Source organism: Gigantopelta aegis, chromosome 14, assembly GCF_016097555.1.
Source record: "Gigantopelta aegis isolate Gae_Host chromosome 14, Gae_host_genome, whole genome shotgun sequence".
Classification (NCBI taxonomy): domain Eukaryota; kingdom Metazoa; phylum Mollusca; class Gastropoda; order Neomphalida; family Peltospiridae; genus Gigantopelta; species Gigantopelta aegis.
This window is the reverse complement of record NC_054712.1, coordinates 1,708,051-1,842,065: the sequence shown is the minus strand read 5'-3', so window position 1 is coordinate 1,842,065 and position 134,015 is coordinate 1,708,051. Positions and strand designations below refer to the sequence as shown.

Genomic DNA, 134,015 nt, shown 5'->3' with positions numbered 1-134,015 from the left:
GCAGAAGTCACGTGACAGTTTCGTACACCCTGGCAAATTTTGTATTGGTGCCCAAATTCTGTATTGACCCGGAAAATGACACGGTGTACCTGTGGTATGGATTAGCTATTGACCAATCAAAACGCATGAAATTTATCTAAAAGGTAATAAATATATATATATGTGTGTATGTGTGTATATATTGTCTATCTGTCTGTATTATCTATCTATCTATCAAAATGAACTGTGAATTGTCTCACTAGAACATTTCAAAGTCTTCATTCTCCACTGACTGTCCGACTCGCTGCAGGTCACTGTATAGTTCCCTCCTTGGTAGTAGTACCCTGCGCTCTCTTCACACTCATACGTAGCAACAGACTGGAAACCGGTCTCGGTGTAGTGCGGTCGTGCGCCGATGATGACGTCAGGCATGTCGCATCCAGCTGTGAAATAAATGTGAACATGTTGTATAGTACCGGCCACGGGGGTGTAGTGGCTAAAACATCGGACTTAAGACTTGTAGCTACTGGGTTCGCATCCCGACTCATTTAACGACTCAATGGGTTCGTGTAAGATCACTACACCAACTTATCTCTCACTAACTTGGACAGACAGCCCCGGTAGCTCAGATGTGTGTCCAGGACAGTGTTTTTGAACCAGTATAATTGGATGTAAGCACTATACTACGTATAAACAAACAAACAAACAAACTGTATACGTACGGCCTGGTCAAGCTCATCTCAAAAGCAGTGATTGAGATTTTTTTTATTAATTTTTTTTTTTTTTTTTTTTTTTTTTTTTATTATTATTATTATTATATATTTGTTTTTGTAATTGGGTGGCCAGAAATGTGTATATTTTGGATTAAATTGGTCATTGGATAAACGTTGGAGGGCTGTTTTAAAGGCGCTCAATCACGGATGGTTGACCTAATTATTGACCCAACAAAGTATTATATGACAATATATACATTTGATTTGTACCTAAAATTACTTTACTGAACCATCTATATAACCAGCATATTCCACTTATTATTGATATTTTATAAAAAAAATAATTGAATTATGTCGACGGTCCATAATTCAGAGAAAAATAACGGCTATTTGGAGAGCAGAGGTGTGACGTATAATTTTGAGTCCCCCGAATAACCGCAGTGTCAAAGCGATTTACCAAGCTCGTGTAACGAGAACGCTTGACCGTCATCTGCGACGTAAGGTAAATAGAAAAAAAAATACCAGCAATGAAAATAAGTTATTAAAAATTAATAAAAACATGTACTGAATGATATTAAGCTTATTCATTAATTTATTTTAGTAACAGAAGCATATTAAACGTCGACAATCCCGACAAATTAGGCCTTTGCATCTATTGATAAATTTGTCGTTAGTCATACGCAAAATAATTATAAACATCTGGATCACAAACACCTTCAGTTTTTACCTTGTCAAATTCATTTTATGCAAAATATGCCATAACAGCTGACTTGGGATAGGAATTGCTACACTTTTAAAGAATACTCTGAAATAGACGGTGTTTATATACGATGTGACTATATATATACGACGGCCGTGTATATAGCCTCCGCTAACGAGGGCTTGCTATATTCACAGCAAAAATGTATATCGGCATTAAATAAGTATTTGATTGATTCATATTACCGAACCATCTAGAACAGGAGGAATACATACCAAGTACTGTACAAACAGTGCGTTTTCTGAACATGGGAGACGGGGGGGGGGGGGGGGGGGGGATATGAATCTAGGGGACCCGTTTGTATACATTTTCCATAGACATATGAATAGCGTCATATTGTCCCTACAGTACTAACAAAAAATTAATAATAAATAAATAAATAAACAAATAAACATTACAAATTATGAGGTAGATTATCTGAAAGAGAAACTAACTTCGGACAGTACACAAACTAACAACAGGGCTTGAACTTAATTTTTTCCCTGATTGTAATTTTGAGGCTCTTTACGTAATTTTTTTAAATAGTTAATTTTACGGCCAATAAATATGCCTAAAAGGTTATTTTGCTGTATTTAGTCATATTTCAAATGCGCAAAATTGCAAGGGGCAATAAAACTCAAAATACATTTTTCTTTTTATATCAGTAACGCTGAGACCCCCTCTAAATTTATGTAATGTTTCTGTAACAACTGCCCCCACCCACCCCACCGCGACGTGATTTGACCAACATTATAATACATGTAATAATAATAATAATAATAATACTAATAATAATTATTATTATTATTATTATTATTATTATGTATTATTATTATTATTATTATCATCATTATCATTATTAACCTACTACTACCTATTTGGGGTGGAGGGGGCGGTGTTTTATCCGGGGGGGGGGGGGGGGGCTATAAAAATGCAAGATTAACTTGTCCCTGCACGTAGAACTGGATTCAGCTGGGTTAAATAATAATTAAGCCACTTTGGACGGCAAAACATGTGACAGTAGGCCCCTATTCTGTTTTGTTTGGTTTTGTTTGTTTGTTTGTACATCGCTTTGCGAATCAGTAAAATGAATTTGCAAACGTTTAACGAAAAACGACTGGCTGGTCTATGCCACATTTGTGACGTTGGAAAACATGTTATCCGTTTTCGAATCAAGCACTATAGCGTTGTGACCGTCTACACTCTCTCCCCAGGTAAATTCCATGCATACCCGCCTGATAATATATATATTTTTAATTATTTTATTATATAGCCGGCCATCAGTTGCCAAGTATCTATACACGGCGGTCGTTTATATACAATTCTAAAATACATTATACGGTTGTCGTATATACAGCCTCATCACTACGAGTCTGTTTTGTCGTATTTGTTATGACTTTTCACAAGAAGAGCTCCCAATTTTAAAAATGAAGCGTGTCATGGATTTCCCTCGATCATAGTTCAATTAAAATGTTTTGAACCATACAATAACTAGGTTTGGTATTTCAAATGAATGTAATTTCCATTTATAATCCATATTTAGAGAAATAAGACCCACTAAATCCGTGATTGAGCCCCTTTAAAGGTGTCTACTATTTTGTTAAAACTTGTAATTCATCCGTTGATTTGCTGGTGTGTGTCCTGATCTGTCAATAAATTGACTGTTTTCATTGGATTATTGGGCGGGCGGTAGTTTGATATTTCGATCGATCGATGACATGGTTGGTTGGCTGGACTATCGACCAGCTGATTTGTCGATTGGTTTCGGGATTGGTTGACTGATTGGATGATTGATTGGTCGATTGATGGTGCAAATTATGTAACATTGAGGTTTATGATAGTAACACATGAACAGTAATTAAACCTATCAATATCTTTATTACTTAGTTATCAGAATGCAGGTGATATTAGTGCTAAGATCGCTTCGTAAAGCGGGTTTCTGATCTAGGAAAACAAATAACATTAGCGTCTCTCTCTTCTGTTGCTCAGTATAGCATATTATCAGTATATTATTCTCAGTACCTTATTATCTCCTGTAAAGCTCGTCTTGCCACTGTAAAATACTGTTACTGTATGTTCCTCGTTTGCCGTTGTGTAACGGCATGAGTTGTAATAAAGTTCTTTTCTGGGCCCTATTCCACGAAACGATCTTAGGGCTAAGATCACCTTAAATGCATAGTTACCGTATGCACTTAAGGTGATCTTAGCTCTAAGATCGCTTCGTAAAATGAGGCCATGCAATCAGATGTATTACTCACATCCACGACCTCGACCGTATATCTGAACGTCGCATATTGTAAGTGGACCTTTAGTTTTATAACGTGCCGTTACGTTGATCTTGCTCCCATGGGTATTGATGGAACAAATCGCCTCCAGTGTGTCTGTCGCCAGTCTATCGGGTACACACTCAAATGTCCAGTTTCCGTCTATCACGTGTACGCTTATGTTAACAAGCTCGTTTGCTGGTGAGAGAAAGAAAAATAGATTAATATGTTATAGCCGCTCAATTCTGTGAAGGAAGGAAATGTTTTATTTAACGACGCACTCAACACATTTTATTTACGGTTATATAGCGTCAGACATATGGTTAAGGACCACACAGATATTGAGAGAGGAAACCCACTGTCGCCACTTCGTGGGCTACTCTTTTTCCATTAGCAGCAAGGGATCTTTTATATGCACCATCCCACAGACAGGATAGCACATACTACAACCTTTGACATACAGTGGTGCACTGGCTTGAACGAGAAATAGCCCAATCGGCCCACTGACGGGAATCGATCCTATATCGACAGTGCATCAGCCGAGCGTTTTACTACTGGGCTACGCCTCGCTCTTAAATTCTTTGAAAGAATCTACCTCCTGAATTTGTTGTTGTTGTTGTCGTTGTAATTTTGCCAAATGACGCGTACACGTACGTTTTAAAGAAAAACAAACGTGCACACCTGTCGGACCTAGAAGGTGACCGAACATTTAATAGCGCAGTTAATACTATCGAACCTGCCATTGTTGATAAATGTGACCGTCTTTGTTTTTTAAAACAAACAATAATATAATATCATTCATTCATTCATTCATTCATTCATTTATTCATCCATTCATTCATTAAATTCATCCATTCATCCAGTCATCCAGTCATTAAATAAATAAATAAAATTAATGTAATTTTATTTCATCTAGTATCAATATGTCAAATAGCGTGTTTGGGATAGCTATAAATTTAGTACTAATGGGGTAGAGATTATATATATATATATATATATATATATATATATATATATATATATATATATATATATATATATATAAGCAATATATGAGCAATATATATAAATACACCCGAGTCTGTTAAAATTGTAGCTGTATAACTTACTGGGGAGAAGATAAAGTTAAAGTGTGTTTTGTTTAACGATACCACTGGAGCACAGTGATTAATTAATCATCGGCTATTGTATGCCAAACCTTTGGTAATTCTGACACGTAGCCATCAGAGGAATCCCGCTACATATATTTTTTCTAATGAAGCAAGGGATCTTTTATATGCACATTTCCTGGCCCCACAGACAGGAAAGCACATACCATGGTCTTTGACTAGTTGTGGTGCACCGGTTGAAACGAGAAAAAAAAACCAATCAGTTGAATGGATCCACCGAAGTGGTTCGATCCTGCGACGCAAGCACCCCAAACGAGCACTGAAACCACTGAGCTAAATCCCGCACTGAGGTCAGGATAAAGCAGCTTTAAAAAAAAATCAAAAAAAAATCTTACTCTTTATCTCAAGGTGCAGGATGACGCGATGAATGTCGTAGACGACGGCGTCAAACGACACCGACCACCATGGCCTCGTCTCGACATCAGTGCTAGAACAGAACGCGCTGCCGTCCACGGCGATATCAGAGTCGTAAGACTGTGAGATGCTGATGTTGAATGTGTTTCTGTTGTCGGTGTAGTTGTTGTCGGTGTAGATGTTCTCGGTGTAGTTGTTGTTGGTGTAGTTGGTTTTTCTAGTCGAGTTCTGTGACGTGGTACTGTTACCTTCGTAAGACTGTGAGATGCTGATGTTGATGTTTTCGTCGAACGTGTTGCTGTCGGTGCTGCTGTTGTCGGTGTAGTTGTTCTCGGTGTAGATGTTCTCGGTGTAGTTGTTGTTGGTGTAGCTGGTTTTTCTAGTCGAGCTCTGTGACGTGGTACTGTTACCTTCGTAAGACCGTGAGATGCTGATGTTGATGTTTTCGTCGAACGTGTTGCTGTCGGTGCTGCTGTTGTCGGTGTAGTTGTTCTCGGTGTAGATGTTCTCGGTGTAGTTGTTGTTGGTGTAGCTGGTTTTTCTAGTCGAGCTCTGTGACGTGGTACAGTTACCTTCAGTTGCCAGGTTTTCGGGGGCTACATAACAATATAACCATCAATACAAGTTTATTTTGCTTAATGTCCCCATTTGAACACATTGATTATTAATAATCGGCTAACAGATGTCAATCATTTGGTAACCCATTACATTTTTCCATTAGTAGCTAGGGATCTTTTATATCACCATCCCACAGACAGGATAGCACATACCACGTCCTTTGATACAACAGTCATGGAGCACTGGCTGGAATGAGAAATAGCCTAATGGGTCCACCGACAGGGATCGATCCCAGGTCGACCGCGTATCAGGCGGACGCTTTACCACTAGGCTACGTCCCGCCCTAAGCATCAATCAAATCAATAAATATCATTTTAAAAATCGTTACATTAATCAGTCAGTCAGTCAGTCAGCCAGTCAGTCAGACAATCAGTCAGTCAGTCAGACAATCAGTCAGCCAGTCAGTCAGTCAGTCAGTCAGACAATCAGTCAGCCAGTCAGTCAGTCAGTCAGTCAGACAATCAGTCAGTCAGTCAGTCAGACAATCAGTCAGCCAGTCAGTCAGTCAGTCAGACAGTCAGTCAGTCAGTCAGTCAGTCAGACGATGAGTCAGTCAGTCAGTCAGTCAGTCAGTCAGTTAGACAGTCAGTCAGCCAGTCAGTCAGTCAGTCAGTCAAAAGTGTTATCCTTGATCAAAACCCTATCTTTACACAATGCAGTCGAATGGGTATTTGCAGGCGCGTTTGCTGGGGATCATGACTCGACCCCCCCCCCCCCCCCCCCATAAACGTCGCTAGCCACAGTCTAGCCACCCCTCCTGCTAAAAGTCCTGCAAATACACCTGATTTGGCAACATAATGGTTGATTCCATGAAGCTATCTAGTGTCTCGTCTATAGGAGGACAGCCACTCCAGAGGAGATCCTTTACTGGACAATAATATTTCCCGCACCACTCAAAGAGGACTGCCACTCACAGAATAGTTTACTAAATCAAAAACTAGCACAGGTCAGAAGAGTTAATTGCAATAGATAAAGCTGTGTTAACATGCACTCATTAATCACTTTGACAACAGTGATGATACCAGGTGTTCGTGAAACGTGAGGATATCTAGTCCGAATGGACGTAGAAAGTGAAAAGTATTGACTTAATGTGCACCCTGCACTAGAGGATATCCTGCCCCACTGATCAGTGGGGCTCCAGAAAATCCATTGGGGGTGGGGGGGGGGGGGGGCAGTGACATGAGGTGGAATGCCAAGGGAACTTTGGGGGAGGTTTGGATAGGGGATCGTAAAAAGATGAAAATTAATATATAATAAAATTATAACTATCGCAAAATTTAGGGAGGCCCGGGCCCCTGCCCCCCCCCCCCCCCCCTAGATCCGCCTCTGCTGATGGCACTTATTTCGAACTATTATGACTAGTTCCCAAAGAGAACATTCGGTTTATGGTGTAATGTAACTGCTCTACTTAAACACACGCGCGCACACATACAGCATAAAAACACCGTCTAAACAAAAACAAACAACAATTTAAAAACAAACAAACAAACAATATTATGTTTGACTCTCCAAGAACTAGAGGCCACGCCACACTATACGAGAATGACCGTGAGAATATCCGATAGTGACAAGACAAACATTACAAATTCATCGCTCATTAGTTCCTTTTGTCGCCCTTTTCATTTTGTCGTTCCGACTAATGCTTGGTGCACACCCACCGATTAACGGCGACTCGACTGTCGACTCCACAGTAGCATGAAAATGTGCACCTGGACGAGGCAAAACTGGATATTAGACGTGACTGTCACGTCTTTACCCTTCACACACCTATGGATTGACGCCGAAGCGATTATCAAGTCGGCGTTAATCAGTGTGTGGGTGCCAAGCATTAGGTGTCAGTTGACCTACGTCACACAGAAAACGTTTGCGAGTCACCTGAACAAACCAGAGGATTTCCGAACCATCTTCCGTAAGTAGCACTGCAGCTTCTTGTTTCGACTGTATATCCAAACGGCGAGTAGTCCCCCCAGCACGTGTAGGTGACGTTGTCGTCTTGGCATGATCTGTTTTTAAAATCGTTGTCAGCCCCGCTCACATTGGCTGGGGCACCGCAGTCAACTGCAAAAAACAATTTTACTTTAAAAAATGTCGCCTACAAGTAAATATAACTGAAAGTATGTCATATGTCTGTCGAACGATCGCTGCATAAGCCTTCTTATAAATAAAAATCGTATCTTTGCACAAGGCAGAGTGGAAAGGATGTTTTAGGCAAGGTTGCGATTGCTACCATGATACACTACCAGGTGCTCGTCCTTAGGTGGACCGCCATAGGAGATCCGTAACAGGATGTTTGATCCTCCTGCACCGCCTGTTGGAGGACTGTCACTCCCAAGACAGCATACTTGAACCTTAATTGGATATAAGCACGAAAATAAGTATTGGAAAAGTTTTTTGCTAACTGAGCCTTTTTTTGACGACTAAAATTACATATTGACTGGTTAGTTGTAGCAGTCATAAGATGTAGATTGTCGTAAAAATCTTCTTTATACAGATAGGCCTTCTGATATTCTAAAGAAAAACAAAATATCTTCAATATCTCATTTTAATCATCAAAAAGGCCGTGCATACACACAAACAGTGTCGCGCCTGCTCAGTCTTGCACACCCATTGATGAGAACACCATACATTTTTATGACAATAAAACACACATTGTGTGTTATCTGCTTAAAGACATACGATTTGATGCTCCTAGGTGATGAACCGGTCGCCACAGCCATATCACTTAATGGAATATAGCATGATCGAAATTGATTGCGCTGTGACGTGTAAGTAAAACTGACTGCTTTATGACGCACATGTTAACTGTAAGCGCAAAAACTGTAGATACGTTCTAGTTAGAAATTAGTTTTAAATTTGTTTTAAACCTGGTGTTTGATGTTATGTAACAAATAGAATACTAAGGTACATTCGCAACCTCCCCCACCCCGCGCTTCTCAATGCGAATTTTCGCTCTATCGAATATATATTACCAGGGAACATGACCGAACCGCCTATAAACTTTGCTCGCTATATCTAGACACACCTCCAAACGCCTCCAAACGCGCGTGCGCGCGCACACACACACACACACACACACACACGCACACACACACACACCTCCCTGCATAATTGCTTGCACATGCATTTGCTTACAACGCGTATTGATTAACAATGTATATTTAAATTCGTACATTTACAACGCATTTATTTCATAACATTATGTATAGAAAATTACTAGGCTATACTACTTATTTTGGACAATCTCGAACGACGTTCAAATATTTCTACTCATATGGGACATAATATGTTTGTTAAAAAGTGTTAAATACGGATTTTTAATTGCCTAATTATCAGTTATAACTATAATTTATGTGTCCAAACAATTGTATTACCGTAGTTCAGCCGTGATACCACGAAGAATCATATTGCAATGTGTTTCCGTACAACAGTAGCAATTTCCGGTGTCGGTCGCAGTTAGTGATCATGTATCTGAAATTTCGTAATCTCCGACGCATTGTGAATGAGGCCAAACATACAAAAACTATTTTACTGTAACCTAAACGCCTGGTTATAATCGCGCCGATTTCCTTCGTTTTTACAGATATAATTTTGCATTCTTCCTGTGTTTTAATACAATACAATAAAAACGCTTATCGAACGAATCATTGGGGCTTCGGATTACAGCAAACCACTTTGTTTTGAAGCTGATCTGTATTACAGAAAATGGAAAGTGCTGTGCAGACATTAAAATAAGTGAAAAGAACAACAATGTTTCGTTGTGAGCAGGGACCCACATCCTCGACCCCACCCCCTCCAGGTTCGCGCCTATAGTTACCGCGCGCGTGCATGCACACGCACACGCACACACACATGCATATATACGCACAAAGCACACCACACCCCATTGATCCGGTACAATTTGTTCTGTGGGGGAGTCGGTACCGGGATGCGAACCCATTATATACCCGCTTTACGTTCGATGGATTAACCACTGCATTAAGTTTACCGATGCTGGAGAATGGGTAACTGTACCAGTCCTTTGTTCAGTCACAACAAGCGACGCTTGCGTTCGCAAACTATTTGACTGGTTCCCATGTGATCATTTAGTTTATCGTGAATCGCATAAACTAGTTTGTCAAGTAGGCTTAGAGCTTAGTTCCCAAGTTATACATACACATTTTTATTATATACATAGCAATGAAATATATAGATCTACAGCAACCATAAAAGTTATATCCGGTTTAAAGTCATATTATCACTGTATTTTAGCTACAGTGAAAATATAGAAATCGTATTTACCTTTTTTGTAAAAGTTCATGATTAAATTATCTCCCTTTGTGCCGTTTATTCGTATTTTTAAAAAAAAGAAAGAAATGTTTTATTTAACGACGCATTCAACACATTTTATTTACGGTTATATGGCGTCAGACATATGGTTACGGACCAAAGATTTTGAGAGGAAACCCGCTGTCGCCACTACATGGGCTACTCTTCCGATTAGCAGCAAGGGATCTTTTATTTGCGCTTCCCACGGGCAGGATAGCACAAACCATGACCTTTGTTGAACCAGTTATGGATCACTGGTCGGTGCAAGTGGTTTACGCCTACCCATTGAGCCTTGCGGAGCACTCACTCACGGTTTGGAGTCGGTATCTGGATTAAAAATCCCATGCCTTGACTGGGATCCGAACCCAGTACCTACCAGCCTGTAGACCGATTGCCTGCCACGACGTCACCGAGGCCGGTTATTCGTATTTAAGTTTGATGATTACCGATGCATCTGATCGTATTTGAAATAAAAAATATATAAACAACTGTACCTATAAAAAAAAGGGATGTGAAGTGCAATTACGATAAAATATCTAAACGAATTGAATACGAAGCTAAATAATGATGACATAATGTGCTGTCAGTGCGTGTGTAAGTTAAAATTTAATCGCGTTTGATTCTCTTTGTTTTTTTGTTTGTTTTTTTGTTTTTTTTGTTGTTGTTTTTTGTTGTTTTTTTAAGGATCGCTTTCTCAGGTATGTTTGCACAGCAGTATTATTAAATAAATGTTAATTTAATAATTAGATAAAGATATTTTTATTCAATTTTCTTTTAAAAAGTCTATGGTTAAGTAAATTTTCTGAAAACGTTTCATCCGAAGAAATATATCATGGCGTTACGTGTTTTCGATAGGATAAGCGAAAAATATTAACAAAAAGCGAATAAAAGATTAAGAAAGATGTATATAATAAATAAACCATTTCATGGTGTTTTTTTCGATGATGATGATGATGACTAGTTTAACGTGCCCATATACCACTAGGGTTTCGAACACGCCCATAGCAATTAGTAAAAAGGTTAATAGAATAAATAAAAAAAATTAAAAAGTTACGAGCCAAAAATAACAAGAATTGACTGCTCGGCCGAATATTTATATAATTTGGAGAATTTTAGAAGGACAGTCCAAAAATAAATAAGAGAAAGAAGAGAGGATCGGACTATTTAATAATATTTAAAAAAAAAGTAATTTCGACATAAAAGTCCGATCTATATGTCCACGTGAGTGGCCCCGTTAAGGCCGTTAGGGTGCGGAGGTTGAGCCTACGGCGAGCTGAGGAGCGGTGTCACACTCAGGGACGAGAGCAGATGACGTCTCGTGGCCAAGTCTTGGAGGACGACTTCGTAGCCGGCGCCGCAGATCGTCTTGACGATTCGATGGATGGTGGTGTTGTCCATTTCTGTCAGTAGAATCGCTTGGCGGTAGATCTTCTGGCGCCGGTGGGTCACGATGAGTCCCGTCGTGTTCTCTAGTAGGCCGAGTGTGTGGAGCTCATAGTGGCATCCGTCTGATAATAGTTTCCAGTTCTGGTTGGAAAACCGGCCCCTCAGCTTCGCTGTATCCGTGGTGTCACCCTGCACGTAGTCGTGGAACTGAGCCTTGAGTTTCCCCAAGGCGAAGTGCCAGTCATCCTTGCGTGCAGGGGCGTGAGGCTGTCGCATGGCTGGACTGAAGGAGATGTTGCCTTCCTCTTTCCAGCCGCCGTCGCACCAACAACATCCTCATGCGGCTCAACGGGAGCGGTCTGTAAAGTCGACCGCTGCACTGGAACAGGCATGGGTGTAGAAGTCGACACAGGAGGCGGCGGCGGCGACTGGGTCATGGCGGTGTCCAGCAGGCCTGCCGTAGCGTCGAAGGAAGTCTCCGCTGGTGGCGTCGTCTTCCTCTTCGGCGAAGTAGAGGGGGAGGGGGGGGGGGGGCGACGCAGAAGGAACCGCCACTGGCGGTTGAGCCGCCCGCTTTGACACCCCCCCCCCCCCCCCCGCCGTCCCTGGCGCACGTTCCTTCTTCCTTCCTCATCTTCTCGTCAAAGTCACGGTCGCCCGTGACCCGGTATACGCGACGCGGAACTCCAGCAAAGTCCCGAACGAAGCTATCATACCTCCCAGGTGTGTGTGTGGAGGGGGGAGGGGGGGGGGGGGTGGGGGGGGGTGAAAATCGAAAGCACAAGGTACAGCGTCTTGTCTCATCGCGAGCTCGAGTCGAAGTGTGTTTTTTCGAATACTAATTTTACGTCAACTCGTGATGTGTGAAAACTGAAAATCGTATGGTTTTCACATATCACTCGTTGACATAAAAATCGTATTCGAACCTCCCCCCCCCCCCCCCCCCATGAAATAGTCTCTATATATTACGTTAAAGTCGCAGACTCTAGTCTCAACCCGTGAAAATGGACACTAAGTTTGGTTAATCTACAAACCTGTGACACACATGTGGATAAAGTAACAACAGAGTGAAAGAAGAGTCTGTGACGTTAAAATTGGGAAATACTCTTTAAATATAGACTAGAGCTCGTCTCTATAACCGTTACTTCTCAGAGTTACGAGCGTTTTGAAACATATGAAAAACGCATTTTGTTATATTACAAACAGTAACCTGTGGCGGATCCAGAAAATCCATTTGGGGAGGAGGGGACAATGACAGGCGGAATGCCAAGGAAACCTTCAACGTAAATTTGTTTTACAAAATTAATATATAATAAAATTATAACTGTCGCAAAATTTAGGGGGTGCGGTCCCCTGCTCCCACCCCCGATCCGCCTCTGGTAACGGATAATCTAAAAAAAATGCAATTGAACTAATGTCTAATTTTTATTATCAAAAAAACGGCTCCAATAGTGATTTTTTTTTTTAAATAGTGAAAAATTCGCCGTAAGTTTAAAAGCAAGGGTCTGTCACATTTATATTTTTTGCATGTTTATCTACTTTACCATCTAGGTTGGTTGGGGATTTTTTTTTTTTTTTTTTTTTTTTTTTATATTATTATTCCGTGAAAACTAATTGCCACATTTACATTTGCTTTATACGCACTTGGCTTGAGTATAATTGGTAACATTTTTAATACACATCATTTTCTACAACCCTTTATGCAATGCAACCCTTTATGAATTACAATGTAGCAAATAAAACTTCATGGAGGATAGACATTTTAGTCAGAAGTAAATAATTATAACAGAAAACAGGAAGGTTTTCTAGGTTTGTATTTGTGTTCTAGTTTTATAATAGCTTTGTAATAGAATCTAGGTTACATTCAAATGCAGATTTAGTGACATATGATTGGAATTCATAAGACTCTTGCGTGCACATTCCTGAGTTTGCTGCAGTTTTTAAGATGCTATCGACTAATAGAGACTTTTTAACGATTGTAATTAAATATCAAATATATTTTTCTGCATAAAATATTAGTGACTATATGTTGAACGTGTTGCTGATCGTTCTAATATTTGTACTACGTTAAATTTCATTTTATTTCCTAAAATATAATTTTTTAGTACGTACGAAATTATGTGGAGACAAAATCCAGTTCGAGCTTCTTACAAATATTAAGGCGACAAGAAACACATTGAATATACAGACACTGATATTCTAAACAAGAAAATATATTGAATATGCAAGTTTAATCGTAGAAATATTTTATTAGTCGGAAATATCTTACAATGCAGCAAACTTAGGAATGTTCCTTTAAAAATATAAATTGCAAGAATTTTGTTTTCGTAATAACTGGTTACCACGAACCAACACATATTTTGGATAAAGCTACTTACGTCTACAAACTGGCGGTTGGCCTGAATACGTTCCATGTTGTTCTGTACATTTCCTTGACAAATCACCGGACGTGTGAACGTAGCTATACAGACAACTGTATCTCACGTAACTGCTGTCAGTTCCTCGCTCCCAGACACGGTAAGCATTGGCAACTGGTTCCGGTTCAGGACATTTAGGACAAACTGAATTGAAAAAGTTTAAAATCCAATTATTATTATTATATTATTATTTAACTACTAGAGTACATTAATTTATTAATCATCGGATAGTGGATGTAAAACATATAGTGATTGTGACAAATAGTCTTAGAGAGGAAACCAGCTAGCTAACCCTAATCCTAATATTCATGACATAAAATAACACAAATGTTAAACAAGCATTTCCAGAGTACTGCTAAAGCAATACATGCCTCATACAAAATTTTTTATCTCCTAAATTCAAGGGACACAATTCTGAAAAATTGGTGAATCGACATGAAAGTTAAACTTTATCTGTAACAAAACATGATAAAGCTATACAGAAAATTTCAGCTCAATATTTTGAGGCATTGCCAAAACAAAAGTCCGGAAAACAATTTTTCATATTTTCTAAATTCACGGGTCATAACTCTGTCTAAAATAGCTAAATCGCCACGAAAGTCGAACTTGATCTGATCTGTAACAATATATGATAAAGCTATACACAAAATTTCAAATCAAGATCTCAAAGCAATAAAAAAAAATTGTTTAGCAAAATTATATTTTAGAAGAGACGGACGGACGGACGGACGAACAGACAGGACAGAACCGGTAGGAGACTAAAACGTGTTGGTGGGAACATGTAAATAACAAGGGGCGGGGTGAAGCTCAGTGGCAAAGCGCTCGTTTAATTCACGGTCAGTCTCGTTCCAGCCAGTGCACCACGATTGGTATCTCAAAGATAGTGGTATGTGCTATACTGTCTCTGGGATGGTGCATATAAAATATGCCTTGTTACTCATGGAAAAATGTAGTGGGTTTCCTTTTTAAGACTATTTGTAAAAATTACCAAATGTTTGACATCCAATAGCCGATGATTAATAAATTAATGCGCTCTAGTGGTGTCGTTAAACAAAACGGCAAAATATCTATTGGTTAGGGTTGGGGTTAGGGCTAGTTTTAAGGTTAGGGTTAGAGTTAGTGTTAGGGTTAGTTTTAGGACAGGGTTAGAGTTAGTGTTAGGGTTAGTTTTAGGATAGGGTTAGAGTTAGTGTTAGGGTTAGTTTTAGGATAGGGTTAGAGTTAGTGTAAGGGTTAGTTTTAGGATAGGGTTAGAGTTAGGGTTAGGGTTAGGGTTAGAGTTAGTGTTAGGGTTAGTTTTAGGATAGGGTTAGAGTTAGTGTTAGGGCTAGTTTTAGGATAGGGTTAGAGTTAGTGTTAGGGCTAGTTTTAGGATAGGGTTAGAGTTTGTGTTAGGGTTAGTTTTAGGATAGGGTTAGAGTTAGTGTTAGGGTTAGTTTTAGGATAGGGTTAGTGTTAGTGTTAGGGTTAGTTTTAGGATAGGGTTAGAGTTAGTTATAGTGTTAGGGTTAGTTTTAGGATAGGGTTAGAGTTTGTGTTAGGGTTAGTTTTAGGATAGAGTTAGTGTTAGGGTTAGTTTTAGGATAGGGTTAGAGTTAGTGTTAGGGTTAGTTTTAGGACAGGGTTAGAGTTAGTGTTAGGGTTACTTTTAGGATAGGGTTAGTGTTAGTGTTAGGGTTAGTTTTAGGATAGGGTTAGAGTTAGTGTTAGGGTTAGTTTTAGGATAGGGTTAGTGTTAGTGTTAGGTTTAGTTTTAGGATAGGGTTAGAGTTAGTTATAGTGTTAGGGTTAGTTTTAGGATAGGGTTAGAGTTTGTGTTAGGGTTAGTTTTAGGATAGGGTTAGTGTTAGTGTTAGGGTTAGTTTTAGGATAGGGTTAGAGTTAGTGTTAGGGTTAGTTTTAGGATAGGGTTAGAGTTGTCTTATGGTTAGTTTTAGGATAGGGTTAGTGTTAGTGTTAGGGTTAGTTTTAGGATAGGGTTAGAGTTAGTGTTAGGGTTAGTTTTAGGATAGGGTTAGAGTTAGTGTTAGGGTTAGTTTTGGGATAGGGTTAGTGTAACTGTTAGTGTTAGGACTAGTTTTAGGATAGGGTTAGAGTTAGTGTTAGGGCTAGTTTTAAGGTTAGGTTTAAAATTAGTTTTAGGGTTTGGGTTAGGGTGAGGTTCCCTCCTTATGTCTACATTTCAATTGTTTGCTTTGGGGTACAATTGGGATCTAAATAATTATTTTCCATAATGCATGGCCGTATATATACACAATGGACACACATTTTAATATATATTATTATATTTTAATAAATGTATGCCATTTGAGTGTGGTTTAAGTAAGAGAACACACAGTTAAGTGTCGATTCTCTAAATATAACCCAATAATAAAATAAACTAATAAAAATAAAGCAATGGCCATCGTTCTTAAATAAGTACAAAATTAGTACAAAATAAGTACGTTTCCTGCTTTTAAATTCGTAATAATTGTAAGCAAATGTATTTAATGTTGGGTGGTTGAAATGCTCTGAGCATAACTACTAAAAATGTACTCTATAGAGGATATTTCATGTTTTTAGTCAAATATGATTTATATCTCATCGAGTGAAGTTTGCAATCATATCTTACGAGTCGCGCTTGCGCGACGAGAGTGATATGACTGCAAACTTTTCGAGATGAGATATAAATAATATTTGACCCAAAAAAATAAAATATTATATAACTTTTGGCAATTGACCTTTATTTTGAAAATGCCAGCCGCAAAATAGTTTCAGCTTTCTTATAGTGAAGATAACACTTTCTACAGTGACGATAACACATTTTACAGTGAAATAGTGAAATAGTGAAATTTTCACTCTAAAATGTGTTATCGTCACTGAGTGACTGATAACACTTTTATTTCACTTATATTTTAAAATATTTCAATAAATGTTATATAATAAATTAACAGATTGCATGTATTAAGCACAATACTTTCTATGCTTACAAGCTGTATTTGAACAAATACAACTCCTATCAGCAGGTTTCTGCAGGCATGAATTTCAGAAAATGAATCAGGTATTCTCTTTTGATGAACATGGATACAACTGGCTCTCGCGCGGTCATCAAGTATCTCCAATCAAATGGGCCAACTCCAACAGCCATCCATGCGACCATCGTGCCAACTTGAGGAGATGAAGTTCCTTCCTTCGACACGGTTAAGAGAGCGGCAGCGGAGGGGAAGCGAAAACCTCGAAGCTGGTCCAAGATCTGGACGACCTTCATCTGCCATCACTAAGGAAAATGTTGATAAATAACATGCTATGATCATGGATGACCGATGATTTACCACAGGTCACATAGCCAGTGCACCACGACTGGTACATCAAAGGTCGTGGTATGTGCTACCCTGTCTTTGGGAAAGTGCATATGGAAGATTCCTTGCTGCATTAGGAAAGATGTAGCGGATTTCATCTGATGACTACGAGTCAGAATTACCAAATATTTTACATCCAATAGCCGATGACTGATTAATCAATGTGCTCTAGTGGTGTCGTTAAACAAAACAAACGTATCATAGCCAGTAGATTAGGCATCTATCAGGAGATATTTCAGAGCTGGGCATGAAAGAGCTTTCAGGACGCTGGTTTCCGAGGCTTCTGATTCCTAATCAGAAATACTCCACGTTCATCATCTTTCGTTGGAATTTACGACGTTTTGGTGCAGACCCGGCTGATTTTGTTCAGTGATTGTTAACCACGGATGAGTCTTGGGTTCAGCCAAAGACTACACAACAGTCAAAGCAGCGGAAACTTCGAACCTCTCCTCCTCCAAAGAAGGATAATTCTGTTCCATCAGCTTGTACGGTGATGGCTTGTCTTATGATGGTATACATCACGAAAGTTCCGAACATTAATGGACAATATTATGCTATTCTGCTCACGGAACTGCATGAGAATATTAAGATTAAATGTCGTGTAAAACTCACTGATGTAAAACTCATTAAAGTATGTACCTGTGCTCAGGTGTGTAACTCTTGTCGTCATGGCTGTAATTTAATGACTGTGGATTTGAAATCGTTGAACGTCATCCGTATTCACCAGATTCGGCACCGACAGATTCCCACCTCTTCCCAAACTTGAAGAAATTCTAACTGTCTGGCAAGTATTATGCAAATGATGGTGGCGTCATTTCTGCTGAGGAGGAGATTTTGCACCGCTGGCTATAACACCAGTGGGATACGGAAACTTCAACATCGTTGACAGACACTCCAACATCGTGGGATCCAGACACTCCAACATCGTGGGATCCAGACACTCCAACATCGTCAGATCCAGACACTCTAACATCGCCGGATCCAGACATTCCAACATCGTCAGATTCAGACACTCCAACATCGTCGGCAGAAGTACATGTGTGTAGACTGCGGTTGGGATTGTGTTGAAAAATAATTAGCCACCAACTCCCATCAACGCAGTCCATCAGAACATTTCCGCTATCCCTCGTATCAAACAAATAACTTATGTCGTCATCTATTTACACAATTTTGAAATCAACGTGTTCTATAGTAGAAGCACTATGTTAATTGCGATGGGGGTTTTTTTATCTGAAGAGACAAAAGCTGGCCATGGGTTGTGGAGTTGGACAGCAAATTAAGTTTGGAATATAGTGCTGGCTGTCAGTACGGGGAGATCGGGATCCTGAGTTTGCTGCATTGTAAGATGTTTCCGACTAATAAAATATTTCTACGATTAAACTTATATATTAAATATATTTTCTTGTTTAGAATATCAGTGTCTGTATATTCAATGTGTTTCTGTTCGTCTTAATATTTGTAAGAAGCCCGAACTGGATTTTATCTTCAAATACTTTGGCACGTACGGAAAAAATATTTTTTATGAAATAAAATGAAATTTCACCTAGTACAAATATTAGAACGATCATAAACACGTTTAATATACAGCCACTAATATTTTATGCAGAAAAATACATTTGATATGTAATTACAGTCGTTAAAATATATCTGTTAGTCGATAACATCTTAAAAATTGCAGCAAACTCAGGAATGTCCCTTTAAAGAAAATAAATAAAAATGGTAATATTTCTTTAGCAAAGCTAATAATAGGGCGGGATCTAGCTCAGTTGGTAGAGAGCTTGTCTGAGGAGTTTGCGTCGAAGGATCGAACCACCACATTGGACACATTGTCCGATTGTTTTTCCCCCGTCGCAACCAATGCACCGACTGGTATATCAAAGGACGTGGTATGTGTTGTCCTGTGTGTGGTGAAGTGTATATTAAAGTTCCCTTGCTGCTAATCGAAAAATGTAGTGGATTTCCTCTAAAGGGTATGAGTCAATATTACTAAATATTTGACATCCAATAGCCGACGATTAATAAAGCATTATGCTCTAGTGGTGTCTTTAAACAAAAACAAAAATATATTACGAAATGGCACCTTGACCTACCTGCGCCAAGCATGCAGAAAAGTGTCCAGTAGTAGTGTGCACTTCCCACTCCCATCGCTCTCGCTGTTTCGAAGGAGTCCCTACGCAAAGTGGCAATATGACAGACAACACTGTTTTAAATGTTCACGAAACAATGGCCAGACTGACGAATGTTGATGTTATTGGTTTAGAGGTGATATCGATCGCATAGAAATCATTGAGTAGTCTTGACGACGATAAACTAGAGATTACATCATATAAATGCAAGGATTGTGTTTTCAAACATCGTTCATAATCATGAAAATAAAAGAATAAAAGTTTGTTTTATTTTGTTTAACGACAACCTTGGGGCATTTTGTCGTTAAACAAAACAAACTTTAACTTTCAAGGAGAAATACGAGAGAGAGAGAGAGAGAGAGAGAGAGAGAGAGAGAGAGAGAGAGAGAGAGAGAGAGAGAGAGAGAGAGAGAGAGAGAGAGAAACACAGAGAGAGACAGAGATAGAGACACACAGAGAGAGAGAGAGAGAGAGAGAGAGAGAGAGAGAGAGAAAAGACACAGAGAGAGAGAGAGAGACAAAGACAGAGAGACACACACAGAGAGATACAGACAGACATATACAGAGAGATACAGACAGACATATACAGAGAGAGACAGACATACAGAGAGAGAAACAGACAGAGAGAGAGAGAGAGAGAAACAGACAAACAGACAGCCAGACAGAGAGAGAGAGAGAGAGAGAGAGAGAGAGAGAGAGAGAGAGAGAGAGAGAGAGAGAGAGAGAGAGAGACAGACAGACAGACAGACAGACAGAGAGAAACAGACAGAGAAAGAAACACACAGAGAGAGGCAGAGACAGAGAGAGAGAGACAGAGAGAGAGAGAGACAGACAGACAGACAGACAAACAGAGAGAGAGAGACAGAGAGAAAGAGACTGAGAAACAGAGAGAGAGAGGCAGAGACAGACAGACAGAGAGAGAGAGAGAGGGAGAGAGACAAAAACAGATAGACAAAGACAGAGAGCGACACACACACAGAGATACAGACAGACAAACATACAGATACAGAGACAGACAGACAGACAGACAGACAGAGAGAGAAACATACAGAGAGAGAGAAACAGACAGACAGACAGAGACACAGAGAGAGAGAGAGAGAGAGAGAGAGAGAGAGAGAGAGAGAGAGAGAGAGAGAGAGAGAGACGCGCGTACCCATTACACAAACACCAATAGGTTTCCACTCTAAAACATGAACAGAACTGTTTTCCTTCAAAAGGTTCAGGACAGAAGACCCGTTTTGTGTGTAGTTCAAGAACCGAGCATGATGCACATGATGCAGGGCAGGAGACTTACGACTATGATCGCTGAATTCGTTCCATTAATCTGTATTAAACTGCCCAGAGAGCTGTCTGGATATGTCATGTTACAATTCGTCTATAATCATCTATTATATACTGAATGGAAAAATAAAGGAACACAAAAACAGTAACAGCAAATAAGTAATAGGTATACCCACACTTTACGAGGTGTATCAGTCAATATTCCTACAGTTTTGATCGTGGTTCTCACGACCACAATTGTTGGGATATTCACCGATACACCGATATGGGAGCAGTATGGAGGAATTAAGTAGTAAATGCCATCTCCCAAAACATTTTTATATTTAGATCGCCTAAAATACCATTCTAAGATATGCAGAACCAGAAATAATATTTAATTATTTTTTAAAGGTTTGGTAATTTACTGGAGGGGGTAGTTGACACCCCTACCCAGTTAACTACAGATCTGCACTTAGTATGATTTTTTAACAGATATATCGTACTGTAAATCTCTCATTGAAAAAGCTACGAATAAGTGTGTATGTGTAATTAGATGGCTTATTCTATTGGTTATATGAAAACAAAATTTGACCTCTGTTACTCTTTTACCAACTGGACTCTCTAAGAAGATAAATATAGAATACAAAATGAGCTTGCCAGTCATACCATTTTTATGAAATGAGTGAACAGGTTTGGTATCTGACGAGCGAAAGCGAGTGAGATACCAACACTGTTCACGAGTTTCATAATAATGGTATGACAGGCAAGCTAATTCAGTATTTTATTTATTACAAACCAACTGGAAACAAGCCGCAATGTAGATGTAAGCAGATGTCGGGACCTACTACACGTTATGTTTCTACGAATTGGGTCAGCAAGTGATCTACGTCACGCTCACGTCACGCCAATATTACACTAGTTAGATATTGAGTGATTGTTATCACATGAGAGATATCTTACACTGGTGCGTAATAAAATGTTAATAATGAATATTATTAAACCATCATTTACTTTTATTGCTTTTCATGTTCTCTCCTTTCAGTTTAATCAATCGTTTTATCACAAATGTGTACTTTAATTGACTCATTGATTGATTTATTTATTGAAAATTGCAGTCGCCTTTATTGTACAATTTAATGTTTGTAATTAGGAGAGGGCCTCGTAAGTAGAATAACTTGTGCTCAATTCTTTTGTATATATGTGGACCCATTGGGCTATTTCTCGTTCCAGCCAATGCTCCACAACTGGTGTAACAAAGGCCGTGGTATGTACTATCGTGTCTTTGGGATGGTGCATATAAAAGATCCCTTGCTGCTAATCGAAAAGAGTAGCCCATGAAGTGGCGACAGCGGGTTTCCTCTCTCAATATTTGTGTGGTCCTTAACCATATTTCTGACGCCATATAACCGTAAATAAAATGTGCTGAGTGCGTCGTTAAATAAAAAAAAAACATTTCCTTCGTTTTATGTATATATATGCAATAAAATATGTTTTCAGTCAAACTCTGTTTGTAGATGGCTTGTTCCATTCGTTGAAATATTACGAAAACATAATCTGAACTTTGTTGTATGCAAATGATACGTCACCAAGCAAACCAGGTTTTGTCTCATTTTGTAACTGCGAACTGTGATATGCGGAAGCAAGTGTGAAAATACGCCAACGAGAAAATAAGTATTATTGACTTGGAAGACTGGAATGGAGATTTGTAAGTTTAAACTGACTACTTTTTCTATGCATTTTAATTTGGACTACTAAGACGAATTTAAGTTTAACTGCAGGAGAAAAAAAAAACGGTTTGTAGAGACAGTTAGGAAACTGTGGTTGTCTGTCATATGAGCGAATGTGCGATGAACAGTGGTTATGCGCCTCCTTACACGTGTGCTGTAACCTCACCGTGGTGCAGGGCTGTAACATTCTCATTGAGAACCCCTGCGCGTGCTGTAACCTCACCGTGGTGCAGGCCTGTAACATTCTCCTTGACAACCCCTGCGCGTGCTGTAACCTCACCGTGGTGCAGGCCTGTAACATTCTCATTGAGAACTCCTGCGCGTGCTGTAACCTCACCGTGGTGCAGGGCTGCAACATTCTCCTTGAGAACCCCTGCGCGTGCTGTACCCTCACCGTGGTGCAGGACTGTAACATTCTCCTTGAGAACCCCTGCGCGTGCTGTAACCTCACCGTGGTGCAGGGCTGTAACATTCTCCTTGAGTGTGACGGAACATGCTCTTAAATTTGTTTCGCCTGTGGCGATTTTAATTGTGTTAGAGGGCCGTGTGCAGTTCATTGCACGTAGCCCAGGTGGGCAACTTGTTACGTAATACTTCGCGCGATCGGGCATTCCAATATGCACTTAGTCCAGCTGTGGAGGCCATGTGGCGAGTAGTTACGTAATACCTCTGTGAGTGCGGTTTCGACGACCGTGAATTGGCGACGATGGCGTCAGTAAGTCTGACGATCAGAGAGAAATAATACCGCTTGGTCGCGGTGGGAATATCAGATGATAGGGGGAGGTACCGCCTTGTACCCCCAGGCGAATTCTGATTTTATAATAAATAGCTAGTTTTTAGAAATATCGAGGAGAACCAAAAAGGAAGGTATTCCGGGGGAACGTGTCCGTCCGGACTGGTAAATATATTATTTCTGCTCTGTGTATAACCTTGATGTGATTGATGTGACTTTTAAATATTTTAATACTGTATTATACCAATATTCTTTAGACAGTGTCTTCGGTCATCTGACGAAGTAAATCGTAGACTTTTTGTTCTAACATTATACGAGTATTTGGTAATATAAAGCTTAGCCAGTCATCCTAGAAGACCTAGGTAAACTGTAGGTTATTGTCTTTATTGTGATAGGTACCAGTATTAATTCTGTGTTACAAGGTTACTGAAGGAGTAGTTAGGGTTAATTAAAAATTAACCCGTTAGGAATAGAGCTGTAATTCCTTTATTAATTAAGTTCCCCTGGAAGCGTTTCTAAATTATCACACGTTACTGAACGAGTAGTAAGGGTTAATTAAAAATTAACCAGTTAGGAATGGTGTTGTAATTCCTTTATTAATTAACTTCTCCTGGAAGCGTTTCTCAATTATCACACGTGTGGGTGTTGTGTCACGGTGAAGTGATTCGCATATTGTGTAACTAGACACCTAGAGATTAACTAATTAAGTGATCAGTTCTGGGTTGTAATTATTGTTGTTATTAATTAACTACTACGGCTGTACGTTTGTCAGCGTAGGTTAATACAGATTCCAAAGTGTATTGTGTTTTGTTGTGTTTCTAGTGAGCTAAACGTGCTATAAATATATATACTTATATAAGATCGTATCTCTGATCATACCTAGAGACGAGCCATACTAGGGTTTAACCGCCTGTTACAGAGAGATCTAATAGATATACAGTTAGGAGAGATATTTGGATAATCGTGTTTTATTCAGTTACGGGAATTATAGAATCCCCGTGACAGGAAATGGCCAATACAGCACAAATCCCCTTGTTTTCTTCGAGATACAATTGAAATTTTGAGTAAAAGTCAGTATCTATCTGTGATATTTGTATTTTTGCACAGTTCTTTACACTGTATTTTATTTAAATCTTGAATTTTTATATTGATGTTGATCATCACTTTATTTATTTGCATTACCATAGTTTGACACCCAATAGCCGATGTATTTTTCGTGCTGGGGTGTCGTTAAACATTCATTCATTCATTCGTTCATTCGTTCATTCCTTACACGTAGTTTGGCCCGGCTTATCCGTCCTCGGCAGTGACCCATATTAGCTTTGACCAATCCAGCTTGGGTGACCCACAGTGATCCATATTGGTCTAGCATCTATCCTTTGACCAATCCAGCTTGGGTGACCCACAGTGATCTATATTGGTCTAGCATCTATCCTTTGACCAATCCAGCTTGGGTGACCCACAGTGATCTATATTGGTCTAGCATCTATCCTTTGACCAATCCAGCTTGGGTGACCCACAGTGATCTATATTGGTCTAGCATCTATCCTTTGACCAATCCAGCTTGGGTGACCCACAGTGATCTATATTGGTCTAGCATCTATCCTTTGACCAATCCAGCTTGGGTGACCCACAGTGATCTATATTGGTCTAGCATCTATCCTTTGACCAATCCAGCTTGGGTGACCCACAGTGATCTATATTGGTCTAGCATCTATCCTTTGACCAATCCAGCTTGGGTGACCCACAGTGATCTATATTGGTCTAGCATCTATCCTTTGACCAATCCAGCTTGGGTGACCCACAGTGATCTATATTGGTCTAGCATCTATCCTTTGACCAATCCAGCTTGGGTGACCCACAGTGATCTATATTGGTCTAGCATCTATCCTTTGACCAATCCAGCTTGGGTGACCCACAGTGATCTATATTGGTCTAGCATCTATCCTTTGACCAATCCAGCTTGGGTGACCCACAGTGATCTATATTGGTCTAGCATCTATCCTTTGACCAATCCAGCTTGGGTGACCCACAGTGATCTATATTGGTCTAGCATCTATCCTTTGACCAATCCAGCTTGGGTGACCCACAGTGATCTATATTGGTCTAGCATCTATCCTTTGACCAATCCAGCTTGGGTGACCCACAGTGATCTATATTGGTCTAGCATCTATCCTTTGACCAATCCAGCTTGGGTGACCCACAGTGATCTATATTGGTCTAGCATCTATCCTTTGACCAATCCAGCTTGGGTGACCCACAGTGATCTATATTGGTCTAGCATCTATCCTTTGACCAATCCAGCTTGGGTGACCCACAGTGATCTATATTGGTCTAGCATCTATCCTTTGACCAATCCAGCTTGGGTGACCCACAGTGATCTATATTGGTCTAGCATCTATCCTTTGACCAATCCAGCTTGGGTGACCCACAGTGATCTATATTGGTCTAGCATCTATCCTTTGACCAATCCAGCTTGGGTGACCCACAGTGATCTATATTGGTCTAGCATCTATCCTTTGACCAATCCAGCTTGGGTGACCCACAGTGATCTATATTGGTCTAGCATCTATCCTTTGACCAATCCAGCTTGGGTGACCCACAGTGATCTATATTGGTCTAGCATCTATCCTTTGACCAATCCAGCTTGGGTGACCCACAGTGATCTATATTGGTCTAGCATCTATCCTTTGACCAATCCAGCTTGGGTGACCCACAGTGATCTATATTGGTCTAGCATCTATCCTTTGACCAATCCAGCTTGGGTGACCCACAGTGATCCATATTAGTCTAGCCTCTACCCTTTGACCAATCCAGCGTGGGTGACCCACAGTGATCTATATTAGTCTAGCATCTACTCTTTGACCAATCCAGCGTGGGTGACCCTAACAGGACCTCGCCATGTCAATGAATGGACCATGAGGTGGTGAATGTTAGGCTACCGATTCCCGTGAACAGGTCTAAGAACACGTGGCTATGCAAACATGTATACAATAGCTGGACAGGTGTAACGATGTGTACCACAAGATGAGAATTCGCCTACATAATATATGGATAGCTACATTGTTGAAGGATTCGAAAGACAATACGTTGTAACCGAACATGACAGGTGTGAACGTGACACAAAATGTTAGTAACAGTCGTGCAGTCGCGCGCTTCTCGGAATATGCCTTCCGGGTTTCAATTTAAATTATGTCTATAAAAGTTCATTGCATTGTTCATGATTTTTATTTTGTTTCAAATACAGATTTATAGTTAAATGAAAAGCGTAGGTGTATCGATGAACACACCTTAGTGGCCAATATTGTTAACATCAGTAACCATGATAACTCGAAGTGGGATATTAACATATATAATTCCCCATCCTGCATATACATGCACCACTTGTCAAATGTTATTGAATTGTATATGAAATGTATGCCTATGAGCCGGAACGAACGAATGAATGAATGAATGAACGAATGTTTACCGACACCCTAGCAGGAAAACTACACGGGCTATTGGGCGTGTCAAACCATGGTAAATGCAAGTAGTATGACTCATCAGGCGGAAGACAAAGCTAATAAGCTATGGTATTCCACCGTGTTTTCGCTAATTAGTGCGCAAGCGTTAAATATTAATCTTTCGAGATGAAAACTATTCAAAGTTCGTTGGCTGTGGTAATTAAGGCTAACTTACTTTAAACAAGTAATGATCCTGAAATATAAAATAATCCATTGAAACGGATGGGGAAACAGTTGAGAATGTATGAGAAAGAGTGGATACGTGAAAAATAATTATCAAATTTAATTCATTATTCATTCAATTTGTTAGCGTGGCTGCCAAATTAACTGATATTTTGTTTTTAATGACAAACGAAATACGTGAAACATAATTATCAAATTTAATTCATTATTCATTCAATTTGTTAGCATGGCTGCCAAATTAACTGATATTTAGTTTTTAATGACAAACGAAATACGTGAAACATAATTATCAAATTTAACCTATTATTCATTCAGTTTGTTAGCGTGGCTGCCAAATTAACTGATATTTTGTTTTTAATGACAAACTAAATACGTGAAACATAATGATCAAATTTAATTCATTATTCATTCAATTTGTTAGCGTGGCTGCCAAATTAACTGATATTTTGTTTTTAATGACAAACGAAATACGTGAAACATAATTATCAAATTTAACCTATTATTCATTCAATTTGTTAGCGTGGCTGCCAAATTAACTGATATTTTGTTTTTAATGGCAAACGAAATACGTGAAACATAATTATCAAATTTAACCTATTATTCATTCAATTTGTTAGCGTGGCTGCCAAATTAACTGATATTTTGTTTTTAATGACAAACGAAATACGTGAAACATAATTATCAAATTTAACCTATTATTCATTCAATTTGTTAGCGTGGCTGCCAAATTAACTGATATTATATATGTTTAATGACAAACGAAATCAGTTATAAAATGGCAAGGGATATTTAGATAACTACTAATCCACAACGTCGCGATCCTTTACGACCTAACCTGAACGATTTCGCTTGTATATCTTCAGGAGTGGATGACTGGCACACGATTTCCGATTTAGTTTTCGACAATCTTCGTTGTGTTCCGTCAGAATATATTATTATCACAAGTATCAGATTTATATTAAAAAAATTGTTTTGTTTAACGAAACAACTAGAGCACATTGATTAATTAATCATCGGCTATTGGATGTCAAGGTCATTCTGATACGTGGTCATCAGAGGAAACCCGATACATTTTTGTTTGAAAATGCAGCGGGGTTTTATATGCACTTACCCCATGACAGGAAGGCACATACCATATCTTTTGACCAGTTGTGATGCGCTGGTTGGAACGAGAAAAATCCCGATCAGTTGAATCGATCCACAGAGGCTGTTCGATATCTGTCCTTGTTTACAATGTACAGGTTCAGTCGTTTTGTAAAGATTCTTAAAACATCTACAGTTAAAACCATATTGTGACGTCGCAGGTTTTGAATGAATGAATGAATGAATGAATGAATGAATGAATGTTTAGCGACACCCAAGCTCAAAATACACATCGAAAACTAATTGAACAAATAATAAATCATTAAAAATATTTTCAAAGAGATTGAATATCATCTCGTATCCTCCGGAGCCGGGCCCGTCCGCACCACTATATAAACCATGACGACTGGACCATATCATAGTCTGAGACTTTCTCGTTCAAACAGATCCAGCTCCACAAGATCTCAATTTCCTCACAGCACTACACCTTCCACATCTAATGACTGTCAGTCTAGGGCTTTTCTTGACGGGATGCAACCCATCTCGTCCCTAAAAGCTGTGCACCTTTACGGTCTTAATGAGGCCACACACATGGACAAAATGTTATGTCGAAATTACTTTAAAAAATACATTATTATATAGTCCGATCCTCTCGTCTTTCTCTTCTTTATTTTAGACTTTCCTAAAATGCTCCAAATTATATAAATACTTGTATTCGGTCGAGCAGTTAATAACTTATTTTGTGGCTTCTTAACGTTTTATTATTTTTAAAATTCTATGAACTGTTTCTGCCCATTACGAACACTACTCCCACCCCTTCTGTCCCGGACCCAGTCGCTGACGAAGTCAGATATTGTGCCCGAGAGATACCTGCTTGAACCTTAATTTGAAGACAATTAATTAGGGGAACCTGAAATATTAATGTTAATATCAACTATTAGACCGAACATACGTTTTGACCACAGACATCCTAGTAAAGAACGTTCAGGTCTGTTTATCAATACACCGAAACACATCCCATAGTCTGCAGGGGCATCATGTAGTTGCCCCATACACGTGCGAGGTGGGTGGGGTGCCATTCTCGATTTTCACAATTTCCAGGAAGGTCGATTAATCACCGTGAAACATTATTTATGTCAATCTTTTTCATTCTGTTGATTATACAGTTGTTATTGTTTTGTTTTAGTCATTTTTATTGTTTGAATTTGCGATCTACTGATAAAAAAACCCGTCAAATTTCAACAGCAACTTTACACTGAAAGCTGTCCAGCGTTCAGAAAATAAAACACGTTAAGCACCAGTTTAGTTTTATGTAAGGATATCCAAAATGATATCATTTGAGTTTGACATAATTACCATTAAACAAAGACACCGCTCGCATATTCTTACGTCATTTGAATATCGGGTAATGGCTGACTGGAATTAAAGTTACGTATACAGTTTACAAAAACACGTTGTATTAAGCTTGAGAGTATATGATAAAAAAATTATTACCTTCGTGTGTTTCGGTATCGTCAATATCATATAATAGGAATAAAAATAATGTTTTATGTTCGCATAATACAGTTTATATTCTAATATATTTATTGACGATTACGAAAGACACTGGTAAATACACCCCCCCCCCCCCCCTCTCTCTCTCTCTCTCCTATAATTAACCAAATCAATTTTAGTTTGAAAAGAATCACGTCAATATGCATGGATTTGTAAACGTGGAGATATTTATCCTTCTTAATTGACCAAGATTGCTGTATTCACACAATGCGTTTATCTCATCATTTCAGACTTCAGACTGGTTTTGCATCTTCTGTGCCGGTTGGCTTATCATGCAGTTAGCAGAGTATTCGATTGCCACCACCCCACTTGGCCTGCACAAATATCGACGTGTAAATCAATGTTGCATTATAATCGAATTTCTTCTTGATGATGATTTGCTTCATTTCTGAACTTACATCCAGGATAAAAAGTTCTAGACACGCGAGATGGGTGCGGAAAATGTAGTCCATTGTTTTGAACCACTGCAAAGGCGCTTAAACACTTGAGCGCACAAAGTCAAACTCTGGCGCCACGGGAAATCCGGTTAGGAGGTTTCTGAGGTAATCGATGAAGCGGTTAGGCAAATTAGATTCACTTACATAGTCAGTCACGTTTGTTTCTGTTTTTGCAAATTTACGAAGCATTTAGTACCCTAATTATCGTTGGCGTGTAAACGTGTTTAATCTTTCAGATAAACTTCTCTTTTTTATAACACTCCCCCCCCCCCCCCCCCCCCACCCCATCTCGTTCGCATGTAAACGTGTTTAATCTTTCGGATAAACTTCTCTTTTTTATAATACCCCCCCCCCCCCCATCTCGTTCGCATGTAAACGTGTTTAATCTTTCGGATAAACTTCTCTTTTTTATAACACTCCTCACCCCCACCCCCCACCCCATCTCGTTCTAAGTACATCTTGAACATTAAATTGATACAAAGTTTGCTTTGTTTAACGACAACATTAGAGCACATTGGTTAATTAATCATCTGCTATTGGATGTCATACACACAGTATAGTCTTTAGTTAAAGTTTGTTTTGTCTAAAGACACCACTAGAGCACATTGGTTAATTAATCATCTGCTATTGGATGTCATACACACAGTATAGTCTTTAGTTAAAGTTTGTTTTGTCTAAAGACACCACTAGAGCACATTGGTTAATTAATCATCGGCTATTGGATGTCAAACATACATACAATATAGTCTTTAGTTAAAGTTTGTTTTGTCTAAAGACACCACTAGAGTACATTGGTTAATTAATCATCGGCTATTGGATGTCAAACATTTTGCTAATTCTGACTTGATGTCATCAAAGGAAACGCGCTATATTTTCCCAATAGCAGCAAGCGATCATTTATATACACTTTTCCACAAGCAGAAAAGCACATTCCCCGGCTTTTAACCACTTGTTGGTGAACTGGTTGGAACGAGAAAAAAAACCCAATCAGTTAAATGGATCCACCGAGGTGGTTCGATCCTGCTAAGCACGTTAATTTTCTGACACTCATTTGTGTTGTGACAAACCGCTAGTTTGTTGAAGTCTAACCTTATTACAAGAGAATAAATAATAAAACAAGATATAAATACACTCAATAAAAATAACAAACCTCTAATAAGCCACTCCGAGTTCAGAGACACGCGATTCTGTCAATCGTAGAAGATTCGAAACATCCAGTCGAATGGCGGTCACATAAAAAAATTGGTATTTTGAAAATCGGTTACACACACTCAGAGAAATTGCTGTGTATGCATGAACATTGAGGCTTACACGACAGTAACTTTGAGATACTAAACATTAATCTGTGGTCATTTGTGAACGATCCATTAAGTGCTGTGTTTTCAAAGCGGTTCAGTATAGTTTGGGGGGGGGGGGGGGGGGGGAGAATGGTCCTAAGCCGAGAATATATCGTTATTGTGTTATGTATTTTGAAATAATTATTTATTTCCAAATGTGGTGATGGTGATGGTGACAAATGTCATCACAGCTGTACTTATTCCAGCGAACTCTGTCCGATGCTAGTTTTAATTGAGTAAACTAGTCTATGAGTGGCAGTCCTCTTTTTGGCGGTGCAAGAAGGTCGAAATCTTTGATAAGGAATATCCTCTGGAGTGGCTGTCCTATAAGAGTGGTAAAGCGCTCGTCTGATGTGCGGTCGGTCTAGAATCGATCCCTGTCAGTGGGCCAATTGGGCTATTTCTCGTCTCTGCCAGTGCGCCACGACTGGTATATCAAAGGCCGTGGTATGTGCTATCCTGCCTGTGGGGTGGTGCTTATAAAAGAACATTTGTTAATAATGGGAAAATGTAGCGGGTTTTCTCTCTAAGACTACATGTCAAAATTATCAAATGTTTGACATCCAATAGTCGATGATTAATAAATCAATGTGCTCTAGTGGTCTCGTTAAACAAAACAAACTTTAAGTTTATATGTTACAGTGAAATCGATTTTATAATGCTTTTTTCATTGGATGATGTGACATTGGCGTCCTCGTCATCATCTTGAAGCAGCCAGTCATATGTTTAATTAAATTGTTATCACACGTATGTGTGTTATGAGTGTGTGTTATAAAATTAACGAATGGTGTTCTCACCAACGGGAGAGTATGAAACAGTGTTATCAACCTACTAAGTGCACTTATTTTTGTATTTGTTTTAAAACCCGTTTTATATGAAATGATACTCTTCTAGACAAAACACAAAACAAAACAAAAAACAAACACATTTTTCTGTGATTCAATATTTTGCTCATATTTTCAACAATTAAGCACTGGAAAGGCGATAAACACAAATCAAGATCAAAGTTACATATTGTATATATATATAAATATATATTTATAAAACACGGCTTTTCAGGAATGTTCACATTCATGCATATATTATGTATATAACTGAGCTATATATGTATGTAAAATATATTTATGTACAATATTTGTTCATTCCAATGTAGAAAAACCACAAAATATCCGTATTCCATTCATGACATCTCTTATCCTTGATTATTTAGACCACGTTTTGTCATGTTACTGAATGCCCATACCCAGAGGCAGGTCATATGGAGTTGGAGTGAATGTGTGCGCCCGCATGTGTGTGGGTGTGGGGTGTGTGGGTGTGTGGGATTGTGGGGGTGATGCAGTATCTATGGGTGGTCACCCAATATGGAAAGAACGAAATGTTTCATTTAACGACGCAGTCAACACATTTTATTTACGGTTATATGGCGTCAGACATATGGTTAAGGACCACACAGATTTTGAGAGGAAACCTGCTGTCGCCACTACATGGGCTACTCTTCCGATTAGCAGCAAGGGATCTTTTATTTGCGCTTCCCACAGGCAGGATAGCACAAACCATGGCCTTTGTTGAACCAGTTATGGATCACTGGTCGGTGCAAGTGGTTTACACCTACCCATTGAGCCTTGCGGAGCACTCACTCAGGGTTTGGAGTCGGTATCTGGATTAAAAATCCCATGCCTCGACTGGGATCCGAACCCAGTACCTACCAGCCTGTAGACCGATAGCCTACCACGACGCCACCGAGGCCGGTCACCCAATATGATTTAGTAGCCTTCTAAGTAGACTGATCTTCAGATTGACTTGGTGTTGCTAATGGCAATGACTGATTTTAAAATAACTGATTACAAGATGGCCACTTACAAAATGATGACTTTGACACACGTATCCTGTAGTCTACTGATACAATCTTGAATTATATAACGACTTTCACAGGTTAGTTCCAAGTACACATATTAAACATACAGAAGTAAATTAATCATGCATGATACTGTAATTTTAAAATTATCAACTGATAAACAAAACTGGTTCACAATAAACAAATAAACAATGTAACAACAACACATAAAAATAAACAGTAACGCCAAAACAACCCAGGTAAATCTGAGAGGATTTCAGTAAAGTGAGGTAAGCAGATTCCAAGGAACTCGCTTTGTATTAATGGACTGTCAGGAATTAAAAGTGATGCAGAGAAATAATAACAAACGTATGGATTCAGAAATGAGCCACTGGGTGGATTCTGTAATGAGTCATTGGGTGCAATATTTATCAATGACAGTTGACCTGGATATTTGTCACGTTATTTAAATTATATATATATATTAAGTATATGTTTTGTTATTTAAACATTTAAAATGAATATACATATACACATGTATGCAAGTACTGTAGCTGCCCTTTGTTCCAAGCTGCACCCCTTCTAAGACGTTTTTGGTACCAAACCGTATGGTGACCCACATAATAAAACAAATATCACAAGACTGTTTAGGTACCACAATACCATTTGTCGTATCATTACTTGTAGTAGCTGCTTAATATAGTCCGGTTTTTGGAAATAGTTCCTTGTAAAAAAAAAAACCAAAACCCCAACAACAACGCAATAAATTGTGATATGCCTTTGGAATCTTTCTTTGATGATTACAAGTAGGTTGATCTCTGCAATATTTAAATAACCCATTGGTCTGAAGTTACTTCTTATATGTAGTAAAAACTGTGCAAGTGGTATAGTGCCACTTGTATAACAGCAACACGAGGCGGTGCTCTGGCATAGGGGTGGCTGACTGAAATAGTTCGTGGTTGACCTATGTTGACTTTTTACACTGTACTTGTTAGTTGAGAGCATTCTCTAAAAATAGTAGTCACATGACCTTCTCGATGTTGTATTTTTCACAGAATATATTCTGACAATGTACTGAACTGCGGTAATTAATGGTGGTGTGAAAACTTAACAGCAGTGGTTGTTAAATGAGAGGAAGCAAGAAGATTTCACAAGGAAGAAGCTAAGGCTCCGTGGACAATGTTGGAATGCCAAGACTCGGAACGTCACAGGCAGCAAATACCGCTCAACATGTACAATAAGCTTCCTGATAATGAGCTTCATAAAGCGGCGTTCTCATCATGTGATTTCTCACACCGACTTGTCACATGCGATTGTTTTGTGAGAAACAGGACATGTTCTAATCATTACAACTCCCACGACTGGTCATTCTCACAGTACGATTCGATCGCATCATTCGACAGGTCCGTGTGACTACTCGCATAATGAGGACGCTGCTTTAACAGTTTCTACTTCACATGTTTGTTTTGTTTGTTCTTTTTATTCTTTATTTAAAAAAAAATATATATATATATAGTGTTGTAGATATATTTAGAATTCTGAATTAGGGGCGATGATATAAATCAAGAGTTGTATCCATGTTTGTCTCAACTCATCCGCGTTGATGCCGAAAAATGTTACACTATGCCTAATAAGAAGTGTAATGTTCAGACGTTTTTTTTCTACAACTGCTGCTCAGTTTCTAGCGATTGTTTCCAGATTAAAAGTGGTGACTCTTGTTATGCATCCGTGGAATGGGTGTGTCGGGATAGATGTCTGCAGGAAAGACATGATCATCAAAACCAGAATGTAAGGAAATGTGTAATGCTGGGCCAGTACCGAGTGGCACACTAATACCACCATGACTCCGTGTGTGTTTATCACTTTAATCCAGTCTAAAATGAGAAAACTAAATTGCCACCAAAAGGGTTTGAAATAGGAAGTCACCTAGAATCTATGACCTTGCTGCTATTGTCTTTTAAATAAGCAGGCCAAAAGAAAAACACGCCAACATAGTGCAGGTCATTTTTCAAATGCATGCATGTATGACTATCTCATTTGCTATTTAGCTTGTGATTCTGTGAAATTTTGATTCCATCTCAGAGGAACTAATTTTCCAAACCCTCCCTCGCCCCGTGCTGTCTTATTTCCAGCAGGCCATGTTTCTTTTTCTTAGCAGACCTGCTATTTTGAAAAGAAAATTACAGCACTCCATATTTTTACTTCCTATTTTAGGCCCTTGATTGTGTATATAAATACTATTACCTAATGTACCGTAACACTAGCAAACTAAGCACTGCTAAGTACTCACACACAGTGCCACAGTGATGATAAGTACTCACACACAGTGCCACAGTGATGATAAGTACTCACACACAGTGCCACAGTGATGATAAGTACTCCCACACAGTGCCACAGTGATGATAAGTACTCACACACAGTGCCAGTGATGATAAGTACTCACACACAGTGCCAGTGATGATAAGTACTCACACACAGTGCCACAGTGATGATAAGTACTCACACACAGTGCCAGTGATGATAAGTACTCACACACAGTGCCAGTGATGATAAGTACTCACACACAGTGCCAGTGATGATAAGTACTCACACACAGTGCCAGTGATGATAAGTACTCACACACAGTGCCAGTGATATTACCATCCTTTTTAGAGTAACAGTAAGTGTCACCATAATTAATCACTACGTGGTTTGTTACAATACGACTATTACCATCATCAGAATACACCACCAAGTGAACAATAAATATATTACCTTACAATCTGCCAGACACATACTACAATCCAATAAGTCAACTGTATTTATATCACCATCCAAGATACCACAAATATACCATCACTGAATATGTCAAACATATATCACCATCTACTGCAATACATTTACTGTCATCCAATGTATCAAATGGATTTATGTTACCATCCACGATACCACAAATATACTATCACATGTCACACATACATTACCATCCAATGTGATACAAATATTCTATCATTGAATATGTCACACATACATTACAATCCACTGTAATACAAATATATATCATCCAATGTGCCTTAATTATACTATCATCCAATGTTGCACAAAACTCTCGCTGAGATATACCAAATATATGTCATTATAAACAATGCGTGCACACATTAAATGTGTGCAACGTGTGATCAGTGAGACTATTCAGTTTGGTTCCATATATAACCATAGTGATACACGACTATAATTAAACATGTCATCCATCGAACACAATAAACGAAGTTACTTTACTGGACATGTTTTTCCAAAATATATCCTTACTGAAGGTCGAGTGGTATATGTTACAATACAAATATACTTATCATACAATGTCACACACATAATAACTGACTGAATAGCCCCACAGTTGAGGCTTTCATTACTCAAACACTTTAAGAGATGGACAGCAACTCGGGGATTCTCACTAACGATTTGCTAACTACGTCCCTGAATTAAAAAAAACAACAGTTTACTAATGATGTACAGGCCATACAGTATTGATATTATTTATCATGAATCAACAGGTAAACAGGCAATCTGTGTGTACTGCTAAAGTACTATATAATACATGTCGCCTACTGGGCCCCACAAATAGCCAAAGTTCAAGGGCCGTAACTGTCAAACATGGATAAATTCCATCTTTGACAGAGTTGTTCCCCTTGAATAAAATGCTACAAATCTGATCTGGACAAAACTGGGTAAATCCCCATGAAAGTCAAACTTGATATGTAACTACATAATGAATCTATACACAAAAGTTCAGCTCAATATCTTAAGGCAGACAGAGAGAAGGACGGAGAAGAAACTTATATCCCCTCCGGTTGGACGGATAGGGGACTAGTCTAATAATATGTATTAATGATACACCAACTGGTCTCGGTGTTAAGCCATCAGACTACAGGTACAAGGTTCGCAGCCCGGTTTCGGCTCCAACCCAGAGCGAGTTCTTAAAGGCTCAAATGGATAGGTGTAAGACCACTACACCCACTTCTTTCTCACTAACTACCAACAGTTAACAACTAACCCACTGTCCTGGACAGACAGCCCAGATAGCTGAGGTGTGTGCTGTGGACAGCGTGCTTGAATCTTAATTGGATACACGCATAAATATAAGTTGAAATGACATGAAAATGATACACTTTACTGAATCAATACACCTGTAATTGGTACATCCCACTTGTCAGTTCTCTCATCTTCAATGACCACCGCTTTGAAAACGAAACAGACTGACCTCACGAAACATAGGTTTAACTTATTATACCGAGGTGATCCACATCTACTCTGGTTTGAATAGTACAGTTCAATTTTACAATAAACATTAACTTGTATCATGTAATAGTCTTTACTTAAGGCTGCTGCACACACACACACACACACACACACACACACACACACACACACACAAGCGATACACCACAGCTACAGGCATAAATGTACAAGGTTGGGGGGGGGATGGGCGCATGGGGAAACAGCCCCTTTAGCGATGAAGCAAATCCTCAAATTGGGGCAAAAACTAAATATTTGATGGAAAATAATGTCCTTTTCACCATGTAATTTCATCATTCTACCCATAATATTAAAAATGCAGTGTTCACTTGCAACCCTATACAGCTGTTTGGCAGTAATGCTAATATGAATAAATGTTGTTATCCAGATTAAAACATCAGTCTACCCGCCTATAAAAATGGGAGCCCGTACGCTTATGGCCCCTTGAGCGAGACCGAAGACATGCAACATAATGTTACTTGGCCATGGTATGGCCACAGACATGTTACTTGGCCATGGTATGGCGACAGACATAATGTTACTTGGCCATGGTATGACCACAGACATGTTACTTGGCCATGGTATGACCACAGACATGTTACTTGGCCATGGTATGGCCACAGACATGTTACTTGGCCATGGTATGGCGACAGACATAATGTTACTTGGCCATGGTATGGCCACAGACATAATGTTACTTGGCCATGGTATGACCACAGACATAATGTTACTTGGCCATGGTATGAACACAGACATAATGTTACTTGGCCATGGTATGACCACACACATAATGTTACTTGGCCATGGTATGACCACATACATAATGTTACTTGGCCATGGTATGACCACAGACATAATGTTACTTGGCCATGGTATGGCCACACACATAATGTTACTTGGCCATGGTATGGCCACAGACATAATGTTACTTGGCCATGGTATCACCACAGACATAATGTTACTTGGCCATGGTATGGCACAGACATAATGTTACTTGGCCATGGTATGGCCACAGACATAATGTTACTTGGCCATGGTATGGCACAGACATAATGTTACTTGGCCATGGTATGGCCACAGACATAATGTTACTTGGCCATGGTATGGCCACAGACATAATGTTACTTGGCCATGGTATGACAACAGACCACGTGTGTGAAATGGAATAGAACAGGAAGTGACACGTAGTGCAATTGCAGCCAATCAGAACAATTGTTGGTTCCATTTACATGTTGATATATTATTATGAAGCAAAAACGATAGTGCGGAATTTGTCTGTCCTTGACCTTAGTGTTATCCTATGTTAACCTGTGTAACCATAACAAGTTGTACATTAACATTGTCCGATAATTAGTTATATAAACATAAACTAACCAGTGTTATAATTAGATCTGGGAAAACCAAAACTGGTGCTGCAAACTAATGTAACATTGTTACAAACTACAACAACGTTACCATTCTAGTAACTAGTGCTATATTACAATAAATAAAAGCAATTCAGTTATATACTATAAGAAATAGTTCTAAATACTCAGGCAAAAGGGTGCTACAACGAAAAAGTATATAATACAATATTACTACTTCAGTGCTACATGCACACTGTCTATGATCCTGTTCACATATCAACGTCATAAAAAAAATCCCAGGTACACGTATCTTCCATTCACATTCAATTCGGCGCAACCTATTAGAATTCACACCCGGTAGATCTATTCTCGCACCTGTATGGAAGCAAACATCAACTGGGAATTGTGTGTTATGGTGTGAACAGGCAATTATCAATATATTAAGATGTGAACAGGGCTTCATAATATATAGGACAATATTAGAACAAATGCTGGACTACCATTTAAAGTATAGGCATTGGAAGACAACACCAACTGTCTAATTATTACACTATAACAACCATGTGCTAGAATACTAAAGTAGAGTGCTACAACAAATATTTGCCTAACTGTAGCATGCTACAGAATAATAAGTGCTAGTGCTAAAATGTCGGAGTCAAGTGCTACATATACAATAAATATTGTCTAACGACTACACGTACCTCTAATTAGTGCTCGGTCGAGTGTTACATAAAATAAATACTGTGTTAACAACTGATTAAAACTAGTGCTAAAATGTCGGAGTCAAGTGCTTCCAGGAATGGGGGAGCAGGGGGGATGCTGGGGCTAGAGCCCCCCACACAATAATTCTAAATCAAAAATATTATTGGTGGTACATCTTAAGGCAGAGATGAATTTTACTTGTAAAATGCAGTAAATTACGGGGAGCATATCTCGGAACTCTCCAGAAGCTTTGCTTTGCACCCTGAATTTGAATCAGCCCCCCATCCAATGTCTACTTGCTTCCACCATGCCTGGCTACAATTAATAAACATTATCTAGGAAACTAGTGCTATACATAATTATGACAACCAGTGCCAGAATGTCTAGGAAGGGTGCTACAATAAATATAATGTATCAACTAGTGCTACAAATAATGATAACAACTAGTGCCAGTAGGGTGCTACAATAAATATGATCTATGAACTAGTGCTACAATTAATTCTAACTAGTGCTAGAATGTCTGAGAAGAGTGCTATAATAAATATTGTCTACAAACTAGTGTTACCACATAATTATAGAACTTACATGTAATGCTAGAATGTCTACGAAGTGTGCTATAATAATAAATATTGACTATCAACTAATGCTATAACAACAATTATATACGTCTGTGAGAAACTAAACTGTCAGTAGTAAACTAATGTTACAATAATGTCACACTATGATCAAATACCAGTAAACAAACAAGTCTGGATATCAAAACTGGGCATACATGTGTAAAGTTTCAGGTCAAAATTCAATGTTTCGTTAAAGGCACGTGGTCAATTAAAATCATTGTTGAATAATTAGTTCTGCATGTAACACTGCACACAGAGTTCATGATGAATATGATATCATTCTTTTGAAATGTGGTATAATCAGAGATGCGATACTTACATGTATTTAAAAACAAGCATTTTGAGAATACTGATAAAGCAATTAATATCCCCTACCAGACGCAACAAATTTTTTATTTTCTAAGTTCAAGGGCCATAACTCTGTCAAAAATGGGCCAATCCTTATGAAAGTCAAACCGGACTACATATTTTTAAAGCTATCTTTGCGTTACGATATTGTAAAACCGTCGTAAGCCATGACATCACTAGGATGCATGCCAATCTATGACGGTTTTACAATGTCGTAGCACTAAGATGGCTTTGCAAGTGTAGGCATTAATCGCTAACAGTACACAAGAAGGTTATACACAACATTTCAGCTCAATCTCTAGAGACATTGCGAAATAAAAGTCCGGAAACCAGCATGTGAGACAGACAGACGGACAGAGACGAAACCTATAGTTCCCTCCGATTGGTCCGGTAGGCGAATAATATATAGCTTACAGTTTGTTTTGTTTAGCGACACCACTAGAGCACATTGATTTATTAATCATCAGCTATTGGATGTCAAACATATGGTAATTTTTACATATAGTCTTAGAGAGGAAGTCCACTACATTTTTGCTTTAGTAGCAACGGATCTTTTATATGCACCATCCCACGGACAGGATAGCACATACCACAGCCTTTGATATACCAGTCGTGGTGCACTGGCTGGAACGACAAATAGCCCAATGGGCTCACCGATGGGGATCAATCCCAAACAGACTACGGAACACACGTTTGTGCTAAACACGGAGGACAAAACATAGTAGAAACACGGTGTGAACTATTTACCTGCATACGGTTACACTGCTGTGTTTTTAGCAGAGAGAACCGACAATGCTAATGAATTACAAATATGATGAGGTGACTGTCAAAACACTCCTGGTGTGAGTGATAACCTGTTGATATTACCGTCGCGTTACAGATGATATAAAACAAAAGCAATGAGAGAACTGATATGTGACAAGTTTCACAATCACACCGTTACTGTTACACATGGTGAAAGGTCCTTACTTTAAGAGTAGTTAGTGACGTCACAACAATTTGCTTCCTGTTCTTTACAATTAGTAGCAATGGATCTTTTATATGCACCATCTGACAGACAGGACAGTACATACTACAGCATTTGATATACTAGTTGTGGTGCACTGGCTGGAACGAGAAATAGCCCAATGGGTCCACCGACGGGGATTGATCCCATGATCTGTAACAGTAATGATGTGGTTGTGAAACTTCTCTATTGCTAATGAGTTACAGATCTGATGATGTAACCGTCAGAATATTCCAAGTATAAGTGATATATAACTTAACAAAAGCAATCACAAAAATATGTAGGTTTTTGGGACAACTCGTATAACAATCCATGAATCTTGTCGACACCCGCAAATGATAAAAACTGAAATACTCTAAAGGCTATTCCAGTAGAGAAAATGATAATACATAAAAACATAAAGTGTACGTTGGCAGGATTTGAACCCACCCCACCAGTCTGCAAAACGTTTTGACAATCTGCTGTCAATGTTAACCTCAAAACAACTTATTCAGAACATTAAAGGTGGGGTGGGGGTGATACAAGGGTGTTACAGTCTGATATAAATTTCATTTGATCTAATCACATTTGTAGCAGACTAATATTTTCATTTTCATAGGCTAAGATGTAACTTTAGATGGGGTATGCTGGCTTTATATTAGGCTTTTCCCGACATACGTCCACTGTGCTTATAGCCATTTCTATGTTAAGTGACAGATGGCCACGTTCATTGAGGTTGTATTTATGGAATTCATCTTTAGCATGATTTAGATGTAGCATCAGCTATGTACTAACAAGACGGTCTGCAGTGCATATCAAAAGAGGAGAAGCAATCAGAACGATTGGAAACTGTTTAAAAAAGACATTGCATATCATATTATAAATGACATCAATACTGGCCTCAGCATAGAGATAAAGGCTTCAAATTTAAAGCTCAAAGGTACTGGGTTCGTATCCCTGTTTTGGCTACTACTCATAGAGTGATTTTTAATGACTCTATTCAAAGTTGTAAGACAACTATGCTACAACTTCGCTCTCACTAACCTCTAACTATTAACACCCCAAAATAAGTTAAAATGAATGAATGACAGCATTGATCCATCTCTCTCCTAAACCCAGACAGGAATTTATGTGTGCGTGTCTAGACTGTGGTGAACAAAGTTTTTAGGAGGGTCAAGTTATGCTCTCCAGACAAAAAAAAAGAGAGAAAATTTGCATTGAGCAGTGTTTTTTCTCTGACCCTTCCTGCACATTCATCCCACGTCTACCCTCACCATCAAAACCCTTCCTGCACATGCAACTACAACTCCACCCTCTTCACACACCCACAAGACTCTACACATGGAACAGCCCCAGTACTGAAACTACCGCTAGAAAGAGGTAATGGTCTGACACGTCTCCTTGAAGGTATCACTGAAGTAGTCACTGCTGGTGGTGATGTAGTTTCTGTCCCCACCATCACTGATGGACCAGACTCTTCACGTAGAACAGCCCCAGTACTGACCTCCAGTACTGACCTCCAGTACTGACCTCCAGTACTGAAACTACCGCTACAAGGATGTAATGGTCTGACACATCTCCTTAAAGGTATCACTGAAGTAGTCACTGCTGGTGGTGATGTAGTTTCTGTCCCCACCATCGCTGATCGAACCAGACTCTACACATAGAACAGCCCCAGTACTGGAACTACTGCTACAAGGAGGTAATTGTCTGATACATCTCCTTGGAGGTATCGCTGAAATAGTCACTGCTGGTGGTGATGTAATTCCGGTCCCCGCCATCACTGATTGCGGAGAACTGTCTATGGAAGGAATTGCTCCGTGTGAATTCCGCCGTCAGTGGTACCGTCTCCTGGTGTAGCGCCTGCGGGGTCCCGATGCTGTTGCGTCGGAAGAACGGATCGGTCGCGCAGGCTACAAACGACCGTGCCTGTCTGAGTGGCACCGACACTTTGAAGCGGTCCTGGCTCGTGCTCCCACCGGACGTCTTGCGACTCCCCGCCAGTTTCTCCTGCGATGATCCCGAGCGGCGGTTGAGCACGGAGAGTGGCGTTGAGAGGCTGATCGTGTTCTGGCATGACGGCAGCGCCATCTCCAGGGAGTTCGTGTCCTCCATGACGACGCTTTTCATCGGCAGGTCAAGGCACGGCGACAGGAACTTGGGGTTTCGGTCGAGGTAGTCGAGGATTTTATCCAGGCTGGGACGGACGTGAGCCTCGTATGACATGCACTCGTAGATGAATGTAGTCCTGGATTGAATTAAAAAAAAAAAAAAGGAAGATTCAGAGAATAACTAACGAGCTACGAGGAATTATGAATTACCTGTCCCGCGTGAATGAATGTTGTAAATCCGAACCTTTGGCAAGGGACAGAGAATTCGTAACTCATTGTAGCAAGTTGGTTATTCTCTTTATTACCCATTGTCAACTGTAACTGACTTTTGAATGTAAAAATTCCCTTACACTCCACAACAAAGCCATCAGCCATTACATCATATAATCTTACACGCATTACATGACGTAATATAACTAACGTCATACCATAACGGCATTCTTTTTACAGCCAAATGTTTACAGTTCAAAATAATATGACTGCAGTTGTATTAGAAAATAATTATTTTGATATACTACTTAAGCCGCTGCTTATGAAAATATACCATTTTATGTTTACAAAACAATGAGTCCATTAGTTTTTGTAAATCTTTGTAGATCGTATAATGTATGTGTAATCTGACTCATGAATGGAAACATTATATGAATAAACGTGAAATTCCGGCCATGGCAAACAACCAACCAAATGTCATGATTTTTAAGATGACTAGCTTTTGGCATGGCAACAGCGTATCACTCTCTTTTCCTCTCAATAAAGTTAAAAATGACGGTAGATGCCAAATATTTGATAACTAACACAGTCTAAAAGGACATGAAACCACTAAATTTATTCATTAGTAGCAACAGATCTTATATATAGCCTTTCCCACAGAAAGGACAGCACATGCCACAGCTGCTCTAAATAATACTCACAACTGTTCTGTGACCTTGTCGGGCAGACTAAGTCTGTTCCCGGACTTGACGTACTCCAAGACCTGTGAGTTGGACAGGCCCTGGTACGGGAAGCTGCCGAACGTGACGATCTCATAGACGACGACCCCGAAACTCCAGATGTCCGACTTGGAAGTGAAGATTCCATCACCGAGACTCTCGGGACTCATCCACCGCACAGGCAGCATGCCTGGAACACAGGAGACAGGGATAGAGTGGGGAAGAGGCAGAGAGAAAGTGAGTGGGAGCTGCATACGGTCAATATTGATAAACAATATTATATTTTCAGCTATTCAACAACTTCAGCTATTTTTTCTTTTTTGACTAAAGTGTTATGTCGCTAATATGTCACTTATTTGATTCTCGTTAAATTTAAAGATCCCTAATATTTTATGATTTACAATATTAGAGTTTGTAATCCACAGTGAATGTCTAGCTTACCCTTCCTTGTGAATCGGTAGTAGTCCGAGTCAAACGTGGGTCGCGTCATACCGAAGTCTGCAATCTTCACCGTCTTATTGGCATGAACCAGACAGTTTCTGCACGCCAGATCCCTAGAAAACAGAACAAGAATTACAATCTTCACCGTCTTATTGGCATGAACCAGAAAGTTTCTGCACGCCAGGTCTCTAGAAAACAGAACAAGAGTTACAATTTTCACCGTCTTATTGGCATGAACCAGACAGTTTCTGCACGCCAGGTCTCTAGAAAACAGAACAAGAATTACAATCTTCACCATCTTATTGGCATGAACCAGACAGTTTCTGCACGCCAGGTCTCTAGAAAACAGAACAAGAATTACAATCTTCACCGTCTTATTGGCATGAACCAGAAAGTTTCTGCACGCCAGGTCTCTAGAAAACAGAACAAGAATTACAATCTTCACCGTCTTATTGGCATGAACCAGAAAGTTTCTGCACGCCAGATCTCTTGAAAACAGAACAAGAATTACATAGAACTAAATGTCTCACCTACCATAAATTGAGTTTTGAAAAAAAAAATTCAATAAGCAAAATTATTTATAAATCCAGTTGAACAAGATGATATAACTTTTAACATGTATTGAGATGAACATCCACAGGGTCTTCTGTAACTTTCACTGATCTAAGACTTCTAGGGCTGAATTTACAAAACCTGTTTATGTCTTACACATGTGTAGCTACATACATTTACCATGCTTAAATACCTGTATGTAGCTAAATACATTGACCATGCTTAAATACCTGTTTATGTCTTACACGCATGTAGCTACATACATTTACCATGCTTAAACACCTGTTTACGTCTTACACGCGTGTAGCTACATACATTGACCATGCTTAAACACCTGTTTATGTCTTACACGCGTGTAGCTACATACATTGACCATGCTTAAACACCTGTTTACGTCTTACACGCGTGTAGCTACATACATTGACCATGCTTAAACACCTGTTTACGTCTTACACGCGTGTAGCTACGTACATTGACCATGCTTAAACACCTGTTTATGTCTTACACACGAGTAGCTACGTACATTGACCATGATTAAACACCTGTTTATGTCTTACACGCATGTAGCTACGTACATTTACCATGCTTAAACACCTGTTTATGTCTTACACGCGTGTAGCTACGTACATTGACCATGCTTAAACACCTGTTTATGTCTTACACGCGTGTAGCTACGTACATTGACCATGCTTAAACACCTGTTTATGTCTTACACGCGTGTAGCTACGTACATTGACCATGCTTAAACACCTGTAGCTACATACATTGACCATGCTTAAACACCTGTTTATGTCTTACACGCGTGTAGCTACATACATTGACCATGCTTAAATACCTGTTTGTCTTACACGCGTGTAGCTACATACATTGACCATGCTTAAACACCTGTTTATGTCTTACACGCGTGTAGCTACATACATTGACCATGCTTAAACACCTGTTTATGTCTTACACGCGTGTAGCTACATACATTTACCATGCTTAAACACCTGTTTATGTCTTACACGCGTGTAGCTACATACATTTACCATGCTTAAACACCTGTTTATGTCTTACACGCGTGTAGCTACATACATTTACCATGCTTAAACACCTGTTTATGTCTTACACACGTGTAGCCACATACATTTACCATGCTTAAACACCTGTTTATGTCTTACACACGAGTAACTACATACATTTACCATGCTTAAACACCTGTTTATGTCTTACACGTGTGTAACTACATACATTTACCATGCTTAAACACCTGTATTTTTGTAAAAAAAAACAGGCCTCGTAAATTCTGCCCTAAGTTTCTGTCCCGGACTGGGCCTCTGGCTATCCAGAGACGGGACCCAGGACGGACATGTTCAAAACTGTAGTGGTATATGAGCATGTTAAAATTCACCCTCCCACCCTTAGTTTCTAAGAAAGATAGCTAAATGTAAAAACATGATGTGGCCCTTCCTGGCAATAAAAGTTATCATCACCATCACCAGAGAAATAACACCCATATCGTGCCCTTCCTGGCAATAAAAGTTATCATCACCATCACCAGAGAAATAACACCCATATCGTGCCCTTCCTGGCAATAAAAGTTATCATCACCATCACCAGAGAAATAACACCCATATCCTGCCCTTCCTGGCAATAAAAGTTATCATCACCATCACCAGAGAAATAACACCCATATCGTGCCCTTCCTGGCAATAAAAGTTATCATCACCATCACCAGAGAAATAACACCCATATCGTGCCCTTCCTGGCAATAAAAGTTATCATCACCATCACCAGAGAAATAACACCCATATCCTGCCCTTCCTGGCAATAAAAGTTATCATCACCATCACCAGAGAAATAACACCCATATCGTGCCCTTTCTGGCAATAAAAGTTATCATCACCATCACCAGAGAAATAACACCCATATCCTGCCCTTCCTGGCAATAAAAGTTATCATCACCATCACCAGAGAAATAACACCCATATCGTGCCCTTCCTGGCAATAAAAGTTATCATCACCATCACCAGAGAAATAACACCCATATCGTGCCCTTTCTATCACTATCACTAGAGAAATAACACCCATATCGTGCCCTTCCTGGCAATAAAAGTTATCATCACTATCACTGGAGAAATAACACCCATATCATGCTTTTCTTGACAATAAAAATTAAAACATTTTAACAACATATCCTTAATGTCATTATTTAATTACCCGTGGACGTATTTCAGGTCGTGTAAGTACTTGAGCCCGCTCGCTATGTTGATTATAATGATGACTTGTTCATAATCTCTATTTAATTACCTGTGGACGTATTTCAGGTCGTGTAAGTACTTGAGCCCGCTCGCTATGTTCATGGCGATCTGAGTGAGGTTCTCGGCATTCACTTCATCAGCTTCTCTCATATCCAAGCCGACGAGGTTTCTCCGTGACAGCAGATACGTCTTCAAGTCACCTAAATAAAGATATCAATAGTTTGACTCAGTTTTTAGTACATATTGGGTGTATCACCAGTGGCAATTCAGGGTTTGTAAATGAACCCATTTTTAGATGTATTTCTGTCCTTTTTGTTCATTAACATTAAAATGGAGTACATGGGCTCTTAACAAGTACCAACCATGTAGCAGAAACTCCATAATGCAGTACATGGGCTCTTCACAAGTACCTACCATGTAGCAGGAACTCCATAATGCAGTACACGGGTTCTTCACAAGTACCTACCATGTAGCAGGAACTCCATAATGCAGTACATGGGTTCTTCACGAGTACCTACCGTGTAGCAGAAACTCCATAATGCAATATGCGGGCTCTTCACTAACTTGTACCTACCATGTAGCAGGAACTCCATAATGCAGTACATGGGTTCTTCACGAGTACCTACCATGTAGCAGGAACTCCCTAATGCAGTACATGGGATATTCACGAGTACCTACTGTGTAGCAGAAACTCCATAATGCAGTACATGGGCTCTTTACAAACTTGTACCTACCGTGTAGCAGGAACTCACATGATGCAGTACATGGGCTCTTCATGAGTACCTACCATGTAGCAGGAACTCCATGATGTAGTACATGGGATCTTCACGAGTACCTACCATGTAGCAGGAACTCCATGATGTAGTACATGGGCTCTTCACGAGTACTTACTGTGTAACAGAAACTCCATAATGCAGTAAATAGGATCTTCACGAGTATCTACCGTGTAGCAGGAACTCCATAATGCAGTACATGGGTTCTTCATGAGTACCTACCATGTAACAGGAACTCCATAATGCAGTACATGGGAGCTTCACGAGTACCTACCGTCTAGCAGTAACTCCATAATGCTACACGTGGGTTTTTCACGAGTACCTACTGTGTAGTAGTAACTCCATAATGCTGTACATGGGCTCTTCACGAGTACCTACCATGTAGCAGGAACTCCATGAAGGGCTCTTCATGAGTACTTACAGTGTAACAGAAACTCCATAATGCAGTACATGGGATCTTCACGAGTACCTACCATGTAGCAGGAACTCCATAATGTAGTACATGGGATCTTCACGAGTACCTACCATGTAGCAGGAACTCCATGATGGGCTCTTCATGAGTACTTACAGTATAACAGAAACTGTATAATGCAGTACATGGGATCTTCACGAGTACCTACCATGTAGCAGGAACTCCATGATGTAGTGCATGGGCTCTTCACGAGTACTTACCATGTAACAGAAACTCCATAATGCAGTACATGGGATATTCACGAGTACCTACCATGTAGCAGGAACTCCATGATGTAGTACATGGGCTCTTCACGAGTACCAACCAAATAGCACAAACTCCATAATGCAATATGTGGACTCTTCACGAGAGTACCTACCATATAGCAGGAACTCCATGATGCAGTACACAGGTTCTTCATGAGTACCAACCAAATAGCACAAACTCCATAATGCAGTACGTGGGCTCTTCACGAGTACCTACCATGTAGCAGGAACTCCATGATCTAGTACATGGGCTCTTCACGAGTACTTACCGTGTAACAGAAACTCCATAATGCAGTACATGGGATCTTCACGAGTACCTACCGTGTAGCAGGAACTCCATAATGCAGTACATGGACTCTTCATGAGAGTACCTACCATGTAGCAGGAACTCCATGATCTAGTACATGGGCTCTTCACGAGTACTTACCGTGTATCAGGAACTCCATAATGCTATACATGGGTTCTTCACGAGTACTTACCATGTAGCAGGAACTCCATGATGCAGTACACGGGTTCTTCACAAGTACCTACCATGTAGCAGAAACTCCATAATGCAGTACATGGGTTCTTCACGAGTGCACACTCCGAGTAGTTCAACAATGTTTGGATGTTTGAATCTCTTCATCATTTCTGCTTCACCAAAAAAGTCAAGCTGCAAAACACAAAAGGTAACTTTAAATTCTAAAGAAGGCGTCGATGGATGGATGAATGGATGGGTGGTTGGATGGATGGATGAATGGATGGGTGGTTGGATGGATGGATGGATGGATGGGTGGTTGGATGAATGGATGGGTGGTTGGATAGATGGGTGGTTGGATGGATGGATAGGTGGATGGATGGATGAATGGATGGATGGATAGGTGTATGGATGGATGAATCGATGGATGGATGAATGAATGCATAGATGGATGGATGGATGGGTGGATTGATGCACAGATGGGTGTATGAACTGATGGATGGATGAATGGATGGATGGATGGAAGGATGGATGAATGGGTGGGTTTGGGTGGTTGTATGGATAGTTAAAGTGTGTTTTGTTTAACAACACCACTAGAGCAAATTGATTTATTAATCATTTGGTAATTCTGACATATAGTCTTAGACAGAAAACCTGCTATATTTTTCCATTGGTAGCAAGGGATCTTTTATATGCACCATCCCATAGACAGGATAGCACATACAACAATCTTTGATATACCAGTCGTGGGGCACTGGCTGGAATGAGAAACAGCTGAATGGGCCACCAACAGGGATCAGTCGAGCACTTTACCACTGGGCGATATCCCACCCCTGGAGGGATGGATGGATGGGTGGATGAATCAATGGATGGGTGGATGAATGAAAAGATGGATGGATGTGTGGATGGACGTAGAGATGAATGGATGGGTGGATGAATAAAAAGATGGATGGATGAAAAGATGGATGGATAAATGGATGGAGGGATGGGTTGATGGATGGATGGATGGATGGACGGATGGATGGATGGGTGGATGGATGGGTGGATGGATGGGTAGGTGGATGGGTAGGTGGATAAATGATTGGATGGATGGGTGGATAAATGACTGGATGGATGGGTTGATGCATGGGTGGGTAGATAAATGAATGGATGGATGGGTGGGTGGATAAATGGATGGATGGATGAATGGGTGGGAGGGAGGGTGGATGGATGGGTGTATGGATGGATGGATGGATGGATGGATGGATAGATGGATAGATGGACGGGTGGATGGTTGGATGTATGGGTGAATAAATCAGTGTATAAATAGATGGATGGGAGGATGAATGGATGGATGGATAGATGGATGTATGGATGTATGGATGAATGGATGGATGGATGGAAGAATGGGTGGATGGATGGAAGTATGACTGGATGAATGGATGGATAAATGCATGGATGGATGGATTGATGGATGTATGTATGTATGAATAGGTGGATGGATGGATGGATGAATGGATGAATCGGTGGATGGATGGATTGATGGATGTCTGAATAGATGAAGGGGTGAATAGATGGATTGATGGATGTCTGAATAGATGTATAGGTGAATAGATGGATGTATGTATGGATGGATGGATGGATATAGGGATGGATGAATCGGTGGATGGATGGATGGAGTGGATGGATGGATAAATAAATGTATAAATGAATGAAAGCAAAAACCACAAAAAAACCTACCTTATGTTCGACGATGGCTCCAATTTTCAGCGTCTTCACGGCTACAGCTACCCAGCCCTTCCCTTCCACGAACGCCTCCCCTCCATACACCGTTCCAAAGGCTCCCTCCCCCAGTTTGCGGTTGAGAACCACCCACTCTCTCTTCATCTCCCAGTCGTCGAGGGAGAAGTAGTGAGACGCCTCTCTAGGCAGCAGACCCAGCTCCTTCATCCTGTCGTGAGTCGCTCGTACTTTCTGGTCGTATCTGTAAAAGTTTGTCAAAGATTAAACAAAAATCTTTTTATATATTGTAAAATATTGTTAAATTTTTTTAGAATAAAATTGTTATCTGAAATTAATGATTCCCAGAGTAATATTGAGATAAATATGCAAGAAAAGGACAGGGAGAGGCTTGAAATAGAATTTGGAGGGGGAGGGGAAGGGGGGAAACACAAGGCAAGAAAAGAGAAATAAAGGGAAACAAAAGGAAGGGACATGAAACAAAATGAGAAATGATAGGTAGTGGGAGGGAGGGAAGGCGGTGGGAGGGAAGGTAGTGGGAGGGAGGGAAGGTAGTGGGAGGGAAGGTAGTGGGAGGGAGGGAAGGCGGTGGGAGGGAAGGTAGTGGGAGGGAGGGAAGGTAGTGGGAGGGAAGGTAGTGGGAGGGAGGGAAGGCGGTGGGAGGGAAGGTAGTGGGAGGGAGGGAAGGTAGTGGGAGGGAAGGTAGTGGGAGGGAGAGGGAGGGAAGGTAGTGGGAGGGAAGGTAGTGGGAGGGAGGGAGAGGGAGGGAAGGTAGTGGGAGGGAAGGTAGTGGGAGGGAGGGTAGTGGGAGGGAAGGTAGTGGGAGGGAAGGTAGTGGGAGGGAAGGTAGTGGGAGGGAAGGTAGTGGGAGGGAGGGAGAGGGAGGGAAGGTAGTGGGAGGGAAGGTAGTGGGAGGGAAGGTAGTGGGAGGGAGGGAGAGGGAGGGAAGGTAGTGGGAGGGAAGGTAGTGGGAGGGAAGGTAGTGGGAGGGAAGGTAGTGGGAGGGAGGGAAGGTAGTGGGAGGGAAGGTAGTGAGAGGGAAGGAGGAGGGAGGGAGAGGGAGGGAAGGTAGTGGGAGGGAAGGTAGTGGGAGGGAAGGTAGTGGGAGGGAAGGGGTTAAGAGGGCATGCAAGGGAGGGAAGGAGGAGGGAGGGAGAGGGACAGGGAGAAGAGTGAACACAAGAGAAGGCAGACTAGGGAGGGGAACTCAAGGAAAGGTGGAAGGAGAGAGACCCAGCTCTTTCATCCTGTTGTGAGTGGCTAGGACGCCTTAATTACATCACTTCTTGAATTGTCCTGAATTGAACACCGTCTACACAGAATGACTCACTTGCACTTGAAGAGGATCCCACCCCTTAATGACATCACTTCTTGAACTACCCTTAAAGACTTACTTGCACTTGAAGAGGATCCCACCCCTTAATGACATCACTTCTTGAACTACCCTTAAAGACTTACTTGCACTTGATGAGGATCCCACCCCTTAATGACATCACTTCTTGAACTACCCTTAAAGACTCACTTGCACTTGAAGAGGATCCCACCCCTTAATGACATCACTTCTTGAACTACCCTTAAAGACTTACTTGCACTTGATGAGGATCCCACCCCTTAATGACATCACTTCTTGAACTACCCTTAAAGACTTACTTGCACTTGAAGAGGATCCCACCCCTTAATGACATCACTTCTTGAACTACCCTTAAAGACTCACTTGCACTTGAAGAGGATCCCACCCCTTAATGACATCACTTCTTGAACTACCCTTAAAGACTTACTTGCACTTGAAGAGGATCCCACCCCTTAATGACATCACTTCTTGAACTACCCTTAAAGACTTACTTGCACTTGATGAGGATCCCATCCCTTAATGACATCACTTCTTGAACTACCCTTAAAGACTCACTTGCACTTGAAGAGGATCCCACCCCTTAATGACATCACTTCTTGAACTACCCTTAAAGACTCACTTGCACTTGATGAGGATCCCACCCCTTAATGACATCACTTCTTGAACTACCCTTAAAGACTCACTTGCACTTGATGAGGATCCCACCCCTTAATGACATCACTTCTTGAACTACCCTTAAAGACTTACTTGCACTTGATGAGTACAAGGCTGACGATGGTGAGGATGATGAAGGCGACGAAGCCCATCACGTTGGCTATGATGATGGACATCTCACACGTGACACTGAGAAACACGCGGAACGGCTCAATCATACAACTCTCATCAACTGAAAACAGATAAGAAAGACGTTATATAATTTTAAATTTTACTTTCAGGACATACTGGAATGTTGTTTAACCAGAAACAGTAACTAATCACTTAGAGGATCAGAGAAAAAAGACATTATATTTTTAAATTTTGTTTTCAGGACATACTGGCATGTTGTTTAACCAGCAACATTAACTAATCACTTAAGAGGATCAAATAAGAAAGTTGTTTAATTTGTTTAATAACACAACTAGAGCTCACTCAATTTAATGATTGGCTACTGGATGTCAACTATTTGGTAACCCAATACAATCCTTGTAGGTATTTGGTTCAATACTTTATGTCATTTGCGTGAAAGCAAAAGCAGGAAAAACACTGTTTACTTGTTAGAGGGAACACAAAGTCTTCAGTTCAGTAGATTTATCCTGCAGCCACTGTTTCTATTGGCTGATTATGATGGCTGATTAAAGCAAAGTGATAAACGTATACTAGCAGGTCATCGTACAATGCAGCTGAAATAACAGAAATAATAGCTTTCCCCCTTCATTTTTATGGACTGCAGGATAAAAAGTAATAAGTACGGTAGTTAATGATGTTGCATATTGGCTTTATCCTGTTGAGGCCAAATTGGAAATTTCCCATTCTTACCTAACAAGAATAAATCCAATATCTGACATCATTAACTAGATATTCTCTATTTGAACAGTATTCATCATACATGGAGTCAATAATTTTATTATAAAGTTAACCTTTACTGCGACATTTAAAGTTATAGGACTAGTGCACTTTGAACTTTGACCTGGTGAGACGCTACTGTTTATACTGCAAACCCAATACCTCCTGTGTGTTTGGTGGCTTATTCGCAGACCTACATGCACTGCTCTTCATTTCACATCAAGTGAAATCGCCTTTAGTCACTACATCATTTATACCAGTACACAGATCTACATTTCACATCATGTGAGATCGTCTTTAGTCACCACATCATTTATACCAGTACACAGATCTACATTTCACATCATGTGGGATCACCTTTAGTCACTACATCATTTATACCGGTACACAGATCTACATTTCACATCATGTGGGATCACCTTTAGTCACTACATCATTTATACTTCTACACAGATCTACATTTCACATCATGTGGGATCGTCTTTAGTCACCACATCGTTTATACCAGTACACAGATCTACATTTCACATCATGTGAGATCGTCTTTAGTCACCACATCATTTATACCAGTACACAGATCTACATTTCACATCATGTGAGATCGTCTTTAGTCACCACATCATTTATACCAGTACACAGATCTACATTTCACATCATGTGTGATCGCCTTTAGTCACCACATCGTTTATACCGGTACACAGATCTACATTTCACATCATGTGAAATCGTCTTTAGTCACCACATCGTTTATACCGGTACACAGATCTACATTTCACATCATGTGAGATCGCCTTTAGTCACTACATCATTTATACTTCTACACAGATCTACATTTCACATCATGTGTGATCGCCTTTAGTGACTGCATCATATATACCGCTACACAGATCTACTCACTGTTGTGTCCATCGTCAGGCCTCCGCCCACCCGGCGTCAACCAGCGGATGTGTGAGTCGTAGATCTCGAGCCTCCCCTCAACGTCCTTCCCTCGCGGCATGTACCGACCCACCAGCCGCATGTCCGTCTCATTGTGGAAGAACTGCATGATGCTCACGTTGCCCAGGCGATCGCTGCCCTCAAACTGAATGGTTCCAGAAACACCGTGGAATTTTGTGTTGTTGATGGCTGTTACCAGGGCTCTGGAATTAATGTTGTAGTTTTTTTTATAAGGAACACCTGCTTAATCATATGAGACTGAGATAAAAAAAATTGGGGGGGGGGGGGGGAAGGTGGCAGCAGGCCCCTTCACAATTAAGACTGAGATTTATAAAGACAAATCCTTCACATACTTAACTTTGTTTGACACCCAATAGCTGATGTGTATTTTTGTACTGGAGAGTCTTTTAACAATCATTCAGTCGTTTTTATTTTGAGTTCTTGTTATTGCTTGTGGTGTGTTAAGAGCTTGCTGTTAAGCAATATGATATTGGCTTTCTAAAAAAAATGTTTTTATATTACACATACATGTAGTCCTTATACGAAAATCACGGCACATTAAAAAATGTTTTTATATTACACATACATGTAGTCCTTATACGAAAATCACGGCACATTAAAAAATGTTTTTATATTACACATACATGTAGTCCTTATACGAAAATCACGGCACATTAAAAAATGTCAGCACCCCAGGAAAACATTCGACCGATTAAGCAAGATCCCAACTGGTTTGAATGCGATATCAGTGTTGTTTTAGCAGTGCTGTGAATCAAACATGCTTTTTAATTATACATTGTGTGCAAGTGCATTTTTATCAGTCATTAATTTAACAGGAAATGGCATTCTATCAATAAGAGAGGTAACTCTTACTTACTTCAATAATTTATTCATGACACTGAGTTAACATTACTTGGCAACTGAATGACATAAACAAAATGGCAGTGTCCATGAAATTTACATGTGATTTGTTCGTTACTTATATTTACAAAGCAGATGTTATAAACTGTACATAAATGCTTTTAAATTCTAGATAGTTAAATAACATATTAATCTGTACTACTTTACAGTTATTCTTTTTGTTATTTTATTAATTAAAATTGAATTTGATTTATTAATTATTTTTTTTAGTGATTTTCGTTAAATTAATTCCCCCTAGTTTTTTTTCAGTTCATGCAAGTATGAATGAAATAAAAGAACATTGAGCACCACCTTAGATGAGTTATAAGAAAGTTGGACAACATTATTTCAATTTATATTTAAACGCACACAAAAATCTTGAAATTTTAATATTGGTGTTCAGGTACCGAGATTGGCCCAAGGGTTAGTGTTACACAACGGTCTAACATGATGGCCCCCATCAGAATATATGTAAAGCATCGGTAGAAATCATATTAAAGTATCGGACAGAGAAGAAGAAACACTTTTAGACAAAGCGAAATATCTGCAAACACTGTACAGCTGATTAAAAATGTCGAATTCTAGATAAATCGGGAGAATGTCACTCTACCACTTACTCCACGGTAGATTTGTCATGCATGGTGTTCAGTGCACCGACTTTTTTCCTGAACAGTTTGTCGAGTCCGTATGCAAACACCCACACAGCATCATACACGAAACTGGCAAACGGGCTCTCTTCAAAGTCCTACAAAGAAAAGAAAATGAAAGGAACATTTGTTAACTGACATTTTATATGATGGTTCTCAAGTGTCTGGGGGTGGGTGGCAGTCTGGGGGTGGGCAGCAGTCTGGGGGCGGGTGGCAGTCTGGGGGTGGGCAGCAGTCTGGGGGGCAGTCTGGGGGTGGGCGGCAGTCTGGAGGTGGGCGGCAGTCTGGGGGTGGGCGGCAGTCTAGGGGTGGGTGGCAGTCTGGGGGTGGGCGGCAGTCTGGGGGTGGGCGGCAGTCTGGGGGTGGGCGGCAGTCTGGGGGTGGGCGGCATCTGGGGTTGGGCGGCAGTCTGGGGGTGGGTGGCAGTCTGGGGGTGGGTGGCAGTCTGGGGGTGGGTGGCGGGACGCATCCAAGTGGCAAATCGCTCACCTGATGCATGTTGTTTTGAATTATAAAAATTGTTATTGATGTATAACAGTGACAAATTTAGTATAAAATCACTTCGCTATACTAGGCTAGTTTACACAATTTGTGACTGTTGTACATTGATAAATTCACCAAACCCCCCCCCACCCCCCACAAACAATTCTTACATAAATATTTTCATTAAAAATATGTTAGTAAAAGTTATAACTTTGTACACCCTCGAAATGTTTTTTATCAAAAATGAATCTAGTAGTCAGAAGATTATGTCGACCGACTACATAAAAAACCCAAAACAATTCAAACTCACAGCTTTTCTGACTCTAGTTGCATACGTGTCTTTCTAGATGCTCTCATTGAAACTAAATGTATTTCAATTTCTTTTCAGCCAGACGACACGCATGGTCTGCATCCAGTCTACACAAGGGGGCGAGACGTAGCCCAGTGGTAAAGCACTTGCTTGATGTGCGGTCGGTTTGGGATCAATCCCAGTCAGTGGGCCCATTGGCCAGTACACCATGACTAGGTACATCAAAGGCCGTGGTATGTGCTATCCTGTCTATGGGATGGTGCATATAAAAGATCCCTTGCTGCTAATCGAAAAGAGTAGCCCATGAAGTGGCGACAGTGGGTTTCCTCCCTCAATATATATGTGGTCCTTAACCATATGTCTGACGGCATATAACTGTAAATAAAATGTGTTGAGTGCGTCATTAAATAAAACATTTCCTTCCTTCCTTCCAGTTTATACAAGCCTGAAGTCGACTGACTGACATAAAAAAAACCCATTATAATAAAAAAACAATTGCAACTCACAGCTTTTCCGACTCTGGTTGCGTACATGTCTTTGTACTGCCCGACAGTGATGTTGCCAGCAACGCGCACATCGTCCGAGTCGGTGAAGGCCTTCGACAGGATGAAGTGGCCGTCAATCGCGTACTCCATCTGATCCTTGGTGCACGGCACAGACTCCTGGGAGCCTGGCTCTCCCTTCTGGGGCTTCGAGTTGTAGTAATCAACGTCCCACCAGTCAGACGAGTACCATGATGGTAGGAACCACGTGTAGCCCTGGTGAGCCGTCATTCTCTGTAAATAAAGAGTTCCTTCATTTAAGCTAACTATATTTATATCCAAAATTTTCATGGTCAATACCTATAAAGAGTTGCTTATTACAGTTAAATGTCCTGCATGCGATACACTGATTTTGTTTAAACAATATACAGTGAAACCGGCCCTAGCACCACTTGTGTTATGATGCCACATTGGTATTATTCCAAATCATCTAATTTAATATAAACTGACCTGTACTAAGCAGCCACCTGTCTTAAAGTGTCACTTTTGGATACTCTCTTAGGTGACTGATTAACACAGGTTGGACTGTGTATATATATATTTTTATCCCACTGGCCACTTTCCTTTAAATTCCATCCAACTTCTTTCGCTGTCCACCTCCACATCCTGGTCCTAGTCTCTCCAACTGCAACAGGTGCTTGTCTCTTGTGCAATACACCTGTTATTTCCCCCATCAGCTTTAGCTGTGGGCTTAGTCTGACCAATTTGGAGTGTGTTCAGGAGCTAATTCTGGCATTGTTAAGAAGCACATGTATGTAACAGGATGTGGAGATGGACAGCAAACTGGATTAGGAAAAACTGCAAGTAGTACTGTGCAGATGAAACTATTGTTCTCGTAACATTTACAGGTGTGAATAAAGTGACTATATCAGTTTACCTGTCTGTAATTCCAGGTGTGAATAAAGTGACTATATCAGTTTACCTGTCTGTACGCCTCGCACATCATGGCCCGAGCAGCCACCACGTAGAAGTCAGCGATTATAACTCGCACATTCTGGGCTCGAAGGTCCGCAAATATCTGAAAATATAATATACATGAATAAATGAATAAATGAATGAATGAATAAATGAATAAATGAATGAATGAATAAATGAATGAATAAATAAATGAATTATGTTTTTTTACAGTTTGTTTTCTTTTACTGACACCACTTGAGCACCTTGATTTATTAATCATCGGCTATTCGATGTCAAACATATGGTAACGTTCTTGACACAGTCATAGAGAGGAAACCCACTACATTTTTCCATTAGTAGCAAGGGATCTTTTATATGCACCATCCCACAGACAGAATAGCACATATCACGACCTTTGATATACCAGTCGTGGCGCACTGGCTAAAATGAATGAATGAATGAAGGAATGAATGCTTAATGACACCCCATATCAAAAATAGTGATCGGCTATTGGGTGTCAAACAAAGGTAACTATATTAATGTGATTATTTGTATTCAAAATAAAAATTGTAGAATTTTGTAAACACAGTATGCACATGAAAGTTGCGGCTACCGAGTGATGACACATTACATCTCCACACTGGCTGGGTTTTTTAATTAATATATGAGACATGGGTAAAGCTATACAAATTGAGGAAAAACATTTGGAAAACTGTGTGTTGAATAGATGGCCAGACAGACAGATAAAGACAAAACCAGGGAAAATTTTGCTTTTAAAATTTTGCTTTGTGACATTTGTAGTCAATTGAAAATTGATTAGCAACTACTATGTAATGTCTTAAAATTGTGTAGCAATCTCTGAAACTTGCGCAGTGAATTGCGATGCAATACTGAACAAAATGTTCTCTGAAACCGTACAGTCCCTAGAGCTGGAGTGGATTTAGGTAGCCCGACACCAAATAGTAGTATCGGAGTGGGTCAAAGTTCAAATAGTATCGGAGTGGGTCAAAGTTCAAATAGTATCAGAGTGGGTCAAAGTTCAAATAGTATCAGAGTGGGTCAAAGTTCGAGGTGCACCCAACTATTCATCCCACAGTTGAGGCCATTGGTGATACATGAGAGTGTTTGTTGTAACCAAATGTTGTTTCAATCTGAACTAGTGTCAATGTACGAACTACCATTGTGTTTGAAACGTGGGTGGGGTCCTACTATAAACAGCATGACAATTTTTGTGCAGAACTAGGGTAGTCATAGACGCTAGCCATTATATCTGAAACAAGCAATTTAACCCCCCCCCCCCAATTGTTTCTGATTTATTTTAAGGGTGAGGGGTGGTAGTATTTATATCCATGGTATATATGTCAGTTGATACGCTGCATATAGGAGTTTTAGCTACATATGTTATTATTATTCTCTATGGGATTTGATTTGCAGGTATACACCATTAAACAAAGTGAGTGCGATGAAGCGTGACCTGCGACACATCAAGGTGGCCGGTGTGCGGGTGGAGTTTCCGCTTGACGACCACGGAGATGCCCTCGCGTTTCAGGTACTCCTGCAGCTGGATGTGGTACTCGGGGAACTTCTGACCCCCTTCCGCCAGCGCCGCCACGTGTTTCCAGCCCATCGCCTTGAAGAACTTCCCGTACACAAACCTGAAACAAAACTCCTATCCATTAATCTGTATAGCAGTATTTCACACCATTAATCTGTATAGCAGTATTTCACACCATTAATCTGTATAGCAGTATTTCACACCATTAATCTGTATAGCAGTATTTCACACCATTAATCTGTATAGCAGTATTTCACACCATTAATCTGTATAGCAGTATTTCACACCATTAATCTGTATAGCAGTATTTCACACCATTAATCTGTATAGCAGTATTTCACACCATTAATCTGTATAGCAGTATTTCACACCATTAATCTGTATAGCAGTATTTCACACCATTAATCTGTATAGCAGTATTTCACACCATTAATCTGTATCGCAGTATTTCACACCATTAATCTGTATCGCAGTATTTCACACCATTAATCTGTATAGCAGTATTTCACACCATTAATCTGTATAGCAGTATTTCACACCATTAATCTGTATCGCAGTATTTCACACCATTAATCTGTATAGCAGTATTTCACACCATTAATCTGTATAGCAGTATTTCACACCATTAATCTGTATCGCAGTATTTCACACAAACTGTGCTACAATTAATTACCGCTTCACACCATTAATCTGTATAGCAGTATTTCACACAAACTGTGCTACAATTAATTGCTGCGTCACACCATTAATCTGTATAGCAGTATTTCACACAAACTGTGCTACAATTAATTGCCGCTTCACACCATTAATCTGTATAGCAGTATTTCACACAAACTGTGCTACAATTAATTGCCGCTTCACACCATTAATCTGTATAGCAGTATTTCACACAAACTGTGCTACAATTAATTGCCGCTTCACACCATTAATCTGTATAGCAGTATTTCACACAAACTGTGCTACAATTAATTGCCGCTTCACACCATTAATCTGTATAGCAGTATTTCACACAAACTGTGCTACAATTAATTGCCGCTTCACACCATTAATCTGTATAGCAGTATTTCACACAAACTGTGCTACAATTAATTGCCGCTTCACACCATTAATCTGTATAGCAGTATTTCACACAAACTGTGCTACAATTAATTGCCGCTTCACACCATTAATCTGTATAGCAGTATTTCACACAAACTGTGCTACAATTAATTGCCGCTTCACACCATTAATCTGTATAGCAGTATTTCACACAAACTGTGCTACAATTAATTGCAGCTTCACACCATTAATCTGTATAGCAGTATTTCACACAAACTGTGCTACAATTAATTGCCGCTTCACACCATTAATCTGTATAGCAGTATTTCACACAAACTGTGCTACAATTAATTCCCGCTTCACACCATTAATCTGTATAGCAGTATTTCACACAAACTGTGCTACAATTAATTACCGCTTCACACCATTAATCTGTATAGCAGTATTTCACACAAACTGTGCTACAATTAATTACCGCTTCACACCATTAATCTGTATAGCAGTATTTCACACAAATTGTGGTACAATTAATTACCGCTTCACACCAATTGGCAGAGATAAAAATTATATTGGAAAGAAAAATTCAAAAACACATGGGTTATAAAAAGTAAGGGGTTTATTAGCTGTGAGCATTTTAAGAGCAGTTTTCAGGTGGAGCAAGAATAAAAAATTCTGCCAAAATCCAGAAAGTGGATTGGGAGTTGAAGCTAAAGTCATTCAAATATATATATGTATATATATATATATACACATACAGTTGAATCCCATTGGCTCGAACCCCGTCAGTGCTCGAGAAAGTGTTCCACCCATCAGGTAGTTCAACCGAACCATTCGGTCAACATCGGATATTTCCGTAACATCAGTTACAAAACTGAATTAGGATAAATATTATTTTGGTAACTGCAAACTTAAAATAGCAAAATATGAAAGAATTTATTACAAATTACTCTGATTGTGTGATGCAGAAGCCCTTGTCGGTATTAATTAAATGTGTGGTCGCTGAAGTGATGACAGCTGAGTAATTCGCACACTGTTTCATTTAAAACTGGTCTTGTAGACGTGTTCAGAGTAACGCTTCAGGCCAAGACCATTTTGTGCACTAATTGTTTGACTGGTATCACGGTTCATCGAACAGGTACGGTAACACTAGCTGTACTTGAAAGACCATTACCGATAGCTGCTTAACACACAACATGACAGGAATGGTAAAGAAAAGATTGCATGGCTATTGTTGTGATTCTCTGATTCGTCTATAGCTCGTTCTGCCTAAATAATTAATCCGAAGGTTGTAATAACCAACTGCGCAAACACAGCAATTGATGATCCTTTTTGGTGGTTTTTCATTAGATATTTGATCAGTTCGAGGGAAATACAGCTAATAACACAGAGACGTGACCGATAATTTAGTTCGAGCGAAGGCTTATTATAGTCGACCCTGGACGTGTTCGACCCATCATCAGTTAATATAAGAGTTTACCGAACAAACTGGATACATGTTTAGATACCACAGACTATAGTAGATTTTGTTTTGTTCATACCTCAGTACAAATATGAATGTTTATTTGAAGTACCAATCATTTCGTAGTGTGTGCCATTGTGAATATTTATGTAGTTTAGCATTAACTAGTGATGTTCCTGTGACTGATTATAACTGAAAATTGATTGGTTTGGCTCTACCAATGTGATGATCGATTATAAAAATCAATAATTTACTGTGTAGGAAAATTGTCAGTGATTGTCCTTCTAGTTTAAATGATACAACTGATGTAAATATGCTGGGATTTAGGTTTGTTTTCAGGTGAACATAAAGAAATATAGCCTACCTGTGGTGGTTGACTTGCGAGATCGTCCTGAAGAAGTAGGGATACTTGTATCTGTTGGACAATGCTTCGGCCTCCGCTCCATAACTAACAACGACCATGTTGAAATGTTTCGACAATGCCGCTATTGGCTCGGCGGCATCGGAGCAGCCAGGACCTATAACAAGAAAGAAAGGAATGTTTGTTTAACAACACTACTACTATAACAGTAACTGCATATTGTTTCATCAGGATAGTGTTCGAGATTAAAAAATTTGGGGCAGTATCCCAGCTGGATACTAACATTTCAAAATCTGGTATCCACCTGAGAATTTAGTATCCCACTTTTGGATATGGTTACCTAACATTCAAATATAGCAAGCAAGCCAATTTTAATTTTAATAAATAAAACAAAAGGCTGCATTGGTTGAAAACATTTTATAATGGCTACTTGCCTTTTCAGTGTTTTTATTGACTTTGGAATTACTAGGCCTAATTAAGGAAAAAATAGACTGGAAGGAAACATCCCAACAAAAACAATAGCGACCTAGCAGTTCCCAGTCTTTTGCTATGCCGTTATTGCTCCAGTGTAGCATTAGACTGGTTACCAACTCGAAAATACTGTTACTTAACTTCATCCATAAATGATGACTTATATTGTTTCAACGAAAAATAAACACTCAGGATTAAAAAACACAACATTATATGGTATCCCGGCGGGACACTGGATTCTTGAAGTCTGGTATCCAAAATTAAAATCTGGTATCCCCGGGATATCGGGATACCGTAAATCTCGAACACTGCATGATTGTTGTTGTTTTATAACTACATGTATGTTTGATGCTACAAGGAGAGACCTCCCTTAGTCCCTGCCACAAGCAAAATTATTTTTAATATTTTGGTTAGGTCACAATTTACACATGTAGGCTTGACAATGATCACAAGCATCTTTTGGTTTCATCTTGTACAGTCATTCATATTAAGAAATTAGTGCCAACTATGTTGACATCAGGGTGGCCATATTAAACAAGAAAATTGTAAAATGAAAATTAAGAGTAAAATTTATAAAAAAAAGAGGCTAAAACAGCTTCTCATTATCAAGCATTGGCGTCCAGATTAAAATGTCTGAACCAGAGATTACTTCCCCTTGCAAAACCATTTCGTGCGTTGAGTAATATTTAAATGATTACACTAAGTACGATAGTCGCTAGACACCCAATTTTAAATTTGGATTGAAATAATGGCCTTGGCAAAACCTAATAAGATACTGGGCCCACTGAAGAGGGCTCGATTCTATGATCAAAGCATCTCAGGGGAGTACTCTACCAACTGAGGGGAGAATACAACATTCAATAGTCAAAGCATCTCAGGGGAGTGCTCTACCAACTGAGGGGAGAATACAACATTCAATAGTCAAAGCATCTCAGGGGAGTGCTCTACCAACTGAGGGGAGAATACAACATTAAATAGTCAAAGCATCTCAGGGGAGTGCTCTACCAACTGAGGGGAGAATACAACATTAAATAGTCAAAGCATCTCAGGGGAGTGCTATACCAACTGAGAGGAGAATACAACATTCAATAGTCAAAGCATCTCAGGGGAGTGCTATACCAACTGAGGGGAGAATACAATATTAAATAGTCAAAACGTAGTAGTACAGATTCTGAAGTAGTGTTAAAGTGTCTATGATCAAAGCATCTCAGGGGAGTGCTCTACCAACTGAGGGGAGAATACAACATTAAATAGTCAAAGCATCTCAGGGGAGTGCTCTACCAACTGAGGGGAGAATACAACATTAAATAGTCAAAACGTAGTAGTACAGATTCTGAAGTAGTGTTAAAGTGTCTATGATCAAAGCATCTCAGGGGAGTGCTCTACCAACTGAGGGGAGAATACAACATTCAATAGTCAAAGCATCTCAGGGAGTGCTCTACCAACTGAGGGGAGAATACAACATTCAATAGTCAAAGCATCTCAGGGGAGTGCTCTACCAACTGAGGGGAGAATACAACATTCAATAGGCAAAGCATCTCAGGGGAGTGCTCTACCAACTGAGGGGAGAATACAACATTCAATAGTCAAAGCATCTCAGGGGAGTGCTCTACCAACTGAGGGGAGAATACAACATTCAATAGTCAAAGCATCTCAGGGGAGTGCTCTACCAACTGAGGGGAGAATACAACATTAAATAGTCAAAACGTAGTAGTACAGATTCTGAAGTAGTGTTAAAGTGTCTATGATCAAAGCATCTCAGGGGAGTGCTCTACCAACTGAGGGGAGAATACAACATTCAATAGTCAAAGCATCTCAGGGGAGTGCTCTACCAACTGAGGGGAGAATACAACATTAAATAGTCAAAACGTAGTAGTACAGATTCTGAAGTAGTGTTAAAGTGTCTATGATCAAAGCATCTCAGGGGAGTGCTCTACCAACTGAGGGGAGAATACAACATTCAATAGTCAAAGCATCTCAGGGGAGTGCTCTACCAACTGAGGGGAGAATACAACATTCAATAGTCAAAGCATCTCAGGGGAGTGCTCTACCAACTGAGGGGAGAATACAACATTCAATAGGCAAAGCATCTCAGGGGAGTGCTCTACCAACTGAGGGGAGAATACAACATTCAATAGTCAAAGCATCTCAGGGGAGTGCTCTACCAACTGAGGGGAGAATACAACATTCAATAGTCAAAGCATCTCAGGGGAGTGCTCTACCAACTGAGGGGAGAATACAACATTAAATAGTCAAAACGTAGTAGTACAGATTCTGAAGTAGTGTTAAAGTGTCTATGATCAAAGCATCTCAGGGGAGTGCTCTACCAACTGAGGGGAGAATACAACATTCAATAGTCAAAACATCTCAGGGGAGTGCTCTACCAACTGAGGGGAGAATACAACATTAAATAGTCAAAACGTAGTAGTACAGATTCTGAAGTAGTGTTAAAGTGTCTAATGAGAAACAGTACCGAGTATTCCTGCCAGTGTAATGGACGAGTCTGTTATGAACTTGATGAAGGCCTTCATGGCTTCGTCCGATATACACTGGGTGTCGCTCACTATCAACTCCAGCGAGTGGTTCGGCAAAATCTTCGAGTCCTGGTTCACTCGCTCCAGTGCTAGACGCGCTCCTGAAAGTCAGAGTTAACAGACATTCAAACACTTGTCCCGTACGGATATAGATAAGCATCAGTGAATAGCAGCTGAATGTCTGTAAATAATACACACTCAAACATAACAGATCTGTCGTATTAGTCCTTCAATCCCTGAGACTGCATCAATCTCACTCATTCATTTACCAAACAACCCGTCCACTCACTGACAAATTGCAGTCTTCACAGACACAAGACTCACCCTCCACAAGACCTGGCTGAGTCCAATACGACCTTGACAGTGGAAGCAAACACCTGAGGTATTCATCCCTCAGATCCCTGGGACTCTTATTGATCTCACCCATTCACTCACTCAAACAGAACCTTCCACAAGTCCTGGCTGATCCTTGGAACTCTATCCAATTCATGTACCTAACCACCCACCAATATCTTTAACTTTTAATAAACAAGATGACTCACCCTCCACGAGTCCCAGCTGACTCCAGTACAACCATGACTCTTTATAAACAGATAACTCTCCTTCTATGAGCCACAGCTGAGTCTAGTATGTCCATGACTCTTTATAAACAGATAACTCTCCCTCTATGAGCCACAGCTGAGTCTAGTATGTCCATGACTCTTTATAAACAGATAACTCTCCCTCTATGAGCCACCCTGACTCTTTATAAACAGATAACTCTCCCTCTATGAGCCACGGCTGAGTCTAGTATGACCCGGACTCAGAAAAACAGATAACTTTCCCTCTATGAGCCACGGCTGAGTCCAGCATAACCCCGACTCTATATAAACAGATGACTCACCCTCCACGAGTCCCGGCTGAGTCCAGTACGAGCCTGACAGCGGGAACAGACCCCCAAGGTAGAGCGACGTCTTCTTCTTGAGGTCGGTCGGAATCCACCTCGACCACGTGCCACGATTCTCACGCAGCCAGCGACACGCGGCATCCTGCATGGGCGCCCCGCGATTCCCGCGTCGGTATAGCCGCAGCAGGTCCTCGTACCGAGTCTGACTGAAGCTGATCTTCTGGATGAGTCTGAACGCCTCACGCGCCTCCGTCTTCAGCTTGTACCACACGACCTTCGTCATCTGCTTCAGGTCAAGGTCACAGTTGGACTGTTCCATCATGGCACTGTGGTGGCGGTGGCGGTGGTGGTGGTGGCAGGGAGGGAATGTCAGCAGTGTCAGGTTTCTGTCAGACGTCAGGACATCCGGGTGCCAGTTGTAGAACATTATCGGTTTCCGGCGTTTCAGCTGTAGACGGACGAACAAATGGAGGTGGGATTCCAGGTAGACTATGTCTACAGGGAGATCATTCCGTCGGATTTGTTCTTCAAGCATTTTACCATGTTCATCTAAAAGAGAAACACTTTTGAATTAAAAGCCCAAACCACCATGTTTTCACACTATATCTAGTTATTGGTGTGTAATAGAGAAAAAAAAAAGAGGTAAAGTTTGTTTTATTTAACGACGCCAATAGAGCATAGCGATTTTAATTCTTATCATCGGCTATTGGACGTCAAACATATGGTCATTCTGACACCGTTTCTTAGAGGAAACCTGCTGTGACCACATAGACTACTCTTTTATGACAGGCAGCAAGGGATCTTTTATTTGCGCTTCCCACAGGCAGGATAGCACAAACCATGGCCTTTGTTGAACCAGTTATGGATCACTGGTCGGTGCAAGTGGTTTACACCTACCCAATGAGCCTTGCGGATCACTCACTCAGGGTTTGGAGTCGGTATCTGGATTAAAAATCCCATGCCTTGACTGGGATCCAAACCCAGTACCTACCAGCCTGTAGACTGATGGTGTAACGATGACACCACTGAAGCCGGTCGGTATGTAATGAGTGAACAAACATATTTCCACTACACAGGCTACTACAAGTCTGAAAATATATTTTCTGGGGGAGGATGACCAGACACCACCTTAAAAGCTTTGCTGGACACAGTCTAAACCCTCCTGAACAATTTCTGCACATGTGCCATTTTTTCTTGTTTGCTTAAAATAATTCCAATCTACCAAATGTTCTACTGTTAACACACAAAAAAACAATTTTTTAAAATTTGTTTAACGACATCACTAGAGTAACTGATTATTATTATTTTTTTTATTTATTTTTTTTTTGTCTCCAGAAACATAAGCAAGGTCAAGGTTGGGGCCTTGAATCATTGCTGTACATGGTATTATTGTATATACATAAACGATACATAATTAAAGCTATACACTCGTATATAAAGCACTTATTAAACAATATGTGTATACATGTGCATGTGCGTGTGTGTGAGAGGGATAGAGAGAGAGAGAGAGCGGGGGGGGGGGAGGGGGGACAGACAGACAGACACGGACATGGTGGAGTAACAGGGAGGAAGCCGAAGATAGACAAAAGGGAACAGAAACGGCGCGAGCCGTATGCACACATACACAGTATTCAATATTAAGATGAAACAGGTAGGCTTAACATGATATTGTAAAACAGGATATTAGCAATGCAAAAGCCTTACATAACTGAAGAGGAAATATTCTGGAGACTAGGAAGAAGAGTACTAGAAATAGAAACAAAGAGTGAGAGAAAAAGAAGAAGAAGAAGAAAAAAAGAAAAAGAAAAAAAAGAAAGATAAATAAGATCAATGCGATCTTTTAAAAAAAGAAATTATAGAAAGTCGAGATACGTTTTCCAAACTGGCGATATTTTGCATAAAAGTATGTTTATTAGCTTATTCGTATATTTTGCTATTAATAAGTTTATACATGAATTTATACAATTTGTTTGAGGAACTGCTGCCAAGGTTCCCACTGATCATCAAAGTCTTTATACAGACAATTTTTATAAAATATATATTTTTCAATCTGTATTTTATCAATAATGAATCTTAGCATTGCGTTTTTATTGAATCTGATCTTTTGTAATTTCGTTCTATATATATAATACTTAATATTAATAATGAACCAATTAATAAAACAATGCTTTTTTGTTATGATACCAAATAAAACCATGTTTTTATCCAACTGAAATTGTTCACCTTTTTTTAATGCCCATTCTTCTACTGCTTTCCATAGGACAGTAACTTTAGAGCACTCATAAAATAAGTGTTCCAGTGTTTCTGGCATAAGATGGCAAAAATCGCAAATATTAGAATCAACATATTTTATTTTATTTAGAAATATATTTGTAGCTATTATCCTGTGTAAAAGTTTATACTGAAACCATAATAAAGATGGGTCTTTAATAGTTTTGAATGGTAGAGCATAATACTTTCCCCATACTTGTGAAGTGAAGTCAAACCCCAATACTGAATATCTTTCTTGGGACGTAGGGACGATTGTAGTGCGATTTAATATTGCATATATTTGCTTACTTAGGTTTGTATCTTTTAAAAATAGTTTTATTTTAAACGGAAGAATCGGGTTGCAAACAGTGTTAAAACTTTGGTTGTTTGATTTTGTTGTTTTACAAATATATAATTTAATGGCTCTGATTAAAGAAGCATATTCTAAAAAATTGGACTGTACTTGATATTTTGTTATGAAAGTATTGTAATTCGTTAATGTCCCATTTTCATCCATTAGATCTTGAATAAATATTATGCCTTTTTGCAAATACTTCATATAAATAAAAGGTTTGCCGGTTTTTTTTTTAATTTTGCTATTGTACCAAATGTTTAGGCTCATTACATCTTCATTATTATCAGGCGTTTCTTTCTGTTGAATGGTAAGCCAGCTTTGTAACACATCTTTCCACAAATTATTTTTAATTGTTGTTATTTTTAGCTGAATATAATAATCTCCATATTTAATCATATTTGCTGTCGTTAAACCTGTTACAGCTTGGAAAAGATGTGTCCATTTCGAGTTTGATATTAGAAGTCTTCTTAACCAAGTAGCTTTTAACGCAGTTGTAAAATTTCTAATGTTTAGCATTTTGATGCCTCCATTTACATAGTCTTGCATTAGTACTTCTCTTTTGACTTTTTCTGGTTTGTTTTGCCAAATAAAATTAAAAAACATTTTAGTTATTTGTTTTGTTACTTGATCTGGTACATTGGTAATGCAATTAATAAATGTGTTATTTTTGAAATTATTAAGGTCTTGATAACAACGACGCGACCCAGTGGAGTTAATTTTCTAGTGGACCATTGTTTTAACAGTCTTTTCATCTCCATTAACTTCGGTTCAAAGTTAGTTTGAATCATTTCTTCAATATTAACTGAAAAATATACTCCTAGTAAGGAAAAGGTTTCTGCACCCCATTCTAACTTCCATTTTGGATGATGAAAAACATCTTTTGAATATTTTTTACTGCCTATCCAGATGATTTTTGATTTCGAGTAGTTTATGTTTAATCCAGATACGTTGGCATACAGGTCTAATATTTTTAGAGTGCTATCCAGGGATTTGTGGGTTCCATCTAAAATGAAGGAGGTGTCATCAGCGTACTGCGATATTAAATATTCTTGCCCGTTTACAGTTATACCTTTGATATCCTTTGAATTTCTTATTAATATAGCTAGTATCTCGGCACAAATTATGAAAATATAGGGGGAAAGTGGATCGCCTTGTCTACAACCTCTTTCTAGTTTAAAACTTTCAGACAGAAATCCATTTTGTAAAATCCTTGATTCTGAGTTATTATAAAATGTTTTAATCCATGATTTAATTGACATTTTAAAATTGAAAAACTCAAGTGCTTGTTCAACGAATGACCAAGAGACAGAGTCAAAAATACTTTTCAAAATCTACCAGGAACAATAAGCCTGGAATTTTATTAACTTCTGTATATTGCATTATATTATGTCTTATATTTTCAGCTAAAAATCGACCTTTAATGAACCCAGTTTGATCTTTTGAAATTATTTTATCTAGCACTTTTTGAATTCTGTTAGCAATGCAGCCAGAGGCAATTTTGTATATACAATTTAATAGTGTAATTGGTCGCCAGTTTTTTAAAAAGTGTTTAGGTTTATTAGGTTTTGGTATGCATGTAATAATCCCTAATTTTTGTGTGTTGGACATTTCGTTTATATTGTAGCTGTAATTAATGGATCTAACAATAAAATGCCTGAGATCCTTCCAAAACATTTTTAAAAACTCCGCAGAAAATCCATCAGACCCTGGGCTTTTATCATTTTTCATAGTTTTAAGGAACGTTAATGCTTCTGAATATGTTATTTCTCCTTCTAGTTCCTGTGCTTCTGTATCTGTTAACTTATTAGCCTCAGTGTTGTAGATATACTGGATGTTTTCGTTATTTGCTTGATTTGTTTTGGAGAAGAGTTTTTGATAAAATACTTTCGTTTTTTCTAGAATTTGTTTTTGGTCTGTTATTATACTACCATCTTCAAGTTCTAATCTAGAAATTAGTTTATTATGAAAGTTGCGTGATTCCATATTACAAAAATATTTTGTCGGCTTTTCTCCTTCTTCGACCCACTTTGCTCTAGATCTAATAAAATGCCCTTTTAATTTATTTCGTCTAATTTCTGTTAACTCATTTTTTTTTTCTTCTAACAAATCGGAATTAACTGTACATTCATCTTCTTCTAATACATATATTTCCTCGATTAATTGTTTCTCTTTAACATCTCCTGTTTTCTTTTTGAATGCTGAGTATGAAATGGTTCTCCCTCTTATTTCCATTAGTAAAACTTCCAAAAACAGTTGATCGTTAATTGTAAACTGAATTTCTTCATTTAAGATATTGTTGATATTTTCTAGATCATATAGAGGGATTGCGTATTGACATTTAATATTTGTAATGGTTTCCTGAATGGTTTGTACATATGTTTTATCTTTAAGTAAGGAATTGTTAAACTTCCATAATCCCTTACCGGTTATAAAGTGCTGTAGTTTTAAATGTAAAACAACCCCGGAGTGGTCAGATCTATATGAGCTGTCTATTTTAACTTTTTGAACAAATTGCATTAGATTGTCTGAAAGAAGAAAAAAGTCCAGTCGAGCTTGTTTTACTGGAGTTTTTTTCACCCAAGTATATTTTTTTAACTGGGGATAGAGTTCTCGGAATGGATCTTTAAAACTATATTTTTCAAAGTTTTCTAGTAATTTGTCTCTAGCTTGAGGGTTATTGATATGTGTATAATTATTTGTATCTAAACTTTTATTAAGTACAAAATTAAAATCACCACATAAAATATATTTTTCGTTTCCAATTTCTTCAATTATTTTAAAAATATTTTCATAAAAGTACGGATTATCCTTATTAGGACCATAAATGTTGGCAAGGTAATTCTTTCCCCCTCTATGGTTAAATCTAATAATAAGTAATTACCCAAAGTATCAATTTTTTTATTATGTAATTTGTACTCAAAATTGTTATTAAATAAAATAGCTACACCCCTAGAATTACTTTTATAAGAGCTAAATATGCATTTGAATCCCCACTGAGTTTGTATATATGGTTCTAATTCTTTTGTAAAATGAGTATCTTGTAAACAGTATATATAATATTTCTTTTGTTTTAAGTAATTAAGTACATCTCTCCTTTTTTCAGGATTTCCCAATCCCTGGCAATTAACTGTCATTATTTGTAAACTAGCCATGTGTACAGTCTTAAATATGGTATTTTATTCTTTATATACATGTATGTTATAATATAACTACCGATACCTATTAGGCCAGTTTGGAAATGTGTGCTTGAAAGAGAGAATATACAAAATGTACAGTACATTATATAGAGAAAGTACAGACAGACGTTTGAGAAACGAAATATAGGGTGTCTCTATTCAATGCGGACTGTGTTGACCGTGGGCTGGTTTTAGTAACTGATTTATTAATCATCAGCTATTAGATGTCAAACATTTGGTAATTGTCTTAGACAGGAAACTGACAACATTTTTCCATTAGTAGCAAGAGATCTTTGATATGCACCATCCCACAGACAGGATAGCACATACCATGGCCTTTGATATACCAGTTGTGGCGCATTGGCTGGAACGAGAGATAACTCAATGGGGATCGATCTTAGACCCACCATACATCAAGCATTTTACCCTCTTTAACCAAGCTTAAGATTGAGTACCTGGCGTGTTTGCGAACACCGTGGAACAGTTGGATCTGCCCTTGCTGGACACAACACACCACGGTCCATGGACTACCGGACACGTGTTGTTCCGACACATGCTTAGCGACTCGAGTCTGTGAAACCATGAGAACGTCTTGATGACTCGCGGCAAGAACAGCGCCCTCCAGTGGTCGACGATGACTTTATCCCGCCAGAAGCGGTCCACTGTGTAATGTGGCACGAACCAGGCCATTCTGTGAGAAATGTAGGGAAGAGAAACAACATTAAGTCAAAAATTATGACAAAATAATGATAAAATAGATTTGACAACACTGGAAATATTGAAGTTTGTTTTGTTTAATGACACCACTAGAGCACATTGATATATTAATCAATGGCTAAAAATTAAAGTTAAAAATGCTATACTTTGTGTTTGTATCTCACATTTATTTACCCATGTCAGATGTTGCTACATCATATTACTGCAGAACTACAGCAAACTCCAGTTTTTCTCAAATGCAAAGTAAAAAGTAAAGTTTGTTTTGTTTAACAACACCACTAGAGCACATTGTTTTGTTAATCATCACTTACTGGATATAAAAAATTTGGTAAATTCTTATAGTCTTATAGAGAAAACCCACTATATTTTTCTATTAGTAGCAAGGGATCTTTTATCTGACCATCCCAAAGACAGGATAGTACATACCATGACTTTTTATATACCAGTCGTGGTGCACTGGCTTTAAGGAGAAATAGCCCAATATGGGCTGAATAGCGGCATAGTGCCGTAAACAAATATTCCCTCTTTTTTCTCAAGTGACAATAATTGTACCACTGAGTTACACCCTAATTACCAATGACTGCCAGTTCCCAGGTTTGACTACCATCTCACCAGCCTACCTGCCGTAGGGTCCGAGAGCCCCACAGTCGATGAGTCGCCCGGTGTCCGTCCACGGAGACTTGTTGAAGCCCGTCGCCATCCACACCTCCAGGTTGACCATCGTCTTGGGAACCGACTCCAGGCTCACCTTCTTGCATCTGTAAACAGCATTAACATAAATTAACATAATTTATGGGAACAGACTCCAGGCTCACCTTCTTGCATCTGTAGAACAACATTAACATAAATTAACATAATTCATGGGAACCAATTCCAGGCTCACCTTCTTGTATCTGTCTAGAACAGCATTTAACATAATTTATGGGAACTGATTCCACCTTTTTGTATCTATGGAAAATTAAACATTAACATAAATTAACATAATTTATGGGAACTGATTCCAGGCTCACCTTCTTGCATCTGTGAACAGCAATAACCAAGACCAAGACCAAAGTGTTTAACGTGCACATTGAGAGCATGCTGTTGTAGCGCACGGCTGTCCTGGGAACAGGTGTCGGCCTCAGCGCGCTCCTCTGTCCAGGACAGGAAAGGGTTGGGGAGGGAGGAGGAGTGACTGCCTGCATTGGCAGGTGCAAGAGATCACCAGCAGTCTGGCAGTAGCTGGTAACAGGAGGAGGGTGGTATGGTGCTATGTCATTTGGAATATCCTGTAGGATTCAACCAAAGGGAAATGGGTGCGTGTTTCTGTGAAGGAAACTGCGCAATTTTGAACGGTCGGTCTAAAGCAAAAGGTACATCAATAACATAAATTAACATAATTTATCATATGAGAACAGATTCCATACTGGCCTGTCAACTAGCATTAACAGTGATTAACATAAAATATATGGAAACTAATAATTGGTCTACAGATCAGTATGGAACTTGGGAGCGACATGTATTGCTTTAGCAGTACTCTTGATATGCTTGTTATAAATTATATTAAAACAGAAACCTTTCTTTTAACTAGTGTTCTATTTCAGACAACCACATAAAACAACACATTTAATTTATAAAGGGGCCGTGAAAAACGTTGGGTTTGAAGGAATTCTGGTTTTACAGATGGTCCAGTTTTGACAGAGTTTACTGTATTTATCTGTCTGTCTGTCTGTCTGTCTGTCTGTCTGTCTGTCTGTCTATCTATCTATACATGTATATACACACACACACATGTATATAGATATATATATATATATGTATTTACTGGATTATTTCAAAACACAGTTGTGATTTTGACTACACATGAATACAAACCTTTGAACTGGACATCCTGTTATTCTGTTGAGGATTACTGTTGTGTTGGTGGACTCCTGGGTGGAAATGTTCACATCCACATAGCCAATGATCTCCTGCAGCAAGATACGAAGCACCTGATTGGTCAGTTGGTGCGAGTCTCTGGTGCTACTCTCCAAGATGATTGGTAGGCGTTGTCCATTGTGGTACATGTAGCGCTTGTGATAGAAATCTGACGGAGAAACAACAAATAGCATAAGAATATGTTCTGGTAACCTATGGTGATAATAAAATAAATCCTAGATAAAAATATAAAAGTTTGTTTTGTTTAACAACACAACTACAGCACGTTGATGTATTAATCATCGGCTATTGGATATCAAACATTTGGTAATTTTGACATATAGTCTTAGAGAGGAAATCTGCCACACTTGTTCTATTAGTAGCAAAAGACCTTTTATATGCACCATCCCATGGACAAGATAGCACATACCATGTCCTTTAATATATCAGTCATGGAGCACTGGCATCCCCGTCGGTGGGCCCATTGGGCTATTTCTCGTTCCAGCCAGTGCACCACGACTGGTATATCAAAGGCTGTGGTATGTGCTACCCTATCTGTGGGATAGTGCATATAAAAGATCCCTTGCTGCTAATAAAAAAAACAGTACCTCATGAAGTGGCGACAGCGGGTCTCCTCTCTCAATATCTGTGTGGTCCTTAACCATATGTCTGACGTCATATAACCGAGGGCTTCTAGATTATGGTAGCCCCACTCCCATGGCTAGTGATATTCAATGTTAGGCTATTAAATAACTACTATTGCCATGCCTGACAGCTAGTGAATTTTTTTTGGTCAAATGTTGCAGTCACGTCTATTTTGTAAATGTGAATATCTTGCCCTCACCCCAAGCCCCCAATGTTAGTGTTTTTAAGTTTTGTCTCCCTCTTTAGGTGACATATCTGATTATTACTATTATTTAGTAAAATTGTATTAACTTAAAGTAAAGTAGGGCTAGTAAAGTTTTAATCATGGCTAGTAATGTTTTAAAAATCACTGATCCCATGGCTACTGGATTTTATAAAAATTCTATAAGCCCTGTATAACCATAAATAAAATGTGTTGAGTGCATAGTTAAATAAAATATTTGCTAGCTTCCTTCCTTGATGCACTGGCTGGAACGAGAAATAGCCCATTAATGGGCCACTCACAGGGATCAGGAGAGCGCTTTACCACTAGGCTACGTGTATGTCCTGTTCCAAGATGAAAATATCCACCTACAAGTGTTCCAGGGATAGCTCTGGCACTAACCAAATCCACCTACAAGTGTTCCAGAGATAGCTCTGGCACTAACCAAATCCACCTACAAGTGTTCCAGGGATAGCTCTGGCACTAACCAAATCCACCTACAAGTGTTCCAGGGATAGCTCTGGCACTAACCAAATCCACCTACAAGTGTTCCAGGGATAGCTCTGGCACTAACCAAATCCACCTACAAGTGTTCCAGGGATAGCTCTGGCACTAACCAAATCCACCTACAAGTGTTCCAGGGATAGCTCTGGCACTAACCAAATCCACCTACAAGTGTTCCAGGGATAGCTCTGGCACTAACCAAATCCACCTACAACTAACCAAATCCACCTACAAGTGTTCCAGGGATAGCTCTGGCACTAACCAAATCCACCTACAAGTGTTCCAGGGATAGCTCTGGCACTAACCAAATTCACCAACTGCAAATTTCAAAAACAACTGGCAAATTTTATTTTAATTTGGTATAATAATTTTATGAAATATTTGATATTTTGTGACAAAATATCTGGATTTCTGCCATTTTTGAATTTTAATAGATAATTTGGCAACATTTCAACTTGCCCAGAGCTAGCCCTGTAGATCAACCACATGGAATGTTTATCAGCAATCCAGCGTAACAAATACAGAAGTTATTGATTGTCAAACAAAGGTAAAGACAATGTATATGAATTTATTACCCCAACAGGCACTCATAATGGGGAAAATAAAAATTATACATTGGTCTAACGAACAATACTATTGGATGATTTGACGCTTACAAACCAATGACCTTGTCGGTACTAAATATGACGTCATCACGATATGGCAAACAAACACAATGACGTCATGTAGTTTAAAGAGTTTGCGTTTACAGCTGTCTGTTTTTGGTGTTAAATTTATAACAAAACGTCATTTTAATGCAATTCATTATAGATTTTGTATCAGAATAAAGAGAACTTTTGTTTTTGAAAATTATCTATGAACGTGATTAAATAACAAAGTTATAGCAATACTCTGAACAGTGCTTAAAGTGGTTTATATCGTTTCTATACATGTATGTTGATGTGTGTCGAAAATAAAGGCTTTTAGAGAAAAAATAGCTTAGGTAATAAATAGAATAACAAACTCGGTTCCAGTTATTATCAAATTTATGTCCCTCATGAAATAATTTTCATTTGTCACTCGCTAAAGCTCGTGACAACTGAAAATTATTTCACTTGGGACATAAATTTGATAATAATGTGAAACTTGTTTATTATCCTCTATGAACTGATGATGAACATCAATATAAACATTTTAAAGTTAAATTAAAACACCGTGTAAACATAATGTACATGTAGTTGTCAAAAGTATGGAAGTACATGTAGAGGTGGACAGCGAAAGAAGTTGAAAGATATGAGGAGCTGTCAGATGAGGAAGAAACAAGGAATTAAGAAGTAAGAAAGGAATGGGGGAAGTGATTTTTAAAACACCAGGAATGTTGGCTGAAAACACCATCTCGAAACAGCCTAATGAGACTTTCATGGTTGTTTCTTTTAAAACACCAGGAATGTCGGCTGAAAACACCATCTCCAAACAGCCTAATGAGACTTTAATGGTTGTTTCTTTTAAAACACCAGGAATGTCGGCTGAAAACACCATCTCCAAACAGCCTAATGAGACTTTAATGGTTGTTTCTTTTAAAACACCAGGAATGTCGGCTGAAAACATCATCTCCAAACAGCCTAATGAGACTTTAATGGTTGTTTCTTTTAAAACTGACGAGTGAACGACGACATACTTGTAGTGATCTTATTAAACACGGGGGCAGGACAGCCCAGTGGTAAAGTGATCGCTCAATGCAAGGTTGGTCTGGTCCGTGTGGGCTTAATGGGCTATTCTGTTTGTTTTTTTCATGATAGCAAACATATGAAGGTTGCATCAGGGAAAATTACCACATCTCCAAACAAAAGGTTTGTTTTGATTAATGATACCACTAGAGCACATCAATTTATTAATCATCGGCTATTGGATGTCAAGCATTGGATAATTTTGACAGTCTTAAAGAGGAACCCGCTACATTTTCCCATTAATAGAAAGGGATCTTTTATATGCATCATCCCACAGTCAGGATAGTACCAACCACAGCCTTTGATATACCAGTCGTGGTGCAGTGGCTGGAATGAAAAATAGCCCAATTTGATGGGTCCACTGACGAGGATCGATCCTAGATTGACCGCACATCAGGTGAATGCTTTACGACTGGGCTATATCCCGTCACCTACATGTAACAATGTTATAGGACAGAGATTAGGTCCGACATTCAATGTATGACATTTCAACAAACGTACCTGGTTTTTCATCGAAACACTTGCAGGAAACTGTTGACAGCAGGGTAAGACAGACGAATGCTATTCTCATATTTTTCTTCATTACACATCGATAACCTCCTTCCTTCCGCAGGTATCCATTTGTATCCAGTTTTATATCCAATATCACATACGAATATCCAAGAAAATATCTCTCTCACAAGATTCAAACAAAAAAAAATTCTATCTAAAGTCAGTTTTCTGAATGTTTTGAAATATTGTCAAATATTTTTTTTAAAACAAAATTCTTCTTAATTGTGATAATCACAACAAAAAACACCCAAAAAATTCACAAACTACAAACAAAAGAGTCAAAACTAAAGATAAAAAATAAATATTTCTGAATGTTTTTCAAATACACACGTACTGTTGTAGTATATTTTAAAACAATGTTTTCTGATCAATGCTGACTACAAATTGCTGCACATAAATGTATGTAGAAGTCTTTTGTTCAACTGGCCACAATCACATAGGCCTACACTGTCAATGAGTTCCTCTAACAGCCTGTACTGATAGAAAAGTAACTACTGTCAATGCACAAACTGCAGATATAAGTCTATATATACATGAATGTTACATAAACAATGATAATTAAATAAAGTTAATCACAATTCACAAGGCTGCTTCAGACACGCTATTAATGCCAATTTTCTAGTGTTATACAATTCTACATTAAACGATCAAAGTATTTTATATTGACTAATACAAGACGCATTTGGTATTAATATTTAGTTGAACATTATTACAGTAATTGGACATTGATAGCCTTCCTTTCTTTTCTTTCCAATTAGTTCTACAGACCGTGTACCCATAAACCAATGCATTCAATTAAAATGATCACTGTTGCTATAGTAACTCTCAGTGTGCAGACATTAGTAATACCATTGTGTAACTGTGGATTTCAGAAGGATGTATATTATATCTAATTTTGCAGGCTTGACAATTACTCAATTTACTATTATGTAATAGTTTTTCCCTCTTACTCTAATTAATTACTGGTGGATACAGTATTAAATTTGATCAGGAATAAGGAACTCATTTCGCAATTCAATTCTGTAATTGGCGTAATATGCTAAAAAGATAATAATTCAATTCAACAGTCAGTAAATATTTAAAGTACATGTATGTACTGGCAAATATATTTCTTCAAAGCTTTTTTCTTTTTCATCTGAAAGTGAATTTGTTGGAGTTGTCAGATGTTTAACAGAATGTGTACATTTATAGCACGTTATATTGTGCTTCGTGTCAAACTTTCAAAAACCAGTATTTTTGTTTTCTTACAATGTGAAAATGTTTCAACAGTGCCTTAATGACATAACTGAAATCTAACAGAAACAGACAAAAATACCAAATGAGAGAAAAAAGACCATAAAAAGCCAAACTCAGAGCAAGATAAAAAGCGAAATACCACAAGAAATTAATCAAAGAGTTCTTGTAATTTGACTTTGTTGCGTCTTTTGTCTCTAGGAGGCATTCACAATCTATATCAACAACAGTCATTGTATTAACTCACTTTACAATCTGTTACATACTCTCTATTTTTTCAATGTTAAATCACAGGCTGATAGGAGTATTATTAACAATGGTTAATAAATAATATAGTGCCAATAGGGTATTAATATGTACATAAATTACAACAATTGCCAATGTAGCATAACAAATGGAAGAATATAAGTAATCAATATGTTGGGACTCTTGCTCAGTAGAATGATCAATATTTTGTATCACAGTGTAAATAACAATTTAATGTTCACAACAACAGTAGAAATATATCATCAAGTTTGAAGCTGCGTCAATATTACAAGTAAGATATATCAAGGACATAAATAAATATCATTCATGAATTTTAGCTGCCAATAATTGTCTTTCTTAATAATGTACCACAAATGAAAATCTAAATATTTTTTTTGCAAAATATTTTGAATACTGTAATCAAATGAAGACACACTTTTCACATGAAATAATCTTGGAATCTCTCTCTTTTCTTGTTTTTGTTCTGCAACAGAAACTGTTATAGCATTCTCTGCAAATGTTACAGTTATTCAACACCTGTAGCATTTAATATATACAAGAACATGTATCCACAGAAGTTAATAGTTTACTGTGTTTAAATATTTTCCTCTATTCCAATTTCACAGAAACTAAAAACAAACAGAGGAAAAAGAAAAACAAAAGAGAGAAGAAAACTCAAGGTTAAGTATGAGCAGATACACGGTGTTTAGTGACGACATTCATGTACGTCTTGTATCTGGTGATTCCACCATCATCGTCTATGCATGCACACCTAGTCACCGACAAAACATTGCAGGGAGCGAGCCAGCATGATGTCCGCATTACCGTGGCGACAGATAAAACACGGCCCGCAGTTATCCCAGCACAACCAACAGGAATCCCTTTAATGGCCGTTTTATACAACCTAAATGGGCCTGTGCAACATTTTATCTCACTTTTATTTCAGGGTTAGCCCATTTACTGCACTTTCTGTCAGAGTGAAACTTCACGTCAGTTCACACCGTTCCACACACACCTCCGATATTTATATATCTTTTGACTTTATGTCTATTCTTATTATGTACTTCCAACCAGTTACAACATAATCTCCAATAACTGGCACCTTGTATTCCGTTTGTGTAATTCCACACACTTATAGCTGAACCTTCTATAACTGCCACCTTGTATAACACCACCTGGTTATAAAGGACATACTTGCGTCACATCAGCATTAAAGTAAATGGCTCTGTTTTACCTGACCACCTGTCTATAAAGGCCACTGTTTCCCTGTGTGGCAGTATCAGATGGGGTTGGCTGGTTTTCGATATATTAACAGCCGATATTGATGGACATCACAAACCACATGTAGAGATAATGGACAAGTTGTCTTCCATGTTTTTATTTGTTCTCTGTGTTTTCCTCAAGTTGGTTCTGTCTTCATGTTACCATGTTTTTATTTGTTCTCTGTGTTTTCCTCAAGTTGTTTCTGTCTTCATGTTACTCAACATTTTTCAGCAAAGTCTTCTAAAAAATAAACAAATACAAATTTTAAATAAAATTAAAAAATCATGATATGTACAGAATATATAGTGAAACCCTTCAAAATCCGACCGTCTATATACCAGAATTTCATCAAAACTTTTAAAATAATTATATAGAAAAGAACTTCTCTAAACCAGATACCCCTTAAGGGATTTTTTACTTGGTCCTGAGGGTGTCCAGATTAGACACGTTTCATTGTATATGTACATTCAAGTTATATATATATATATATATACTCTTCAAAAAAAGAAACGCAAAAGGGTACAAATGGGTTATAACTCCGATTTTATGTTTCCTACCGGTTCATGCTTTGTGAATATAAGGTCATTGCATGTCCCAAACACATTCCCACGGTTACATTCGATAAAACGCAGCTACTGTACAATAAAGTTCCAAAATGTGAATATTCGCAAAAACGCAGCCACGTGCAAACCATGTCACCACTGCACGTGCTTTGTCTGCACGTGCAACATGAACACCGACAGTATAAAAGTGCAGGGTGTTCGCTTGCCTGGTCTCTGTATCTGGCCGACACTTGACAATCCAGGACATGCCACGTCTCAGTGAACCGCAGAGAAACAATGCCATCGGCCGACTAGACGCAGGCGAATCCAGAACGGCCGTTGCCAGGGCATTCCATGTGTCCCCAAACACCATCTCCAGACTGTGGGACCGTTACCAGCAACATGGATCAACACGTGACCTCCCTAGATCCGGTCGACCACGGGTCACTACCCCCGGGCAGGACCGCTACATCCGGGTACGCCACCTTCGGGAACGATTGACTACTGCCACCTCCACAGCCGCAGCAATACCAGGTTTGCGCAGGATATCCGACCAGACCGTACGGAACCGCCTACGTGAGGTAGGAATTCGTGCCAGACGTCCAGTTCGAGGTGTCATCTTAACACCACAACACCGTCGACTCCGACTGCAGTGGTGCCAGATTCATCGACAATGGCCTCAACTGCGATGGAGACAGGTGTGGTTCAGTGACGAGTCCCGATTTCTGCTCCGACGTCATGATGGAAGATGTCGCGTGTATAGGCGTCGTGGTGAACGTTATGCGGCAAACTGCGTGCAGGAAGTGGACAGATTCGGCGGGGGTAGTGTCATGGTGTGGGCAGCCATCTCACACACTGGCAGAACTGACCTGGTCCACGTGCAGGGCAACCTGAATGCACAGGGCTACATTGACCAGATCCTCCGGCCACACATCGTTCCAGTTATGGCCAACGCCAACGCAGTGTTCCAACATGACAACGCCAGGCCTCACACAGCACGTCTCACAACGGCTTTCCTACAGAACAACAACATTAATGTCCTTCCTTGGCCATCGATATCACCGGATTTGAACCCAATTGAGCATCTATGGGACGAGTTGGACCGACGCCTCCGACAGCGACAACCACAGCCCCAGACCCTGCCCGAGCTGGCAGCAGCCTTGCAGGCCGAGTGGGCCACCATCCCCCGGGATGTCATCCGTACTCTGGTTGCTTCAATGGGCAGGCGGTGCCAGGCAGTTGTCAACACACGCGGAGGCCACACCCGGTATTGACTCCAGATGACCTTGACCTTGGTGGTGTGTCCTATCACTTATTCACAATGGACTAGAGTGAATTGTGAACAATCCTGCAACATTTGGTAATTATCGGACTCACCATTCAATAATTAAATCAATTCTCCAAATGTTACGACAATGTGGTTTTGCGTTTCTTCTTTTGAAGAGTATATATATATATATAAACAAATTTAAGTCGACCTACTGTACCTAAATTATTTAGCAATTCCCAGAAACACACAATTTTCCAGGCCTAAAACAAATATACAACTCAATTCATTTATCAGAGATTGTAAACAGACTCTTAACTTGAAGTATTGATTAGAAACAAATTTATTACTCCAAATATATAGAGGATATTTCACGTTTTTTGTTAAATATGATTTATATCTCATTGAGTGAAGTTTGCAATCATATCTCATGAATCGAGATGAGATATAAATCACATATTTGACAAAAAACATGAAATTTTCTATTTATTATATAACTTTTGGCAATTTACCTTTATTTTTAAAATGCCAGCAGCAAAATAGTTCCAGCTGTCTTACAGTGAAGATAACACTTTCTACAGTGACGATAACACATTTTAGAGTGAAATAGTGAAATTTCACTCTAAAATGTGTTATCGTCACTGAGTGGCTGATAACACTTTTATTTCACTAATATTTTAAGATATTTTACTAAATTTTATATAATAATAATGAATATCAGTGCTTTTTAACAAATTTATAACAGTAACGGCAACTGTAAACATACTTGTAACTCCCAGTATTAGTGATTGAAAACTGGTCTATAACTCTAAATTAACTACAAGTAAGTTAGTAACAGGCTAACAGCTATAGTAAACATACTTAGAAGTCTATAACTCCAGAATATCACACAGACTTAAAACTCCAGAATATCAAACAGACTCAAAACTGATTTTAACTCCAATATCTGCTGCTGGTGTTCGAACCAGAAACTTGTCAAATGAGACATTATATATTACACATTGTTAGTCTTCAGCCACTCAATCCACCCGAAGAGACACAGAATACATTGACCCACATTACATACTAGTCTCTGTGTTAATAGTCTGTGTATACCTACACACAACACAATACATACAGTGTTTATATGTCTGGTCTAGTGTTGCACCTACAGAGCTCTGTGCACAGTGTGTGTACCCAAACATTGGATATTGTTCCTACAGGGAAACGCAACCCCGCTATATCTGCTATCTGTATCAGCCTGCAGCACATGCAAGAACTCTGACAAGGTCATCAGCATTATCTGTGTTAGGAAAACACATACCCCCCACCCACCCCCGACACACACACAAAACAATATAGCTGGTATATTGAATGACCTCTCTGAAAGGTGTCCCAACATGACTGAAGACCTGTATTTCTACTGATCAAAGGCTGCACAATCACTGCCTGTGTGAAACTGAGAAGTATACAGATATAATGGGTGAAATGTATACCTGTGAGGACAGGTCTGTGATTTTGGAAAGGGGTGGCAATTTAATCAGAGGAATGTTCATGGTTAAACAGTAACTTAAGAGCAGACTGTTACAGGTTATTTGTGAAATTTAATTGGCCCTAAAATGTCACATGTATGTACCGTATATCAAAAATAAAGTTTGTTAAATTGTTTAATGCAGGGCCCACCCTATACATTGCCAAATTAGTCAGTTGCTAATTGTTATACAAAATTTAGACTTTTTTTTTGTTCAATGACACCACTAGAGCACATTCGTTTATTAATCTGTAGCTATTGAATGTCAAACATTTGGTAATTTTGACATATAATCTTAAAGAGGATACCCGCTACATTTTTCCATAAGAAGCAAGTGATATTTTATATGGACCATCCCACAGACAGCATAGCACATACCCCATTTGATATGCCAGTTGTGATGCACTGGTTGGAATGAGAACTAGCCCAATGGGCTCACCGACGGGGATCGATCCTAGACCAACTGCGCATCAGGTGAACGCTTTACCACTGGGCTATATCCTCCCCCTACATTTAGACCTTGGTAAGAACTATATTCCTCAAATTAACCACATTTTAATGACTTTCAAGGAAATACTCGACATTTCTCAAAAGTGGCTAACCAAAATTTGTTCCAGTGTTAGCCTAATAATGACACCACTAGAAGCACTAGATCACATTAATTAATTTTATCACTGGCTATTGGATGTCAAATATTTGGTAATCTTAACGTATCTTCAGAGGAAATCCACTAGATCTTTTAATTAGCAGCCAGTGTTCGAGATTAAAAAAATTGAGCCATATCCCAGTTGGATACTAACATTTCAAAATCTGGTATCCCACCTGAGAATTTAGTATCCCACTTAAATGAAATTCATAAATAACATCGTAACAAACTTGGACAACACTGTTACTTAACTTTCGACTTTCATTGTTTCAGCAAAAAATAAAAACGCAAGATTAAAAAACCCCACAATATTATATGGTATCCTAATGGGATACTGGGTTATTGAAGTCTGGTATCCAAAATTAAATTCTGGTATCCCCGGGATATCGTTAATCTCGAACACTGGCAGCATAGGATCTGTTACATGCATTTCTCCACAAATGGGATAACACAAACCTAGGTCTTTGACAGGGCTTCCATATTTTTATAAAATCCACTAACCATGGGATCAGTAATTTAAATTCTTTTTTACTAGCCACGATTAAAAATCCACTAGCTCTACTTTACTTCAAGTACTTAAATACACTTTTACTAATAGTAATAACGTAATATGTCACCTAAAGAGGAAAATAAAGCTTAAAAACACTAAGATTTCTGGGTCGGGGTGGAAGTGGGGTCAGGAAGTTCATATTTACAAAATAGACTAAACTGCAGCACTTGACAACTTTTTTTCACAAGTGGTCGGGCATGGCAATAGTTGTTATTTACTATCCCAACATTGAATATCACTAGCCACAGGAGTGGGGCTACCATAATCTTGAAGCCCCGTCTTTAATATACCAGTAGGGAGAAGGAAGAAGGAAAGGTTTTATTTAACGACGCACTCAACACATTTTATTTACGGTTATATGGAATCAGACATATGGTTAAGGACCACACTGATACTGAGAGAGGAAACCCGCTGTCGCCACTTCATGGACTACTCTTTTCGATTAGCAGCAAGGGATCTTTTATATGCACCATCCCACAGACAGGGTAGTACATACCACGGCCTTTGATATACCAGTCATGGTACACTGGCAGGAACAAGAAACAGCCCAATGGGCCCACCGATGGGGATCGATCCTGCGACCGACCGCACACTGAGCAGGTGCTTTACCACTAGGCTATGTCCTGCCCCTTCCAGTAGAGAGACACTGGCTGGGACTTAAAACAAATATCATAAGTTGGTCCACCAAGGTTCGATCCTGCGACCGACCGACCACTGAGCAGGTGCTTTACCACTAGGCTATGTCCTGCCCCTTCCAGTAGAGAGACACTGGCTGGGACTTAAAACAAATATCATAAGTGGGTCCACCAAGGTTCGATCCTGCGACCAAATCTCATAGCGCCATACGGCAAGTGCTCTACTAACTGAGCTACATGCCGCCCACTCTCGTATTTATTAATAATTGATTATTGGAGGTCAAACATTTGGTAAGTTTGATGTATATTCTTAGAGGAAACACTCTTCCATTAGTATTATAAGGGATCTTTTATAAGCACCATCCCACAGACAGGGTAACACATTCCACAACGTTCATATGTATACCAACAAGAAATAGCCCAATGGGCCCACCCAAGGGGATCAATCCTATATTGGACCGTGAATTCTGCGAGTGCACCACAACTAAGACACGTCCTCCCTCAAATAGGCTCAGAGATGTGCTTTCAGGGCTATTTAGTGCTAATTATTGTAGAACAAAATGTAAAAAAACCCCTCACCTAAAACGTCATTAAAAATGCACTTCAAATAGGCAGGGGGACGGGCACAGGATCCTTTTGACTCCATGTATCGGACAATTCACAGTTTTGACAGTAACATGTATAATACACATGTATGTATACACTAATACATGATTACCGCCAGGTTATTTCAGCTGGAGAGGTCACAAACAATGTCACATGGGATTAGCAACCTGCCAGTTATGACCACATTTTGTTTGACGTCTGATGCCTGCGTGGTAATCATGTGATATGACACCAAGCATTATGAAGCACTTAATATGAGATAGAGTGTTCAAAGTGGCCAATACAGGCTATTACACATACATGCTATCACACACACCAAAAAACTAGAAAAAAAGAAGCCTTTTAGGTGGAGACACAGAAAGAGACCAAGAGAGAGAGAGAGAGAGAGAGAGAGAGAGAGAGAGAGAGAGAGAGAGAGAGAGAGGAGGAAGGTGAGAAAAACGGGGTGAGGAGAAAGCTGGGTAAGAGAGTTGACAAGTGAAAATAATATGATGGATACTGTATTACTGCATGGCGCACATTAAGTCAATACTTTTCTCAATAGAAAGAGGTAGTGCATTAACTTTAAGTCAATTCTTTTTAGACTAGATACCATATATATATATATATATATATATATATATATATATATATATATATATATATATATGCATATATAATGCATGAGTTATACATTTATTTTATTTTAAAAAAATATTAAAAAAAAAATAATAATAATAATAATATATATATATATATATATATATATATATATATATAAGGCTATCATAATTTTTATAGTAAAAAACCCAAACAATAATAATGAATAAATATATACCAGTACAATTAAAAAAACCCACCCAAATAGCTGTATGTACTTAAATTGTTACGAATTTACTTACATGGTTAGTGCAAGGTAATAACCACACCATCTACGTTCGATTCGGACAAGACTGTGAATCAACTTGTTATCTCAACTTTGACCCCTTGAAAGCCAATCAGTGCAAACCTAATAGGGCCCTAATCTACGTTGCACGTACCTGCTGCCTGCCAGCTAGTGACAGCAAGACAACTACATACGGACGTACCAAACCGTGGCATAGCGGTTTGTAGGAACAGATAATATATCTGCTTTCTGACAACCAACTATCACCGATGCAATAACTTAGAGAAAAACCAAAAATAGTTTAAAGCAACAATACCGTACCTCACTAGTACACACACCCCTATAACAAGTATACCACACTCTGTAACTGGGTCGTAGTGAGATCACATGACCCGACGTCACATTGTTGTCGTTCTGTTTGGCGGTAAATAGGTGGGGATTGCAAAATAAGGAATGAATTATGTTGCGATAGACAAATGTAGTATAAATTAAAGTGTAGGTTCTTTCGCAAACAAAGTTTACACTGCAAATAATAAAAGTAAACCGTATTAAAATCTAATCGTATCTGAAATGTGAAAATAAAGATTAATAACGCACTATTTATATCATCTTTATTTTAAATCGTATTGTTGTCATGATAATGATTTTAATTTTATAAAAACCGCGCGTTCATGTTCGGACTTGTAAAATTGTGGTTATAAATTGGCAGTGCATGTGATTTTCATCTGTATATTTCTAGCCATGAGACGGAGCACTCGAGGTAGTACGATTATTGTGGTGGGCGGGGATTGCATATTAATCAGCTGGAATGTTGAAATATGTCAGTACTTTGTTTTCTCAAACGTAGAGCGGCTGTTCACACTCCGTGAAAAGATGAAAGTTATAGATTTGCGTCCGAACAATTTTAAAAACACATGATGCTTTTTTTCATTTTTCATTATTTTTATTGATCTATTATTTCCATAGTAGATTCAAGTCCAAATGAGGTCGACACATCAAGAGCTCGGCAATTTTCGTCAATGTTTGGAATATACTGCTTCCTGCTTGAGGATTCAATGCATGCACTACTGAGTACTGGGCTACACTTCAGAATTTATGACGGAGATGGCAGTTTTGGCGCGAAGGACCTCGTAGACATTACCACTATTGACGATTTGGAACTTGAATTTGTGTGATGATCATTAAGTGCCTTTTTTGTGCAAATAATGAAAATGTTCTGCAGTGCCTTTCACGGCATGCGGGCGGTGGACGCAAATCTATAACTTTCATTCTCATGGCCTAATAACGTTCGCTAGACTGGTTTATACGATTCACGTTAAAAAAAAGTGCCAGTGGCCACTTTGAGAATCAAGCAAATAGTTCGCGAACCGTGGCGAAATGTCCGCTGACTGAACTTAAAGAAGGTGTCACTGCCACTGTGACCAAACCCCCACCCACCCCCATTCAGGCAAGACAATTTGGTCCATGTGGTCTTGTTCAGTCAGGCTACCCAGCCAAATATTTTGTGGATCGGCCCCTGACATGTGTCCAGACCCATTGGTGTTTGTTTCAGAATTTTAATTTTTTTTTTGCCATTTAATATCTGGTGATTAATTAATTACATATAAACAAAATAAACTTTTCTGAAGAGTACATGTATGTAGCCAACCTGTTGGAAGTCTTAAATGTTTTGCTTAGCCTACACTCCAACAAAATGTGGTTTAGCCAGTTTTAGATATATGTAGAGTATTTTCTTTTAAAAATCATAAAATGTGGTTAATTTAAGGAAGAATTTATTAGTCAAAGATTAAATGTTATAGCCACTTTGTATATATATATATATATATATATATATATATATATATATATATATATATATATATATATAAAAAGCAATTGGCCCAGCCAAAAGCTGAATATTAAAGGAATGCTTAAATAAGGCTTTTGGACTAATATGAACAACTATAATCTTATATTTAATTAATAAAACGGTTAAATGTGACGGCTGTTACATATAAAGGGCACAAGCAGCCATTTTGTACCATGCCAGTGAATACGCCCTATGATGAGCCGGTGGTTAGTTATATATATTACATGTCACATCAGGAATTAGTCTTAGAACTGAAGAAACAAAACATACCAGATTTTCCAGATGCATCCGATCGCAATGTTCTGTAATAATATCCATCCCAGTAAGCCAGCAATAAGTATATATTATTTTTCAATACAAAATAAACCACCATTGTCAGTCAAAATAACTGTATTATGTATTAAAATGATAAGTGTTTTCTTAGGGGCCGTCCATAATTTTCACGAGCGTACAAACCGTACACTTTTGACCCCTCCCTCCATCCCCCCCCCATAAAGTGTACATCCCCAAATAAAAAATGTTTATCGACATTTTTCATTTAAAAAAAAAAGTGTACGCTGGCCCCTTAACCCACCCCCCCCCCCTCCCCACCCCCCGTGTACGGTTTGTATGTTCGTGAAAATGTTGAAAATTATGGACGGCCCCTTAGTTAATTGGTATTTTCTTTCCGTGGCCTGTACCTATGACTCCTGATTGGCAGGTGTCTGGAAACACAAAAAATATGTGCCTGTTAAATTATGAAGATCACAGGGTATTGTGGGATATAACTGCACGGCCATGCCTAAAATCATAATGGACATTATCAGCTGTCCTGCTTTATTACTGTAAATAATTCTTTAAAACCGTTGATTAAATACGTTTTCCCATCTAAAATCACAAAACTGACCAATTACGTAGTCCCAAAGAAAAGAAAATTATCACTTGGGTATTGTGAGTGGTCGTTTTTCCAATGTACCCTACCAATAGGCCTGATAATAAGCATTTTTTCTTTGGATTTATTAACAGACAAAAATATTATATAACTCCATTTTGTTCTATTGATGCAAATTGAAATGCATTTAGTTTGTTAGAAATTGTACATCAATTAAAGGTATAACTATAGATGGTGAAGAATATTTAATATCCCAATATGCGGATGATACCAGTTTTATTCTTGATGGATCACCAGAGTCCCTTCATAGTACGCTAAGAGTTCTAGATAATTATGCTCATACTTCAGGCTTAAAAATAAATTATTCAAAATGAAGCGCTATCTGGATAGGCAGTAAAAAGTTTTCTAAAGATGTTTTTCACCATACTAGATGGAAACTAGACTGGGGGGGCAATTGAATTTAAACTACTTGGAATTAAATTCCCAGTCATGTTAGAACATATCGGTGAACTAAACTATGACCCTAAAATATTGGAAATGCAAAAGTTAATAAAAATATGGTCAGTGAGAAAATTAACTGTTTTAGGGCGAGTCACGGTTCTAAAAGCGTTAGTAATACAGAAGTTAACACACCTTTTAATGGTATTATCAAACCCAAACGAAAAAGTAATAAAACATCTGAATACATTATTTTTAAAATTTATTTGGGAGAATAAACCAGAAAAGATAAAACGAACATTAATAACACAAGACTACAAAAATGGTGGTATAAAAATGATAAATATAGATAACTTTCTTATAGCTTTAAAATGTGTATGAGTTCGAAGATGGTTTTAAGAAAACTCAAAATGGATAAGCCTATTTAAATCAGTTACAGGTATATCCACAAAGGATCTAATCTTATATGGGGATGATTTTATTGTTCGTAAAACATTGCACATGAAAAATATGTTTTGGAAAGATACTCTGGAAAATTGGGCAGAAATACAGCAAAAACAAAATCTGAATAATGTAGAAGACATACTTGGAACAAATATATGGCTTAACAGTAAAATATTAATAGATCATAAACCATTTTTGTATAAAACCTATATTGGTAAAAACATTATTTTTATAAACGATTTATTAGACGAAAATGGAATTTTTTAAATATATGACCAGTTTGTTGAAAAATACCATATAACTACAAATTTTATCAACTATGCATCATTAATAAATGCTGTCAAATCATTTATATATAAATTAGATCAGTTAAAAGACGATCATTTTAACACAGTGAAAAATCCTATATACCCTTTAAAACTGCAACTATTATTAAAAAGTAAAAAAGGGTGCAAAGATATGTACGACATTTTAAACTTTCAGTATGTAAAGTTTTACCATTTCGATGTGTGAAAGATTCTAGCCTTGGTTTCAGTATAGATTACTGCAAAAGATATTAGCTACTAATACTTTTCTATACAAGATTAACTACACTGATTCTGATATATGTAACTTCTGTAATAATTTTCCTGAAACAATACAACATTTATTTTTCAATTGCGATAAGGTACACACTTTATGGGAAGCAGTAACAGATTGGATATTTACTCGAACAGGAACTATAATTCATTTTAATAAAATTATTATAATGTTTGGTTTGATAAATAATAATAAAAGCGATTTTATAAACTGGTTAATAATTAATATAAAATATTATATATACAGTATGAAAATACAAAAGAAATGTTTAAGTATTAACGCTGTGCATGGCATAATGCAACATAAATTTGAAATTGAAAGATATATATTCTTTTAAAAACTTGTAAATACGATGTATTTAATAATGAATGGGCAACATGGCAAACATTATTTTATTGAGACTTAAAGATAATCTCGACATGGAAACAGCTTGTTTGAAAACAAAATTCAGACTACATCTTAGAACAAATATAATACTTTTAATTTCATTTCTTCCGTATATATTTCTGGTAGATGTGGGTACATCTGTGAATATATGTACATGTATAATATATAGAGGATTCGTCACGAGTATTTTTTAATATGGGAAATATCAACCGAGGCTTCGTTAACCTGTATTTGTCTCGGCAGAGCCTCGACAAATACAGATTAACAGGCCGAGGTTGATATTTCCCATATTAAAAAATACGAGTGACGAATTCTATTTATCATATCACTGTCAATTTTGTTTATTTTCCACTTAAATGATTAATAAACAAAACCCCAACGCTCGGACGTAACAATCTGTTATGACGTATGAATACATGTACATGTCAATCACTCAGCTGATAATCGGTTTGTCAATACACCTTGAAGGTTATCTATCCTTTCTGAAACTAGGTTAAAAGCGGAAACAAATATTGTAGCTATTTAAACAATTTAATACTAATTTAACAGTTTTATATATAAACAATGAAATTATAATAAAATAATTGACAATAGCCAAATTTTTCAAAATAACTTTTCGCGGCATTTTGCCGAGTACTACGTCATTGTCAGACATAGGCCTATCTACGTCACTGACCTATTTAAGGGCTTCATCAAGTTCAGTCTGAGTCTGTCGAAAATAAGTCTTCGTAGTTTTAGGGGGACAACAGGACTTTTAGGCTGAGCCACATTTATTACGATGTTGCTTTAGAAAGAGGTAAGACTGTTCGGTTCGTAATGTCCCCCGGTTTCTTTTCATACACTGATATAAAACTTGCACAGAATTACATCGAGTTCTTTGGGGGGGGGGGGGGGGGGGGGGGGGGCATTTCATGTATTGGTCTGGACTCATTGATTGCGCATGTCGTATAGAGTTTTTTTTGGCAGTATTCTTATTTTCATTTTCTGTAATGACATTACCAATCATCGTATCATCTACTTCTACAAATCTACAAGTTTTGTTTTTAGGCCTGCCGGATTGTGGCGTCTGCTTCGATGTCCGTGGATCTACCCTATCCCCTGTTTGCACTAACTAAACGTTCTGGTGACAATTCAGCTTGAATCATAACTATATAATTACCGGAAGGTAGAGTTGCTTTGATTGTAGCACTTCCTTTTTTATCGATAGTAAAGCTATCTCTGACTTCAAAAGACGCCATGTTTGTTTGTCAACAATTTTGACAGGTGAAAATAGTTCTACGTTTTCGGTATATAATTTGCATAATAATGTAATTTGCATACTTATGTTCTAAATATTTGCATACTTATGTCTCAAAATATGTGATTTATGTAATGGACGTGCCCAATGCTATTCCTTAGTAGTGATATGATAAATATGTGTATGCATTTATGTATGTGGGTATATCTGTGAATATACTGGCATATATGCGCAATTATGCACGAAGTAACTCTGTTCCTTCTTTCGTTTCTTATTTCTTTTCTTTTTATTCTTTTCTTTTTTCTCTATCTTTCTTTTCAATTTAGGTCAGTGCCCTAGAGGAGTTTAAAGAATATTTCTTCATACTAGATATGTCTATGTATACTACTCAAAAGAATTTAAGGGTCAGACGATATTTTCGACATTATTTTCTGAATGTCAATTATATTAGCTAGACCATAATGTCACACGCATGGTATTGTTCCATTTTGACGAAAGTGGGTCTAAGCAACCCATAAATGAATTAAAATCCACTGTCATTGACACTGTCGACTAGTTCTAATGGCGAAAACATGCTTAAATTTGCACGTAAATTAGGGCGAAAGCGAAAGGTCTGCTAAGTGCCCATAACTTGCTTTTTCACAAAGCGCTTCATTTTCACGCTTTGCACGTGTATTCCATGTTCCCAATGCTGAATTTCCATATAATTGGAGCTTGCGTTCGTGTACGGTGCACACTCCAAATTCGACAATGGTACGACTTCAACTGACTATCGAAGATCAAGGAAGGGCTATTGCTTGGCTTCAGGATGGCAATACGCAAAGAAATGTTTCTCTGAGACTTGGTGTCAGTCAGAGTGTCGTTGGCCGACTGTGGCAACGGTACCAAGCAACGAATTCTGTTCGAAATCGTCCACGTTCGGGAAGACCGCGAAGCACTACAAATAGAAAGGACCGCTACATCACCAATATGGCTATACGTCAACGCGCAACCACTGCACGTCAATTACGTAACAATCTGCGGACTGCGACTGGAACTTGAGTGTGATCAAACCATACGCAATCGTCTGAGAGCCAATAATCTACGCTGCCGTCACCAGGCTGTTCGACCACCACTCCTACCACGTCACGGAACGGCCAGACGTCACTGGTGCACGCTTCATCTGCGGTGGCAACGTGTTCAGTGGGGTCGAGTGATGTTCACTGAGTCCAGGTTTAGTCTCCAGTTCAACGATGGTCGGGTTCATGTCTACAGACGTCCTGGGGAGCGCTTCGCTGACGTTAATGTTAGACAACGTCACCAGTTCGGTGGTGGCAGCGTCATGGTGTGGGGCGGCATCTCTATCCACCACAGGACCCCCCTCTATGTGGTGGATGGCAATCTGAATGGAATCCGCTATCTGAATGAGATTATCCGGCCGTTGGTTCTCCCAGGCCTTCAGCAGATTGGCGGCGGGGCAGTTCTGCAGGATGACAATGCCAGACCCCACCGCGCCAGGGTGGTAACGGGACTTTCTCAGACAACAAGGTATCGCCAGGATGGATTGGCCAGCATATTCGCCTGACTTGCCCCCAATAGAGACGCCTGGGACGAATTAGGCAGGAGAGTTCGGGATAACCATGCCCCTCCGGCCAACCTTCATGATCTGGGTCAACTTCTTATGGCAGAGTGGCAGGCCATTCCCCAAGAGTTCTTCAAGAGTTGCCCCAAGCTAGAATTCCGGACGCACAGAAAACAAAAGAAAATGGCTGCCCCCAGTTAGCAAGAATAATCAAATTTTTTTTATTAACTCTAAAATTACACGTTTTTCATTTCTTGAAGTGTCAATATGTGTTAGTGGTACTGGTATGCATCTTTCCAACATATAAGGCTCATGTTTGAGTTTACTCTCCCTTTAAAGTGTCAATATGTGTTAGTTGTCCGGGTATGCATCTTTCCAACACATAAGGCTCATATTTGAGTTTACTCTCCCTTTAAAGTGTTTGTATGTGTTGGTGGTCTAGAGGGGATGATTTTCCTTTTCAGATTTTGCCACATTCCGTTTCAGATTTTTGCAAATTCTGTTTTTTTTCCATTTTTGTGTTCAATTAGTGTCATGTTTTATTGTTATAAACTATATACATTTGTTATATTGTTCCAGCTCTGAGCTGGTTTGCTATTCCATTTTTTTTAATACCTTTAAAAATAATTTTTGAAACAAACTTTATAAAAAAAAAAAAGGTGAGAATTACTATTTTAGTACTCACTCGATTACACATGTATGTTTCTCTGTAACCTAACTAGCGTGCCGTGTGCACAAATTACATATTCAAACGAGGTCGGGTCAATCTGGATATAGGCCAGTGGTAGTGAACCGAAACTAAGCACTGTTCTGTCGATCGTTGAAAGTTTCGACATTATTTTATAACTTTAAATATATATATATATATATATATATTTGCCTAGAATTATATACTAGTGGAAAAAAGTAACTGTGTATGGTTATCATGTTGATAAAAACATAATTTCAAGACATAAAACGATAAAATTATCATATAGCATTATTTATTAGGCAATTAAGCAAAACGTCAATTCATTTAAAATGTCACAGCATCCGTCATTTCATCGGTATTGGGGATGAAAGACATGGGGGGTAAAAAACCAGTTCACAAAGTTAATAGCGCGTATGGCCACCGTTTGCGTCGATGCAGGCCTGGCACCGTCGCCTCATAGAGCCTACCAAATTGTTGAAGAATGCCTGGGGAATGCCGTTCCAGATCTGTACTAACGTCTGACCATGCGCTCTCAACGTCAGCGGCTGGTTAGGCAGTGCACGTACACGACGTTGCATCTCATCCCAGACGTGCTCGATTGGTGCAAGATTGGGTGAGACCGCAGGCCACTGCAACACATCGATGTTCTGCTGTGCTAGAAAATCCATTACCACCCGGGCGACGTGAGGTCTAGCATTGTCATGCTGAAGCGTGATGTGACGTTGCTGTCCTTGCACAAATGGGATGACGTGAGCCTGAATAATGTCGTCACGGTAGCAAACAGCGTTCAAATTGCCATCGATGACCACAAGAGGTGTTCGTCCAGTTGACGTGATGCCACCCCAAACCATGACACTGCCTCTGCCAAATGCACGTCGCTCCACAACACAGGCGTCACTAAAACGTTCTCCAACACGACGATACACTCTTGACCGTCACTGCTGTCCAAGTGAAACCTGGACTCGTCCGTAAACAGTATACCCACCCAGTCACGGCAATTAAAGTGCAAGTGTCTTCTACACCAAGCCAAACGTGCTACACGATGACGTCTTAGCAAAACTGAACGGACAGCCGGGCGTCGCGGACGGATACCATGTTCACGTAATCGATTCCGTACAGTTCTGGGATTAATGGCACGCAATCCAGGAATGGTCCGCGCTGTCAGACTTGCCGTTTGGAATCGATTCCTGAGGTGCACGAGTCTGATGTGGTTGTCCTGCTGTCGTGACGTCACGCGTGGACGGCCCGCACGTTGTTGGTCTCTGACATTACCAACATGTTGATAACGTCTCCACAAAGCCTGAATACTGTTTATGTGTACACCAAATTGCGTAGCGACAGCGCGATGGCGCATACCAGCCTGGATCATGCCAATTGCGCGAAGGCGGTCATTTTCGTTTAGCCTGGGCATTGCTCTGCTACAATTTTCAACAGAAATAACCTGCTTTTCTGTACCCCCGGTTGGCATGCAATGACCCGACAGTTGAAAAGTCGACAAAAACTTGAAAAGTAACATTTTGGGAGAAAAAAATGGGAAAAACATGTTCATGTCCCAGAAGCAAAACTGCACGTGCAAATACGGCATTGACCCAGCTATTGTGTGGCGGTGCGTTCACTGGTAACATGTACAAAACATCAGGCTAAAATATTGAGCAGTTTTATTTTCATCCGATTTTTTAGGTTACACAGTTACTTTTTTCCACTAGTATATATTCAGAGCCTGTAGCACAAATAACAGCCCAATTTCCAAGATATATATTTTGCAACCCCCTCGGGGAGAGGGGGGAAATGTACACAATGATGACAATGCCTCACTGCGGGACCCCCTGAACCGCAGGGTCTGTAGCACGTGCTACATGTGTTACAATAATAAACTGGTGAGGAGAAAAGTAAAATGCTATTTTTGTGTGCAGTTTAGAAAACAATCGGTTCAGAAATAAATAACATGTAGTAAATTCCGTAGCATGAAAAAAGGCGTTCCCCGTGGGACGGACTATAAATGTGAAATGTTTCCGTACAAATTAACGAATATGCCCGAAGTTTTACGAAATTATGTTTTCTGGCGAAAGCGTTGTTTAAATTGGCTATGCTTTTGAATCGTAATAAGTATTATTGAAAAATATCGAAATTGAACGTACTAGAAATCTGATTATATAATCAACATTCTAAAATTGTATTAGTAAATGTTTATTTTTATATTTCAAGTTAAATTTCACGATGTAAAGTGACACGGTTAAACAGTCACATGCTTTGTTGCAAGCTTACGACAGTTAAGCGTAACTTCCGAGAATTAACGCTTCTGAAAATATTTAGGCATACAGTACACTCCATGAAAGTTCGCATACCAAAACACTATGCGTATATTATCAATATTGAATCTTAAAACTACTAAAAATATTTATTATGGTGCTTGAACCAGAAATACAACTTTTAAAGGTTATTTTTAAAAAATTGCAAATTCTGTTTCAGTTACTAAATTCCACAATTTCGTCCGTTTTTCCCGTGATCGCGGAAAATCATCCCCTCTAGCACTGGTCTGGGTATGCATCTTTCCAACACATAAGGCTCATGTTTGAGTTTACTCTCCCTTTAAAGTGTCTGTATGTGTTGGTGGTCTGGGTATGCATCTTTCTGACACATAAGGCTCATGTTTGAGGTTACTCTCCCTTTAATAAATCAATATCGGCTAGTCATGTTATTAAACAAAACTTGGAAACTATTTGTCACATATTTATACAATTTCAATATAATTACAGGACTCTAAATAGGAAGCAAAACATGGCATGCTGTTATTCTTTTACGGTAGCAGGTCAAAAGAGATGTGTCCTGGTATGAACAAACCACAAGTATAGCCTGCTGAGAGGAAACGAGTACGGGTGAAGTGAGGATTGGGTGTAATGTGAGGAAAATTAGGACCTCTGAGAGCATTATGGAATTAAAATGTAACAGAAGTACGAGCTAAATACACGTAAAATAGCAGATAAGATAATTGTACAAACATCTCTCTCTCTCTTAAAAATATTACCTGCGATTTTTGGTGGTTTTAGCAAATGAATTTCAATTTCACCTGCTAGATCTAAAAAACGGACTGCTTTTCGAGCTCTATATTATGTGTTTGAAGTAGTGTGTTAATAAATTTGTGTAATGCAGGTAAACGCCTGCAGGCTTCGACTGAGGATGTGGACGGCAGCCCTCCCAGCAAGAAGCCGTATGTGTCGACATCGCGAGACCACGTGACCAGCCTGCCTCACCGCTGGGAGTGGGAGGGAGACGGAGGACAGTGGACGCAGTTCCCACACAAATGGAAACTCGCCATCACCAAGGCCTACAATGAAGACAAGAACGATGTAACTAACATATAGTATTCAGCGATAGAAATCATTAAAAAAAATTATTTCATAAAATTGTTTCGTCTGATTAAAATAAATTTTGCAGGTTTTTGAAATTCGCAGTTGGTGAATTAGGTGACTGCACGAGGTATGCGTAGCCATGTATGTACAATGGGCCCATCCATAAAGTACCCATGCTCAAAGTTGCGAGGTGGGTTGGGCATTCGATGTATACACAGGTCTGTACATGGGGGTGTTACAGTGATCAAACATACGTGGGTTGATGGGGTTAAAATATCTCAGATTTTGTGTGTACATACTTGGCCTCCCAATACATACATGTAGGGTTTGACATCTTTGGACAGGAGTTAAATCATTTTGTAGAACACTCGCCCAAGATGTGAGTAATATACATTGTAGGACGGTCTTTGTCAACTACATGTACAGTGTTTCTGCCAGAAAGAAATGTTTGGGTATGGCGCTATGGAATTTAATGCAACCACAATCAACAATGGGTATGGGGGCCTCCACCAGAAGAAAAAGGGTTACATTTAGGGCTAGAATTGCAAACATTAAACAATAATGAGTATTGCTGCATTGGGAAAAAATGTAGCAGGTTTCTGCTGATGACTATTATTTCCTCTGATGCTATTAATGGAAAAATGTAGCAGGTTTCCGCTGATGACTATTATTTCCTCTGATGCTATTAATGGAAAAATGTAGCTGGTTTCCGCTGATGACTGTTATTTCCTCTGATGCTATTAATGGAAAAATGTAGCTGGTTTCCGCTGATGACTGTTATTTCCTCTGATGCTATTAATGGAAAAATGTAGCTGGTTTCCTCTAAGACCATATGTCACAATTACCAAATGTTTGACATCCAATAGCTAATGATTAATTAATCAATGTGCTCTAGTGGTGTCGTTAAACAAAACAAACTTCTTTGTTTCAGTTTGAGTTTTCAGTGGGCAGAGGGGTTAGACTGGCCGTTGTCTTCAGCAAGATGCTGCAGAAGAACAAGAAGACTGGTTTTTCTAGACGTGTCCGCTTCTGTGTCCAGTCAAACAAGGCAACAGGTGAGCATGTTTGTACAGGGTTCGTACGGGTCATAGAAAGTCAGGGAATTTGGCAATATTATTTCCTGGGTATGAATTTTGAGTTGGGGCCTGGAAAGTCAGGGAATTTTATGTTGAGTCATTCATTGACAGTCATCGGGGCTCACCCTGGATAAAAAATACCTGTAGCCAAAATATTAGCCAAATGGAATTTTTATTAGCCATATTGAAAATGCTTTAGCCAAAATTGTTTTACGCAGTACTGTATAAAGTATTTATCTATGAATATGAAAATGCATCTTTTTTAGCTAATTGTGTACAAACTGGAATAAATATGAATAACAAAACCATATTACCTGATTAAAATCAAAGATAACAATGGGGTAGGGGCAGTTAATATATTACTTTGATTTTTCAGTGGGGGATGGTGGGGGGTGACGCATTATCTTCAGAGTTGGAAGCCAGTACCCCGTACACCCACCCCCACTTCTAAGGCCTATGACATTAAATTAACAAACATACAGAAATACGGTGGGGGGTCGGGGGGGATGTTTATGGAGGGTGTTTTTTCTTTCTTCCTTTTTTTCCAAATAAATATTTGAGAGCTTTTTTTGTAATATAGAGAGCTCTCATTATTTCTTTAAATCGCAATCTTTGTTAGTTTGAATTGCTTTTTGTTTTTTAAAAACTTTTTTCACGTATCTATCAATTCCCCACCTCCAACAATTTCATAATTTGTACCATGTTGTTGCTGTTGATTTCAGTGTCATGTTATATGTTTGTTGTGATTTCTGCTTGTGAAATACCTAGGCTAAGAATGCTGACTTCACAGTATATTCCAATTATAAAAGTCATGGGATTTTGAGTTGTGTCATGGAATTTTTTTTCGTTTGTAGTGGGTGTTTTTTCACATATAATATTACAAGAAAAAATGTACAGTTTACAGCGTAATGTGATATTATAAGACTCCATCATAATGCTGTCATTTGGGACAGACAAAGTACACACAAGGTGGTGGTTGTACAGTTTACAGCGTAATGTGATATTATAAGACTCCATCATAATGCTGTCATTTGGGACAGACAAAGTACACACAAGGTGGTAAATGTACAGTTTACAGCGTAATGTGATATCATAATGCTGTCATTTGGGACAGACAAAGTACACACAAGGTGGTGGAAATTTCTACCTGGGCCCGTGCATATAAAACTTAATCCAGACTCAATCTCTAATGACATTACACACATACAGCAGGCCTCGAAATTCGGTGTTAAAAGGGCAGGCTATAATAGCCTTTAAAAATCTAGGAAATGAAGGGCACTAAGGCTAACCTAAAAGGCACAAAGGCTACGTTCATACATTTTCAAAGGGCACCAAGGCAATCTTTTTTAGGAAGTCAATTTAACCAGAAAAAAACGTTTATCTGTAATTCTGTTAAATTGGTCATTCATCAATAAATCAAAGTATTGTAGTGTTGTCATTAAACAAAACAGTATTTTAATTATTTTGTGGTGTCCTTAAAGACAACTTTGGTGGAGAGAGATTATGACGTATCTGGTCTCCTTGAACAAACACTGCTGCTGTTCCATCTCATTACAGCAGGTAATGGATCAAAGTCCACTGGTTTCGGACCATCTGAGCAGATGGAGTATGACTGAAAGAAAATTATATTTGAATGGCTGGACAGTTATGTTAAAGTTTTAACATTAAAGAAATAAAATAAAATAATCTATAATAAAAGTAGATATGTTAATTTTATCTGTTAGTTTGTGAAGGTATCTCCAGACAATCACTGTAGAATACAGGTACTAAGTTTCAGAATTAACCAGTCAAGATTTCTATTTCAATTGTACAATATCATTAATTTAAAACAAAAACAAAAAACAACAACAACAATGTTTTTACAAGTTTAGACAAGTTTAGACATCTTTATTATTTTGTGGAGACTACCAAGAGAATATGTGTATTACGTTTCAGAACAATACAATCAAAGCTTTAGGAAAAGGGATGAAATGTTCAGTGTTAAATTATTTGAAATACAATTAATTAAATAAATAAATGTTCAAACAAAATCATTTAGGTTTTTAAAAATTTAATCTTTATATTATTTTTGTTGTAAATTCTATATTTAACAAGAATAAAAAATCCACCCTAATTTCATCTTTTTCTCCAACAAACATAATTGTAATAACAAGATTAACCAAATGACCCATATAATTATAGAATAAAAAATGTGGAGGGAAATCTCATTCTGTCATGTGACCGTATCCACAAAAACGTAAACATTGTCGGAGGAAACCATGGCCTATTTTCTTAAGTATGTTTTCAGCATTTATGGATTATTTTTAATGTGTGTGTGCTAAATAGAGGTTGAGGGGGCAGCAGCAATGGTTTTTATACACCCCCCACCCCACTTTTTCACACCTTACGCCGTGCCCTGGACCCAATCACTGGCGTTGTTAGAGACCGGACCCAGACTAGACATGCCTGGACGTTGAATGGATATGAGCATAACTAATTTGTTTGAAATTGGAATCATTAACATGTGCTCTTATTAGGTACTACGGTAATTGGTGACGCACGACATCGCATGATAGTACGGTAACGTGTGTGGAGATTAAACGGCTTTTATTACAAACTGCTAAATACTGTAGGCCTATAGAGGAAAATATATCGTATTATCGTAACTCCAGTCATCTCATACATTGTAGGTTTATTTTCCAAAAACAACGTGCGATCTCAAAACAATCTAGGTTTAACAAAATAGCTTTTATAATGAAGTTGTTAATAACAAAATGTTGATTTAAAATTGCTGTCTGATGACCTCACATTATATTACCAGTGATGTCATATTAAGCACAAGCACATGATATTCCATGTGAGATAGAAATTACGATGTCTGTGGAGAATTAACACTTATAGTCCGTCCCATCCTACAAAAGTGGTTTGTTGTTAATAATTTCAGTTTGGTATGATGTAAGAAGAAAAGTGAAAGTGTTTGGGAAATAACAAGCAAATATTATTTGTGTATGCAAGTTACAAAACAATGAGCTCAGAAATAAATAACTTGTAGTAAATTCCATAGTATCAAGAAAGGCATTCCTTGTGGGACGGATAACAGAAATGAAACTAAATGGCTCCTGTTTATGAACACAATTGAAAATTAAGAGAATTGCATTTTCCCCTATGAAGGCAACAGATACAACCAATATGTTACAAAGAAATTGTGTTCCCAGAATAATGAAATGCTAAAATTGTTATAGCTTAGGTTTAGTTTTTTCCATTCTTGTCTGTAGATTTTTATGCCTGGCAGTGGAAAGATGAATCAGGTAAATGGTCGCCGTACTCTCCTAAAATAACCGAAGACCTGGAACTAGCTCACAGCAAAGATCCATCGACCGACTTGGAGTTTGACGTCGGTGGGACGACCTACAGAATAGACTTCAGTGCAATGACACAGGTTAACACAAAGACAGATTTCAGTAGAGCAATTTCACGAGAAAAATCAGGTAATAAAAAAATTTGAAAATGAAATAACTTTAAAAGTTCCTGTACATAGTCTATCCCATTATTTTGGTTAATAAGGCTTAAATCTTTTTTTTTTTTTTAATGTGATAAATATTTTTGTGTTTGGTGAGGTTAAAAAAAAGAAGAAAAATGTTATTGTTTGAAAAAAAATTTGGTAATTTTATTTGGCAAAAACAAGAAAGATCCCATCCTCAAAACAAAAAGAAGGAAAAAAGATACAAAAAACCTCAAGCAACTCTATAAGAATTTGCATGTTTGGCATCTTTTTATTTTATAGATTTGGCATGTGTACAATCACCAAACATAGCAGTGCATTTTCAAGAACAACTTGTCAGTCTGTACTAAAATATTTCATTTTTCTGAAACAATAATTTTACCAGTAAAATATTTTTATTGAATTCAGATGCTGTGCTGACTGACGTAAAAGACGAGGAAGATGATGACATGGATATTTCCACAGCCAGCAAAGCAGCCGGGGACGCTTCCTCCAAATCGAAGAAATCTTCCGCAAAGTCTAGCACTGCCGCTGCTAAGTCAAAGGGCAAAACGTCGGCTCAGAGTGGGCGGAGTAAGTCGACGAAAGTGAAGAAGGAGGAAGGCGAGGAAGAAGAAGAAGTGAAAGGTTTACATAATTTGATACTCTTGTTGTCATTTTACCATAGTTCGACACCCAATAGCCGATGTATTTTGCGTGCTGGCGTGTCGTTAAACATTCGTTCGTTCATTCATTCATTCATTCATTCATTCATTCATTCATTCATTCATTCATTCATTCATTCATTCATTCATTCATTCTCTTGTCAGTAGAAAATTTCACCAAATCATGTATAAAAATTCAAAAACTAAAGAACACCAGTTATTTTTTTTAACAAAATATCAATTATTTCATGAAATTATTTCGCCAAATAAAAATAAAATTCGCCAGTTGTTTTTCAAATTTGCAATTGGTGAATTTGGCGAGTGACAGATCTGGCCCTGCATGATCCTCTTACCAGTTTACTCGTACTATACTGGTATTTAGCTTTTGCTGATTTGTAATTAATTTTACCTTTTTCTCTTCTTTTTTTTTCCATATAATTTAAAAAAATAAATTATTTTTACTTTACTGATAACATACTTCTTGTATCAGTATGTATATCTGTTACTGATTTGCACCTTTTTTAAAACAATGTATGCTTCTGTTAGTGACTTTGGTTACTATTGTACTAAAATCCTCTGAAGACACACCACCCTATTTTCAGTTGTTGTTGTTATCACATGTGTGAGGCAGCTATAAAGCACACAGTAACCCAAACCGCTGTATGTACTCTTTGGTTTATGGAGCGGGACCTAGCTCAGTGCTTGCCTGATGCACGATCGATCTAGGATCGATTCCCATCAGTGGGCCCATTGGGCTATTTCTTGTTCCAGCCAGTGCTCCACAACTGGTGGAACAAAGGCTGTAGTACGTACAGTACTACTATCCTGTGTGTGGGATGGTGCATATAAAAGATCCCTTGCTGCTAATCAAAAAGAGTAGCCCATGGAGTGGCGACAGCAGGTTTCCTCTCTCAATATCTGTGTGGTCCTTAACCATATGTCTGACGCTATATAACTGTAAATAAAATGTGTTGAGTGCGTCATTAAAATAAACCATATCCTTCCTTCCTTAGAACTTTGACTTACTTATTGCCTACCAGAATAAATATCGAGTTTTAAAACAATCTGTTAAATGTATTATCGTTTCTTGTCATATTCACAACTACAAATCAAGTGGTATGTTTGTAATGGAGTTCAGTATATCTGTGCTTCTATTACCGATTTGTAATTATGTTAATTAACTGATGCACATTTCTTTGCCATTTATATTTCAGTTATTAAGTTTCACCTTTTTGTTTTAATCATTTCATGTTTCTGATATCTATTAGCCGTTCTTTTACTTCTTTTTTGTTTCAGTTCGCACTGTAATTGTGAAGGGCCGTGCCCCAGTTGACCCTGAATGTGTCACAATGGCGGGGAAAGCTCATGTCTTCTTTGAAGGAAATGACGTTTGGGACTGCATGCTTAATCAGGTATGAACTCTATAAACAAAATCAATAATTGCTACTATTTTTGTTTCTTTGTTTTTGTTCACAGATTCTACACTTGGTTTCAGCAGCATTAGTAGTCCTTCATCAGGGAACGTAATTCTCTAACAGCATAAGTGATGTATATCTTCATTTAAAAATAACTATTTTAATGTAAGAAATATCAATACATTGCATCCACAATTTTTAAGAGAATTTGACAAATTGCTAGCAGTATTATTGGTCCACATATGTTTTGTAGCAGGATTTTTTTTCTTGCTTTGACAAAGTCAAGAGATGAGAAACGGATCTTGATGTTTAAGGGGAGCAATCAGTCTGGTCCCCTGAGACTAGTTCAAGGAAAGCAGTTGTTTTTGCTACAGTTACTATGTGGATTAAACAAAAATACTACAAAGAGATTCAGCGTCAAAGGTCAAGTTTCTTCATGGCAGCGTTGGGGTTGGATGTAAGCCCAGTGGTAAAGCTCTTGTTTAATGCAAGGTTGGTCTAGGATTGATCCACGTTGGTGGCTCCATTGTGTCATTTCTCGTTTAGTTAGTGCACCACAACTAGTAATATAAAGTGCCATGGTATGTGCTATCCTGTCTTTGGGATGGTGCATAAAAGATCCTTTGCTACTAAAAAATGTAGCGGGTTTCCACTCTTAAGACTGTATGTCAAAATGACCAATTGTTTGACATCCAATAGCCGATGATTAATAAATCAGCGTGCTCTAGTAGTGTCATGAAACAAAACAAACTTGTAACTTTTTATGGCACTGTCTGGAGAAATCTGTATTACATGTTCATTTCCAGAGGCAACAGCATAAACTTGTATGTTTATCTCCAGCATTAAGGTTTCATGCTTAGATCTGTTTCTCACAAACTTAAGAAGGTATTTTCCATTAAAAAACTAAATCTACCATGTAGTGAAGTAATCTGTTACCTGTATTATATTTTTGTTTCCGGTGAGTGTCGTGTGCTAAACGGCGGGAAATATGAATTGGGGACTGCACTGTATATAGTGTACAGTATGTTAACTGGTGTGATGTCGGGTGAGATATCTCGCCTGTAGTAGTCACAAGGTTAACTATAACACTTTTTTTTCAGACGGACGTGGGTAACAACAACAACAAGTTCTACCTGATCCAGCTGTTGAAGGATGACTCAAAGACTTCGTACTACATCTGGCAGCGCTGGGGCAGGGTGGGCTACTCCGGTCAGAACAATCTCATACCCTGCAGCACCGACCTCGACAAAGCAAAAAAGATGTTCTGTAAAAAGTAAGTCTTTGTTTATGGCAGTCCTGCATTTCAGACTCCTATAAAATATGTGATCATGGCAGTCAACAGTGCTGCCTCGGTAGTGCAATCGTTAAGCCATCAGACTACAGGCTTGTAGGTACAGGGTTCGCAGCCCGGTACCGGCTCCAACCCAGAGCGAGTTCTTAATGGTTCAGTGGGTAGATGTAAGGCCACTACACCCTCTTCACTCTCACTAACTACTAACCAACTAACGACTGACCCACTGTCCAGGACAGACATCCAAGATAGCTGAGGTATGTGTGCCCAGGAAAGTGTGCTTGAACTGTAATTGGATGTAAGCATGAAAATAAGTTGGAATGAAATGTCGCAAAAAGCTGTTGGATAATTAATCTATGCCAGCATTTTTATATGGGTATTAACATTATTATCAGGGATGTCACTGGGTTGGGATGTAGCCTAGTGATAAAGTGCTCGCTTGATGTACGGTTAATCTGAGATCAACCAAGGTCGGTGGGCACATTGCGTTATTTCTTGTTCTAGCCGGTGCACCACGACTGGTAAATAAAAGGCTGTCTTATATGCTATCCTGTCTGGGATGGTGCATACAAAAGATCCCTGGTTTCATCTTAGACTACTGTCAAAGTTACGAATTGTTTGACGTCCAATAGCCGATGATTAATAAATCAATGTGCTCTAGTCGTGTCGTTAAACAAAAAACCCAAAGAAATTGCAATCACAAGACGATATAAATTCCAACATGTTCGGTCTAGGATTGATCCCTGTTGGTGGGCCCATTTCTTGTTCCAGCCAGTGCACCACGACTGGTATATCAACGGCTGTGGTATGTGCTATCCTGTCTGTGGGATGGTGCATATAAAAGATCCCTTGCTGCTAATCGAAAAGAGTAGCCCATGAAGTGGCAACAGTGGGTTTCCTCTCTCAATATCTGTGTGGTCCTTAACCATATGTCTGACGCCATATAACCTGTAAATAAAATGTGTTGAGTGCATCGTTAAATAAAACAATTCCTTCCTTCCAACACATTTGTAGACATTGACCTCAGATTTTTAATTGTGAATAATTCTCTTATCTGTTATTTGTGTTTCATGATTATTTTCTGTACGTGCCACAAAGATTGTCATTATTTCATTTGAATATCATGATCATTTGAAGATAATGTTGGGTTTTTTGTACAGGTTTTCTGATAAGACGAAGAATGACTGGGCGGATCGGAAAGGCTTTGCGAAGGTTCCTGGTAAATACGATCTGCTAGCCATGGACTACAGCAGTGGAAACCAGGTGAATGTTCTGTACAGTCAGGGTTGTATCACCTGTTTCTAGACTCCGATAATAAGCACCATTCCCAAAAGACTCTGTCGTTTTTTATTCCTAATTTTGGTGTAAAAATCAATTCCCAATCTGAATGTAAGTAATTCTCATATTTTGTTATTATTTAAAGACACATTTTGAAAACGATACCCAACACTTGATAAACACCCATTGCCTCCCTTGGGCCTATACTGGTTTCATGATGCAATATAGATATTATTCATTTTAATTAATACAAGTAGCCTACATGTATAGTATTGCTATTTTAAGTTCCAACTTGGCTTCATGAGTTGTTTTTGAAATGAAACTGAAAATTTCCTTTTTTTAAAAATAAAATGATGCTAAATTTCACAAAGTTAAAGCCATGGGTATCAAGTCAAAGTTGAGATATAAAACCCTGACAGTTATTGGCTCTGCAGAACAATCAGTCCAGGTTGATACGGGTCATGAAGATAGTACTAAACCAAATAATTTTCGGCTGGGTCAAAGTTCAAGGTGCACCAAACTTTTGATAGAGAAGTGAACACCACAAGTCCTGTGATTGGTGATAAATGTGAGTGTGTTGGTTGTAAAAAAAAAAATGTATGCAATTTTATTTCATCTAGTACTACTGTGTCAAGTAGCCTTGTGCTTGAAACATGTATGGGGTACCTGTAAAAAAAGGTACTTGAATTTTGTGTGGAACTAGGGTAGTCATAGACGCTACCCGTTATCTCGGAAATGAGCAGCTTGACCCCCATTTTTATCTGATTCACTTTAAGAGTGAGGGGTGGTAGTATTTATATCTGTGGCGTTTATGTCGATTGATACACTGCAGGTTTTAGCCACATTTGTTACTATTGTTGTCTCTGCTATGGAATTTGATTTGGTAGAATACACCCTGAAAGTTATGTAAAATTGCAAGTATCATTTTCCAGACCTAAGGACAATGGAATTTGCATTTGTATTCTTCCCTGGGCCCTGTTCCACAAAGCGATCTTAGCAGTAAGATCACCTTAGTGCATAATGAATGAATGAATGAATGAATGTTTAACGACACCCCAGCACGAAAAATACATTGGCTATTGGGTGTCAAACTATGGTAATGCAAATAAATAAAATAAATCAACATCAATATAAAAATTCAAGACTTAAACTAAAACAGTGTAAAGAACTGTGCAAAAACACAAATATTACAGAATTTAACGGATACTGAATTTTACTCAACTTCAATTTTGTGCTGTATTGGCCATTCTCAAAGAGAATGTTACACCCCTGCACCACGGTGAGGTTACAGCACACGCAGGGGCCTTAGTGCATAAGGTAGCTATGCACTTAAGGTGATCATGGGGCTAAGATCACTTTGTGGAACGGGGCCCAAGTGTGGAAAGTGGTGGAATTTGCATAGGAACATTGTAAGATTATTTACACTTTGCTGATGCTCGCATAACATTCCTTGTAAAATTTGACCAAAAGAAATGTAATGTAATTGCAATATTTTGTTTCATTATCCACATAGTTAAGATATACAGTGAAATATAACCAGAATGAAACACGTGTGTCCTAATCATGTTATGTGCACAACGAATGTCATAACATAATGTGGCTTCCCCAGTCTTAGCTCAGTGTGATCGTCATTTCGTCGTCTCCTTCTAGTCATGATGGGAACATTTTGACATGGTCCTTGTTATTTAAAAAAAATAATGTTATGGATAATAACAAAATTATTACACTCACATGTGAATCGTACTCTCTCGTAATCACTCCAGCAATACAAGAATCCCGACACTCGTTTTGTAATATTAATATGACACACAAACTTGTATAATAATCTCTATTTATGTTCCAGGAAGAGGATGAAGTGGATGCCTCGTTGAAGAAGGAATCCAGTATAAATGGAAGTTTGCCTGATTCTAAATTAGACAAAAGACTACAGGTTAATGAACATTTGAATGATTATTTTCTTTAAAAAAGAAGAAAAAGATAATTAGTTTGTTTTAATTGTTGAGTACTATACGGTGTTGATATCAAAATTTAGCAGTGTGAAAATGTGAAAATTATTACATAAACTAATTACCATTCTGAAATAGGTGTATGTATCAACTTTACTCATGTTGTTGTCATCATGCCATCAGATTTAAGGCTGGTGGGTACTGGGTTCACATACCAGTACTGACACCCACCTGGAAATTTGTTTAATAGCTCAGTGGAAAGGTGTACAGGTCACAACACTGTTTTTATCTTGTGAACGTTTGTTTTGTTTAACGACACCACTAGAGCACATTGATTTATCAATCATCGGCTGTTGGATGTCAAACATTTCGTAATTCTGACTCGTAGTCATGAGAGGAAACCCGCTACATTTTTTTTAATGCTGCAAGGGAAACCCTCTGTCGCCACTTTATGGGCTACTCTTTTCATTTAGCAGCAAGGGATCTTTTATATGCACCATCCCACAGACATGATAGCACATACCACAACCTTTGATGCACTGGCTGGAACGAGAAATAGCCCAATGGGCCCACCGACTGGGATCGATCCCAAACTGACCGCGCATCAAGCGACCGCTTTACCACTGAGCTATGTCTGCCCCTTCATATTATGAATCACTGACAAGTAATCGCATCGGCCTTGGACAGACAGCCAAGATAGTTGAGGTGTGCTGGGGACACTTTGTTCAGTATCGCGATTCGCTATGCAGATTTCAGAGATCACTACACAATTCTGAAATGTTAAATACTCTTTATTTTCAACTGATCACCAACTGTTGCAAATTAAAATTTAAAAAACAAAATCGAATGTTTGAGAGTCACCAGCCCTCACAGAAGCTGTGGCTAGTGCCAGATGTATTATAGTAACACAGTTGATCATTTCCACCAGCCCTCACAGAAGCTGTGGCTAGTGCCAGATGTATTATAGTAACACAGTTGATCATTTCCACCAGCCCTCACAGAAGCTGTGGCTAGTGCCAGATGTATTATAGTAACACAGTTGATCATTTCCACCAGCCCTCACAGAAGCTGTGGCTAGTGCCAGATGTATTATAGTAACACAGTTGATCATTTCCACCAGCCCTCACAGAAGCTGTGGCTAGTGCCAGATGTATTATAGTAACACAGTTGATCATTTCCACCAGCCCTCACAGAAGCTGTGGCTAGTGCCAGATGTATTATAGTAACACAGTTGATCATTTCCACCAGCCCTCACAGAAGCTGTGGCTAGTGCCAGATGTATTATAGTAACACAGTTGATCATTTCCACCAGCCCTCACAGAAGCTGTGGCTAGTGCCAGATGTATTATAGTAACACAGTTGATCATTTCCACCAGCCCTCACAGAAGCTGTGGCTAGTGCCAGATGTATTATAGTAACACAGTTGATCATTTCCACCAGCCCTCACAGAAGCTGTGGCTAGTGCCAGATGTATTATAGTAACACAGTTGATCATTTCCACCAGCCCTCACAGAAGCTGTGGCTAGTGCCAGATGTATTATAGTAACACAGTTGATCATTTCCACCAGCCCTCACAGAAGCTGTGGCTAGTGCCAGATGTATTATAGTAACACAGTTGATCATTTCCACCAGCCCTCACAGAAGCTGTGGCTAGTGCCAGATGTATTATAGTAACACAGTTGATCATTTCCACCAGCCCTCACAGAAGCTGTGGCTAGTGCCAGATGTATTATAGTAACACAGTTGATCATTTCCACCAGCCCTCACAGAAGCTGTGGCTAGTGCCAGATGTATTATAGTAACACAGTTGATCATTTCCACTAGCCCAGACCAAACATTCACTAGCAAAGACAGCGTGCTGGTGGATTTGTCAAATTGACAAAATGTTCCCTGGTGTATGCCCAGAACAGCGTGCTTGAACTTTAAAAGGCTGTAAACAAGTCAGTTATGTTAAAATTGAAAATACATGAATATTTTTGTTGTTTCACAGGACTTGATCAACTTGATATGTGATGTGAAGTCGATGGAAGAGGCTGTTACGGAAATGAAGTATGACGCGAAGAAAGCTCCACTAGGTATTGCACTTAGCTTAATAGTCGAGTGATTCCCTGTAATTCAAGAACTGGATTAACCTGCCACAGTAAACTTTGTGTGTGTTCTTATGTCTGTGTCTGTGCATGTGTGTCCGTGCATGTGTGTGTCTCTCTGTGTACTAATGATTAATATATCAATGTGCTCTAGTGGTGTTGTTAAACAAAACAAACTCCGTGTGTATTTATGTAGGTTACTCATTGTCCTACCTTTAGGGAAAAAAGTTAGTTTATTTTGCTTAACGACACTACTAGAGCACATTGACTTATTTAGCATCGGCTGTTGGATGTCAAACATTTGGTAATTCTGACATATAGTCTTAGAGAGGAAACCTGCTGCATTTTTCCATTAGTAGCAAAGGATCTTTTATATGCATCATCCCACAGACAGGATAGCTCTTACTACGGCCATTGATATACCAGTTGTAGAGCACTGGCTGAAATGACAAATAGCCCAATGGGCCCACAGACGGGGATCAATCTCAAATCGAATGCCCATCAACCGATAGCTTTACCACTGGGCTGCATCCCGCCCCCACCGTGATGCAGCCAAAAGGTGAGACTCGAGTATTACCTATCAGGCGGAGACGGCATCAACTTCTGTGTTTAGCCCCCACCTTGATGAAGCCAAAAGGTGAGACTTGGGTATTATCTATCAGGCGGAGATGGCATCAACTTCTGTGTTTAGTCCCCACCTTGATGAAGCCAAAAGGTGAGACTTGGGTATTATCTATCAGGCATCAAACTTCTGTGTTTAGCCCGCACCTTGATGAAGCCAAAAGGTGAGACTCGGGTATTACCTATCAGGCGGAGACTGCATCAACTTCTGTGTTTAGCCCGCACCTTGATGAAGCCAAAAGGTGAGACTCGGGTATTACCTATCAGGCGGAGACGGCATCAACTTCTGTGTTTAGCCCGCACCTTGATGAAGCCAAAAGGTGAGACTCGGGTATTACCTATCAGGCGGAGACGGCATCAACTTCTGTGTTTAGCTCCCACCTTGATGAAGCCAAAAGGTGAGACTCGGGTATTACCTATCAGGCGGAGGCGGCATTAACTTCTGTGTTTAGCTCCAGTGTCGAGCTTTCCTAACATTCATGTGTCTGTGCTCTCCTGTCGTTAGCAAATTACATATACTGCTGATGGGGAAAAATATGATGGATTTTGTCTAATTTACAAAACCTGTTTATGTCTTACACGTGTGTAACTACATTAACAATGCTTAAACACCTGTTTATGTCTTACACAAGTGTAACTACATGCATGTACAATGCTTAAACACCTGTTTATGTCTTACACATGTGTAACTACATGCATTTACAATGCTTAAACACCTGTTTATATCTTACACATGTGTGACTACATACATTTACACTGCTTAAACACCTATTTATGTTTTACACGTGTGTAACTACATACATTTACACTGCTTAAACACCTGTTTATGTTTTACACGCGTGTAACTACATACATTTACACTGCTTAAACACCTGTTTATGTCTTACACGCCTGTAACTACATACATTTAAAATGCTTAAACACCTGCATTTAAGAAGAACAGTCTTCTTAAATTTTGAATTATTAAACATTTGACATCCAATAGCCGATGATTTATTAATCATTGTGCTCTAGTGGTGTTGTTAAAGAAAACAAATGTTTAACTGAAGATTGCAATTTGGTGATTCTGATGATTTATTAATCATTGTGCTCTAGTGGTATCATTAAAGAAACCAAACTAGCAGAGTTTCAGGACATGCTGTTGTGTCGGTAAGAAACATTCCTTTTCTTTAATTACAGGAAAGCTGACGACGAACCAGATCAAAGCGGGGTACAGCGCACTGAAGAAGATTGAACAGTGTGTGAATAACAAGGACTTTGGACAGCATTTAACGCAGGCCTGTAATGAGTTCTACACGCGGATACCCCACGAATTCGGGTTGGTTATGCAGTTCTTGTCTGCTTTACTACAGTATAAACAAATATAATAATTTACCAGTATATTTTAAAGAACCAAATCAATTTAATATATATTGAACAAGAAAACAACTGAATATTTTGAAATATATATTTTTTCCTGATAAAATAATTTGGTAGACAGCACAAAATGCTCACAAGACATAGACAGTTTTACAGACAAAACATAATGGATTAAAACAATAATTATAAAGAAATTGAAGGAAACTAAATTTATATTATGTGTTTCTTTCTTTGTTAAATATGTAATTTGTTATTTTATGATTGAATGTGATTATTGAACTAGGAATTATTTTTCTTGCTGGGGTGTCGTTAAAAATGCATTCTTTCAATGAACTGGGAAAGGTTGGTAAACATGGTTTCTGAAGACATTGCATCAACAAATATTATCTCGCCTTCATGTAAAATTCTTTAATCTCATTGGTTGTTTGCCATTGGTCAAATCCCTTATACCCCTGTGGGCGGAGCCAAATTCTCTTATACCCCGTCTGTAATTTCCAACAGTTTCCAGCTACCCCAATTAATACTAAAGCAATAATTAGATTATAAATAACATTGATAATCAATCAAGTATACATAATTAATTTTATTTTTACTATAAAATACACTATTTCAATATTTTTAAAAGTTAAAAACTCGTTTATCGATGGAACTATTTTTCGTCACTGGCAAGTGGTTTCGTTCGCATCTGCGTGGTACGGTTCTGTTAATAAATTGTTAACAATTATTATCTGGCGTTATTTTGATTATTTGGCTATGTGGTTTAACATGTTGGCAAGATAAATTCGTTGTAGAAGCATCTCTCGGGGTATATGGCTTTTTATGTACCCTCTGTGTGCTCTTTTACCCACTCGCCTTTGACTCAGGGTAAAAGAACACACAGAGGGTACATAAAAAGCCATATACCCGTCGTGGTGCTTCTTCAACTTATAATATCCCAACTCTAAACGCCCCATAGTGTCTTACATCCAGATCCATGTTCAGCAACAGCTATGGTATGTGCTAACTTGTCTGTGGGATGGTGCATGTAAAAGATCCCTAGCTACTAATGAACAATGTATCGTGTTTCCTCTCTGAGACTATGGCAAAATTACCAAATGTTTGACATCCAATAGCCTATGATTAATGAATCAATGTGATCTAGTGGTGTCGTTAAACAAAACAGACATTTGTGAACTATTTAGTTGGTTTCCGATGCAGTCACTTGATTTAATGTAAAGCATATTAATCAGTCTAGCAATAGGGCGAGTCTTGCCCAGTCGGTAGAATGCTTTCCTGAGGTTTTTGGGTGGAAGGTTTGAATCCCAACTAAAGTAGTGTCGGAAATAGAATAAAAATTATTTTCGTCGATTATTTCTTTCATATTAAACTGACAAGTAAATATTTTGTAAATACCTATTTAATGATACTCTACCTAATTTAGCATTTAGTTGTTTGGGCTCTCATTGATGTACAAGGTGGTGTTTACTCTTGAAATTCAAAGAAAGATGTCAGTAAACAGGTGATGTGCGAACTTTATTGGAACACACTATAACAAATTTTGATCCTTTATAGTGGGATTTCAGTGACCAAATGTTTGATATCCAATAGCCTTGATAAATCAAATGTGCTCTAGTTGTGTTATTAAACAAACCTCTCTAAACCAGACTTTTTACCTGGTCCCATGGGTGTCCAGTTAGAGGGGTGTCACTGTGTTTTATTTTTGAATAAAACATATTTAACAATTAACATTACATCTTGCAGCATGAAGACTCCTCCTTTGATCCGAGATAAAGTTACAGTGAAAGCCAAACTACAACTACTCGAGGTACCGTTCCTGTTGTATGTCTAAAAGTAAAATCATAAAATATTTAAACACATATTATCACAATAATTAATAATTCAATTTCTATTCCATTCACTACTACATAACATCATCCCATTGGTCCAGATGTAGCAACAGAAATTTGTTCATTTCTCGATGTATGTAAAAATTACATCATCATAAAAATGTCATGTCTGATGATTTGATTTTATATGGGCAAGTTGTCTTGTTTATGGATCAAAAATCATTCAAAATAAGTATGACGTTTTTGTATCATTATTATTATTAGCAAGTATGATTCAAATTTATTTATAAGTATTGTATGTTTCTTTTACATTCATCTGGGGGTGGACACAAAAATCATCCACAAACTTGGGTAACAACGTCTTTGCCGTCACACAGTTTGCGGATGATTTTGTTTGGTTATACCCTGATGAACGTAAATAACATTTTTAACACATTTTATTTGAAACTTCATGTGCTTGCTCGCCTAGCACCATTTCAGGAGAGTGATCTTCAGCTTGCCTTGATATGGCTTATGGCAAAGACTGCATGGTGTCTATGTCCACCAAGTGTCAAAGTAACCAAAGTTTAAAATGCACTGGGGTGTCAGTAACCAAATTTTAAATGCACTGAGCTGTCAGTAACCAAAGTTTAAAATGCACTGAGGTGTCAGTAACCAAAGTTTAAAATGCACTGGGGTGTTAGTAACCAAAGTTTAAAATGCACTGAGGTGTCGTTAACCAAAGTTTAAAATGCACTGAGGTGTCAGTAACCAAAGTTTAAAATGCACTGAGGTGTCGTTAACCAAAGTTTAAAATGCACTGAGGTGTCAGTAACCAAAGTTTAAAATGCACTGAGCTGTCGTTAACCAAAGTTTAAAATGCACTGAGGTGTCGTTAACCAAAGTTTAAAATGCACTGAGGTGTCAGTAACCAAAGTTTAAAATGCACTGAGGTGTCAGTAACCAAAGTTTAAAATGCACTGAGGTGTCAGTAACCAAAGTTTCCTGTTCTATTGTAATTTGTTTTTGAAAATTCTGTTTGTAGCTTACAGTCACGTCATTGTGACATTACTACCAATATGACTACCATTATTATTTTTTAATTAATTTATTTCTCATCTACCATCTACCATGTCTTGTTTTCAATTGTACATCAGGCTCTGGGTGACATTGAGATAGCCATCAAGATTCTGAAGAAAGGCGACATGTCGGAGAACCCGGTTGATCGTCACTACCACTCTCTGGAGTGTAAGCTCGAACCACTAGACCACACAGACAGCGAGTTCAAGGTGAGAACCCGGTTGATCGTCACTACCACTCTCTGGAGTGTAAGCTCGAACCACTAGACCACACAGACAGCGAGTTTAAGGTGAGAACCCGGTTGATCGTCACTACCACTCTCTGGAGTGTAAGCTCGAACCACTATACCACACAGACAGCGAGTTTAAGGTGTGAACCCGGTTGATCGTCACTACCACTCTCTGGAGTGTAAGCTCGAACCACTATACCACACAGACAGCGAGTTTAAGGTGAGAACCTGGTTGATGTCACTACCACTCTCTGGAGTGTAAGCTCAAACTACTAGACCACACAGACAGCGAGTTTAAGGTGAGAACCCGGTTGATCGTCACTACCACTCTCTGGAGTGTAAGCTCGAACCACTAGACCACACAGACAGCGAGTTTAAGGTGAGAACCCGGTTGATCGTCACTACCACTGAGTTCAAGGTGAGAACCCGGTTGATCGTCACTACCACTGAGTTCAAGGTGAGAACCCGGTTGATGTCACTACCACTCTCTGGAGTGTAAGCTCGAACCACTAGACCACACAGACGGCGAGTTCAAGGTGAGAACCCGGTTGATCGTCACTACCACTCTTTGAAGTGTGAGCTCAAACCACTAGACCACACAGACAGCGAGTTTAAGGTGAGAACCCGGTTGATCGTCACTACCACTCTCTGGAGGGTAAGCTCGAACCTCTAGATCACACAGACAGCGAGTTTAAGGTGAGAACCCGGTTGATCGTCACTACCACTCTCTGAAGTGTGAGCTCGAACCACTAGACCACACAGACAGCGAGTTTAAGGTGAGAACCCGGTTGATCGTCACTACCACTCTCTGGAGTGTAAGCTCAAACCACTAGACCACACAGACAGCGAGTTTAAGGTGAGAACCCGGTTGATCGTCACTACCACTGAGTTCAAGGTGAGAACCCGGTTGATCGTCACTACCACTGAGTTTAAGGTGAGAACCCGGTTGATGTCACTACCACTCTGGAGTGTAAGCTCGAACCACTAGACCACACAGACAGCGAGTTTAAGGTGAGAACCCGGTTGATGTCACTACCACTCTCTGGAGTGTAAGCTCAAACCACTAGACCACACAGACAGCGAGTTCAAGGTGAGAACCCGGTTGATGTCACTACCACTCTGGAGTGTAAGCTCGAACCACTATACCACACAGACAGCGAGTTCAAGGTGAGAACCCGGTTGATCGTCACTACCACTCTCTGGAGTGTAAGCTCGAACCACTATACCACACAGACAGCGAGTTCAAGGTGAGAACCCGGTTGATGTCACTACCACTCTCTGGAGGGTAAGCTCGAACCACTATACCACACAGACGGCGAGTTCAAGGTGAGAACCCGGTTGATGTCACTACCACTCTCTGGAGTGTAAGCTCGAACCACTATACCACACAGACGGCGAGTTCAAGGTGAGAACCCGGTTGATGTCACTACCACTCTCTGGAGTGTAAGCTCGAACCACTATACCACACAGACGGCGAGTTCAAGGTGAGAACCCGGTTGATGTCACTACCACTCTCTGGAGTGTAAGCTCAAACCACTAGACCACATTGTAAATTTTAAATATTATCTATCTGTGATGTTTGTATTTTTGCACAGTTCTTTACATTGTGTTTTAATTTAACTGTTGAATTTTTATATTGATGTTGATCATCACATTGTTTTTTCATTTTCCATAGTTTAACACCCAATAGCCGATGTATTTTTCGTGCTGGGGTGTTGTTAAACATTCACTCATTCACAATACCACACAGTCGGTCAGTGTCCGTAGGTTTTATTTCGCCTTGACAAAGTGAAAAGGCAAAATATAGGTTTAGTTTTTCGTCCTATGAGCAGCATCGAATCAGCTTGTGATAGGTGAGACATTTAATTCCATAGATCCTTGAATTATTTTTATTCGTCGCGTACCAGACCAACCTGAGGGGACTACCGGTTTCATCTCTATCCGTCTGTCTATCATCTGTCCAGACTTTTTATTCACAAGGCGTCAAGATATTGAGCTGAAAATTTGTGTGTAGCTTTAACAGTTAAGTTACAGATCCAGTTTGACTTTCATGACGATTTACCCATTTTTTATCCCATTTTTGACCGTGAACTTAGGATATATACCAAGTTGTTGGGTCCAGTAGGAGACATGTATTAGTTAGCAGTGCTCCAAGAATGCGTGTGTGTGTCGTGCCTTTCTGTTTTCCATTACAAATGACAGTGTGGTGTCATATCATTGTACCGTAGTTAAACAAATAGGGGGCGGGACGTAGCCCAGTGCTAAAGCCCATGCTTGATGTGCGGTTGGTCTAGAATCAATCCCTGTTTGTGGGCCCATTGAGCTATTTTTCGTTCCAGCCAGTGCACCACGACTGGTATATCAAAGGCCGTGGTATGTGCTATCATGTCTGGGATGGTGCATACAAAAGATCTCTTGCAACTTATGGAAAAATGTAGCAGGTTTTCTGTTTATGACACTGTCAACCTGACCATATGTTTGACATCCAGTAGCCGATAATTAATAAATCAATGTGCTCTAGTGGTGCCGTTAAACAAAACAAACTTTACTTAAATATTTTCTTCCTTTCCCTCAGCTGATGAACGACTTTCTACAGACGACCCATGCGTCCACGCACAATATGTACAAAATGGAACTACAGGATGTGTTTAACTGCCAGAAGGACCCACCCAAATTCAAGGATTATGGTAACAAGTAAGTGCTGTTTCCTGCACTATAGTGTGTGTGGGGGGGGGGGGTTCCTTCTCTCTAACACTTGATATTTTTTGTACTAGATCAATGTAAATAAACAAGTGTTTTGATTACACAAAAGCAAGAATTAAACAAGACCTAAAAGTCAGTATTAGCAGTTTGATGAATTTGGTTTGAAAATCTGTAAGTAAATTAGTTTCAGTCAGCGAAACAAAATATATAACAAATCAACTCTTTACAGAATTTAGTTTGAAAATCTGTAAGTAAATTAGTTTCAGTCAGAGAAACAAAATCAACAAAATATATAACAAATCAAGACTCTTTACAGAATTGTATTTATTTGATTTTCAGATTACAATTATCCTCTTCTTTTTTTCTTTTCTCTTTCTGCTATTTAATAATAATATTTGCCAAATTTAACTTTAAAGGGACAGTCCTGAGTTTACAAACATTGTAAAATGTTTCCGACCAAGAGAGCCTTTTCGATGACGTAACATACAACTTAAATACATTTTCTTATTTTAAATATCAGTGTCTGTATTTACAAGGTGTTTGTTGTTGTCCTAATGCTTGTAGTAGCCCAAACCAGATTTTACCTCCCAATAATTTCTTACGTACAAAAACATATATATCACAAATTAAAGTAAAAACTGAGTGCTACAAATATTTGTATACGACCGTAAACACATTAATATATAAACACCGGCATTCTAAACAAGAACATGTATTTAGTATGAAATAGTAGTCACCAACAAGGCTTTGTTATTGCAAACATCTTAAATGGCTGCAAACGCAGGACAGTCCCTTTAATTTGTAATTGGCAAATAACACATAAACTCTGGTGAAAAGTGCAAAAGGTTTGGGGGTTGGGTTAATTGTCAATAAAGGTCATAATAAAATAAATGCTAGATTTTCCTCAAATGTTTTTTTCTTCTTCAAAATGGGGCTTGGGTGACATTTTATTTTCTATATTTCATATTTTCTTGATATTGGAAATCCTGCACCATGAGTGACAAATAAGACGTTTTTGTCAGTAAAGAACAGGACGAAAATGTTAATGTGTTACTTATTTCCTAACAACAATGAATTTAAAATTCACCTTTATATTATAAATTGCCAGCCTGTGATTTTGTCTGTCTTTTTGTCAGGATGTTGCTATGGCACGGCTCGCGTCTCACGAACTGGGTTGGAATTCTGAGCCAGGGGTTGAGAATAGCGCCGCCCGAAGCTCCAGTCACCGGCTACATGGTTTGTACATTTATTACATTTATTTAAGTTATCACTCATCTTTCATTTATAGCTATTGTCATGCTTATGTCCAATCAAGGTTAACGCATGCTGTCCTGGGCACACACCTCAGCCTATCTGCAGAGATGCCAACCATTACAAATTTGGCAGAATACTTACAAATTTACAGCATAGATTACTTTATTACATTGTCTTGTTGAAAATTCTGATTGTTAGAAATAAAATCATAATTTCGCGTATTTGATGTTGGATCATACTTTGAACTGCACAAATGTTGTTAACACTGGAGAAATGGAACTGTTTCCCTCTTCACCATCAACAATCGTAGATTGGTTTCCTGCCTTGTTCTTTAAACTTATGGACTCCGAATAGCGAACATAACAAGCTGGAACTTGACTTTACCAAAATGTCGAAGCAGAAAGGTTTCGAGCCATCACTGATAACATTCCTATTTTGGAGGGTGCAATTGATTCCTGTTTTTGAAGGCCTGGATTCCTATGATACTCCAAGAAGGGTTGGCATCGCTGTATCTGGGCTGTCTGTCCAGGACAGGCAGTTAGTGGTTAGTGAGAGAGAGAAGTCGGTGTAATTGTCTAACACTTTCCCACTGAATCTGCATTCCCAGAGCATGTGATTCTGGTTGTAGGACTAATTAACTAAAACTCTTAAAGCTTACAATATATTGACAAAACGATCATTGATTATGAACTTTAAAACTGTAATATGTAGAGAGAGAATTTTAAATTATTTTTGTTATTATTTAATACTTTATATTATTTGTAATATGTAAATATTTTTACTTGTTTAGTAACTTTAAGATATAGGGGTGGGACAAAACCCAGTGGTAAAGTCCTTGCCTGATGTACAGTCAATCTAGGATTGATCGCCATTGGTCGGACCATTGGGATATGTTTTGTTATTATTTAATACTTTATATTATTTGTAATATGTAAATATTTTTACTTGTTTAGTAACTTTAAGATATAGGGGTGGGACAAAACCCAGTGGTAAAGTGCTTGCCTGATGTACAGTCAATCTAGGATTGATCGCCATTGGTCGGACCATTGGGATATGTTTTGTTATTATTTAATACTTTATATTATTTGTAATATGTAAATATTTTTACTTGTTTAGTAACTTTAAGATATAGGGGTGGGACAAAACCCAGTGGTAAAGTGCTTGCCTGATGTACAGTCAATCTAGGATTGATCGCCATTGGTCGGACCATTGGGATATGTTTTGTTATTATTTAATACTTTATATTATTTGTAATATGTAAATATTTTTACTTGTTTAGTAACTTTAAGATATAGGGGTGGGACAAAACCCAGTGGTAAAGTGCTTGCCTGATGTACAGTCAATCTAGGATTGATCGCCATTGGTCGGACCATTGGGATATGTTTTTGTTCCAGCTAGTGCTCCACCACCGGTGTAACAAAGGCTATGGTATGTTCTATTGTCTGTGGAATGGTGCATGTAAACGGTCAGTTTTGCTGCCAATGGAATGGCGGGTTTTTGTTATAATTATCCATATGGTCCTTAACCATATATTCGATACCATGTAACTATATGAAAATGTGTTGAGTACATCATTAAATTAAACATTTCTGCCTTCGTTGCTTTAAAATGTGACATCTTTCACTTCAATCTCTTTCTGCCAACTACTGTTATATTGAATTTCTTTCAGTTTGGTAAAGGGATATATTTTGCTGACATTTCCAGTAAGAGTGCCAACTACTGTTTTACAAGCCGAGCGAAGAACATTGGACTCCTCCTTGTTTGTGAGGTTTGTGTTGTCATTTATCACTGGTTTTTCTAGTCCCCTACCAGTCCAAACCCCAGAGTGGACTCCAGGTTTTATCTCCGTTCTTCTGTCAGTCTGTCCAACATATAGTTTTCTGGACCTTTTTTTTTTGCAATGCCTCAAGAAATTATGCTGAAATTTTATATAGCTTTATTATACATGGTTACAGATCAAGTTTGACTTTCATGGGAATTTGTTCAGGGGCCACAACTCAAAATGGAATTTATCCATGTTTCACAAATAAATAAATAAATAATCATACATACATCTGTCCCTTGAAAAATGGCCAGCAGTTTTTGGGGTGGTTTTTTTTTATAAATTTATTATTGTTTCTTAATCTTAGTGTTGTCAGAACGATACATGCTTTTGTGGTCTATAATGTAACTGTGTCTTTTGATTCTGTTAAAAACTAAAATGAATTACTAAAATTATCCTGCAGGTTTCTCTGGGCAATGTGAATGAGCTGCTGGCTGCTGACTACAATGCTGCCGCAATGCCTGCTGGGAAACACAGTGTCAAAGGTGTCGGGCGGATAGCACCCGACCCGAAATCACACAAAACTCTGTAAGTCTTCGTTTTTATACACAGGTCGTATAGGGCAGGACGCAGCACGGTGGTAAAGCGCTCACTGGATGCACGGTTGGTCTAGGATCGAACCCCATCGGTGGGCTCATTGGGCTATTTCTTGTGTTACCAAGTGTTTCACATCAAATAGTCAATGATTAATAAATTGATGTGCTCTAGTAGTGTTGTTAAACAACTTTTAACGATTATAATTATAGTGGTCAGTCTAGGATCAAAGCCCATCGGTGGGCTCATTGGGCTATTTCTCATTTTACCAAGTGTTCAACATCCAATAGCCAATGATTAATAAATCAATGTGCTCTAGTAGTGTCGTTAAACAAAACAAACTTGATTATAATTACATATCACATGGGCGTAGGCTGGGGGGTTTCGGTGGGTTCAGACGAACCCCCCGCTGAAGCAAATGGTCTGCTTTCAGAACTAAAACATACAGGTTTCTACATATGGAGTTTCTAGTGGTGCAAAAACAAAATAGAAAAGGTCCACTTGGTTCATATTCGAACCCCCCCAAATACAGCTCACGCTTTGCCCCTGTATCAGATCATTACAATCACAGCATGTTCTAGCAATAAAGTCTTTTTTTCTCTCTCTGACTTGCAGCGACGATGGGACTACGGTGCCTATTGGGAAAGGAATCGATATGAAGATCAAGAACCCGACTGGATACACACTGAATTACAATGAATTTATTGTGTACGATGTGGCGCAGATCAAACCACGCTATCTGCTTAAAGTCAAGTTTCATTACTCATGATTGGTGCATTGCAGTTCTTGTGTTTGTATCATTGCATGTGATTGGTGCATTGCAGTTCTTGTGATTTTATCATTTCATGTGATTGGTGCATTTCGGTACACATTGCGACCATTTTTTTCATTTGGCGACTAAAACATTTAATACTATCTCTATAAAAATACAAGTAGGTGCCATCTGGCTCCTAGATGGAAAAGTTGACGTAAAGGGCTGATGTGATTGGTGCATTTCAGCAGGCCTTTTCCCAGGATTTTTGTACGGCGCTTACAAATGTAGCATCGTTATAACACAAATCAAGCCAAAAGAAGTGAGGTAGTGGGTTGAAAACAGTTAAGTATTTGCCTCCAATCCATCTAATCATGTTGGGTTGTTTTGTTTTTTTTGAAGTAACCCATCAATTCCCCACCCCCAACAATTTCATAATTTGCTCCATGTTGTTGCTCTTGATTTCAGCGTTATGTTAAAATTAAAATTTACGGTCTTTTAAAACCCAGATAACTTATTAAATGTCACCTCACAGTTTTACAAATATATATCTAACATTATCTAACAAATATGATTATTGTAAACTAATTCAGTGTACATTTAACTGCAATTTGTATAAATACTGCATGTTCATTTCCCACGATCGCGATCTGCATGCGTGCTCTCGACCATAGGTACAAAATAAACAAAGACAAAGGAAATAACCGAATTTACAAATTTACATCAAGATTTACTTCTGTGTAATCATATTGTTTAATGTCCGCAATGATGTCTCTCGACACGTGGGTGTCAGCTGACTCTGAAGCGTGACGTATATTAGAGCTCTCAGTTCATCCAACGAACGTTCTTCCTAACGTTCGCAAACTATTTGATTGGTGTCAGTCGTGTCCATTAGGTTTGACGTGAAGCGCATAAACCAGTGTAGCGAACGTTTTGTTTTCGCTCGGTCTGGCTGAACTCGGCCCTTGGGATAGTCTACGTGTCTTTCGGCCCTGAACTGGCATGTGTATTCAAATTGACATGCATTGTTGGTTTGTTTTTATTACTTTGGTTCAAAGACTTTACAAAATTAAAATAACAAGTTACATATCTTCCAGACATTGAATCACCATCACATTGCTGTCATACATGTTGAATGCTTGCCGTTAAAATTAATAACCTTGATTATTAAAATAAGCAAACATCATAAGGCATACACTGTATTCTGGATAACACTGTTTCTCGTTACCGGTCGCAAGATCGCTATTACGCTAATTGAATATTTGGTATTATTATGTTTGAGGTGTCGGATAGATTTATGTAAACCGTTTGTTCACATCAGAAGATAGAAAATGGCTCCGCCAGAATTTTAGCCACTTGCAAATTTTATTAGCCATTTTTTGTAAAAATAATTTTTAATTAGCCAGTGGCTAAATTGGCTACCGACAGCGCGAGCCCTGGATGTTTTCAGTGTGTGTTTTGGGAAGTGGGTGTTTGGATAGAAACTACTGATTACCAACTTAACTGTACTTTTAAAAAGTGCTTCACCTATCGTTTATTCAGTTAAATAGTACAGTTGATTCTGTCAATGGGCATTCTCTTTGATCGGCCTTGAAGCTTGCAATTGATTGCTCGGCACGGAATCCCGTTACGGATTAGCAGTCCCAGTAGATGTGGTAAAATTACCAGACACCAATTGTGAGCAGACGATTGGTCCATTGTTAGGTGTTTTACCTGTCTTAGTGATTAGGTTTGCTTGATATACTAGTACACAAGTTGTTTGCAAGAGGTAGTCGACTGCCACGCTAGTACTTGTGATAATTGGTTTTTTAAAGCACTTCAAATCAAGGTGTAGCGGCAATTGATTTAAGGCGCTTCCACGCCGTCATAGCACTTACTTTACAGACCAGGGCGTGTCGGGCCGCTACGCCTAACGGTCCTGGGGAAACCCCTGTTTCAGTACTTGTGTTTGTGTCATTACATGTGATTGGTTCATTTCAGTACTGGTGATTGTATCCTTGGTTGTGATTGGTGCATTCCAGTACTCATGATTTGTGTCGTTACATGTGATTGATGCATTTCTGTTAGCAGCTACAGAAGATATAAGCCAACAAACTGTGACAGTAAATTGGACAATCAGGATCTTTTGAACTTGTTCACATCAAAACAGTGAAAGAATTTAAATTTATATATCTGCCAGTCTAGTAACTATTAAACTGGGACAACTACCACAAAAAAATGTATCACAGTGTTGAACGTGTGTGTGTGTGTGTGTGTGTGTGTATGTATATGTATGTATGTATGTATGTATGTATATATGTATATATGTATATATGTATATATGTATATATGTATATATATATATATATATATATATATAGACTTTTAATATTTTGTTGTAGCAACTGATGTCAATTTTGTTATTTAGTCCCATTAAAACCAGATGATACTCAGTAACTGCTCTCCGTCTTAAGACCTGCATCAGTAGAACCAAGCAGAGCCAGTATTGTTGGTTTTAGATATCCGGTTACAGAACATTTCTACCATAACCATCTTAGTATAAAAATACCCCCAAAACAAACAGTATGATTGATGGTTGTCTTGACATACAGTAGCTCAGTTGGTAGAGCACTGGACTCTCATACCGAGTCGGTGCTTCGAATCCCCTCAGTGGAGGTGGATTTTTCTGTTACAAACTCTTTGTGTAAAAATGGATCTTATACACAAAGAATACCTTTTTATGAAACTGATGAAAAACATTCTAGGCCATACGACCTTCACACAAAGATATGTGAGATAACTCATGTCTTGTGCATTCAGCAGTTATCACTTCAGCAAATAAACTGACAGTTACTTCATGGATGTCTGATACCAATGAATACTTCCAAGATGTTCCGAACAGTCTGTAACCATTTTATTATTTCAGTACTTCACACTTCTTGGCAAAGATTTTAATTGTTAATAGGCACTTACGACTACCGTAAGGTTGCTTTGTGAAACGGCTGTAAAGTTTAAGGTGCCAGTTGTAGTCGCTATAAATAAGGTTTATAGACTTTTAAGACTGGACTCGTGAGTCTGAACCTTTAATGCCATGACAACACCATACAAATTGTGTGTGTGACGTCATTACAGATTTCAGTCTAAACTTTTAACGTTTTATGAGCATGGGCTCAGATTACAATAGAATATATTGAGTAAAGAGATTGTTTCAGTGAGATTTTGTAACATGTATACAGTACTGTATATATTTAACTAGTTACAAATCATCTCAATAACATTCATGGATTTTATTTTTATCATGTAATGTTTGGCAATATCTCGAGTTATTACTTGTTAAGATTAAATATTAATGCAAGACATACACTTTAAATGTATGCAATAAAATGTTATAGTGAAGAAATAAACTATACCAAATACATACTAAAATTGTGGTTTTTCATGTGTAGCTGTATTTATTTCTTAAGAGTCCAGTTTCAGTCTATTTTTAAGAGGGTATTTCACCATTTCAAAGTCACAGACTCCTGTTTCACTCAATTGCAACTTAATCTACAAACATGTAACACATTTGGATAAAGTTAACTTAGTGTTAATTTTCACGGGCTGAAACTAGGGTATGTTCCTTTAAGCTCTACTTGATAGTGCAAGGGACACGGACCATTTAATATTGTCCATCTTTTGTCTGCATGGTCACATCAGTGAATGAATAGATGAACCAAGACACTGTCTAAATCGTGTTCCTTAGTTTTGGTTAACACCACCACTAGAGCACATTGATTTGTTGGATGTCAAACATTCTAAACATAAAATGGAAGCGTACCTACCTATGTCAACTTGCATCTAGCTGGTTGCACATTTTGGTACAAAGTTACATAATATGACAAACCAACAAATTTCATTACTTTATTTATTCACAATCTGCTGGACAGTAACACACTTCTGCAGAAATGCCTGCCCGTTAAGATTATTTACATAGCAAACGGATAATATATATACATGCATATATAACGATCTGAAATATATGTTGTCAAGAGCACAGCTAAAATTCTTAAACGAACAAGGCTATGCACAAACACCGATTGGACACGACCTTTAGGAAAGTGGCAAATACACCTGAAAAATCATTATTTTTATTTTTCAAGAATCTACAGTTGAAAACAATGCAATTTGAACTTGTGTGTGTGTTCAGTTCAGTGATTTGAACCCACAACTGACTGAACTTGTACACTGTTAGACAAGTACAATGCTTCAGTTCACTAGGCCACACACAACCGCTTCATCGAATGAAGATGTAGTTTAAGCCGTATAAACCTGAAAGGTTAGGTATGCTAGTTAATGAAATAGGTAGAGATGAATTGGAAAGTGAAAAAGGGCTTATACTACTAAGACACAAAGTGTGACAGGGCTTTTAGACATCACTAATTTGGGGCAGAACGTAGCCCAGTGGTAAAGGCTTCGCTTGATGCGCGGTCGGTCTGGAATCGATCCTCGTCGGTGGGCCCCATTGGGCTATTTCTCATTCCAACCAGTGCACCACGACTGGGGAAGGGAGTTTCGCTGACAAGAGGGTTAATGATCATGCAAACAAAAGGAGTGCATGGGGGTTGGTGGGTAGGTTAATGAACAAACAAAAAGTAAATGGAGGGAGGCATAGTTGTAGGAGATGGGGTAGGGGTTGGGGGGAACCACCCGCCAAGTCCTGAAGCAAAACCTCAAATTTAGGCAAAAATGATACAGATATTTGGGCAAAATGAGACCTTTTTTACAATGTATTTCCATCATTGTACCCTCACAATTAATCCATGTAAAAATACGTAATGATTTGTTTGCAACCATTTAGTGCCTACAGCTGGTTGGTAGGAATGCTAATATGAATAAATCCAGATTCAGTAATTTTTGTTAAATTCGGGCAAAATCCAGCCTGCACCCCTACACAAATGGGAACCCGTAAGCCTATTTGGGGAGGGGGATATATAATGATCCAACAAGCAAAAGGTGTACATGGGGGAGGGGGTTACAAAATGGAGATTTTATTATATGAATGACCCCTAGATACCCACGCTTTTGGCAGATGCCCTAAACAACTGATGGTGTGTGCCCAGAACAGTGTGCTTGAACCTTAGTTGGACATGTATAAGCAAAATAAATAAAATGAAACGATGCAGGTTCTTACACAATAGGCTAGTGTGTAACATCAGTAGTCGACTTTAACGAAAAAAAAAATTGAAATTGGAAATTGCGGAATGGAATGGACATGAAAACACACACACACACACACACACACACACACACACACACACACACACACACACACACACACAGTAAAGAAAACACATCACAAAGTAAAGAAAATAGTTTTAAAACCATTCACAAGCCAACATTCAGCTTCTGGTCTACATGATTCTGAAAATACCACCACATTCTGAAGTTCATTCCCAAACTAAAGGGACTCCCCAGTTTGCTGCCATTGTTAAGCTATGACCGACTAACTGAAGGAAGGAAGGAAATGTTGTATTTAACATTTTATTTATGGTTATATGGCATTAGACATATCGTTAAGGAACAGACAGATATATAGAGAGGTAACCTGCTGTCACCACTTCATGGGCTACTCTTTTCGATTAGCAGCAAGGCATCTTTTATATGCATAATTCCAGACAGGATAACACATACCACAACTTTGATAAACCAGTTGTGGTGCACTGGCTGGAACGAGAAATAGCCCAATGGGTCCATCAACAGGGATTGATCCCAGACCAGCTGTGCATTAAGCGAGCGCTGTACCATTGCGCTACGACCTGCCCCTGACTAACAAAGGCTGTTTAATGACTATAGGGGCAGGATGTACCCAAATGGTAAGAAGCACACTTCATGTGTGGTTGGTTTGGAATCGATCCCCATTGGTTGGCCCATTGAGCTATTTCTCATTCCAGCCAGTGCACCATATCAAAGGTTGTGGTGTGTGCTGTCCTGGATGGTGCATATAAAAAAACCTTGCTACTAATGAAAAAAATGTAGCAGGTTTCCTTTCTAAAGCTGTATGTCAAAATTATCAAATGTTTGACATCCAACAGCCAGTGATTAATAAATCAATGTGCTCTAGTGGTTTTGTTAAACAAAACAAACTTTTAATGACTATTATTACATATTAAATATATTGAATTATGTATAACATATTAAAATTAAATGTGTTTTTGATCATCTTTGCATTTGTGCTACATCAAAATTTCTATTTCTCTTATTTCTTAACATACATATTTTTTTTTTACAAAGTACAATTCCAGTTTTGGGCTACCTACAAACAATTTGATGACCAGAAATACACTGAATGTACAGACACTAATATTCTAAACAAGACAATCTATTTTGTTCATAATTTTAATCATCACCAAATTTTATTAATCTGAAACATCTAGCATTGGCAGCAAACACAGTCCCTTTAATAAATTTACAAGGAAACTTAAATTGACATGCAGATAAAAAGGGCCAAATTTACGAAGCTTGTTTATATCTTACAAGCTTGTAACTACATGCATTTACAATGCTTAAACTTTTAAGAAAAACGGGCTTCGTAAATTCGGCCCAAATTCTTCAATGCACAAGTAAGATTTACACTTAAATTAAATTAAATTTCTGAACACAAATATAAGGAGCACCCAAACCCAACAGAGCATGATATTTTGAATAATGAATGTATACGTTTGTTTTTGCAAAACATTCATCGCCGCTCATATGTTTGGTAAAACAGACCTTATAACATGTCGAATACATGCATGTTTATTCAACTCGTGTAGGGTACTGTACACAGACTTTTGTAAGTTGTTGCATTTATTTTCTGAATACGTTTTTCAGAACAATACCTGGCAAAATTAATAATTAAAAGGTATTTTTAGATGATGAATATTATATGAAATGTGAAGGGTGGAACAGGTATTGAAGGTAACATTCACAAAATATATTACACATAATGCAGGTGGCACCATTTAAAATCATATATATATTTATATGGTATCTCACTGGTTTTTCAAATCGGAGTCACTTGTAAAATTCAATTTAATGACAGTGTGATGAGTTTTATCAGTGCTATAAATACATTAAGGTATCACAGGTTTAGACCTCCCAATAAATCAAATAATAATAAATAAATCACAGGTTTAGACCCCCAATAAATCAAATAATAATTTTTAAAAATCCCATGATGTAAAATCTGTCACAAGATTAACCTTTTATTTTATTTAATCTTTAAAAAAAAAAAAAAAAAATTAATTGTTAACTATATATGCTAATAAATACATCTGAAATAATGAGGAACACACTTCTTTAACCATTAAATATTTTAATACTCTCTTCTTTCAAGCGTGTTCTCACACTGTGACATGCACATATGAAATAACATTTTAAAATAATAATAATGAAAATCCTATCTATTATCTATAGTCCTTCCCAGCCTCCATGAACATTGTTGTTTTTTTCGAAAATAATTTCAGTTTGATTTGACACAGGAAGAAAAGAAAAAGTTTTGGAAATAACAAAAAATACTATTGTTGTGTGCAATTTAGAAAACAATCTGCTCAGATATAAATATGTTTCAGTGCATAGCACTGTAAGAAAACAACGCTCCCTGCTGGGAAAGACTATAGAGTAACATACACACAACTGTTGTCATAAGATACCAACATACAGTGACAATTAAGGCAGTTTGTTTCCAAGACTATTCTGCACATACGATAGTGCACAATATCTCACTAACACAGTGTACACTACAATCAACGTTAGCTCTGGGTGAGCAGAAATTGTGGCCAAATTATCAATTAAACTTTAAACATTGTAGAAACCCAACTATTATTTTGAAACAAAATATCAATCATTACATGAAATTATTTCAGCCAATTAAATTTTGCCCCTACCTCCACCCCACCCCACCCCTGGCACTACCATATTTGTTTTGTGGGGTTAATAAACTTTATTTAAAAACAATTAATTTTTTGTGTTACAAATGGCCAATTTGTCGAATGACAGAACTAGTCCTGAATAAAGTGATGTAAGTTTTTAGAGAGTGCTAATAATTGTGTTGACCTAGTTAAAGATCTGACAGGTGCAGAATATTACAGGGTGGAATACTGCACACAGAAGAAACAGAATAATTAAATACATGATTGAATACAATAAATAAACAAACATATACAGTCTATAAAAAAAACAATCAGGGCCATTCTATGAATGTTCATGGGGAGGGTGTGAAATGATTATTTTACAAGTATCAGGTTATCAGGAATGGAGACTCATAAAAACATAACAAAATCTGGGGCAGGATATTGGCCAGTGGTAAAGTACTCGCCTCGTGCAGACGGTTTTACTCAGCTCTTAGGATCCATACCCACTGGTGGCTCTTAGGATCCATACCCACTGGTGGCTCTTAGGATCCATACCCACTGGTAGCTCTTAGGATCCATACCCACTGGTGGCTCCATTGGGCTATTTCTCACTCAACCAGTGTTCCACAACTGGTGTAAGTTAACAATGGCCATTGTATGTACTATCTTGTCTGCGGGATGCTACATATGAAAAAGATCTTGCTGCTAATCAGAAAAAGTAGCCCACTGCGTCACTGTTGAAGGTTTCCTCTCTCATTATCTGTGGTTCTTAACGATACATGCATGTCTGATGCTATATAACTATACTCAAAATATGTTGAGTGCTAGTTAACAAA

General features: G+C 38.6%; 3 protein-coding genes across 6 annotated transcripts in view; 1 reads left to right on the top strand and 2 right to left on the bottom strand.

The window, feature by feature from the left end:
- The window catches only part of LOC121388068, a 45,810-nt gene extending 26,367 nt beyond the window's left edge, over positions 1-19,443 (bottom strand). For all 4 annotated transcript variants that reach the window (XM_041519275.1, XM_041519276.1, XM_041519277.1 and 1 more), the window contains exons 1-6: positions 19,373-19,443; positions 13,906-14,088; positions 7,712-7,894; positions 5,200-5,814; positions 3,690-3,893; positions 240-422 (exon numbers count right to left, since the gene is read on the bottom strand). In XM_041519275.1, the coding sequence (XP_041375209.1) occupies positions 240-422; positions 3,690-3,893; positions 5,200-5,814; positions 7,712-7,894; positions 13,906-14,088; positions 19,373-19,427 (1,423 nt within the window). In that variant the 5' untranslated portion in view covers positions 19,428-19,443. The remainder of the gene's footprint in view (positions 1-239; positions 423-3,689; positions 3,894-5,199; positions 5,815-7,711; positions 7,895-13,905; positions 14,089-19,372) is intronic.
- A 21,458-nt stretch (positions 19,444-40,901) lies between these two features.
- LOC121388367 (guanylate cyclase D-like) lies at positions 40,902-79,214 on the bottom strand. The gene is made up of 19 exons (XM_041519665.1): positions 79,133-79,214; positions 75,533-75,743; positions 74,299-74,436; positions 73,417-73,652; positions 67,178-67,729; positions 66,234-66,395; positions 63,293-63,446; positions 60,351-60,531; positions 58,902-58,997; positions 57,944-58,213; positions 56,615-56,742; positions 55,059-55,300; positions 53,367-53,505; positions 51,269-51,512; positions 49,624-49,744; positions 47,652-47,802; positions 44,811-44,923; positions 44,352-44,559; positions 40,902-43,577 (listed from the first exon to the last, which is right to left on the bottom strand). The coding sequence occupies exons 1-19, from the start codon at positions 79,212-79,214 to the stop codon at positions 43,022-43,024; spliced, it is 3,984 nt and encodes a 1,327-aa protein (XP_041375599.1). The 3' UTR covers positions 40,902-43,021.
- Positions 79,215-89,216: 10,002 nt separating this feature from the next.
- LOC121388785 (poly [ADP-ribose] polymerase 2-like) lies at positions 89,217-125,923 on the top strand. Its single transcript, XM_041520282.1, has 18 exons — positions 89,217-89,306; positions 99,754-99,950; positions 100,885-101,008; positions 104,284-104,496; positions 104,919-105,137; positions 106,451-106,566; positions 107,670-107,842; positions 109,021-109,123; positions 110,982-111,068; positions 113,075-113,159; positions 114,972-115,110; positions 116,892-116,955; positions 118,114-118,245; positions 120,841-120,959; positions 122,105-122,204; positions 123,892-123,990; positions 124,448-124,572; positions 125,194-125,923. Exons 1-18 carry the CDS (start codon positions 89,288-89,290, stop codon positions 125,345-125,347), a joined length of 2,268 nt encoding a protein of 755 aa, XP_041376216.1. The 5' UTR covers positions 89,217-89,287; the 3' UTR covers positions 125,348-125,923.
- Positions 125,924-134,015: the final 8,092 nt, after the last annotated feature.

Bases quoted from the DNA above. Each gene is read 5' to 3' on its own strand.
- LOC121388785 (XM_041520282.1), top strand. The intron at 107,843-109,020 runs GTAAGTCTTTGT...TTTTTTGTACAG, and splicing joins AAAAAGATGTTCTGTAAAAA to GTTTTCTGATAAGACGAAGA. The intron at 111,069-113,074 runs GTTAATGAACAT...GTTGTTTCACAG, and splicing joins AATTAGACAAAAGACTACAG to GACTTGATCAACTTGATATG.
- LOC121388367 (XM_041519665.1), bottom strand. From the start codon at position 79,214: ATGAAGAAAAATATGAGAATAGCATTCGTCTGTCTTACCCTGCTGTCA. The intron at 66,396-67,177 runs GTGAGTCATCTG...TCTGACTTTCAG, and splicing joins TCAGCCGGGACTCGTGGAGG to GAGCGCGTCTAGCACTGGAG. The intron at 60,532-63,292 runs GTAGGCTATATT...GTTTTGTTTCAG, and splicing joins TCGCAAGTCAACCACCACAG to GTTTGTGTACGGGAAGTTCT.